This window comes from Dufourea novaeangliae, unplaced genomic scaffold, assembly GCF_001272555.1.
Source record: "Dufourea novaeangliae isolate 0120121106 unplaced genomic scaffold, ASM127255v1 scaffold101, whole genome shotgun sequence".
NCBI classification, from domain to species: domain Eukaryota; kingdom Metazoa; phylum Arthropoda; class Insecta; order Hymenoptera; family Halictidae; genus Dufourea; species Dufourea novaeangliae.
This window is the reverse complement of record NW_015373989.1, coordinates 3,574,984-3,719,162: the sequence shown is the minus strand read 5'-3', so window position 1 is coordinate 3,719,162 and position 144,179 is coordinate 3,574,984. Positions and strand designations below refer to the sequence as shown.

Here is a 144,179-nt window from a genome sequence, read left to right as displayed (position 1 = left end):
TCAACGACGATTCGCGGCAGATCGTGGGAGTGATGAATCGACGTTAAATACGATATGCGTTGCAATTAAGTGGAATGTTGCTTCATCATCGGCGCTCGTCTGCTCCACCGGGGCCTTTTGACTGGATTTTGCCGCACGGGCACCTTCGTGTGCCCTCTGCCTTCTAGATTTTCACGTGATTCTAGAACGATATTTTATGGCAAGCCGGAAAGATACCCGCGGTGCGAACCGTGGATAATGTTGATTTTACCGTAACGCCTGTACCGGCGGTTAACGAATGAAATTGGAATGCAGTAAAGTACAATGAGGCGGTTATATGAAAGTAAAACGATATTACAACCATAATTCATTATGTAATGCTGACCCCATGCGGTTAAACGGAGTTTGTACATCCCGCTGTCCGATACTTCGTTATATTTCTAAACCTCATTTCCTGTCTTTTTGGGGAAACAAAATATATGATACACGAGTTCAATATAGAGATGATTCCACTTTAAGAAAATATAAGTTTACGACGAACTGTAATTATAATCGTATAGGGTATAGGAAAATCGACTTTCCCAAGAAATCGATACTCTTCTATAAATTCATGAATAACAATTGACGTCCATGGGTACGTAGGTAAATCGGTAATAGTTCTCGGAAAACTGACGCAATTACGTATGTACAGTTGACAAATGCGTCGCAATGTGTTTGTACTGTCCGACGTAGCGCTGCCACCCACGACAGACAACAATTCAACCGTCTTTGTTATGCCGTCAAGCACGGCGTCACGGATCAATATCGCGAAAGGTGTGTGTTGTCCATTGCTAGACGTGTCACGGGTCTTGCCCCGTGTCAAAGGGCGCATTTAATTAGCACCTATCGGACCCTTCGGCACGTTCGATCACCGATTCGTCTATTTCATCATCACATTCGCTCGGCACCGACAGTGGTCGAGGAAAACAAGTTAATTGGACGTGGAGATAATTACAGGGTGGCGAATCTATTCCCAAACGTAACACACCAAAGAACGTTAAAACGTTGGAATTTCGTGAGAATAATTTTGGACTCATTAAACCCCGTTGCATCGGTTCAGCGAATCGAATTGAAAAGTTCGTCAATTTTTCTACACGAAATACGTGTGTGTCCTCTCACCACGAGAATCAATGTCAATTAGGCACGATGGTGTACGTATCGCGAAAGTTTTCCGTCGAACCGTTCGAGCAAATTCATTTTATACAGCGGTTGGGATGGTCTTCTGCCAGGAATAACGTGTCGGTCGATTGACAAGAACCGTCACGGAACCGAGGCATCTTGCTCGCCCGGGACGACGCCTCAACTCTTCTTGGTTCTCGCCTCTGATAGATGTTCGACGGCGTCTCAAGACGTGGGACGTCGACTCTAAAGAGAAAAGACAAATAAGACCGAGCGAGAGTGGTCTTTGTGAGCGACAAAGGCGTCAGGAGCCAGTATGTACACTAGTCGACGTGGACGGTACTGCGATCAGACCGGTTTGACGTTCCCCAGGAATACGTGGTTGAATTTCATTCTGGTACGTGACGTTTTCAGTTTCCGCCTATTGTGAAGGGACTCACGCGGTATCGTGTTAACGGGAGGAACGGCGTCGCGGAGCCCAGTGTCTTACGATTCTCTCGCGTTATTGCCCCGGGAATTCATGGTCGTGTCTCCATCACGATGAATCGGATGACATTGATGAGTGGATACCGATAGGACGAACGCTTGTTCGTTTCGCGTTTTAATAAAGCACAGGTATAAAGCACCAGAAAAAGAAAAACCAAAAAAATAGAGGAATCATTTCACGGTCCTGGGCCGACGATGTCGCTACGATTTAAAATTCTTATCTCAATAATGTTTCTATTTGCTCGGTATGGTAACGCCAGGGGGAGTCGGCGAAAGACGCGGGAGGAAAAGTCTTCATTTCCTCCGTCGTGGCGGCCAAGGAGAAATACGATTGTATCCTTCAGCGGCGAGTAAAAAAGAATTTCATTTCCTCTCGTAAAACCCAGTGCGGACAAGAAAACGGTATGATACGTGTTTGTGTATATGTGCCGGGAGGTAAGTTTCTTCGAAGCCTGCAACTGGGACAATTGGATATCCGGTTTCGCGATAGATTTTAAGGGAAAACATCGGTACGCTTGATCTCCGGAAAGAGGACGACGGGCGTTTTTTTGCTGTATTCTTGCTATCCGACGAACTCTTTATGTCTGGCGAAGCGCAAGTGGAAATTAATAAAACTCGAAGATTCTTCTTTGTTTCCCTGCCGCCTTTCGATTGCGCGCTAACTAATCACGATTAAAAGTTTAATGCTCGAGCACTCGTTAATTTCTCTCGAAACGGGATAAAACATCGAATTGTCGGGTCAGCCGTGTGAGCTTACCGATGGAGGCAAAAGGTTGAAGGCCGGCAATACTTGTTTATTCAATGGTCGCCGCGGCCTTTTTCTATAAAATAACAGGAGGAGAAAAAGTGGAAATAAAGAGAGTAACGGGCGAAATGTAATTTAAAAATGGTGCAAGCTGAATAAATACGAATGGTAATGTAAACGCAATCACCATTTAGTCTATACAATGGATAAATTTAAAAACCGTGATGCTTCCGACTACAGCCGTTCTCGATTCTATTCCGTAAACTTTTATTACTTCGGGGGAAGCGTACCTGTGCTTCAATGAAAAAAAAGCCACCCAAAAAGTCGAATGAATTACATTGTACATGTGTACTTTAACTTCAATTTCAATGTACATTAAACGCAATACCAGGTACTTTACCTGCAGTTTTCACGCGCGACAGATCTCGCAACAGAGGGTTAAGCCTTCTATCTTTCATGATCCGCGTTATCGAGAGAGTATTCGCGAGGACGTCTCGTTCGAGACATCGTAAACATCGCTGAAAGATCGAGTGGGGGGAGTTCATATTACGCCCGCAACGGGTTCATTTCAATTCTAATATCGTTTCCTTCCCCTCTGCCCGCGACAGCGATACGCGAAACCGATACCGATGCGCCCGACGTATTCAAGGAAATAATTCGAGGAGTCCGTTTCGCGGTACGGTAACTCATATCGAGCCTCGCGGGTAAATAAATGGGGAGAGGGAATCGCGTAGTCGCGGGTTCCCGCTTAGCATCTTGCAACGCGTTCCCTCGGCTTGTAAAACGTAAAAGACGATGCGCGCGGGGGTGGAGGCGCAGACCGTGGCCGGGAGCAAGAACGAGAGAAAGAGAAAGAAAGAGAAAAATCGAGGTTTCAGCGAACATCTGCCAAGCAGAGGCTGATTTCCAGCCAACGATAAGACCTCGAAACGCAGTCGACCCGGTATAACCGCGCCGGAATTCATTAGTTAACCCCCGCGCGGAGAGTGAGACCGCCATTTTCGAGAGAGAGAGAGAGAGAGAGAGAGAGAGAGAGAGAGAGAGAGAGAGAGAGAGAGGGACTCGTTTCGCGGGCGCAGTTCGCGAGCTACTGTGCTGCAACCGGGAATTGTATCGTTGAAGAATTCAACGGGACGCGAGAGGAGGGTGTGCTCGCCCGAATGGAAGAGGGAAAATGTTTTCTAAGGGCGAGGATAGGGCGGATAGGGTCGAGCGAGGACGAGCCCTTGGTCTTAAGGGAAGCGGATCCGAGGGTCTTGCTCTTGCTCTATCTCTCTATCTCTCTGTCTTCCGCCGATGCTTTTGAAAATGTAATCAATTGTCCGCGAGGTGACCCCCGGGTCCCCGCCGCTACCGGAGATTGTCGCGTAAAAGATGCACGCGGATCGACGCCCCTTCGCTGTTTTATTTTGCTGATAAATATATATATATATATAATATGTATGTATATGTATGTACATACCGCGCTTATCTACCTTCGACATACAAAAATGGTTGAATGGCGTCGCTATATATTGGACGCGCTAGACACGCAACGCCTTCTGCAAACAGTGTGCAGAGGCTAGATCACGATAGCACCGTGTGACGAGCTGGTACTGTTTTTTTCAGTTTTTTAAGTCAGCGTTGAAACGTGTGCTGTACGAGCGAGCAGGGTGGAGCGTAGTTTACGTTACGACCGAAGTGGAGCCGATCCACGTGAGAAAATAAGTCGGAAGCGTGGAACAGAATTATTTTCCCGAGCGACGGTTTATTCGCGAAAACATTCAGCGGGGAGTGTCTCTTATCAGTACGCTCATATCTCGACATATCTCATTATTGTCTGTTCAGACATATAAAAGTCTAACTTGCAAACAACAAAAAAGAATCATTCTGTTGACTCCTTCAAGACATTACTACCCAATTAATGGGAACGCCTTTTAGGCAGGACCTGTGTAGGAAGATCTACTTTTAGATTCAGGCCCAAACGAGGAGCCGGAAGCCCAGTTCGTTACCAGTACGAAAATAGATCGATCCTTCTTAATATAAAAAAATCATACGTTCTTACCGTGTAACACGGTCCGCCCCTGCCTCTATCATACGAATAAACACAGCATTGACTGCTCCGAGGATATTCAACTGGCGGTCGCCGAGCGTCGACGATACGCCAGCGATCGGGTGACTTCCCAGGGCGTTTGAAAAGAGTCGATCCGGTCGTGGGTTTCCATATCTCATCCCCGGCAGCGTTTTCTTAACGAGCTGCTTCGTTCGTCTCTCACGTACGAGTCGTTCGGTATTCGCGAGGGCCGCAATCCGTTCGCCGCGAGTGCAAGCGCGTAGTACATCAATATGAAGATCGCGAGACGATGCGTTTGGGCGCGACCGCGTGCCGCGACTGACAGTCTGCGCATGCGTCGCATTCCCGGTTCGTCCGTCTCGGTCCGTGGCACGGCGTGCGCCGTCTTCTCTTCCTCTCTGTGGCTCTCTCGCGCCGCTTGCCGGGAAAATGGTGGGGATAGGCGTGTTGGTTGAAATTCGCGGGGTGTGCGAGGCACGGGACGTAATACACGGACTAGTGGGGAGAAAAGGGTCGTCGGGAGAAGAGGGGAATCACGGTATATCCCGCGGGAAGGGGGCGAAGGGACGAGAGTCGGTCGGCGCGAGTGGTCGGAGAGGGGGGGAGGCCGGTGTCGGGCAATGCCACTCAACTGAATCCCCGCTCTGTCCTCGCGGCAGTCTGACGCCGGTCGCGCAGTCAGCATGGCTGGATTTTCTCGCAGTTTTTCGCCGGTTCTACCGTGCTAGAACAGTCGAGTCCAGTCGCGGTAGTGCATCGTGTGCTGTCAGTGTATCGGTCGGTCGTTCCGGGGCCCCGTGTGTGCAATCCCGCGAGCCACGGGGAAACGATGCGAGCAAAAGAGACGCCAGATACTCGAACCTAACCTCGAAAGACAAAGATGAGCCGAGGCATTAATTCGGTTGTTTCGCGGTCGCGGTGACGCGGGAGTTGGCTCGTTCACGTCTCGCGTGTCTCGTCGTCGTGGTTTCGCGATCGTTGGTGTTGATCCACGTTTAATATCCATTCCCGGTAGGAACTTGTGATCCACGCGGGTAAAGTGCGTCGCGTGACAGCCGTGTGGCTCGTGCATCTTCGGACCGAGACAAGAACGGCGAAGGCGGAAAGAACAAAAAGGAACGCGCGGTGGAACACTACTGTGTGCGTCCCGTGGTGAGAGAGAAATAGAGACAGAGAAACAACGACGATCGTGTGAACGAGCTGAACGAAGAGGGAACTACCGAGAGGGAGCGATAGGGAAAGGGAGGTCACAAAAGGGACTCGACAACAAATCTTGACCCGAGAACGAGGGAAAGATTTCTTGGAAACTGGGCTGCATAGAAGACTGACTGGTGTTTTTGACCTGGACCAGCCTGAGTTTTCCCGGAATTATTTCTTCTTCACTGGGTGAGTCGAACGATCTATTTTCCGTTTTGTGTACCGTAATGGTACGTATGCTCGATGGAAAATTTTACGCGTTTCACGCGCGCCGAATCCTCGTGCACCGAGATGTCTGCGCGCGACGTCTGGTCGTCGGCGCAATTCTCGTCTGACAAAAAAAAAAAGTAAGAGCCATGTGTATGTACGTCGGCCGAGCCGAGTGTAAACAAGCACGGTCCTTTTAAATGCCCCTACATATCGCGCCCCGTTGTTATCTGTCTGACGCAATTTTCCTTGGTTTTCCCCTATCCTGGTTGAAATTTATTCACGGAATTGTGAACCGGATGAGACCTCAACAGGTCACTAGTATCAGCATTTAACGATTCGACATAATTCATACAGGGTTATCTGTAGTCTGTTTAAAGATTTCGTGGCACCGTTCAAAGAAGACTCGATGCCTCATTCAGCCATTAAACGGTGAATGAAAACAGCCGATAAGTTGTTATCGTAAAGTTTATTAGACCGAAACTTGTTATTCATTTAAACTTAAAATATTGTCATACCCTATAATTAAATCATGGACTTATCTGTTTTTACACTCATCACGCGGTTTTTTTTATCGGAATTCATGTTTTATGTCAGTTTCTGGTCACGTCAAATGTCTGGATCTAATTGTTTAAAAAGTAACGATTTAGAAAATTTAAATCTTTTCAGGTTTTATATTCTAAACACATTGAATTGCATATAAATAAAATGAAACGTGGTAACAAATGAAAAACTTATATGCTCTCCTGAAACAGTAGAATTGTTTCTAGTATAGGATCTGTTTTCCTCTCCTCGGTATTTATAGAAGACGGTAATTATAGAATACGTAATTCTTGTGTCTCCCGTTTCTTTATTCATGCACGAGAAAGAAAAGCAGGAGAACAGCATCCATACCAGGATATTCATATGCAACAGCATTGCATCCTCGATACTCATGCTCGTTCGCGTTAGATGATGTCACGTGGTGATGAAACGAACGGAAAAGATTAATTGCATCGCGTGGAACGCCACTCGGAGACTTATCGTAGTGTAGAAAAGACTACTCGAAGATCGATGCCGCTTTATCGATTTTCGAGTAAAAATTCGAGCTCGCGCAAAAAGTGGTAGCATTATTCTCGACGTGTAGCTCGTACACATGACTATCGGCGTGCCTGCGGCTGGAACTTATCGGTAGCATTACGTCGTGATTTTTCATTTATCTGAAAACCTAGAATAAAACTCGTGAAACTGTCGATGTATAAATTTTCGATGTTGTATTATTTTATCAACGAACGCAAGCACCGTTCCTTTGACGTAAAATCGCTTTATATTCCTTTTCCGTGATCATTTTTACATAAAAGTTATTTTCCGTATAGTCAGAAATTAAATAGACTGGCAGTTTATAGATCCCAATCAAGCTACTCCGATGAAACCAGAGAGAAACTAAAAATAGAAAAGCGTCGCTATTGTGGAGCTAAAGGAATCTCTCCAGAAGGGAGCTAATTGCTCCAAATTGGGTAGTAATCCTCCTAGGGTCTTTTAAATGCTTCACGTACTCCAAAGCGAACCACTCAGGTTCATTAATTATTGCCAAGTAAGTCTCGTCTACGTGAATATATGTATACCACGATGTACCCTCCCTCGCATTTTTCCGTTTATTCAGTCTGAACATCGCTGTACTCCAAAAACGATATCATTAACATTAGACTATTGGAGACCAACTGAAGCGATATTTGAAACAACATTCAATGTCCCCGCAGTTACGGTACCTATCTTCCGTCACAATCTCGAGCAACGCGATACAGCGTTCTCGTTGAAAAACTTGCAAGAATCCATCGATAAAAGAAACGCGAGGAGTTTCAGGGTGGCTTTCCTCGTTCAGTTTCTCAAGAAAGTACACCGCGTTTTTCCTTCCCCCCCCCCCCCCCCCCGAGTCACGCAGTGTAACCTCGTTGCCTCGTTCCTCCATTACGAGCGTACGGGGTGGATAAATTATACATTGTAACAGCCCGGACGATCGATCCGAGCTTATTAAATCCCTGAAACGATCCCCGTCCGAACATCAACCACGGTTCCTCGCGTTATCGACCGCAACGTTGTTGCTCGCGAAGTCGTATATCCAGGGGCTCGCGATGTTTTCCCTTTTTTTTTCTTCTTCATCCCCCTGTTTTTCCCCCGTTCAATTAAACGTAATAACGTGATACTCGACGCATTAACCGTGGAACACGGATATTAATTTCGTTATTAGACCTCGTGTCCGTTGTCGGCCTCGTTGTTCGCCTACGATGTTTTTAAGGCCGGTTTTTACTAGCCCGACCCGCTCATTAAGGCAAATGGTTTTACGGTGGACATTCTGTATATTTTGCATAGAAAAAGGGGGCTTGTGCGCGTCGTGGCCCCGAGATTAAAGAGTTTCGTTGCGTCGCCGACCGTAAACTCGCCCATCCACCCACCTGCCCGCCCGGCTTCTTTTTTTACGAGCGACGCGAGACGTCGTTGTAACGCGAAAATGACAATCTGAATGCGGAATTAGGTGCTGCGATGCTTTAACACCGGGGAGCATCGTGTGCCGTCGTCGTTCGGCCATGAAAGATGCATCAGGAGAGGACCACTGCGAGGAAACTTCGATTTTTCCCGGGGAAAAATCGTTGAAACGCTCGCGAATCTCTCTTGGAACACCGAGGACCGTGGTCTCGGGAGTCTGCGGCTCGAGTGCCTCTCAGGAATAGACAATGTCAGGCATCGTGGACGAAAGTTCAGGCCGGCATTAACTATGGACCTTCCTGGGTCTTCGTAGTATTGGTATTCTACCAATGTGGAAGAGGACAACCCTTGTGTACTTGGTGTTAGTTTAGTAGTAATGAACAGGATAATTCCAAGAGAGTTAGTGGAATGTATGGACAAAGGATTATGTATTTTATGTTGAATATCTACCACTAATTTCCTACAATTTCGTTCCTAAAATGCTTCTCACCTTCAGATATCGCGTTCTTCTAACGTTTCGTATAGATCAGATCTTACTTTCCCATATCAGAACCACGTGTACAAGTTATAATAAGTCCCCTCGGTCAGAGAAATAAAGGCGGGATGATAAATTCGATCGTTCTGAATAGAAAAACTGTGAAGCAGATTTACGAGAATATCCGAAAAGTCTCCGCGGCGGTTTGACTGCGAGAACCAACCCCTGACGAGGTCGGCTTTAAACATCGCTCCGCTTTAATGCAGCCCCAGCACGAACCCTCGCTGGGATCTACACCGCGGGGATGTAGTAAAAATTCCACATCTGCGCGAGGTATACTCCACGTAGAGGATAAAGATAGAGAGGCCGAAGACTGGTCGGAAAGAGAGGGCACTAATAGTGACGCGCTGGAGGAAACTTTAAGACACCGTTTGTAGTCGCTGAGGGACGGTATTAAATCTATTTCCCTCCCCTGTTCCTGGGTAACGACGTAGCCCCGGCTGCATCAAACATTCAATGCTCTCCGAGAAACAGGGGGATGAAGTTACGCTTGCGAAAAACCGAACCGCGGAATTCCTCGGAAAAACTAAATCCTCGGACGGTACAGCGTGAAACTTCAAATAGTCCAGTGAAAAATAACAATCTCTGTCGTTGATTACGAATTTCCGACGAGGAAAAAGTTTGCGGGTAGAAAAACCGCCCGTTTCCTTGACCAAGTTTTTCCTAATCCTGTTTTAACACCCTTTGGTATACACGTTCCACCGAGACATCCGGGTGATTTTGTGCTCGTTCCGCAAACATTTTGCCTTCTGCTTGTTTACCGTTTTCGTTAATGAACCGACAAGCCTGGTAGATTTTTTTCCCGTAGTCCTTCGAAAATTTCCGCTCGAATCGTTGTCCGATAGTTGTTGCGACTATGCGTCAGATACATCCAATTGAAATGGCGAAAACTGTAGCGCCGTTACAAGTGTGGCTGCTGGCCACGAATTCAATGTGATGGGAATAAAATTTTGAACGGAATAGACAATTGTTTTATGAAATATAGGGAAACAGGATGGTCGAAATGGTCGAAAATCGTGTATTGAATGGAATGTTTGTTTTTTTTTTTTACATCTAGGACGGTGTGTATCAGAGATAAATGAACGTATTGTTAAATTAATACGAGAGAACTTACTATTGAATCGAACAATACAAGTGTATTATGTAAATAGAGGTTCAGAAACTGATATTACCGTGTTCATTACGCGGGTACCTACTTCTTCTCGTTCTCCATTAATCAAGGGTATTAACGTGCTACTTTAGAAGCGCGTTTGAATAATTTTCCGTGGAACAAGCTTCTCAACGATACATCCTCGTCAATCAATTAACGTGGAATATTCACCAAGTGTTTACTACATTTCTGTATCCATCGGAGAAATAATTACAGAATTATTAAGTTCCAATTTCCAACGGAATCATCGATTATTGTGTTATCCTTCAAATATTCATGAAGATCCTTGCAGAGAGATGCCTTCCGAACAACAAGCTTGGTCGTTAAACCACATTTGATTGTCGATGTTCCAATCGCCGGTGGAGCTCGTGCTTCGACATCAATATCAAAATGGCCGGTTTACCCCAGAAAGGCTCGATCGTGGACAGAATGCAAATAAGTTGTCTCCAGCACGTACACACACACGGTCGAGCAATGAGCACCAGCTCCTTTCCAGAATCCGGTGAACGTTGTCGCGCATTTATTTTCCTGTGGCCCAGTGACCAAGAACTGCGTCTGACAACGGCGTTCTTAAACGCGATATAACTATGCTCCAGCCTCGTTGCGAATTACATTCGACCCCAATAACCCCAACCAGACTTGCGTTCCTCTTCAATGAAAGGATTGGGCGAGAACGGTCTCGCGATCGAGACACGATTACGCGAAACTTTGTGGTTCAAAGGCGTGAATCGTTTCAGGAGGGGTACCGTAGTTACGCGCGATCGATCCGTCCTCCCCCGAAGTCTCTCTCCATCCGGGGATCTTAATAATTGCATTCCTCGATCGCTAAGTGTCCCCGTGTTCGCCAATTCCCGCTCGCTATCGGGTGGGGCGAACTTGGGCGAATTTCGTTATCGATGCGCCGCACAAAAGACGCGAGCCTTTATGGCGGATTATCCCCCTCCATTCGGTGGACTCGAAGACACCGCGTGCCATTGCCTCCACTGTCTCGAGTTCCTTGGAATCTGAGAAACAGGACGTGGATGGTCTATCTCCGCTGGAAGGATCCTACTCTGGGGAATGGATTCAGTCGGGTTTAGGATGTAACGTCGAGTTTAGAGGCATTTGGGATTGTTAGAATAGTCTGGTGAACAGGATATATAGTTTCTCCGCGGGTTTTTATTGATTTTGCGTCTTACGGTTGTGTACAATTAATAGACGGATTGACGAAGTACGCCAGTATCGTTGTGACTGACGGTGAAATATTCATAACGCATTCGCGTACACCGTGCGCCCGAGCTTCACCGACCTAACATATTCCGTGAACGCTATTTCAGTCTGTCCCGTGAGTCATTTCAGTTCGTTTTCTTGATAAGACCGGCTACGTGTCCAAGTTTCGCGTTAGAGACAGCAGAAATGGATTTATCGCGGGAACGTGACTTCTCCGTCGTTTCGAACGTTACGGGATCGATTTGAGCAGTAATCATGCCTGGGGGCTGATTGTTTGAGGAAACTGTCGAATTAGTTGTTTACAAAACAGTCGAGGAAATCGTTGAGAATAAAGTTCCCGAGAGACACCTGGTGTTCTGAAAAAAAGAACGTTAGAATAATAGATTTGGTTACATCTAACTCTTATTTAGCCATACATTTACGATAGCGGTGTGAACTTTGCACTGTCGCAACGTTGGCGATACTACGGAATATTTTTAAATTAATCGAGGCGTCAACTTCCACTGGAAATGAAAGTTCGAAAAAAATTCCGTTTGCGCTCGAAACAGTCTGCGAACAAAAGCTACACCTGTATATCTCGCGTCCTGAACGCGAGACGCTCTTTCTTGAGTTCACTCGCGAACAGAGATTCCTTCTTCCGCGCTTCAGTTTCTTCACTCCCTTTTTTAACCACCTTTTTTTGGAGGGCACGTACTACTCAGGGTGCCTTCCTTTCACGGTCATCTTTGACTCTCCGGGTACTTTCACGGCGCGGCGTGATGCGAAAAGTTTGAATGGTTTCCTTCTTTACCGAGTCTAGCCGACGACGTTTCATCGGCTAAATGCAAATTCAAGACGTGCCTAGTCTCGGCTCAAGAGTGAGAGAAAGCCTTGCATCCGAGGTTTGTCGGCCACGTTGACCCTCCGGCGCGTGATTTCGTCAGAGGTAATCGAGTCCCGTTGTATCTCGTCCAATGATTCCATGTTCGTCTAACCTCGACAACTTTCGAGGCAAATGTTAACGTCCGTTTTCTAAGCTAATTTCTTCTAATGTGCTGTTGGTACAATATCCCCATTTGTACACAAAATATTCAGTTTGAATTTTACCGTATAACTAAACGATTACTTTTCATATTCTTAATCTGTTAATTAACTGTTTGAACGTCAAATTATTAAATAGGATCGATCTTATCTTCGGTTCACAAACCACCCGGTATACAAAGAAGTTCAATCCCGCCGACCAAGGGATAATCGTGACAAAAAAAGTTCGATCCCGAACAAACATACCGACGAACCGTGGAAAATTTCGTGATAGGGAAGTGAAATGGTTCCCTCCTCTCCGAAACCTTAGTCAGCAGATTCTTCGATTCGACCCTACGTAAGAGGCAACGACCGAAAGGGCTATGGAATACAAGAGGGGGGGACCACACGATGCTACGGTGTGGCGACGGAGTTAACCCAGGGCAGGTAGTTGATGCACGCCAGGTATGCGTGTTGCTCTCGTGTTGTCTCTTTCTCTCCCGCGCGCGCGCAGCTTCTTTCGTCGGTCTCTCGTGGGTATCTTCTCTCTTTAGCCCGTTACCCTCGCTCCTTGGCCTCCTTTCCACGGCGCATTTTTTCCGTTTTACCCGACCGGGGAACTCGTTCACTTCCCGATCGAGGCTATCAGCCCTCGCTACACCCGATGGCCATTTCAAAGGGTCAAATCGAGCTGACGGGATACAAGCTCGATATTTCATCGGACGCCCTCGAATTAACTGTCTTTTCGTTTCTCACGCGAACGAGCCTTTTGTCCGCGGAGAAGAAAGACCGGCCCGACGAACAGAAGATTATACAGCCCTGTGCACGATTCGAAATCTATTCGTGTGGTTCATTGTAAAATTGTCTGGTGGTTCGGTGGATCAGAACGCTTCTATGTCTCTCGGCTTATCGAAGAATCTGTGTTTCGAGGCTTAACAGGTATGTACGTACGATACGAAAAATGGGTCTATTCAGTGCTTAAAGATTAGAGGATTCGGCGAAAGCGTTATCTGGATTTTGAAATCGAGGAATACTTCATAATGGAGATTAGATCGGAAATCCTTCGTTTTTAAGATTTAGTCTGTTTAATTAATGGGACCAACGAAAGATATTAAAAATGCGAACTCTGTTTCTGGAATTGAACAAGATTTAAAAGCCTTTTAGCATTTTTCAGAATAATATTGTAATCGTTTAATTACTTTAAAACGACACACAATGTCACGGTCACGTGTTCGCGGGACAAAGGAAAGCTCGCGTGTCATTACGCTTTACCGGCCGCGATTAACACGTTGTATGACTACCTAATTGGCGTCGTGCCGCGTCTGGGTTTACCGAGAGTTTTGCATATACAACGTCCCGTTCGATCGCTCTATCATTGATCGTGATGAGCAAGCAACATATAAGCAGATTGAAAATGTCTCTTGAAATATTAAATTGGGCACATCTATCGATGCTCTTTTCCTTGCAGTTTCACCGAATGAATTTTTAATCGAACCGTTATCATCGAAACCCGTAGACTTGAAAAATATATTAGATCCTTTTAATAACTAAAAACGGTCTGTTTCGAGCGGGGAACACTTTGCTCCCGTTTTTCACGAAAGAAAACCAGTGGAGCAGTTTTCCAACGAGTCTTTGAACTCTTTAAGTCGACCACTTTTCCTTTCCTCTCGCAGAAATCGTTCGAGGAGGAAAGGAATTTGCCGTTTCGTCGGACGCCAGAGAGAACGCGCGCGCGCACTGCAGCTATTCCGTGCGATTGCACCGCAGTTATTTATAGGCTGAATCAAAGCCGTGAATAGGCGTGCGACGTTGATTTTCTTGAATTAAATAATCATGGATTCCGTTGGTCGAGCGCAGGGCTCGGATTGTTGGCCTGGCCGTGGATTCCTCGCCGAAATTGCACGTTCCTCGGGTATTTTTAGACCTCGTACATGTCGAGAATTTTCCAGGAACGGGCCACATGCTAAGGAATTTTCCGACCTGGGGTTCGTACCATCTTTCTCTGTATCGAAGCGGGAAAATCGAAGATTATTCTCACGTTGGAACGAAATCATTAAATAGGAGCCTTTAACGAAGCTCTCAGGCTCGTTCGTCCCTGTTTGAATACGCGTTAATGCGGCAGAAATCATTGCACCGCGATGCATCGTTGACGAACGATTGAACTGCAGATTTAGAAACAACGATCCAGAACGATCCCCCGGACCAATTGGACCGCCTGATCGCACGGTGATTCGCATTAATGGACACGTTAATACGAACTTTATCAAATACGGCAAATGCGGTCAAAAAACTGGTATTATGCCTTACACGGGGACCGCAACAGGCGATTAGGTTTGTAAATCGCACTATCCACGGTTCGACAATCGATTCCAGCTGTCGATTACCGAAAATGTAATTAAATTTTACAATGGGAACAATTTATAACGCGAATGGGATCCCAAGTGCGAGGTCTATTGTTTCATCAGTTCACTGGCATGTTGTGTATTTGTCAAATTAATTAACGAAAGAAATAATCTCCTCGGGTGTGACACGTTTCAACGATTTTTGAACATTCCTTTTTTCCGTCTAATCTCAACTCTGTTGATATTCAATAATGTCTAGGATGAAAAGTAGAGCAATAAAAAAAGATCGTTGAGTGTTTAAATGATACACGAGTTTTCAAATTTGATCATCAGACCCGCCACGTCAATTAATTCGATTCGTTCAGTGAACAAAGCAAAGAGGACTGCCGAACGGATGGGCTTAAGTAAACTCGCGAATCGACGAACCGATACACTCCAGCTCGAATAATTCGCGTTCTCATGCGCCGCTCGAAAAGCCGGCCGGAATATCAGAGTTGGAGTAATCGTTGCTCTTTTAATCACGAGTCGATACACCGTGTCCAAATTGCCTATCCCCACGGAGAGATCGATAACCGATTTCACTGGTGGACAACCAAAATCTATTAAATTGCCGCTAGGTAAATCGTTCTAACCGATCAGGCGTATGTAAACCGGCACACCGATGTAATCGTCTTAACTTCGATTTTCCAATTGGCTCCTCTCCCGCGCAGACAATAGGACCGACGGTGTCTGTAAATGAAATCGTGGCCTGTCCATCGAACGGAAACAAATGTATAATTATCTTCTTTTCGGTCGATTATCGAGACAATAACGATCTATAATATACGGGTTTGATACTGAGGACGTTCGAAAGTTAATGAACCATGATCTAGATTAATGATTAAATAGCAGTAAATTATAAGAATACTCGGAACTATTGAAAACATTCTACAATTTTAGTTTCCAGAGATTTCTCGAATTATATACGAATACGTGTCGTGACGAAGAAATGAAAGGAACCGTATCACTGAACCAATATTAACTCGGTTAAAGCCGAAGATGGTTGGACGTAGGGGGCAACACGTTGAGATCATAGATCAAACAATCACTCAGGTGGTCATGTGGTGATGGTACCTCCATTTGGAGGGACCAACACGAAACGAGCACGGCAACCAACGTCAGATGAGCGGTAGACAAGTAATGTTTCTGGGTTTGCTCGATCCTCGATCAGACAGTTCCGCCGGCAACCGCCGGCACAATATCCCCGAGTCACGTGTACACGTTGCGGTCCCGTTGCACTGGGTACCCGCAGGATGACACTTGCAATTAAGTCCACTCTCTCTCTCTCTCTCTCTCTCTCTCTCTCTCTCTCTCTCTCTCCCGCCAGCCACGGCTGCATCATGACCTCGTAGCTAGGAAGTAATAGAGTAAAATATCTGGCAGTTGGCACGATGTCAATAGTTGGTAGCACTTTGAACTTGGCCACGACGCTGGAAGGTCAGGAACTCTGATTCCTGGTGCTTGAATTGTTATTAATTAATTCCGTGTTGGTTTGTTGAAAACCCACTTATATCTAGCATGTACAACGATTGTTTCTTCTCTGCTAATTACCCGATTTGGTTGCGTAATGAAACTTTCAACCTGATTGTTATGAATTATAGAACGAAATTATTTATCCTTTGAAAATATACCAGACATTCTTATTTTTCCTTGCACGAGTTTTGACCTACAGTGAAAACTTCCCGTGTCGTTAGTCAGAAGCCAAGATTAACCAAGATCGAACCTACTTAACCTAGCAAACTGTAGTCCATAAATGAATTTCCTCTTGGATATCAAGAAAGCAACATTTGCCAGAAAAAGGTAACAGATTCTAGCTCACCTCTGTCAGACCATTCTACCCGTGCCGTATCTGGTCAAACGTAAGAAAACGTTAGTCTCCAAGACTTCCCTACAAGGTATATTATATACCTTACGCAACCAGTTAACGCGATACGGACAGAACCCTGCGTCTCGAAGCAAACGAGAAGCGAAGAAAGCCGGCTAGACCAATAGAGGTGTGCGCGCGCGTATACAATGCACTTTCGCTCACCGGTCGACCGGGGCCACGAGGAAGAAGAAAAAAACAACGTCTCCAGTTTCCAGAAAGCAAGAGCCGCGGGGGCGTATGCTGAGCCGGATATCCGCCTTCGAGGTATCCTCGTGAGTCAGCGTCCAGCAAGGAGAAAGTGGACGGAGACCCGTCCGTCTGGCTACTCGGGATCGCGCGGAAGAAGGATGCTCCCCTGACCACCCGTGGTCCAATAGAGGACAAAGAGGACAGAAATCGTGTGTGGGTAGAGGAAAGAGGACTTTCTGGCAAGTTGGTCTATTTAAAAGCATTACGATGCTGACGGTTCGGCCAGCGTCGTCGGCTGTCTATACGGTTAAGTAACCGGTGATGTAACGATGCAATTCAACGTCTTTCGCTTCCTCCCCTCGGATCACCTTTGTTCCCCAGTCTCGAAGAGAAAGACCGTGATCGTTCAGGGGGAGGAGGTGGTGGTAGCGCAGTCAATTGGACGAAACTACCGAGGGAGCTGTTTCTAACGCATCGGTGCAGGCAGAGGTGTGTAGTCGAGCACAGCTGGAACGACAACGCGCGACAATCTGTACCTCGACGAGGTGAACCGTGCGAATACATTCTCGTTACACCGCGCTACCGTGTCCCCCATTTCTGTCTCTTTATCCAATTTTGGCGATTCGATTTTCCAAACCCTTCAACGCGCGCCACGAGTAGGTACATCCATCCCGTCTGATGTTAAACGACACTCGCGACAGCTACTTAAATGGCTGACTCGGTCTCGTCCGATAGAAAACGAAACTGTCGATTTCGTCCTGGTTGCTTTGAAGGCTATCTGTCTCTCTGTTCGGCAGGGAATTGTCGTCCACTTTCTCGCGGGTAATCTCTTTTCATCGAGGGCAGGGACGATTGAATGCGAATTGTTGCACTGATGTAACGGGGACTGGTGATTTAACTCGTGGGAATCCAGAAGAATCTTTTAGGATGAAGTATTCTTGATGCAATTTGTAGAGTGTTTGTTTAGTAGTGTCGTGAAATAAGCTACAGCTAAATTTACTTACACATGACAGAATAACACCATTTCTTAGGAGGGAAATAGGGTAAATTGACAGAAAGGACAGATGGTGATTAAGTATCTCTGGTATTTATTTATTTTTAGCCAAAGTTGCAATGCCACTAACACTGTCAGTAAAATAATTAGATCGTTAGAAGAAATTATTTACAATATGAATAAGAATATCAGAGCATAAGAATAGAAAATAAAACCCTCACTATGAACTCTATGAACCTTCCACGTGTACGACGGAGGGTAGAAGATTAAAAGGTTTAAGTAGTGACCATTACCAGCAAATATCGGATGATTTGAAATTTCGTCAAGGGAGTCTACGATCCTCCCTTCTTCGGTTCAAACGAATTCGACGTCTCGTAATCTATGAATTCGAAGACAGGACTCGATTCAGACATGACAGACTTTAGTCCACGCGGAAGTGTTGCCAAACCCTGACCGGTTTCAATTATCCACTCCATCGTGCCCGCCTCTTTCGTTGATTCGTGCGTTACAACGACCGGTTCACGATTAGGCGAGAGCCGTACCGGCAACCCGGTTGTAAATGTAGTCGTTAAAACGTTCGCGGGTACATTTAACTCGATCCGAACGAGTGAACGAGCCCCAGCGAACAGGGGCGAGCGCGTGACGAGCGACGAAAAGCGATCACGGCTATAGTTAAAACCATCGATCTTTCGTTATGCCTTCCCGGTTGATTGATTAACGGACTATTCACGCCGTTTTATGCTTCTATTTCTCGTACGCGTGGCCCTAATCGCGTGTGTTACCAGGGCGAAGAACATCCATCAAATCGGTTCATTGAGGCGCGATGCGCGGCGAGAAGAGCATTCATGAACTTCTTCCGTTCGTGCTCGTCTTTGTGCTCCCGTAAACGGTTATTATCTTTGGGTATTGATTCACGGTGAAAATTGAATTTTTTGTTAAATAGATTGTTTCCGTTCCACCCTATTAATTTGATAGGGCTGTTGACGAATGACTGGTCTAGCTGAGATATTTTGATACTTCGACTGCCACGTCACTCAAATTTAGGCGACACGTACATGACAAAGAGGCTGGATTATTTAAATAGAAAATTTTTATGTAAAATTAATCGTGCTAGTTCAATTTAAAATATGACCAACAGCCTCTATTAACTGAACGCATATATTTTCAACGATTTATGACTCAACAGACGAAATACTGCCTGTCTGGCTACGTACGGTCCTTTTTCACTGTGACAGTGAACGTGTTAAACGAACCGAGAATCAGTATTTCATGATTTCACTTGTTACAACTTTTCTACTTTTACTGACGCTGCAGGGCCGGTCATGGATACTTTGTTCACCTTCCTAAGAGTAAACTAGTAGAATCGAACAACTCATAGGGTAAAAGAGCGTAAAATGATACCAGGAACGATTCTGAAAGCATTATTATCCCTGACCAATACTCGCAGATTATCCCCATAAATCACTCGGATCCTGCATCCATGGATTCGTAGGAGAGAAAAATTTACCTTAAGTGGAGATATGTTTATTTATTACGGGCAGTGATACGGGACATGCCGAGTTAGTTATCCTAATACCGCCGTAAATTCTATGTATCGGACGGGTCGCGCAGGCAGCTGAAACTTTTCGACTGCGTAAATAACACGTGAAATATGTCTCAGAAGAGAATTATGTGTATGTGTGTGTATGGGTGCAACAGAAATTACCAGGTCACAGACGGTCCTGCGCACGCCGTGTAACACCTCGCGGGAATAAGGAACTCCTCTCGGTGTAACGCGCGCACACTGCGACAAGAGAGGAAGACGTAACGAGGTTTGTCGGCGCGAATGTCGAAGCAAGACCCGTACTACCTCGAGAAGTTCCGAAGTAGAATACATACCCCGGGACAATAATTTCGCGGCACGAAATGCAAATAACCCTGGCTGGTTTCGAAGCGGTTGTCGGCCGTGTCAGCTTCATAATTCGTCGGAACTTCGACTCGTGGCGGCAGCGTCGACGGCCTTTGACCGAGAATCTTGCCGCGCGCGGTCTGAGAGGGTGGCGTCGGTGCCGGCGACAGTCACGTAGCACAAGACTTTACCGCTCGAGTTCGCGAAGACAACGCCTTTGCCACCCCCGGACAAACCTAATCCCGTCTAGCCCAAGGGGGAAGTTTTAATTACAGGCGTAGGAGGAACGGTTTGAATTCTTCGGCGGAATGATCGTCGTGAACCCGCAAATGGAAATTACTACGCGGGGAGGGATGACTATATCGTTTCTCATGGCGTTAAACGATCATACGGATTACTTCGGATCAGATGTGTACTTATCGCGACACGAGGAAGAATGTAATAGTAAAAGTTTTTTATACTTGGACTTCTCTTTATACATCATCTTTAATTTTTGTTTCAATGCGTACACCTTTTTCGATATACGATTTTTAATACGGCTTTGGCAACGGTGAATATCGAGTACAAAAGCCTAGTAGATATATCCGGTGTGTAATCAGACCTCGTGGTATTAGATGCTATGTACTAGTTTCAGTCCCGATTGTCCCCGTTGTAGACCTTGCGTTACAGGTATTGATCCCCTTCCTTTTAGATGAAATTCTAGAAACTGGGAGGGGCTCTATTATAGAGGCTATTCTAAGCGAAGATTGAAAAGGTTGACAGAGAGAGAGAGAGAGAGCAGTAAAGTAGCTTACCGAAGATTATCGTCCCGTAAATACCGAACTTTCTTTTCTCCGTATTAATTCAGTTAAAAATACCAGAAAAAAGATGTGTTTACCGTTTGCTTCGAAATAAACCGACCATTTTCGTATCTATTCCGTCCGGTAACCTAGACCTCCCGAAGCCATTTCACTTTCCCCGCGACCAATTTCCTCGACCCATCGCTCGTAAAACAGCCCATACGCTGTCCCAGTTTCCCAGACTCACCCTGTGCAAGATCAATCTCTCCCCGAGCAGGGTGTTTAGAATACAGGAGGGGGACACTATATTTAGCCTGACACATTTAACTGCAACAACCCCTCGCGAAGATCGAACCGACACACGGATGGCCAACTGTTTCGTAAGATCGTTAAGCGACCAACAATCGTATCGAATTACCTGCCATCAGTTCGCATAAAAAATTTCTACAGGACACGATACTTTACGGGATTCAGGAAACGGAGGGGTTTGAAAGATAGAGAAATCAGGTCAGATTCGAACGTTAGCCAAAGGCTCTCAGAAGTTCTCGAGAATAAAAAATGTATTATGTATACCGTTCCCCGTGTGCATCGTGACGTTTCCTCGCGACTTATCGGGGCATTCTTATCCCCCGGATTCTTTCGGCGGGTCCTCGACCGGCGAATAGAAATGGGACAAAGTCGAGAACCGTCCTCTTCCTCTTAAGCCCCAGGCTGCATTCTGGACCGTGTCACTGGGTCACTTTCCGCGTTGCTTGTACGGTTCACCCTCCGTAGCCAGCAGCGCGTGACCCCTTTACCCGCCACGCCGGGGAACGCACGCGTCATCGCTCGCGATATTCCTGGCGAGCCGCCAGCTCGATTAACGCGTAAGTCACCAATTGATACCCCAGTGTCGTGACCTACCTCCCCCTCCCCTTGGGGGAACCAATCCTTGGACCTATAACCGAACCCCTGGTTTACGATGAACGTCTTCCACCGATCGGATTAAACACGTTCCGGTATACCGAGACATCGCCGATATCTTGGCTTTACGTGGCTCTGCTTGCGTACCTGGAACACTCGATGTATATTACCGAGATCAATTAAATAATGGAAAAATAACGAGGTTTATTAGACGTTGTCAGGAATGATGCAGACAATTACGTTACAGTAAATCCGCGATGAGTGTTCGAAGACTCCTCGGCATTGAACGTTAAATATTTCATAAACTAATGGACATATGCGGCTGAAATAAATATCATGGGCTTCCGAATTCGAAGTTATATTACTGTGCCGAAGAGCCTTGAAACACTTATCGAGGATCTACTGTATATGAATCGAGTCGTTGTCGAGACCCGGAGGCGATGTGTCAGCTGCGTGAATCACGTCCGTGAGGTATATAGAAGATTTTTGCCATTATATATCTAGATTTCTGTTATCGATCTTCTCTATTTCGTGCATGAAAGCAATCCGTTGACATTCCGAACCGGAGTCTCTATAGACAGTCAGACTGAATAGCGGTTTTGCTCCCAATGCATACCCGAAATTTTTGGGAATACTAGGACATTCAGCCTGTCCACCATCTATCACCTCTCCTGTATAGCGTTCGTTACTGGTCGCTGTTATCTGTTCGAAAAATCTTGTTCGCCATTCGGAACGGTTAATACCCGGGCGACAGCAATTTACAAATACGACCGTTAGAGGATTCAAAACATGGTGGAGGGGATGAGGGAATCTGTATATACGCGCGAACAACGGAGAGATAGCATCGGTGGTAGTGGTGGTGCGTAATAACGTAACGATCGATCAGGTTGATACATAAGTCACCGAATCGTCTGGCCTCAGGGACCGTTGTAATCCTACGAGGATGGACCGAAGTCCGTGGAACGTGATTCACGCGGCGGGACGTGATCGGATTAAACCTAACGGTTGGTCCTCAACCTCCCCGATGGTGTAGTACCATTGCCCCCGTGCACAGAGCAGAAGTTACATCGTGCCAGGGCGCTCAAAGTGTTATCAGAGGAACCGTAGACGTCGCCCGATATATTGGACCTACTGTACATCGAAGCTTCACGGTCACGATGGGGATTGGCTTGTGTACCGTTGATAATCAGACCAAATTCCTCCTCCCCTAAGAGGGAGCAGACATTCTCGATTTCACGATTCGCTTAATGACCGGTCGCGATCCGATCCATCGTGATCCGCTAACCTTCTTAGGGGAAGTCGGTCTCTAAGCCTCTGCTGTTTCACGTCCAGATGGGAGAGAACGTTACTCGAAATCTGAAGTGATGAGTTTACTTGGCTGCATTTAACCTGTTAATCGAGAAGATTAAGTGACGCTTCGGGAACTGGGTTTGGAGGAATTGCGCTTCGGTTTGGAATACGTCGTGAGAGTCTTGGGGTACACCTGGGTCTCTTTTTACACGGTGGAGGCGGATCGTGGAAAATAGTCGAACGTATAAAAAAAGGATCGTGTTATATTTTATGAAACAAAGAATTTACCAGTTTGATATTTAACGATCCAGATTTTATTACTTTGCTACCATTGAGGAGAAGGGAATGTCCATGCTGTCGGTGAAGCTGCACTAATTTACCTGGCAGGTGTCTATAATCAGTCACAAGCACATAAATTTTGTTCTTTACATTTTCATATATTTTGCAGAACAGAATTTCCTTTTCCAAAAATTGATTTTTATTTGCTCGTGATTCATTACGGATATCTGGTTGCCAATTAGTATACTTAGTGTATGTTTTTCGGAGAACGTTTTCATTCGTGTTCAAGCATTCTTTATATTCTCCGATACTTCGGTGTAATGACGTATGACGTGGATATATTATTATTGCGTTTATTTCTGAAGGTAAGTCGGGTTTATAGGCTCCCGTTTAGTTACCATGTAAATCTTCTTCGGCGGAACTGTGTAAATTAGTGTTGTATTTCTGTTACAACCACTCGGCGCCAGGGTTCGTCGGATATACCTGTACGAATACGGTAATCGGAGCATTCGAAAATTTTGATTGATCGCATTAGCCCGTCAAAACGCGGCAAGAGTTGAAAGCGTCGAAGCAAATGTATCTAACGATCTACCCCGCCCGAGCCGATTAATCCGCGCGTCACGTGTCGCCAACAAATCCATACCGTTCGCACGCGAACCAGATTAAAGTCATGGATTCGACTGGTCAAACTGGTAAAATCATCTCGAGAGAGAAAGAGGGAGAATAGATTGAATCTAGGAGTTTCAATTTACAATCCATCCGTGTCAAAATAGATGAAACACAATCAAGATCCACCGAGAGACATGTTTAACAAAAAACAATAATCCTTCTTAAATATACAGGGTCCAGTCGAATAATATGTAAAAGCGGTTACCATGTAATTCCTTATAAAATGCAAGAAAAAAATATAGGATTATAATTTTGTCATTCTCAGCCTAGTTTTCGAGGAAATCGAATTTGCAGAAATTAAGTAGACACGGAATGCAATGACCAGCCGCGCTATAGTCAAGTTCTATTCAATTGCACCTGTATCCAGCAGATATTCAATGTCGATTTTCTTAAAAACTAAGCCTCGAATGACCAAATTCTATGCTACATATTTTTCTTATTTTTTTCATAAGAAATCACGTGGCACCCACTTTTATACATTATCCTGTATAGTACTACCTCATCAAGCAAATCGATATTTCGTCGCGGTAATTACTCGAACGCGTTCGCGTCGCTAGCTCGATTACGATCGGAACTCATTACGCGTACCCTTCACCTTATCGTAATCAACGACGCCTTTCTCTGTCGGCCACTTTCCTTTCGTAATTAGCCCGGGCCCCTCTTGACTAATCGATGTCGTGGCGCTCGATCGTCCCGTCGATCCCCCGTGAGCCTGTCCGATTAAACGTCTGTCTCTTTCGGCCCCCTCTTCGGCAAACTCGTCCCAAACACGGGATCACGATCTAGACACACAGTTTCCAAGTTTTAATAGAAGACTCGCGGAAATCGATCCCCCAGGAGCGCGACACCAGCGTTCACCAGGCGTCGTCGTCGTCCTATGGAACGATCGAGCACGACGACGAGCACGAATCGCAAACGTTTGCGACGACGGTGTCGCGTTAACGAGCCACCGATACCGACCGGTATCTCGACAACCGTTAACGCGGCAATTAAAACAACACCGGGGCTATTAGCGAAAGTCCCAGACGTCGAAGCAGTTTCAACTCTGAGGCTCAACCGATGATAGCCGTGGACCGATCGCCCATCCTTGATGGCTCGCGTATGCGAGACACGGCGGATAATTACGATCGATTAAAGCGTCTGATTAGCGATACACGTGACACCCTCGGTCCAAGGATGACGATCGGTTATTCGATGGTAATCGGCGGGTATACATTAATGTTTCGCCATCCACGCGGGAACCCATATACATACGTACCGCATAACTTTCGGCAAGGAGTGTCTTCGCCGGAAGTTAACGAGTGGATCGCACCGTATAAATACTGCGGAACGATTTTGATAATTGTGTGTAGATCGGTAGTGGACAGTTTGATTCCCAATTGCGTAGATCCATAGGGGTAGATGGTCCATAGTTTATGAGTGGATTCGAATGCGAAATAATATTTTATACAGTGATTTATAAAGATCATGGGAAATGTTGGAATTTATTCCTTAACCACTTAAGGACATAACCTGAGTTAACTCGGTTATGATGTAACGTGGAATCTCCTTTATTCCGAGTTAACTCAGTTCACAGTTTTCTCAATCTCTCTCAAGTTCTCATTGTTAATTCTCTTTACTACTGAACCATTTTCGTTTATTAGAAAAGGTGTATATTCATGTAGTTCAATGCTGGTTTCCTGGTTTCTCATTTTGCCTACAATACTCAGACTTTGTATTTTGTGATAAACAATGAAATTTTTATTTTTCAATTTCTAATGTTACCATTTTTTTCCCTGTAACGAGTTAACTCTAGCGGAGGTTTGCTGAATTTTCAGAGATGTACTTTTCTAAAATTTTTGTAATCTTAGACATGATTTAGAATTAGCCACGTTGGACTGTTATTGAATCAATAATAAAAGAAATTAGGGATTTTTTAACAGGATTCTTAAATAAGAATTCGGTCTTCAAGCGGTTAAGTATCTTACTGGATTCAGAATAAAATAGAAAACTCGTCGCATCTGACGAAACTTTGATCTTCTATTGAACTTCACAGAGTCCTCGAAGCAATAAATACGTACTAATGAGATATATAAAATTATACAAGTATAACTACCGTATTCACGATATTCGATGCCAGTTGAGGGAAACATTTTGCCCCTCAAAACATAATTGTTCGTCAAGAATGAATAATCCACGCGCGGTTAGTTGATCTTCCAAGAGTTCCCGAAATATTAAAAGTCAGAGCACACCTCGTTTTCCGTCGTCGTGGCAAAGGGGGATACACGAAAAGCAGCGTCGCCATTTCTGCGAGTATTGTTGACCGAGAGCGAGCGTTTTACCGCCTGGCGAGTCTCTTTTTCCGGCCGGTTTCGGTGAAAAACCACCCCTTCTCTCCCTCGTGTCCGGTTTCGTGCCTCCCCCCAAGGAAATTTTCACCGTTCCCAATGTTGGATAACAGGTACTCGCGCGGATGCTCGGCTAATTTGCACACGCGCTCCTCTGGAAACCTTTGTGCATACTGGGTATGCACACACACGGCTGGGTATACCTGCGCGATGCATTCTCGCGTACAACGCGCGAAACAAAACTTTTTCTCGCTTTGAAAAGGGGGTGGAGGGAGGAGAGAGAGAGAGAGAGAGAGAGAGAGAGAGGCAGTCAGAATGCTAGCCTTGACACACGCCAGCGCGGATAAAAGATGCATTTTCCATTGTCCCTTTCTCTCTGTGTATACTCGACCAAACGGCTGCTGCCACGCGCATTCCTCCAAGTTTCAATTCTCCGATGTTGCGTCGTCCTTGAAACAATCAGCGGCCTCGTCCGTATCGTTTTGTCGCTTTTGTAACGGAACCTGTCCGATACAACAATCTCGAACGAATTGGGAGCGATGTGTCGCGGCTTTGTGATTTCCTCGAAACCGCAGGAGCATCGGAGGTGTCTGCGGTGGAAGCATCCGAGAACGAGGATGTTTAGTTCTCCGTTAACAGGACCGTCGTGGATTTTAGGAGCACATTCGAGTGTACGATATAGAATGATAGACGCTAAAAGAGGAGGTGATAATTCTATGACGAATTATCAAGTAGGATAAAGGTACAATGTTCAAATTTCCCAATTGAACATTTTTTATTCTGCCAGACTATTCCCCAATGTTTCAAGTCTCGTAATTGCTCACGTTCATGACGAATCGGACGGAATCACAGGATCTATATAACACCCGACCTTGGGCGAGATCGATCCGCACCGCGTGTAGAAGAGCCACTTACGTTTCTTCCAGCTTTTCAACCGTCATCGCCGGCCAGTCATCCTGTCCGGCGCACCGCCCACAATGATTTGAATAGCGATTGATGCCGGCAAAACCGCTGGTTGACGTGTTCGCCATAATGCGACGTGGCGATAAAGCGCAGCGACGCGACGCCGCAGGTTACACCCGCGGTGATAAAGTGCCAGGTGATCGATGCCAGCCGCGGAAATATTATATAAGGTGAATTAATAGGAACTACTATAAAAAATAACTCGTTACCTATTGGTTGTACCAAAAAATGTTTCCTTGTATTATGTAACATTTCAAAGGAAGCATCGAGTGAATATAATTGGATTTTTTTATATCTTATTTGTTTTAGATATGACAAGGCCAATGCATCTTTTTTTTTAATACTATCATGCTATAGGTCGTTGAATTCGTCCTTATATCGACAACAACGTGGTATTAAAAAAGATGCATTGATCTTGAAAAAATTCAAGGTCATCTTGCAATCTCAAAAAAAAATAATACATAAAAAAATCAAATTGTTTCTGTACGATGCGCCCCTTAAAATGCTACATAATTTATTAAAATGTTTTCTGATACAACTAATAGGTAACGAGTTATTTTAGATAGTAGTTCTTATTGACTCACCCTGTATATCAGTGAGGTCGAGGGAACAATCGGTCGAGTCCACTCAGAGAAAACGAGGAAAAAGGGTGAGTGGAAGGCGCTGAGGAGGGAAAGACTCAAGGAAAGGGGGGATTGCAGGCGGATGTCGGGTGAAAGAGATCTCTCTCGATTCGCGTGAAGGATCGCCGATCGATCCAGGCCACGGAGAAATGACCGGCGTGATGCTAGTCGAATAGGTCGAGAACGATATCGTAATGATTTCGATGAGCCGGTAAACGCGGAACGAAGAAGTCAAGCGGTCTCGATCAATCCCTCCGGCCACTTGGCGATAGAGACTATGTGCTCCGAGGCTTCTTTGGAAATTCAGCCTGGCGTTGCGAAAACCAGTCGATAGGAACGTTTACTTGTTACGTTTGAACGATGAAATGCGTGTGTGGGTATGAATTCTTTACAGAGGACTCGTTTGAGCGTAAATCTCTTCGTTATAAGAGTGTTTAGTTGTGGTGTATTTCTTAATAACTCGACTGCGGATCTTTTTGCGAATTCAGGTTCTTGTAGATCGATGTAGTTAATTGGAATGGTTTCAGAAACTGGTCTTCTTTATTGAAGGTTCGTTTGGGCCCAAAGTAAAGTTCATACCAATTTGCACGAAAACTTTTACTATATTGTTTACATTTATGATAAACATATGAAATCCTCAGAATATTAACCCTCGGACACTACACTAGTGTCAATTTCCATCAGCGAAAGATTGCTTCGTTTATAACACTCTATCTGTCTAGCATAACGATTTCTTTTCATTACGATAAAATTATTTCTCACTTTTGCGATTATATTACCATTGAATTTTTGAAGAAAATTTTGTCCTAAAAAATATGTTATGAGTGAATCAACTTGCTTTTATTTTTTACAAGTTCTTAGTCAAAAATTCAAAATCCCGCTTCGCACTAGTGTAGTGTTTACGTATGCTAAGATACGGTGTGGTTTCTGCTATTTAACAATGAAATATAACCTATGAATAGACAAGAAAAATGCTTGCATTATTTGTTATGCATGCAACCTTACTATATCCGACGTAATTTCTATAAAGTTCAACGTGTCATCGTCTAGACAAAAAGTCGTTACATATGCAACAGCTCGACGAAAAGTGTTCTGTAGATCGAGTATATATCGATCATCCGTGATCCAAAAAAAGAAGAAGAAAAAAAAAGAAACTGACCGTAACGAGCATTACAAACGGGTTCGATCGCCGACGAACTAATTATCTTAATCGGAATTCGCCGGGCCGAATGATTCTCCGCGCCGCGGGCGTGTTTAAAGTTTTATTTCGTATAAATGCATTTTCGAACGCTCTACATTGTGCGGCCGTGGTCCCCGAAGCGGTTGTTCGATTGTAATTACTGTCCGTCGAATGAATTCGCGCGATCCGTTCCCCCTAATAGGATTTTATTGAATCGAAACGTTCGCATCCATTTCAGGTTTTTTTTTCACCGCCACCATCCTCCGCGGTTCCCGTCCACCCCCGATTTTTTTTTTTTAAATTCGTTGGCTCCCTTTTATTATTTCGCGCTTCCTTTTTTCCTCTTTCATTTCCCTTTTTTTTTGAGGGGGGCCGCGTTTCATCACACCGGAAACTCGCAAACATTTACACGGACCGCTGAACCGATACTCCCGGGAACAAGGTGACCCGAAGTTTAATAATGCCGGTGTGATACGCGCGACGCCCCGAAGGGTTGGACGTCATCCCTGTATAAGTAATTTTCTTCCTTGTCTCGCAACGTGTACACCTGAACACGACGCCAGCACCACATCGTAACGCACCTTGATGAACTGATATCGTTAAAACGATTGAACTTCAAAACCATTTCATAAACTCGTGCGTACGTCACAGGTACGAATTTCAACAATGTTTGACGTTTAATCGAGCGCCGCCATGGTCCGAACGGAAATGAAATTAACAACCGTAATCAGCAGCGGTTAAATTAGGATCTTTTGCGCGGTGAAGCATGTGAATTTTACAAAACGACTACATATTGATACTGCCTGGCCGTGGGTTCTTTAATCTCGTTACGCTCTCGAAACCAGCTTGAAAACGTAATTATTCACAGAACGATCCGATAATTGCTGATTTTTTCAGCGTCTAGCGTTTATACCAGTCAAATAGAATTCCCAAATGGAGGTCCCGTTACGTGTTTTGCTAAATTCCCCATCCTTAATTGACGCAAATCACACCAATAATTACAGCGAACGCGCGCAATGGCACACAGACCGATCAAAAATTAAAAGTTCTCATTTGGATCCTCTTCGTCGTTAGTCGATGGGGAGTCCTCGATCGCGTCGATCATCGTGTTCCCTATGAACGATATATCGAACGCGGAAACGAACCGTGCAACGTTATTTTTACTCGCCGCGGCCGGACCGCGTCGAATTCCCTCGTAAATCGTAATTAAATATTCATCGTGAAAATGCCGCCGCCTGCCTCGTAATTATTTCGCCATATGGCCGTTGAATCACGGTCCTCCTGAAAATAAGTGCACCGCCGTGCGATGGGCTATTATTAATGCCCCGGGAGCGCAAGTTTATTATGTCGGGCCACCGGCGCGGCGGCCGATATGAAAACAGTAATGGCGGCTGGAAAGTTTGCGACAGGGTTTTAGGATTTTCATTAAAAAGGAAACAATAAAAGTGCGAAAATTCTGTTCGTACTTTTTTCTCCAATCAGTTGTTACATTAGGATAGGTTCCTGGTAGAATATATTATAATTATTGAAAGTTTGGTAAACGAATGTCCTCTAGTGGAAACTCTATCGATTGATATGATTTGCTGATGTTTTCGATTAATATTATTCCCCGTAATTTCGTGCATTTTAATCAAATTTCCATGTTTAAATGCACGCCAGTAGATCAGTGGTATTCCATTCCCATTCATTATCTGGTTCATCTCCGTTTTAACCAAACTTCAGTTGGTTTCGTAGCGAACTGAAGAAAACGAACGATTCCAATTTCACGCACAAGCAGCAACCTTTATTAATGATTCACGTGAAAGCGCGCGGAAACGTAGCGATTAATGAGACCCATCGGGTTTCATACGTAACAATTTCAGATTCGTTTGGTTCACCGTAGTTATACACCGGTGCCGTGTGTGTTTTCGAAGCGGTCGAAGAAAGTTCCCAAAGGCGACTCCTCTGGAAACTTGAATGAGACTCGAATATATCGTTGTATACCTATAGTCTGTCTCTCCTGGATTTCTCTCGTGCTTGAGTTACGCTATATTTATTGCCTTTCGCTCTATATTTAGTCGAGCGTGGTGTTACACGCGTGACAGGCCCGTCATCATATCGTTCAGCGAGTTATGAAAGTCAGTTTCAGTGTTCGCGAAACTGCGCGAAAACGCCTGCCAGTGGGAGCTCCCCTGAGAAACGAGGGGGAAAAAAAGAGAGGCGGCCGAAAAAGAAAAAAAAAACGGGGCTACGAAATTCCATCGTCGATCCTGGGGACGACTTTTAATTAATTCTTAACAATCGACATTGGGTCATTATGAAAGGCATTGCTAATTAAATTTCCAAAGTGTTGATGTTGAAGCGTTTTGGGGGTGATATTCAATTAAATTTTCGAGGATCCTCCCTCTCCTGTTCCTCTGTCCCCCCTCGAAGGATCGTATGCAAATGTCGTCGAACCAATTTTTAATTAAATTTCATAGGTCGACGCGTTGCCCCGAACTTCGTACCTACCGATGTATCTCGAAACGATTTTTCATTCATTTTCCGAACGATGGATTACACAATGGTGAGGTTGATTAAACTTGCTTGGCGGTTAATTCAAGATTATCTTGTCGCGAGGGGCTTTCGATAACCCAACGAACGCCCGGGTGACAGTCAGCAAATTGCGTCCCCTCGTAGTTTGCTTTCTATGCTCACCGAGAGGTCTCGTTGTGGACCAGTTAGACCGGTCTAATCTTTTCAATTAATCGGCCATCAATCAGACGTTCCTCGACTGCGCCGTCCAATTTACCAAGGCGTTGTCCACCTTTCTGCGATTGGTATATCAGGAAATTCTTACGTTTTCTCGAGTGACTCGTTTCCTTCCAGGTGCAGCACGTTGCATCTGTTCGTTACAGCACAAGCAACCAATACGTGCTTTTATTCAATTTTAGAATGATTTGTATTATCATATATTGGGATACGAAAAAAAACATTCAATTTCTAATCAGTAACAGCCAAAAACACGTGGACTCGAATGAAGTCCTATGCTATTATATTCCCTGTCTATAATCGCACCATTCGGGTCTAGCAGCGCGATTATAGAGAACAATGGACACGATTCTGCGATCATTCAATCATAACCCACGAAAATGTTTCACTGTAATCTGGTAAACAGATAACTGGGCGGTATCACAGCCACAACTCGAACAATCGGACTGACGATAACGGTACCAGTCACCGATCCTTCAACGATATCTTCGTCGAGGATCGGTCACGTTGACTTCGCGATCCACAAAGGTGTACGTATCCAGGATAAACTGTTTACGTCAGAATGCCCTTCGGTGAAGTTAGTCCAACAGCCCAATCACTATAATAAACGAGCTTTACGATCGGGATCCACGGACCTTAACGCTCGAGTTCCGCGTTTTTCGCCGTCACTAATCGTGACTCCGAACGCGTATCATTTCTCGATTAAAAATGTAATGGTTTCTTGGTCGTAGCCGGCAGGCCTTCGGAAACTTAGGGACTCCAGGGAGGTGATGCTTCCTTGGTCATGACTTAGGGAAATCGCTATAGTTTGATCCAATTTAATGGACGCCCAGCGAGGATAATGTTCAAATTATCTGTACTTTCTCTCTCGTATCTTCAGATCTTCGAAGTACAGTAAACCCATGTATTTTCCATACTTCGATCAAAAAGGCGTCTTTCGCAGTTCCTTTTATGTCTGCAAAAGTATACTTCTTATCACGATGTTAAAGTATCGAAGAAACTCAGCTTCTTTTGCTAAATGTATCACTGAATCAGAATCAATTTCATTAATGTTAACGAGCCTAATAGACTCGTGAGTCGCAAACAAGACCTTACTTCCTGCTCAGCGAGCTCATTAATTCCTCGACATGGCTGTGTCTCTCGTGTCCCCGTGTTTTTACCGTGATTAATTTAATTAATTACTTAATCGTGCTTTGTGTAATTTAATTAACTAGCCTTCGTTTCCCTGGTTCGCGCGATTCGCGTCCCCTTCATTAGCGCAATGAAGAGCCGCCCGGACAAACGTAGCTTCCTGGAAACGAGAAACAATTTGCTGAAAGATGAACAAATAACCTCTCCCTCTTTCTCTCTTTTCCTCTCTCTATTTCGAGCCACGAGTGAATTTAGGGGTCTTGAACACTTTAACACTTCGCGGGAGTTTGATCGAAACGACGGGTCACGCGATCCTCGTGCAAGAAAAGAATCGATTTTCCTCCGGACAGCCGCTACATGTGTCCGGTCTAATTAATTTCCTCCTCAAGACGAGAGCGCCCACGACCATAGTAATTACGAGCCTGTCGATCCGAATTTCGAAATTCACGCGATTTCACGGGTTTCCTTCGCGCCTTCTGCCGCCTGTGTTAATCGACTACTATCAAATTAACGTAACACAAGACTCGAAACACCTCGATTGAAACGCAGTTAAAGAACGCTGAACACAGCATGGCCTCGAACGAAACCCAGTATATCTCGATAAAAAACGAAAACGGCAGCGAAATGTGGTACACTTGTAGTTACTAATCGCATTTGTCCTTGACAGACGAATACTTTGCAACGCTTGTAGCATTTTATGATAACATCACACTGCTTGAGTTACCAGCGTAGAAGTTACACCACCGAATATATTACACTTTTATTTTTCAATATTCGCAAATCGCCCGTTCCCTGCATATATATTATAAAACCCCGAAATCTTCTAATTTCTCGGTTAAATCCACACGAAATTTCTTCCAAGATCATCCACTTCCTGCATCAAATAAATTCCAAGGAATACCAGGAGATTCTCATACAGAATCCTTTTGACCCCGACCGTTCTGTTCAAGTTGCGCAAGGCTATTCGTCTCCACCCGGGGGTAAGTTTATTGTTAATGCTCACGGTCGCTTAATCCGACGAAAGTGGAAAGCGCCCGCGAATGAGAACGACACCGCGGACGTCGACGACGAGGGGGTGGAGAACAGTAAATCCACGTCGCGGAACTTCGAATACGTGCGTCGCGTTCAGCAAACTCGCGGGACCGACACGGGGATGAGAGGAAGGAAACAGGGGCCAGGATAGAGAGGGTTGTTCCATCCGCGACGATGGTACGGAAGAAATGTTGAGGGGGGTTAGATTGTGAGAAGGTGTGTGGGTGGGTCTGTCGCGGGAACAGGGAGTAAAGGGGAAACTAGGATGGCAAACAGGGGAACTGTCCATCATCCGAGAATCGAACTTTGCTCTACGACCTCGAATGGCTTCCAGGATCCCTTACAATGACGATCCTGTTTTACGAGCTGGATTTGGATCGTATTGCACGCTTCTCGGGAGGGATGGACGGGATATGGCTATCGTCCTTCGAGCTGGCGACCCGGTGAAGTAGAAGACGATGGTCCTCGGCAATTTATTTCTATTCAATATTATTATATAATTTTATTTAAAAGGTAGAAGGAAAGTACATGTTCCCTTTTCTGTGGTAGAGGAGGTGCTCTAAATATGAGCTAACAGTTTTACTTTAATACTTCAGAAAGCTTATTTTTTTCTTGATTGGGTGAAGTATCTAATTTGTATAATATGATTTATATTTTCTACTAACCCCCATATTTAGACCTTAGTCTCGATTTGGACTAACTACTCTACACTGTTTGGGTTTGGTGTCGTCATTACAGGGAGCAATAGACTGTATATTCCACGATTGTTTTGGATCTGTTTCGGTTCTTTCTATCTGTCAGCGAAACTGAAGCCATGGTTCAATTGGTGTTTTTACAAATCGTATGGCCATTAGGAGCAGGAAGGGAGGAACGACAAGAGAAGGAACGCGAGTCCCATGTTTTTATGTTTTCTGTTCTTCGTCGATCCATCGTGGGTAATGGTCGGTAAAGTACGTTTTAGTGGAGCCCAGTCAAGTTTACCGGTGCGCAGTGCGCGTTAATTATGGTTGTAAGCTGAAATTGCGATCATATCGACGCCTGGGCCACGCTGTTAACCCGCCTCGACTCCCTACCCCTCCAGTACCGTCGTACGTGTTAATTCAGTGTTAACATCTGTCGCGCCAGAAACTCAGTGCGAATTAGCGGCGGTAACTAGTCGTTCGTACCGGGAACGACGTAGGTACCGCTCCTTTGTACGTGTGACGTCAATTCCATCGAGGTGTAGTGTAATCCTGGATTTTCGATTGGATGCAGCTACTGTTGGATCGATAAAATTTCGATTATGTTCACCGATAAGAAATTCAGTGTTTCCTCGTTAATTGACAATTTCGGCCACTTTTCAGCAAGTGAACGCGGAAAATCAATTTTGTAATTAAATTATATGGCTAATTAATTGAAATAATAGTAAGTCACTTATCGATACACCTAATAATCGTGCACATTCAAGAAATCACTGTATAATGATTTATTACTTTAGGTAACATTCCTAATTCATTTTTAACGGAATCAGAAGAATCTTTTATTTCGATGATATTCACTTTTATTTAGTCATTCGTGGCAGGTGTTTGACAATTTATAAACACCTGACGCGGTTTGCGTTACGCAATCCCCCCGGGGGGGATCGGATCGTCGCCGATCAGAACGATCAATAATTCATCGACGATGCACGCGTTTAAATGCTGGGAGCAGAATTCGCGTCGAAATAAACGGAAGTTAATAGCGCATATTAAATGAGCCCGGGAATTAACGGGGAGAACAACGCTGACTGATTCGCCGCGGATGAATTCGAATCGAGGACGCGGAACGTTGAATTTGACAATGATCGTTAGCGTAACAGCAAACGATTTACGGAATGGAATGCCTCGGATAATTGAAAATTGTACTATATACGTACTCCGCGAAGAATTATAGGAAAATTCATTAAATGAGCCGCGATAGTTTCGTAAACAGGACGGATACGATGTTAACATAAACGGGGAGGGGACAATGAGCGGAAAATGGTCGCGATTTTCCACGCGTGTGCACGCTGCTATCGCTCGATTAACGCCGAGAGGGAGGATGGAGCTCAAAACACGTACACACGCGTGTTTTTAGTTAAAGCACACGGAGCACTCGACTTAATGATGACGTCAACCACGTGTATGGAGCACTCGCGAGGGGGCGAGTGTCGCGCGTAAGGGGGAGGGGAATATCCGCGCGCGTAACTGCTTATGAAAACCGTAATTGCGGATAGCACTCGTGGAAAAAACTGTCGAGGAGCGTTTAAGGGAGACGACGGGGTGTCTCGAGCTCGACTTCGTCCCAGCGAGGCTTCGAGGCTCGAGTGTTTTCTGCCAGTTGTCGAAGGTTCCTGTGTAAATTCCAGACCCTCGATGTTTTCGCGCGCTGATGTTTAATTAATCGGGCAGTATACGGTACCTCCGTGGGGATCTCTGAACCAGACGAAGTTGAAAATTTAAATGAGCAAGAAATGCGAAATTGTCGCTAAAACACAAACTCGATCGAGGACGTGAATACTATTGGGTTCATGCGCAAATTTTGATGAATTTTTTGCTGACGATGTGATTGACATGTAGTTTGGTGGAAGTCAGAATAAGTTGTTTTAATATATTTTGTGTCCATGTCAATCTAACACGGTGAATTGTTGTTTACATTCAATGAATAGTAATGTTCAAAAAATTTGTTTATTTGAATACAAATTTCCATTGAAGGTACCTATGTTATAAAGGAATCACTGTAAATATTTCATTGAAATTACAATTGAATTTATTATTAGTCTATTCTTTTAGATGAAAATCCATCAAAACTTTTGCGCTGCTCCAATAAAAACGATTGATCTACATTGATTATCAGGGCATAATACAACGACACCCTTTCTTCATTTGCAATGGTTCTCAGTCACTTCTCTCAGAAATATTCAATTTTTAATCTCAACGCATCGTTGTACCCAATTTCGAGCAAAGGGTAAACTATCCATTGAATAGAACCGAGGCCTCCAGGTTCATTTCGGAGCCACGGAGAAAAATCCTTTTCTCAGCGGGGGCTTATTTACAATTCGCCCTGGCTGCGGCTGTCCCCGTTTCTTTCGCGACCGCGTTCCGCGGGAACGGTTATCACGAATGGATTTTCATATTATTACTTCCCCCCGTCCGGGTCCTGGCATCCACTCGGAGACTGCGAGTTTATTTGCACGGGTTTCCGCCGCCGCGAAGGATTTCGCTCGGCTCCTCCGTGATTTTTTCGTCGCTTTTTTTTTTCGCCTCTCGTTCCTCGAACGGAGCCAATTGAAAGGTATAGCAGAGCAGGATAGGCCGCGTCGACGATTCGTTCCTTCAACGAGATTTCCCTCCGTTTTTCCCCCTTTGGACAACCTCCTTCGTTTTATCCGCGAGATTCCGTCGCTCGATTCCATAAATCTCCTCCCGTTCTTAAAGCTCTCGTAATGTTTAGACGGGACTACTGTCGGAGATATTTCGCGAGTTAATTCGATAAGCATGGCTACCAGGTTTACTCATATCGACTTCAAGCCTCCGTCGCAGTAGCATCTCCCCTCTCGTTTGGGTTAACGACAATGGACAAATATGGGTCGTCGTTAGATATTTTCATTGCCGTGGATAAACCCCCTCCATCTTCGGAGCATATATTACAGCGGAGAATACGACAGTCAGATTATCCCGGATAATTGTGCACATTATGAAATTCCGTATCACCGGGAATTGTAGGTTATTGCGCGGGGGCGAGGGTACTTATTCGCGTGCATCAGGTAGGAAGACGCGTTTAATCCGGAATAGTCGAATTTGGTGCCGGGAGCGTCTCCTCGTTGAGGTTTGTTAGCGAAATGGAAGTTCTTGAATGGTCGGGATTTAATAAGGTCCCGAGTGGAGGGAGGGACTTCGGAGGCTTTATAACAAATCTTTTCGAGAAAATCGTATTTGGGGATTCTTTTGGTTCCGGTTCACGTGAACAATTGTCGTACTGGTAAAACTGAAGGAGCACCAAACCTTACAATAAAAGTACAACCACCCAACAATGACATATCAACTAGTCAATTAATTCGCTATTCCTGGTTTCTTATTGTACATATAATCTTCTCCGTTCCCATCACGATCTACAAAACGCCCATCGTGTTTTCTAGGTCACGCAATCCATGACAACGTACCGAAATCAGAAAAAGGGTCTATCCATTACCCATTCCGAAGGCAGTGAGGTGTTATTAAAAAAACCTCGACACGTTAACGACAGCCGCGTCAAGCGACCAGACCAAAGCGTCTCCTCGTTGAATTTTTTTTTTTTTTTGTTTCAATAAACTCGCCGACACCAGAGCATAGAACTGTTCGCTCGCGGAACGCTTTCATTATCCTCGTTTGTCGCTTCGCTTGCCCCGGCGCGCGGTGACAACCCTCGCGAGCCGACGGCGCACGGTTTACATCACAATTTCGGGGGTTGGTAGGGGGTGGTGGCGCGCGTTTGCGGCCTGGCTGGAATTTCACCGCCATATTTTTCCAGGCCGCAACTGGACCCTGACCTGTCAGCAGTCGCCTGTCATTTCGACACCGTTGCGTGCCGATAGACGTCCGGATGGACGCGTCGCGACGTTTTATTCGCGGACGCTTCTTCGCGTTCGTGGCGCTTGGAGAACGTCTGATATGATTACTTTTTCTTTTCGAGTAAGAATTGTGAAGACATTGGTTGTGTTTTTACCGAAGAATGGGACGAGTAACCCACGAGGCGATATGTATTATCTTTTTTACCCGAATTTAGTTACACGTAGATTGCGAATTTAATCCGTTTATGGCACAAACGGTAGTATGAAATACTATGGATTAAACCTTTGAGTGGGTTTTAGTTGCTTTTACGTGGGATTAAGAGAACCAAATATATCCGCGAATGTTCTGCGAAGTATGTATGGTTTCGTATAGTCTCCGAAGAAATAACGAAATTGTAATTTGTCGGGAATTTCGAAAAGCTCGCTGACAGAAACTAATTAACGTATTTCGTTCCCGTCCGGTTTTCATATCGTTACCAGTACCGTCCCTCTGAAATGCAATATTTTTCGGAATTTGTTTCGCGGTCGGCGCTGATATTCCCGCGGTGTATGCCTGGGTGTGTGTCGGTTAAAACAATCAGGCAGAGTTTCAGAATCTAGCGTTTCAGGCCGCGATTAAACCACTGGTAGTACACGTAACGCGATACTAATTTTTCTTGCGATCCTTTCGCCCGAATCCAGCGAAATGGGAACGTGTAGGTATTTACGTTTATGGCCAGCGCGCGAAGGAATTACAGAAAATTTCCTTTTACGAAAAGAACCTATTTGCAGTCCGGCCAGTTGTCGCGGGTACACCGTATACGAGCTCTCCGCGAGCCAACGAGCGGGCTATTAACAAAGAATTTTTAATGGAAAAGAGAAGCCAGGATTTACAACGACGGTATGTACGTAACACGACGCGGGCGAACGAGAGCAACAAAAACTGATAGTTAACCGTGGGGTGGAAAAAAAATTGCGCCTGTTTCGTCCGGTCCGACTCGTCAGCCGGTTAATTGCTTTTTAAGTCTGCGGTAATGCGCGGAAATCGCGGTTCATCAGCAGCTTTTAAACTGCGAGTGGTTCTCGACACCTCCGTAAATTCGCGCAAACATCCGGCTGGGAGTTTCGTCTTACGAAACGGTAACGCGTCGTTCGCATGGCTTGTTCCTCGTCTGAATTGTTTTCTTTTTTCGATCTCAACGGTTTGCGCGATCTCCGCCCTAACCCTTTGAGTGTTTTATTTCATTTTGAAAACGTGCACTTTTCTGTGTTGAATTATTTTCAAGCTACGACGAGTAGACTGGACAAAAGCAGGGTAAATGCATTTAGCGTAAAATTGAAATGAATTCTAATAAAATTACATAATTACTTCTGCGACTTGGGCGCTATCTATTGTCGAAAAAATGTCACTGCCTTGTCAAATAGCCTTCGTACATGTACTGCTCCATATTTCTTTTTTTCGTAAGTGATTCTTTTCTTTGTTTGTTCTAAAATATTCTGGAATGTGTTAAAATTACGAATATGTACTTACATTCGTCATTAAACAAATCAATGTCATGTTTTCATGACGAGTATACTCGACGTAACATCCAAAGGATTAAATGAAGCACTCAAGAACAGGAATTGGTGTTCATAAATAATGTATTCTACCTTCTCCGTATGAAGATTCAATTGTTATATTGTTTTTTTCCTGGTTAACAGGTTATACCGACAATTTATTCGTCCCGTTCTCTGTGCTCGATCATACTCTATCGACCGGAAGTCTCTTTAATTTATCGGAGAGACGTGACGTTCGCGAAATTCGGTGGCTCGAGTTATCCAATTTGAAATTAATTTTTTTTTTTCGCTCGAACGACGCGATTAACGGCAGACCAATTACGCGGGCTTTTACTGTTAAAATTTCCTTTGAAATTTTCCCGTTTATTCGCCGGATATCGCGTACCCCAGGCAATTATTCCAATGGATCTCGCTATTCGAAGCTCGTGTACGGTTTCCGGGTCACTAGAGGCGAGAGATCGGTTTCGTTGAATTATTGAAAAGTTCTTCCGTCGATCAATGAACAGCTTGTATTATCGTGTCCATTCTTCTCACGCGCGGGGTGGCGGGGGGGGGGGCAGAAAGAGAGAGAAGAAAAAAAAATGCTTTTTCACGTGGGGTGTTCTAGGGCGCAATAAAGACGTCCTCCAGGGAGTCAATGCTGATCTCGGGGCTCTGTGTCTCGTGACGGAATAACCGGAAAGCCCTGATCACACGGTGAGAAATAGCGGTGACAGCGGGAAATCGTTCGGAAATACTCTTTCGCGCGAGCCCCCATCCCCCTCGTGTCTTCGGGATCGGATGGGGAAAAGTTGTCACGGTTTCGACCGAAACAAAGATTTATCGTGGCCTCTGAAATTGTTTGGGACGAACTAGACGTTCCCACAGATCGATAGAAGGGACAGTAATCGACAGAGAAATAAGTTAGTAGATTTAACCGTCCAGCGATCAGACATACTTAGCAACGAGTTTTAATTAAAAGTTTCTTCTACAGAAATAGATGTAAGATAAAATAATTGTTTAACTCTTCCATAACGCATATGTTCACCCTTGTATTACGAAGGCTGGGTCACTCGTTCGGTATGCTAAACTTCTTTATTAACATACAACTAGGTACTACGAATATTGAAATAAAATTCGTATTTCTGTATGTAAATTTGGTCATACATAAATGACAGCCTTCCGCGAACAAACTTGCAAATCACTGTATATCAAATCGAAGATACCAACATACCGATTAACAAAAAGCTCCATAAAATCTTCGTGCATCTCAACGGACCCTATCAGACACCCTATTATTTCCCGCTGGATCTTTTCCAGCCTGAAAAATTCCGGTAGTGGTTAATGAACGCCTGGTCCGCCGAAAAAAATCGTACGTTCTCCCCCACCTTCCCGTTGCACGATGGATCAGCTCCGGCTGGGAAAAGTTCGCGGAAAGTGGAGAGGGTTAGCGCGGAATGCATTTGCCAGATTAAAACGCCATTGGAGTGCATCGAGATGCCTGTAAATATACCCGCGGAAGGACGAGTAACCAGGTGGGGTGGGGGTCAGAGGAAAGGGGAAGGGGATCTCCTCTGGATGAAATTGGATCCGTGGATCCAACGACGGGCAGACAAACGCTTTCGCCAAGATTCCACGCGGTTCAGGGAGTGGGGCGAGCGAATGCGCGCGCGGGTCGACAGAAGAAAGATTGGTTCATTCGGAGGAATAATCAGGGAACCTTCGCGTAATGATTTCGCGGGCGATCGAGTAGTCCCTGAACGCGATCCAACCGGTGGGCCCGCGTTTCTACTGCCTGAGCATCGCCCTTTAAATCCGCGCGCACGTGATGCATCCGACTAACGACCCACTCGGGGAGCCAAAACGTGTCTCTTGAATTAAGCACAGTGCTCGCGACGGTAGATTTCGAGGGGATTCGGAATTACCCGGACGCGATGAATAATTCAGATAACGAAATATATTTGTCCAGGGGAAATTTTTAGCCGTCGTGCGACGTCGCCGTTCCGAAACCAGAGGGACCATTCCTTCGCTGGATCCCTTTATGCGATCTCTCGCGATTGTAGGCTGGCGGACTGGAGGATTGTTTACAGTAGCTAGTTGGTGATTTTATACGGGAGAGATGGATGAGTGAGAATGTTTCTGTACTGAAGCGTACAGGACTGTCGGTATAATCGGTGATAAATTTTTACCCGTTGCGGTCGAGATCTTTTTCAACTAAATATATTTTTTTGATCAAGCGAGGTTACGGAGCGAAACGTTAAATATTTATATGTTGAGTACAAAATATTTTGTTTAATACTATTCAAGATTTTGTTAGACAATAGTAGTTATTCTATTCTTGTATAACAGTATAAAGATTTAGTTTTTATCATTTTTGAAAGTGTGTGGGTATTCAGAGCAACCCCAAACATGTATGCCAGGTTTAGAGGGACAAGTATTACAGTAGAATTGTGTTATTCTTAAACATTTAATTTTACAGAAAAATTTTGCTACGGTATTTAAATGCTCCAACCTCTTTGCGATGTACGCGTTACCCATATTTGGCCGACGTGGCAGTCAAAGTGTTAAGATGCTAAGGTTATTATATAACCAGCATTACAACGCATCGTTGAGCTACGTCCTCGTCGCTAATGCCTTCCCTCAGCCGGCTTATTATACCATAAAAGTCCACCAGTCGCGTCCGCTACTGCTCAGAATTCAAGGATCATCCGTGTCGGTAGGCTTGATCTCGCGCGATCGACGAGCAGAGCACGTGCAATTAGATCACGGAACATGGCTCTAGATGGTGGCACATCGCTGTGATCGAAGTTCCAAGTAATTAGACACGAGCAGCAATGTAAATGCAAAATTTTCTCTGTTCTACTTGCTCGATCGAAACTATCGTTTTCCTCGTCTTATCACTCGCACGGCGTGTTCCCTCGCGCTCGGTGCGGATTAAAACAGATTTGTCGGGAGCGACCATCCACGGAAAACGGGTTTGGTATCGGTGAAGTTCATCGTCAGGTAGTACTTCTTCCGACGGTGGTGTAATTAAATTTCCGCGATCTCCCGTCGCGAACGACTCTTTTTCACAGATCGTTCATTCCGTCTGCCATTCGCGGGAATCGAGTCGCCAGGTGAGGTGGGGGGGTGGAAAATATCGGTATCGTCTTTCTCTTTCATAGAAAAATGTTAGGTCAGCTCCCAGGAGACGCGAATAATCGAATGGAGGGTGATATTCTTCCCGTAGAGAGAACCTTCTTGCCGTTGATTCTCCCCGTTCCACGCCATCCTTCACGTTGGATCATTTTCAATTTATTTTAACGGGTTTTCCGCGACACTCGGTCCTCTCGACAGCTCGCGAGGACTCTTTTCGAAACGATACAGATAGAGTCGAGCGCTCAGGAGCGAATCCCCGCCAGAAGAGGGACAATGGGTTTGTATCGTTTGCGGGGTTCCGCGGAAGTTGATTAATGGACTTCTTGCTGCGAACGTTGTACAACCGACGGTAAAAGAAAATTAAAGATGCTTGTCGTTGTTTAATCGTTTTTTGATGGGGAGTTCTGGGATGCTTGGCTCGGCCGGACGATCGATTCGTCAATTATGTCGAGTCGTTGCTGGATTTATTTCCCTCCTCTGCTGGTTTTGTTAGACTTTATGAGGTAGATTTGAGGGGAGATACGTGTATATGGAATCTGGTAACTGTTTTGATATTCTGTTCAGATTCCCTTTTCTTTGCTCCCCCTTTGCTTATGTTGTATTTTTAATGGTTTTTAGTACACTTACTGCTGTAACAGGTGTATCCTCGACTCTTTGACTTATAACTCAGATTCAATCCTTTCGTCACAATTCTCTACTGTCTACTCTAGATATTCGATGTCTTGAAGTTTGGATTCTGTACTTTGTACATTACCAAACATTACATACTCTATGCCTTACAAACGAAGAATTGAAACCTTAACCTTCCTAGACTCAATAAATAAATGTTAAAAATGGAATATATGAAACTATACGTAATAAATACTATATTTCGAACATTTAAAAATGAGTGTGAGAAATCGACACAATTCACAATGCACTGAAAAATCACGCGAGTCCAGCAAGGTTAACTGAATCCACTAAGATTCAGAGTATCTTGATACAGTAATATATCAAATATTATAGTATAAAATAAAGGTCTACTAAAAAATCTGTCGACGAAGAACCGAAGGGAATGCATGTTCAATAATTAAAATTTATTACACTTAAGTATTACGTCCTTAGTCCTTAAGGCTCCTCAGAGAGATATACGGGCCGCTTAATTCTGTCCAATCGATCACTTTATCCCCTCCCACGCACGACGATTGTCGCATTCGGCTCGCACCCTTCGCTCAATTCGCATTCCACGTTGACTGTTTCAGGTCCCGTAAACCAAGTATCCAACCGACGCCGCGGGACCAGATCGATACAGCCGATACAGGGGATAACGTTCGAAAATCGTTCTGGAAGACACGGAGCATCGTAGCTTTACATCGTTCCTAATTGACAGGTGGAAAGGGTGACTGTACCGCGGGGAGAGGTGGAACGATTCGCGTATATCAAGAGGAAAGAAGGGGGATAGGAGGGATCGCGCGACTGTTGGTGGCAGGGGAGTGAAGGAAGAAGGCAAAGTCGGTGAACGAAGCAACGAAGAAAAAGAAAGAGAGAGAGAGAGAGAGAGTGGAAGCACGGTTCGAAATTTACGAGTGAGTCGGTTTGCTTGCTAGAGTCTAGTAGCCAAACTCTGGTTTCTTGGGCCAGTCGTGCACCATAACAAACGGTCCAACCGTAAAACCAGAACTTATCGTGGAACCGGAAGTAGACACCGGACCACCGTGACGCGCGGCTAAGGTAGATTCGTCAGACACAGTTTCAGCTGGACGAATATAAAATTCCGCTTTATCGACGTTCCCTTCGAGTTCTCTCGATTCACATGGTCTCGAACGAGATCCATCGATCGGCTCGATCGATATTTGTCTGAAAAGGATGTCGACGGTTCGTGGCAACCGCTACTAAGAGATCAACGGTGGATCCTATCCGATCACAATTCCGCCCAAATGGGTTAAAAAGAACGATCGGCGATGGACGGCGCGACTCCGTGCTGCTCGCGAGATGTCGATCGTGGTGCCCTCCTGGAAACGCAACAAGTGGCGATCCGCTCCTTATTCCTGAGCCATCATCGATGTTATCCGCGAGACGACGGGACAGGGGATTCGATCCAGGGCTCGTATTCTTCGATCTGAGAGGATCGAGAATAGCCGCGTTCCCAAAGTGATCGGAGGCCTCCAATCCAGGTTCTGACAAGAACACTGAACTTAGAATCTCCATATACCTTGCGAATCGATCACCGGGAGAATCCCGCCGAGACGAAGATCACGACGCGAGAGAACTGTCCGGCGGAGAGACCGAATCGAACGAAACCTTCTTCTTGTTTGACTGATCGATCCGACTCGAACGGGGCGGAGTTCTTTAGTTCCAACGAGGCCTTCTTTCATCCTCGGTCGAGGGTGAAGAGGGACGACGCGATCTTTTAAAAACGAAACGATATCCATCCTCTCCCCCCCCCCTGACGATGAGCAGAGCCGATGCCCGGCGAAGGAAACTTTCGAGGAGTCACGGAGTGTTCTTGGCGTCGTCGGTGCGATTCGATTCTCCGAACGGTCCGTGCCACGCTAGCACGGGCTGAGAGAAAGATCGAAAGAAAGAGGAAGGGGGGCTAATCTGAGGAGGCATCGGACGCCCATCGGATTAGACGATGGTGATGAAGATTTCCGCGGTCGAGGCTGGCGTTCCTTTACTAAGCGCCGTCGGTCCCCGCTGCGTCGTTAAGCAGGCCACGGTGAAGCGATGCGTCGCGGCGCTACTACTCGTCTCCGTCGCCAGTATATTCTACTACACCCACTACATCATCAGTAGTCCATTGGCCAGGTGAGTTCAATACCGATTTGGTTATTTTTTTTTTCTTTGTTGACTTGCTTCAGAAAATTATTCGCCCTTCTTTAGGCCCCAGGGCAGGTTGTCCTACCTAAATTGAGCATCCTAAATATCTCGATTTTTTATGATAGGAAAAATGTCAGATGGTGAAAATATATAAATCCAATGGTAGGATTATATTTTTCGAAATTTCAAGGTCATTTTTTTTTTTAAATGGGACTACAATTTTTATCAGCGTGGTGTAATAGTTGAGATCAAGACTAATCCAATGGCCTATAACGGTGTGACCTTGAGTAAGAAAAATCTACAGATGTATCAGAGTAGATTTAAATAATAAAATAAATACAATAATGGGATTAGTGCAAAAATGTGTCGAAGTTGAAAGTAATTTTCTGTAAATTAAAAGCAAGTGAGATACTAAAGGTACTCAAGTTAGGTGGGACACCTTGTACATCCGTATTCGTCTGTGTGTCTGACCACGTACGACTTTTTTCATTGTGGCAGTCAACTTGTGTCAGACACCGTTGTCCGATGGTTAATGTTAATCCATCGATTGCCATGCCACTCGAGTGTTGACATTACCATTTTTTATTTAGACCTGAACAACTGATCTTGATGGATAGGTCAGACGTAGAGTTTATAATTGAATTATATCAGATGTCTTTGACTTTAGGTGTATGTCCTCTGTACTACTTCACTGGCTAATATAGGGAATCTCACTATAAGGTGAAAGGTATGAAATATTTATTAAAATATTTTACGGTATGATGAGTTTAGAACTGTATAAGGGTACCGAAGAACTCTTACATACATAAATCATGTACGTAAATATGCAGAACTAATTTCATATTAATGTAATATGATTTATTGGTCGACTACCCAAGGGAGAATTTTATTCTCAATCCATTCAGTTTTTTTGCCAGAAATACTCAGAGGTACATTTCCTTATCGCAGGTTGCCTGAAACGTTCGATCTCATATCAGGCTGATAAATTTCCGCGGTGCAATTAGCAAAAGTCTTTGTCCCATACGTTTCCTCCATCGATTAACGCGTAACAGGCCGTTCCGTGCGTGGCAAACGTAGTTTTATTACTGGCCGGCATGAAATTCCGCGGTCAGATTAACGAGCCCCGATATTCGCGACATTTTTTAACCTGCTACCTTGAACTTCCCCTCGTATATTTTACTTCATTCTCTGGGAATACCGAAAAATTCGATGGCAAACTCACGCGCTAGATCTTCATTTCGCATTTTCACGCGGCTATCTACCGATCGCCGTTCAATCGCTCCGTGCTGTACACTGTGAAACTTTCCTTTGATTTATTCCTCGCCAATCTCGTGACTTCCAATTCTCGCGATTCCACGGACGGATTATCGAAGATTATCAGACTCCGGGCGAAACTCTCCGCGATTCTGTGGGTGTTCTCGATCGAAATCACCGAGTCAGCCCCGAATTTCACGCGACCGGATCTCTCCGATTCGCCACGAGAGAGGCGAACGTGACGATGGAGGGAAATCACCCATCATCATATCGACAAACACGCAATCTATTCGCAAATAAGTGAAAGTCCACAGCCACGCTTGCGGAACCGCCGTTTGGCTTCGCGCCCCCTCCGCGATTGATCATAAATTTCAGCGGGACGTCTGTAATTAAATTGCTCACCTGCCGCGAACCCCGCGCACGTTGATACGAAATTTCGCGACCTTTTGATCTCCACCGATTCCGCGATTCACCGATTCGATACTCGTGTGAAAATTAATAATCAGAGGAAGTGGTATAAATATGGACTAGCACTTTTTCTTCAGAAGACTTGCTGTCCAAAATGTCGAGGATGTTCAAGATCTAACATTTCAATGTATCTAAAATATGTTTGCATTATGATATACAGTAAATCCTTGGTGAGTAAATTCGATGGCACTAAACATTAAATATTTTATAAACTAATGGTCATATGCGACTGAAACAAATATCATTGTCTTCAGAATTCCAAACTCTATCACTCTGCTAAACCTCGTTAACAAGTCAGCGTTACACCTGGGGTCCTCTCCCTGTTAATGCCTAGGAGCCCTCAAATACTCATCGTGGATTTACTGTACAGTTAAAATAAGCTTCTCCCTTTTCTTGAGTCATAGTTCCGCACTATTCCCATTATGGTGAAGCATCTAAAATGACCGTGTACTTTCAACTAGCCCACATTTAGACCCTAGCCTGTATTTGGACCACTTCCTCTTTTATGAAAGCAGATAAAACGCATGTGCAAAAGACGGAACAGATTGCGCGACTTTACCAATATTGTAAGAATCATATTATATACACAAGAGACCAACATCTTGTTAAACTTGGAATTGACCAGCTCGATGGGACAAGCTGGCAGATAGAGACGTTTGGGGTCGACGGACGTAATATTTCGGGGGATGCAACCGGTCGGTCCAATTCTAATTTACCTCGATCTTCCCTCCCCTCCCAAGTGCATTCGGTATATCCCGGTGTACTACAGGCTGGTCTAGGTCCACAGTTAATTAGAGAAGACGAATAACCCCACGGACCGAACGGAGGCGTTCGTCTCGGCTCGATATGGACCCAATCTCGCTCGGTCGGATAACCAGAGAAAGCAGCACTCTCCGTGGTGGAGAGAGAGAGAAAATGCTTTCCTCCCTCATCGTCGATTGCGCGAGCAAACCCAGGACTCGTGGGAAAGACAGAGAGGGTGAAAGAGTATGTTCGCCCTTCCGGCTTGGAAATCCAGCGTTATTTCGTGGTGGGGCGTAATTACGTTGCGCGAAATTGTTGCTGGCAGTTGTTTGACTGCGCGCGGTTTCCTCGGGGACCTATATCTTAATTTCGCGGTAATATACCGACCAACGCGATGGAGAGTTCCTGGCCAGGATTTGAAGTTAATTACGCGGCTGGACGTGTTTGCTAATGATCGTGACACACGCGTACCAGCGTCTGGAATCGTGGCGCCTTCCTCGGCGGTGTGTGTCGTTTCGCGGACTGGATTTCACGTAACGACGTTGGAATTCGTGTTAGATACTTGCGTAATAGTTTTCAGTCGAACATAGAATCTGCGGAAATGGTCTGAAATTTTTAGTTAGCTCCAAGGAATCCCTGCAATGTGTTCAATCATTTTATCGTACATTTTTGATTTTTTGATTGTAAAAATCTGAGTAAGATCAAAGAATTGAACACAGTTGTCTCGAATCTGTACGACTCTCTGACTAGGATTTTAGATCAGATAGATAGTTTGGACTGGATCAGGACGGTATCTTCGAAATCCCAATGATTGATTACCTTCGCCCCACTCGGATCCGTAGCGTGCACCCACCTTTCTGTTAATTGATACAGTGCCCCGGCTCCCGACATGGATCAATCTTAATAGATAACCTATGGCCGTTCTGCAAGCAATTGTAGGCTCGGTGTAAACCGTCGTCAATCACGAAACCTAATACTCTCTCGCGTGGACATTGACATGTAATTTCACATCGGCGTGGCCCGGCTACGGATCCGTTCCTATTGCCTTCCGGGCAGAGTCTCGGCCCGAACCACCACGGATACTCTGAATCACACACCGTGTGTCACGTACGGAATGAAGCTCGCAATCCAACCGGCCGGGGGTGACTCAGGCTTCTTAATTGTCTCGCGCGATGCTACGGTGTGTTGTACTGTTTATTAGCTCGGATCGATAGCCGATCGACCGGTTGTTCGCTGGGAGTCTGAGAGTTTACGACGCCTCCTAAAGGCACGGATGATTTATAGCCCCTTATCGCGATCGGAGCACGCTGTTCGTTCCTGTTTCGTTTCGCCTTTTTTGGGAACTCGTGGGCGAGGTGATCCAACACGAGATTCTCTAATTTCTTATACACTTTTAATATAAAGTGTAATAGTATACTAAGCAATATTGCATTATATATTAAACATATGAATATATTACACAATGTAACTTCTCATACACTCGGTGCTGGTAATTCTAGTGTTAATCTAGGTACTACTGTATTTCTTAAATTTCTCAAAACCACCACCGCACACTACTACCAACCAGAAGTAACCCAAAGCAAAGAGCCGAAACATTATCAATTTTTAACCCCGAACGCAAAAAGGAAGGGCTATAGGCTCCGTAGCTCATCGACGGGTGATCCGATTATTGTATTTAAAAGTGTACATTTCCGGCAAGGATATCAGGCATATTTGGTCCAAAATCGGTTCAATTATTTCCACACGGTTTCAATAATCATCCCGTATCTGAAAATGATGATTCGAATTTCTTTCTTGTCGGAGATTTTGAAAATTTTGATTTCATTATCATGTAAGGCGGGTAAACGCAGCCTCGGGCGTATGCGTCATGCGAAAGGCGCGCGTGGCCGAAGCGGGCTCGGTCGAAAGGAAGGGACGATGCGTCTGCTGCAGCCACGGAGCTTAGCGCCGATGCAAGGCAGAGGAGAGGAGAGAAGCTTGAATTGGCGCTGATTGGGCGTGCGACAAACATCCGGCCGCATTTCGCGTCCCACGATCGAGAATGCGCTTCTCTCGCCACGGCGCGAACCATGTTCACGCCGCGTACACCGTCTCGACCATAGGACCTCTTAACGCGCGAGACCACGAGCTATTCAGACTTTGCTCCCCTTTGGATCGCGAGCTGGTCGCGCGAATCTCGACGGCATTCTGCTCGCCAAGACTTGCATTCCGTTGCCCCGAGACCCTCGCCAACGGCCCAGTAATTGGGTGAATTTATTCACTGTTGGCCGAGTCACGAGGGCCATATCTTGCACGCCATTTTATTATCGACGATTCATAAATTGGAACCTTTGGACAGGTTGCACAAATGCATTGGAATCTCGTTCCTGTAATTCTAATATTTCACTGGAGGATTAGGACTTTCTTCTTGCAACGGTCTTTGCTGTTACACCGGGAAATGAAAAATCTTGTGGGCGTTTTGTAGTTCACTTTGCTCTTATTAAAAGTGGAAACCGGTAGATAGTCTTTTTTTTTATTTAGCTACGATGGGTATCGAAATTGGTATAGCAAAAAACGTATTAGATGATTGTACTTTCATTGTGGCCTATTATCTGTTCTTATTGTTTAAGGTGGCAAAGACTAGAGGAATGGAATAATGTACTTTTTAACTTCGGCGAGAGCTTCTTGAGAGAGTTAAATTTGTAGTTTCGAAGAATATTTCGAAGAGGTGTTATTGCGTTTGATAGTTGGAAACGAGGTTCGTACCGGAGCGGTATCGTCTCGTTGGAAATTAGCGATCCTACAAAATATCAGCTCCAATAATTTCGTTAATTCGAACGATATTCGACTTCGTTGAAAGTTCACCGCATTAGCTTCCACCGTTCGAACCCGGAACTCTCGAGAACCGAACTTTCCGCGCTTGTCCACGAACTATTTGCGCTACTGAATCTCGTTCAACTTCGGGCCAACAAAATATACGGGGGTTTCGTGATGTATAGAAACGATTCTGCGAGTGAACGGGCGACATTTTCGCGTAACTTCTTTCTACAGAATTATAAATATAACAGATATTGATAATTCTATTTCATAATAATTCTAATAATAATTTTCACGTTCGATTTATCTTCTTTCTCACTTTAAGAAACAATAGAAGATTCTTTCGGCCGGTTCAATATCCCAATAGAGTGCATTCGTGATCACCCGCCACGATTCGCCGAATTTCAAGCAAATTTTGAAAATTAATCCTGTCCCCGTGCGGCTGGAATATAAATATCTCGACTGTGTTCCCGGGGCACGATATCGAAAGCGTATTAGAAATATCGCGTGGGGTAGCATGCGACCGCGCGATACATTATTCATCGTGCTTGTTCGCCGGCAGAAGTTTGATTATTCCGAACATCCGTCTTGTCAAGGTAATATCGAGTTGTGTAAACTTGGAGCATAAATGTCTACGGAAAGGAACGAACTACCCGAAATTTTCAACTTTTCGAAGTTTCACACGCCGCGGGTAAACCTACACCTCTCCAGCAGTACTCGTTCGCGACGTAAGCGATGCAAATGCCATTATGGTGCCAAATTGGGCCTCTGTTTTCGTTCTCCAATTTTCCGACGGATATCCTTAGTCAATTTCTAATAGGAAACAAACAACTAACGATCTCCTCTGATATTCTTCTTACGGCTCGTTCAATTTGCTGTTCTCCAGTTAAAACGAATTTGCACTTCACATGTCAGATGTGTTATATGGACGATTCACCGAGAAACTTTGTTTTCATCCATATTTCATACAAAGTGATCATCCTCCTCCAAAGTGAATATGGATTTAGTCAATTCTTACTATTTTTGGGCAGTACTTTATTAAGAGTTTTAATAACAAATAAGAGAATGGAGAGTACCACACTTTATTTCAAGATCTATTGGATCAACTTAATCATCAACTTAGTCATTCGCAATCATTCTAGATGAACTATCCGCGATGGTCATCCCAAAATGAAAAGGTGTAAATTCCCTTTGAAAACTGCTTTGATCTACGTGCATTTTCGTCCAAAATGACCAGTGAACAAAGTAGAGCCATTTTTGACGAATCGACTGGATCGTGGATGAATCATCTGCCATGCAGATCCAAAATGTAAAAGTGTAAATTCGCCTTCAGCAAACCATTTCATTCAGGATCGTCGATTAAATCCGATGAAACGAAGCGGTTTCATCTTTCGTACCGGGCAGACGCCATCGCTCGGCCGGTTGCTGCACGAGGTTTTTTGCGCAGTTGTTGCGATCGTTAATGAGGCCGCAGCTCGTCTCTTCCGCGCTTTTCCTTTTCTCCCGAGTGACGTGCGCGCGTGCACACACGATCGCCGCCGCATAAGCCGCACGCCCCCGCGCAGGAAAACAGGAATAAAAAGCCCTACGGGGGAGAAACGCGCGACGCCATGGAGAACGGGTGCGCCAGAAATTGCACACGCCAAACTACCCAGACACGTTTTTACCCCCGACTGGGCGTAATTACGCGGTGTACGCACGCTGGAATTTCGTAGGGCAACGAGGAGAGCGGGCAGTACCTCCTCGAAATTGATTAAAAAAATCCGACGAATTCTTACCAACGGATTCCTCCGCGGGATGTGTTAATCGTGTGGAGAGGACGGTGAAGAGGAAGGCCTGGGTCGATGTATCTTCGAGAAATTATGGTTTAATCTGTGTTCAGACCTACATCCAGGACGTTTCTGAAATTAGTGTTTTATATTATTAGGTCCGAAGAATAGTTTCTACCTTGAGTCTCTAATTTGTGTTTGAGCGCATTTTGTCATATTACATGTTTTGATATGTTTTTTGTTTAGAACACGATACCTAGAGTAGATACAAACGTTAAAAACTCTTCACTGAAGAATTAACACTTCGCTGTATCATTATGTTCGATCGTTAATTTTTAGTGAGTTTAAGGTACTCGGTCTTCAAGTTTGCCCGGTTTGTTATCAGAACATAAATGGAGGAACCTAGAATTTTTCCTCGGTCTTAGCACGTGACGGTTCAACCCTTTGGTCCCTGAAGATAAAATATTTGTGGTATTTATGGTATCTATGCGTACCACTCAGGAAGTGGTTAAGTCAACCATTAAAAGATCGTTTCGACGACTGTGTCAATCAAGATTCCACAGTAAGGTCCTCTGTTCTCGCCGGATTTCTCATATCGAACCAAGCAACGCGATAATCCAGCTTTGATAATCCCCCCGCGCCGTGGATTCCAGTCCATTTTCCCATTAAATAACGACACCGGTCACGTAACTATAACGGTACGGGTGTCGTGGCGCATCCTGGATTGGTTCGTGAAACAATATGGCATGTACATCGGGGCCATTAACATTGTCCTGTTGCTTTGGCGGGATTTCGGGCGAGGGGATAGAGAGGGAAGGTTACAGTGCGTGAGAGGCGACCCTAATTCTGTCAATCCTGGGGGCGTCCTCGGGCCGCGGCCGTGCACCCGGGGTGATGTTAACTCGTAACTCTCATCGATTCCGGTGTAAATATACCCGGGGCATGTATACGACCGTGCAGGATTTCCGTTACGCTAGATATACCGCGCGTAACACGAATCGCCCGAGAAACGGCCATACAAAGGGGTTGAACGGCAGGGCCGACGAACGCGTATAGGCCAACCGACCGACCAGCCCCTCGAACGCACGAAATGCAGTTTCACGGGAAGCAGATAACCCTCTCGAAGAATTAATAGCCCTCCCCGTTATGAAAGCGGCCGTTTCGCCGATAGAACAGGACGTTAATGCACGTCCCCTCCCCTTCTACGGGGGTGCTCGAATAAAAATATTACTTACGCGATATTAAGTCCTGGCCATGTGTTTTATCACGGCTACCGTCCCCCACGGGGGTGACTCTGACTTTCGTTGGACGACTGTAAATAAAATTGCCGGGGAATGGGGATGAATGGCCACGGAGCCAGCGAGGCTGAAACTCCACTATTGGGAACTATTCGTTCTCTGTGTATGCATATATGCTGTTGGACAACCGTTTGGAATCAGTCGGTGATTTAAGGGTGCCGGGGATTTTTAGCTGTGGTGACAGGAGTCGAGGATTAAGGGCTCCAAAGATCGTCCCTGGGAATATTCACTCCGAACCGGGGAGAAATAGTCGGCTATTGAGGAATGACCAGGTTTGCATTTACAGATTGTTTCATTAGGGGTAAAACAAGTTCATCTTTGTAACTTGAAACTAGGCATCATCGTCTCCGTATTTCTAGAGGAACTTCCAAATTGATACTAACAAATTTTTCTATTCTATTCTTACCTAAGAGAAGACCTTCCTGCATTTGTTCTTTTTATGAACTACTTTCGAAAATGCCATTTACCTCAAACTCCACAGTCTGTATATAATACATCTAAGTTGAAGTTCTCAGGACCAATATATAAACTAGGATCATATAACAGAAAAATAGTGAAAGTTCCTAATCCTTTTATCTACTTCAAGTCTCCCCAAACTGGACGACGTAAAAGTGTCCACAGTAGTTTACCACGTAATCATCCTGATTAAAGGACAACGCTAACGGAACGGCTTTACACGTGGAAAAATCCGATCGATCGTCACAGGCCAGCATTGCATCGCACAAATCCGTCGGGCACACGCGATTTCCCGACGAGTAGTCGGGTTCGAATGCATGCCAAGTGGCTGCCGGTTAATCCTCGGTTTTCGGTCCCGTGCAACGATACACCCAGCCATCAGGAACGTTTCGGATCGTTTCAACGGAGTCCGATGAATTAGCCGCGGCTTTGTAACGAGTATACATATCGGGGTCGCTGGTTCGTTCCACCATTGAAAACGTCGTCGTTCCCTTTACTGACGGAATCATTTCGAATCCTGGGGTCTTGCGCCGCCGGCTGTTCGCGTCCAGAACCCGGATATAACCCTTTCGCCGGCGGGGACTTTGATGAATTATTCGGGCGACGCGCGAGTCAAAGCGGCGTCGCGGTAAATCATCGTGGAATTAGGAGATATCCCAGCCGAACGGAGAAATTTCCCGGTGAATACCGTGATCTGGCAACACGCATTCATCACACGTCGACGCATCGACAGATGCTGGTGCTCATCCAATTCCTCGTCGCTAGAGAAATCACGTGTTTATGGATTGTTTGCTGTAGGATCGGTGTAAAAAATATTCTGCTTTCCTAGGTGGTTGTCGATGAGTTCTTCTGATCGTTTAAAAAGATCGGTGAGGAGATTAAATTCAGAACGTTAGGAAAATTTAGTTCTTCTAAAATACCTGAAAGAAGTAAAACAGTTTAGGTTTCTGTTAAAATATGAACGAATCATTCTGAACTCAGTGTTTTACCCTGTAGAAAATACCAGGAGTATTAACTTATTTCTTCCCAAGGTACGAAAACATTATTAGACTGTTTGTTGTTAATTGAACTCAGTTTGATACAATCAGAACATAAATGACTTCGATGTTATGTATACGTAAGATTGGGAGGAAATGGTTTAATAATTACTAACATTCTGGGAGAAAGTATTCGTACATTATTACCATTCGTCATCAATGGACATCAATTTAGCTTATAACGTTGTAAACGTTAAATTCTCCTTGAATAATTATAGCAAATGAAACCGTGTAGATTTCTGCTAAGATACAAATAAATAATTTTGATCTCAGCGTTACCCTGTAGAAGGTATCAAGTTGTCAGATGCGCACGAACTCTTTTTTTCTTCTATTGTATACGTACGCGCAAAAACGCTTCGACGATACCACGTCATCCGGTATGCATCCACGCGTATCAGTATCTCGTGTGTAGGTATTACTGATTACCACGAGCTCGGAGCATCGAAGATCCGGCGGATACGACGGCTGCAATTTCGACATCAAGCCTTGCTGAATGGTCGCATCGCGTCAGACAGCGTGCGAACTCGTTAACTCTGACCGGCTCTGGTAACATATCAAAAATCCAAAGAGTCGATGACGCGTTAATCTTATGAAAAATAAATCTGCAACGTTTGTTGTAGTCGAGAAATCTCATGGAAGTGTCCTTGATACGAATCTGCGATGGTTTCATAGCTATTCCGGGTTTGATCGGTAAAGGCGAGGTCGTTATCGCAATAAAAACATTGAGTTTGACTAATAAACTTGTTACGAAGGTTGCGATTGGTTTAAAGATGAGAATCTGGGAGGCGTACGATGGATTTAGAACCTTGAAGTTCTACTTATGAATGGTTTTAGAAACGAGAGTCTGGAAGTTAAGTGCGACGAATTTAGAAAAGATGGTCTGGAGGTTCGGGGAGAATATGCAGGGTGTTCATTGAAGGGTAGGATCGAATGGGATCAAAATAACGTAGGGTTGTAACAATTTTTATAACGTAGTCTCACAGTCTAGAAAAATATTTCAGAGCAGTTATCGCGTGCAAATATTTGTAACCCGCATTGTATTACAAGTGACGTACATTAGTACCGGATTTTACACTGTAATCACATTTCCATACGAAATTACACGGGGAATTTTTTAACATACAGAACGTGATTAATAGTGTACTAAAAGTACAATTGCATGTCTAGATACTTTACCATTATTCGTAGAATTACTACTTAGGAACACGTGACTCTCAAGCAGCTCGTCATAAATTGGCTATTACTCATCTGGCAATGATTTGCTCATAAAACTACCTAAACTATATACCGCTTGATTTAACTGAATTTTAAGTACAAAATAAAGGAATAAAAAATCCCGAGATGATTTCATAGTTATTAAATATACTCTAGAGTAGTCTAAAGAGTGGCCTAAAACATATCATTTCGACGAAAGCATCACATTTTCTTCGTGTAGGTATATACCAGATGCCCTAATACTCACGAGCCGTAGCGTCTGTACATGGCTTCCTTATCGAACAGAACAAATACTTTCGAAACAGTGCGTGCCGGCTGGCGCTCACGCGGAAGATGCCCGTCGTTCTAATAAGTGGAACATGTCTGCTCGACTCCTGCAATGACACACGTGAATTAGCGCACGCTTAGCATTCTCCTCGCGTGCATGTGTGTGTCTGTTATCTGATAGCGTGCCTTCCTAGTCTCTCTGTGGCGTGCCCGGAAGATACACACGGCTTGTGTGTGCCTCGTCGTGCTTGTGGACTGACAGAGAGAGAGAGAGAAAGAGGAAGGTCCCTCTCCCGTATACGAGGTAGTCTAATCGCGTGTCTGATTATATCTCGTCAAAGGGAGGCGAAACGAAACGAGAGAAACGAAAGCGCCACACGTAGCGAAAACCGAGCCACGGATGCTGCCGACGAGAAGATCGCACTGGTAGATTGTCGTTAAATAATTTCGGCTTCCGACCGGGCCGATGTTTCGAGGAAATAGGCGACGAAATTACCACCGGAGCCATATAACCCGAGTATTGAATCCCGTGGACGGGCACGTTTGGTCGGGGAGTTTCAGGAAGTGAAATCGATTGCTCAGAGAGTCGATACTGAATGGAATTTCTTTTAATGCATATGATAACCAGACTGCTAAAAATGCATAGCTTCATAGATTACTGCACGCAAAAAAAAAAAAGAGAGAGAGAGAGAGAGAGTATGTTCTAAACCTGGTCTGAAATTTATTTCGCTTCAATATATAGGGTGTTTTACAGCAACGGCGTTATTCACACGTTAAGCAGAGGCTCTGCTTCGGGTAAAAAACAAATTTATGAGGGGCTGAAAAAGTACGTCGCACTCATCGAGACATTACTGTTGAAATATAAAAATAAATGAAAGGAGATAAAATTCCAGGAATCACGTTCGATAATTATTTCTCGAGTGCGAGAGAGGAGAGCGGTAAAAATGGGTCTCCCGAAAAGTGGCGTGGTTCGTCGAAAAGAAATGAGAGAAGCTAAGAGAGACAAAGGACGACGATAAACTGTTCGGCCATTTAAGAAATTCACACCGGCGGCGGATTTAAAAGTATCTCGTGCCGCTTTATCTCGTTAATTTATTTCTCTATTTAGTAATCCCTTGCGGGGAGGATGGCACTTAAAGATTACACGTTAGCGTCGCGGGGCGTCCCACTTAAAAACCCGCACACCCGGTCACCGACGTATAGAGATCGTCCTCGTCGTTGCAGCGCTGCAAGGTTTCACGGAGATCAGCCGAGGTAATTCTTTCCGACGCTAATCCGCCTTGCAGCGTCGCGGAAAAGAAGCTTACGGGCAACATCTCGCACATTGAGGCCGTCTCGGGGGCCTTTAAACGGCGGATTAAGGGAGTCATCGCGATCCGTACAACTCGGCTTTGTCATTTCGATTGCGATCATTACCGGCACTCCGCGCCCCAATGACAAATTGCCTCTTGGTTAACGCCGGACCTGACGCGCACGCGCGCCTGCCCCCCTGTTATCACACCTTGCGTGAAGAAAGGAGAGAATAAAGGGAAAGGGGACCATTAGCGACGTCAACGCTGGTGAACATTTTATGTTCGAACGAGCTGTTATACAGTTATTATGCATTTTATGCACTTACAATAACATTATTCGCGATAGCCTGTCAGATTTGTTTGTTTGGCTAAATTGTTTATAAGACTGTGAGTTTTATTTCGAAATTAAAACGAATTCATCCCGAATGGTCGATGAAGGTGAAGTTAACGAGGATACATAAATAGGAATTTCGTAAAAGCTTTTACGGGTAATTGTTGTTTCGATAGTATGTGAATGAATGTGTGGGTCACTGTAATTAGTGCCGAGCATTGCTTTAGATTATGATACGTTCGATTGAGAAATTACGTACGGCTCATTTAACACGTTTGCTACCACCGTATCGTTTCGAAGACGGTCGTCATAGATCACTCTGGGTATCTGGCATTCTCTTTAATGGAATATCCTTACTTCCTTGATGAGATATTGTGAAAACATAAAATGGAGATAATAATGCGCCTAGGTTGAACTAATTCTATTTTGATATTCTTTCTTGAATAAATCGCCGGTATATAATTTCTCTCTTGGATGCGTTTCAATCTATATCAGAAATATATACAAATACACACCCGCTGGTATCTAATCGGCGTAAAAGAAAATAAACGATAAACGATGAAATTTTTCGACTGCAAAGCAGAAAAATATAAAATCTACAAGCGAATGCAGTACATTCGCGTCAAAAGCCTATCGCGAGAAACGCGAATGTCCAAGTAAAAATGAATTTCGCATGAAAATTCACTGCAGAAAAAGCTCGAAAACCAACAGAGTTTTTCTCACTGCAAGAAAGTCGTGTGCAAAGCGATCCAGACTCGAAAATTGCATGTCACGAATCGAATCGTGTCGGGCAACGTGGAAAAACCCTTTTAACCGTCGTCGTTGAACCGGCCCACGATTCAAGTCCAGCGAACGCGAAATTACTGCATCATTGGAGGCGTATAAGGGGGCTGCTTGATAAGGGAAGGGGTGGGGATTCTGCCAGCGCGGCCGATAATGCAAAGTTCCGTTTGGAAACGCGAAACAGAACGGCTTATCGGGCGGCAAGCCCTCTTGACGTTGCACCGCGTATCGTTCAACGTTCACATCGATAAATGCTCGATCGTACCCGGTCTCGATCACGCCCCACTCTCCCCCCTCACGGTGTTTGAATACTTGAAGCACGTATACACGCGTGCGCGTGTGTATGCACGCTCGTCGTCGGGACGATCCCACGAACGATACTTTCCTTTCAATCGAACTTCTTTCCCGCAGGCCGAACTGCTTTGAAAACACGCGGAAAAATCGTTGGAACGAGCACCGGTGATCGTCGTTCGATGTTCCGTGGAGTGTAACGACACATCTCGAGGAGATGGGAACTCGGTCGCGCGAACGGAACGTTAAAGGCGTGCAGAAAGATAGGTAGATTATTTTGCGTTGCGATTTATCTTTTAATCAGGATTATCGAGATGCTCGTGCTTCAGTCTGTGGTGATGCGTGAATTTTTAACCTACGAGAGTTTCGTTTACTGTAATTTTACAGATTTAATAATAGCGGCTCAATAAACGGAATTTGTACATGATACGAACCATTATAGGAACCTAGTTGATTTCTTTACTCGGGTTCCAAACGTGTTTAACACAAAACTCTGTTTTGTTCACATATAACTTTACAAGTCTGTCACTTATGTAGGTACATACTTTTGTAATTCAACAGGCTTTTGTTATAAATTATTATTATTTTAATCTTTAATTACTAATTCTTGTTTACTGTGGTGTCGTGTGTGATCTACTGAAATCAAGGGTCTTCAACATCTCATGACATTGGTACCCAGCCTCAACGGTAGATTACTAATAGATTACTGATTGATATCCGATGATATCAATATTGACCGAAGATACCTATCATCCGCTTAGAGTTTCAGCGTCAGTAATACGTTTTCAATTAACCACTGCCCTCGATCAAGACCGACCATTTTACCATTTATTGAAATTTCTAGTGCGATTTCCTCGAAAGACTTTACACCACTGTCAAGACAATAACGGAGAAACTTCCCGCAGAAAAATGGTACTTTCTCTGTCCCGCCGATTGCCCGGAGATTCTTCAAAGTATTAAGGGGGCCCCAGGTGAGGCTCGAGCAAACTTGTCACAAGGTTTACATCTCGACAATTCCGTATCTCGCGACGACTCGCCGGGCACGGTAAGTCGGAAGATAAACGGTGGTATCGCTCGGGCGTTCGCAAAAAGGGGCGAAAAATGGGGGTGGGGGAGGGACCGAATTAAATGGTCCTCGTCGCGTGGGTCGCGCGATATAAAAGCCCCTCCCTGCCGCGTGGTCGAAGGACGGAAATAAAAATAGCCGGTCCGAGCCAATAATTGGAGTTCTAATCAATAGAACGGGATCGGTCGACCATGATGGACTGTTCAAAGGAAACGATGCAATTTATATAGATGTGCCCGCTATCTACGGGCCGCAGCACACACCAGGCGACGCTTATCCCGTGAGTTCGCTCGCTCGCTAGCACAACATATAGGTATACATATATGTATACGGCCGTCGTCCCATGGTCCGCTTGGGCACAAAGAATTATTGGCCTCTATTCTGCGCCCCGGTTACCACCGGCATCTGTCCGACCGTCCGCCATTCCACCCTTGCGCGACCGACCCACCCCTTCGCTACGTCAGGTCGACCATCTCTCGAGACAACGGTAACTGGAAGGAAAGTTTCGTAATCACGATCATTAGTCCAGAATAGATTTGTTTTTTATACAGAAAGGCTCTGAAAATCGTGGTACAACTGGCTGAGTGGTGATTCTCTACATGCCAAAATAAGACGAAAAGAAAGAAGAACGTTTTTTTCATTTAACCCTTTGCCTTATAACATCGGGTCGGACTCGTGGTGACGATATCAAAATGCTTTCAACAAACAGACGTATTATTCGTTTTCTTTGAGTCAAAGTGAAATACTAGATTGCTGATGTTAATATTTAACTTTTAGAGTAAATGTACAATTGCGATAAGTAAACGAATTCATTTTGTTTCTGAGGAATTATTGATGGTAAAGTAATTCTGGAGACTGCGGACATCAAGAATATCATAGGGCAAGAGTTTAAGGATCGATGTACATTTTCAAATATCCCCCTCCATCTCTCGTATTCAACATAATTTTCTATTCGTTGTCGTAAGTCCACGATATTATTTATCCGTGATCAGTAAACTAAAGTCTCGTAAAGAGACTCGCATAAAGGATTGATTTTAAGACCTACAATGATCAGACAATTTTTTTCTTCTCACCGAGTACTATAAGTCACTCAAAGTCTCGGACCCTTTTTCTTCGTCGCACTGTACAATATCTTGAATATTGTAACATAAGGTATTTTTGCTGTAATTGCAAAAGAATATTTGGTCCTAGGGGATTAGTGTTGCCCCGACCAACCCCTCGAAGCTGTTCCGCCGCGGCCGATTCATCACGGACGTCCGACGAAAAGCCAGTCGATCTTGGATTTTCAAAGGGAGCCCGCGCTCCGGGAAATCCCTCCCACGGCCAAGGGAATGGGGAAGGGGGGAGGGGATACATAGTTACCATTGTACGAAATATTTATGGCCGGCAGATACGCCGGCCCGTGGATTACGCCGTCGCGGATTTTCGAGGCAAGAAACCCGACCGCCTCCATTGTCGGTGATACGCCATCCTACCCTCCTCGTAAACGACGCGCAATGGGAACACGATGCATCCTTGATACCGAACGGCCAGTGACGCGGCAAGAATCAGGCTTTTGCGTTTTCGAGGGAAAATTTATGCACAGCCGTTACCTCCCCAGTCTGGGGACGTTCTCTTTTTTCGTGCAGATTTATTTCTTGTCACGTGTGTATCTGTGAAAATTAGAAATACGCGATCCCTTGCATTTATAAATCTATCATTTTTTTTATCAAGCTTTTTTATGATAGAATATCAAGTTTCACTAGAACGTTTAAGATAGAATTAAGTGAATACAGGTAATTCCGTGTTATACAAGACGAAGGAATTAACCCTTTGCGGTCGTATTTAGAGTCAGACGTGGGTGCTGAGCTAGTCGAAATTAATTTTCGTTGAACGAACACTAATAACATATTGCAAGATTATAAATAGAAAAATTATTATTACAATATCATAAAATCAAAATTATTTATTTTGTTTTGCACATCATAAATCTCCGCAAATAATGTTGGTTTTAAATGATACCGACAATTTTTTTTTCTTTCTGCAATGTACGTATCACCCTTAGTTGGATGACGTGGCAGTGAACGTGTTAACCGCGTTGTAGGAATTCCACATTATTCAGTGGATTTCCCAATAATTCTCTAACCGTGTCATAGGAATGCAATGTTATTAGGTTGCCAGTAGAATCAGTAACGTGACAAGAATCTCGGATACTCTGAAACACTCAATCATTTTTTTCATCCAAGGAAAGACAACACCGAACCGTGCTTAGCAAATCATCCTCATGAATAACCAGGTCGAATCTGTCTATCGCTCCATCACGGCTAGTCACGTTAGACCCGGATGAAGATTAAGGGTTAACACGGCGTGGAATTTTGCTAGCCGAATTTGAGCAGATGCGCGTCATTAGAGGCGTTTCTGCCTAATTGTTTCAACGCCGAGCATGCTCGGATCTCTCTCGCTCGGATGAGACGCCGCGGTGCATCTTCTCCTCCTCGTTCCGTTAACGTTCAACGTTGCACAACGCGTAACATCCTCTCGCGTTTTCGTGGCCTCAGGAATTGCACGCGTTCCAACGCCGCCGCCGCTTTGATGACGTATTAATTGCTTCGACTTTGATACATCTCGCTCAACCGCGGCATAATAACGTTTCTCTCATTCAATTTCGCCCGGATGGCCCCGCGGAAGCTGCCAAAGCCAGGATTTAGCCGTGGAACGATTTTGAAGGGCTTCAATTGCGTTCAACTCACAGGCGCAATACGACCCGAAAATCCTCCGACCCGCCTCCCTGTCTTTCCCTTTCGGGAACAGCGATTAATTTTCTTCGATCGACGGTAATGTCGTGACGTCCAGATGCCATCTTATTCACGGATTGATTAATCACTGTTCGGCCTCGTAACGCTCGTTTTTATATAATTTCATCGAACAAAATCGTCTAGAGCTGTTTTTCACACTGATGTTGGTGTTAACACTGATGCAAAGTTATTTGTATATGTACTAATTGCGTAACTTTTATAATCATTTACTGTTCTATCCATCGTGAACTCTGGTTCCATACTTTCGACCGGTATTTTTTATACATCACAGTGACCTGTTACCCAAAGGAGTCGATCTTTTGAAGAATCGAATCTAGTATTTGCACAATCACAAAATATGTTCTCGTATCTGAACTGGAGTTAATGAAAAGAATCCAGTATTCCACTTCGTATGGAACCCACTGAACACCGCATTAAACTAACGAAGCTAAACGAGCTCACTTTGTAAGTCTTAGAAAGCACCCCACTCTAACAATGTCATTATCTTATCTGCGATATTTTCACGCATGAACGAGGTTCCTGGGTTTAATGACACACTCTCGTTGCTCAACAAATTCCGTGTTTCGGTCAACGCAAAGGCTACCGTCGACTAGGGGGGACGACAGACTGTCATTAACTCGGCCTGGGGATTCGTGAACCGTGACAATATGAATAAACACGAGCGTGACGTAATAATATGACACGGTTGTTCTTTTGAGAACATTACGCGCTATTTGTGCAACATCGGCGAGTGTAACTCGCACTTCGCTACGTTCTTATTACATTTTAAAGTTCAATCGAGAGGAAGAATGCTTTGGCGTGTGGGTAGAAACGTGTGATGCAAACCACGAAGAATCCTTCGGTTTGCTTGCCACTGTCTTCGTTAGGAGGATTATCAAAGAAGACACCAGTCAGAGGAGTCATTTTATCGTAGAATTGTTAGTAGAAAAAAGGAACCGAGAAATACTGTGACGTCAAAACACAAAGACAGTTTCATCTGTTATAGGACAAGCAAAGTGAATCCTCAATAGGGCAATTCTTGCACTTTTGTGATAAGTACAACTCCTTTCACCTTTGACGTTAAAAAACAATATTTCGCCTGTGTATTCTACATTACTTGTAGATGTACACAATCTACAAATAAGCTTGCTCCTTTAGAAAAAATTCATTTCTCACTGGCAACTATGCACTTTCCCTTTGACCTGTGATCTGATCTGTGTAACAATTGTTAGGTAAAAAATTTCATTAACGTATAAATTAATAATACTCTTAATTGCCCTATCCCTATTCGCGAGTCCTTTAAGACATTCTCCTTTTAGGTAGTTAATAAAAAATTCTTCCAGATCCATTTTGTCTTTCGTCAACTCCCTGCGTTTCACGCGAAAATTCACTATTCTCCCGGAAAAACTTAATTAACCGAGAGAAGAACCTCCAACGTAACGTTCAGATTCCATAAGACGCAATTTTTCGGGCCGATGCAGGGTTCCAAGTAACTGGCCCAAGATTTACGAGCAAGAAACGCTTGAATAGAGAAGTTGGGAACGGTTAATAGAAGCCAGCACCTATTATTCCGAGTGTTCTAATAGATGGGACTCGTCCAGGTTAAAAGATCGAGGTCCCTTGAAAAATCGCCTCGTTGCGTTACTGCCCGCGGGGTGAAATCCAATTGTTCGCGATAATTCGACGAATTCCAGCGGAAACGCGTTACATTTGTGCAATTAAAAGCGTTTGAAGGCAGATCGATGCTCGCCAGGGCGTGAGCTAGAAAAATTGGTATGAAATAGTTGGAACGGACGGCCGTGGAACGGGGGTGGTTTTGTGCGGTAGGGGAGGTTCAGGGGTGAACGGTGGTAACGAAGTGAAAGCATTTTGCTGCAACGTTTATTTCGTCCAATTACATTTGGCAGCTGTACCGAAACTCACCGGGCGACCTCGGGGGGTCGCGGGGATTCCACCGGGGGCTTGTTTATGGACTTCCATATATCAGTCTTACGAGCACTTAACAGAAAGAAATTGCCGCAATCTTTCGTCTCTAATTCAGTCACTTAACCGCCGGTTATATCCGTTTTCGCAGGGACGCGCTACTTTTTCGCGTGGAGATTTTCACTGACGGTCCCGCCCTCCGATAAAAACGGTCCCCGATGGAAACGGATGAAATTCATTTTCGGGGCCGTTGAGACACGAAACGAATTTGTCCGAATTACTTTTAATTCCGTGTGGTCTCTTTTTAATTCCCCGTTTGTCTTACGGTGCTCTTTCTGGGGATACTTTTGAAGATTGATCAGCTCTGGCAATGCACCGCCGATGTTGCGATCATTTACACAGTGAAGATACTTTTAGGGGTTGCCACGGATGAGAGAGTTGGGTAGATTTTTAGTGATACGCGTGAATGAAATATATCCACGACTTCTTATGCTTGTTTGTCGTCGTTATGATACGTGGAGACTATCCTTTTCAAGGTATCGCAAAGGAATGTTAATACGATTATAAGGAATAGAGGACGCGATTCTGTAATTGTTCAATTCACGGTGTGATTATATAGGTGTTGTGTAACTAGTGGTAGGGGGTGATTCTACGTGAAATAATGAGTCGAAAACGTAGAATAAAATTTTATTCATTCGAGACTTCGTTCTGGAGAAAATCGACTTTGAAAATTAATCTGAAGTTCGTCATGAATAGTAAGTAGAAACGGATTGTAATGGACAGACGAGATAGCCGATGTCCTATTCAATTGCACGCGTACCCAGCAGATTCGCAAAGTCGATTTTCTCCAAAACGAAGTCTCAAATCAATAAATTTTTATTCTACATTTCCGTCTTATTTTTCCACGAAGAATCACCCCTACCATCCGGTTGTACCACTAGTTACATGACATCCTGTATACAAAGATGAAAACAGTGTTGTTAATCAATGCAGTCTAACATGCAGTTCTATGATTCAATTATCTATTACAAGAATGTATTTACAAGTAGGGTGGTGCATTCGATTACATTTACAACAATCATAATTCGTCAGAATAAATACGAAGATAAGCAGAAAAGAGAAACAAGAAAAACTCTTCTGAAACAAAACGAGACAGTCTAATCGAGAGAGCGGAACAGAACCACTCTCCAGGACGGCCTGTACGCCCACGGAATCGATTTCAGAATCGACCGATTATCCGCCCACTCTCTTTTGTCCGTAGGTATTAACGCAACGGCTCGCCGGGAGGCAGGCAGGCAGGCCGACAAATTCTACAGGGTCATTACCGATTAAGCGTGCGCAAATAGTCAAGTAATTCGAACGGCCGATCAAATGCCCTAATCCAATAACTCGAGAGAGCCAGCAACCGTGTATACGGAAAATGCATCGCGAACGCGTGGACTTGTCAACCGAATTACCGAACGTTGCACAAGCGTTGGAATTGCCGTTCGAAACCCAGGCCTAGAGGGAGAGGGAGAGCGTTAGTCCGTTCGACAAAAGATCGAATTAACCAGCGTGCCGAAATTGCCGACTGGCACACACGAATTATCGTGTTCACGCGATCGAACGAAGGGGAGAGGCTGGAGTTGGGACTCATTTTCGGGTTGGTCGACGTTATCACCGCAAGTCAAACTCGGACCCGCGAGATCGGTCAGCTTTCCGGTTCCACGGTTCGAAAACAACCGGCAAGAGTTGGCCGACTGGGAAATTTCAACGAGAACTGTTTGCCGGTCTGCTCTCTCGTCGCTTGTGGCAAACTACTCTACTGGATGCACCGAAGGCCCACGGTGGTCCGTTCCGCTTTTGGAAACTGGAGCACGAGTTTTCTGTCCGTTAGATTGCTTTATGAGAGAGAAAAAAATATTGTTTTCCAAACAATTTGAGTATAAATATTGTTTAGTTCTGACTTTTGCGGAGGGTCTGAAATTATCTGTTTGAGGGGAATATTGCCTAAAGTATTCGAGTGAAGTCTTTGCTTACATAATTGGTACTTCTTTATGAGGAATCAGTAAGATTATTGTTAGGTGTAAAAATTAATTCCTGACCTTCATAATTAATTTTTTCGATAGGGGATTTGCTCCTTTTCTCTTCTAGAAAGGAAACCGAGTTTGTTCGTCATCGTACGATTCTCGTGGGGAAAGAGAGATATATAGGGCGGCGGTCGCGACTTCCTGAAGAAGTAATTTCTGTCGCCTCGCGAAATCAGTTTCGCCGGACGTCCGTAAATTGCCGGATGCCGACCGCCTGATGGGGTTCCAACCCCTCTTTGGCTTTCCACACCTCACTCTCCTCTCGATCATCAGAGGGGTGGCGAACTCGTAGCCACGAGGGTTTGATCTTTCCTCGACGTTCTTTCTTCTCATCCCTCTCTTTCAGCTCCATTTTCACCCTCCTACCGATCTGGCCGACGATGAGCAACTTGAACCAGAGGGGGATGGTAAGGGGTTGAAGGCGTCTCGATGAAAAACCGCCCGAGCAATTTGGCATCGCGTGGTCGTTTCCTCGGTCACGTTCCCGCGATCGAGACAACGATGCGGCGATTCTTGTGTCGAATACTCACGATTCGATGGTGAACACAGAGTGGAAAACGAACGCGACGAAACGCCCGCGCGTTCGGTAACATCGAAGAAAAATGAAGCAGCGATATCGACGACGAGACCCTGGCCACGCGACGCGATTACCACCATCGATCCTAGCCACCCGACCTGGCGAACGTTAATCCGGCGAATTCGAGCGGGAGAATCTATCTAGTTTTGCTTTAGCGGTCGGTGAGATTGATCGTGCGCCCGTGACTCTTCGAGATGAGGGAGAGTTATTCTGGGAGGAAATATGTATTTATTTATTTTTATGGTGATATTTATTTATAAACAGATTATGAATCCTTTGGTACAATATAGAAGTCTAGAGGACAAATGGAATATTTAAATATACAATAATGAGTGAAGATATATCAGATTTTACATAAACTTATGGTATCTACTGTACAGACAGTTTAAGAAAATTTAATAAAGATTCTACAGAACTATATAAAGAATTAGAATAATAAGTAACAAATAATATACAGAATGTTACGATTATTGAGAAAGAAATGTGTAATTATCGATAAAGTAACTAATAATGGAATAGAAAACAGAACATTTATACTGTCAAATCAATACTTCAATTAACCCCATTTTGTGTTAACAAAATTACACTGCGAGGATCCCATCGCTGGCAAAAGGAAACTCCTATCTACTTTTTTACCGCACCTGGCGCCGAAGACTCGCGTGCACCGTCTACACTGTCTCGATCTTCGAGCCAAAAGTCCACCGGTCGGTCGGTCGGTGTACGTTTCCTGCTCGCTTACTATCGGCGAGAGATAAAGAGGAACGAAAGAAAGGCGCGGTGGCACGAACGGAGTCTAACGAGGAAAAGGGCTGCTTAGGAGATCGAACGGAAAGGGGTGTTCGCGGTGTTTCCGGTAATTTGCTGAAAAGGAGGGAGTGCGTTGTCGGCGAAACTTTTTTACATCTGAAAAATCGGTGAAAGTTTCGTCGTTCGACTGGTTCCGGTACTGGCGAGGGTAGATGGAACGATACTTGGTAAATACCATTTAACAAGTAAGTTCGACTCATTGAGGCAACCTTAACGGTTAGTTCTGTAACAAATCGAGCTGAACGTTTTACGCAGACTTTGATTTCCCTAATAATTCAATTTTCCGAATCGTTCGCTCGTAATTTTCACAGTTAGTGACCAAGCATCCGATAATAAAAGTAGTTAAAACTTTGAATATGGTGCAGTTGGAATGAGCACCTTTACTTCCAGGAAGAAAGAGGATAGATTAACCATTCACTGGGAAGGTGGGAATCTTATTACCTATTAATTACTACACAAACCTTATTACTAATTATACAACCAGTTGTGTTGTATTCTTATATAAGAGAACATCTAACGAATCAAGTACCAAGCAACCGTTGAATAAAATAATTATGAGGTTCACCAGACCTATATTGACATATTTTCAAGGTTTCTTTGAGATGTTCCATGATCTACTTAATTCTCTATATCGACAAAAATAATGATGTCAGAAAAATAATTGATGATCTAAATTCAGTGATACGAGAAGCATCTGATAAATAAATAGGCTCACATATAGAATCGCTAGTTCTACCGAATAAATTTGCATGATTTCTCAGACCTGCCTGATTATAACACACGACCATTCGCCTACTAAGAATCTTTGTATAGCCTGAAATCGCCCGGTCTTTCATTCCGTCACAAAGGAAGGAAGAAGGAAATCGCGCGACGTTTTCCTCGGCTTGCAACCCAAGCGTCTGCATGGAGCCGGCTGGTTACAGGCTGACAACATCTACTCACGTTACACGGGGCAAACCGTTCCGCGCGGAAAGTACCGATTAGGATCCATTAGCATCCCGCCCGTACCGGCCGAGAAATTCCCGCGGCTCTAACGAGAAACCATGCACACGGAAAATACGGCCTCTCCGAGCTGCATGCGTTTAGATAGTTCGAATGATTAATCGTCCCGCTGGATGCACTTTCATTACCCTATTAACCCGAGCGTTCACAAAGAATTCAATTAATTGAGGATTCCATTTCAAAGACTTTGGTATTTTAATCATTGCGAAGAATTCCTTTGGAATTAGACACGAGTGCATCGAATGGATACATAATGATAGTTTGTTATCAATATCTAGCTAGGGGATTATACAATATATTACTCATCTTACAAAGCTTTTCAACTCAACATCAGAATTCACATTTACTAGTTACTAAATTCTCTCTAGGATTTTAGTTTCTCTAATTGTTAATCATTCAAAGTTGTCTAAAATTTTATTTCCATCCAATTACCGCCAAGAAATAACCATTGGAACGTACCATACAATTAACCAGCCCAGACCGCAGCACAAGTTTCTCCCCCTCGAATAGAACCCCGAAGTATTCGCAACTTTATCAGATTGCCGATTCGAATTACCTTAAAAGAAACTCGGGAATAAAATGAACCGGTGGAAGCAGTGATAAGAATTGCTTCCGGGGCGGGAACTTCTCGGTCTCTCGTCGGTGAGAAACAAACGGAGGCCGAGCATTTGCGCCCGCGTTATTTTCCTTTCAAATTCCATCAGGAACTCGGCCTCTTAGGGGCGCAAACTCAACGAAACAGGAGTTCCGTGAACGACTTACCTCTTCATCGTGTATTCCACGATTTTCCACGGTGTTCCTGGAATAGGAATGGGAGGAGACTGGTGTGTGCACCGAATCGACGGGATTGACGATTGCCGTTTCGAGGGAGCGTTTGGCTGCGCCAGAAACGGTGTTTCATCGAGCGACGACCAAGAAGGGTAAAGGGGCTCGAGGGGAGATATAGCTTCGAGGAAAAGAAAGGAAAAGGGGATCACGGAAAACGCCTCGGGTGTAATTCGATTATCCGCACGAAAAGTACGAGACGCTGTTATATGAGGCGGTAATTCGAGGCGGTTCCTTCACCTTACCCTATTCCCCTCCCCCCTCTCTCTCTCTCTCTCTCTCTCTCTCTCTCTCTCTCTCTCTCTCTCTCTTTCAATGTGCCGTGTTGGAAGCAATTCTCGGTGTAATTTAATCGGCTGTCGATAGGCGACAATGGCGGCCGTAATCTAAAATTGCTTTTCGAGGGGCTCGCGACGCACTCCTCGGTGGCCTTTATTAGCGTTCTATCGTTACGGGACTCCCTTTACGTGTATTCCCCCTTTCTCACCGTGAAATTAGAATATTTGATAAGAGACTGGGGAAGTCGCAGGAAGAAAGGAGGTCTGGTGTATCGTGCAGATTCTGTGAAATCGGGAAATCGATTGAGTGTTGCGTATGTGTGGAGGGAAAATCGTACTTTGGCATGAAAATTGCCTCCCCATGACTACATTATTAGATTATGGTTTAGAAAGTGATATTCAGTATTAGGTGTTCATATTGAAGGATAGGAAGAACTGAAGTTACCTTTCAGAAAGACATTACGACATTCAAAGGTATTCATACGCAGCCGAACTTTTCGCAGTGAAGTACATGTTTCAATATCACTTTACATAAATTTCAGTCGCGTCTATTATTACACGATTAAGAATTTCTTCCCTGCAGGAGCTACCTATACATCCCTGCGCCCTACATTATTCACGAGGAGCTACGAAGTTAACGAGCGTAGTTGACGTAACCGAGGAGGTAGGGAAGGGAAACTCTTGCCAGAGATTTACAAGGATGTTGATGTAACCTGGGCCCAGGTAGAACGTCGAGGTACCAAGCCTTAAATAATCATCCGATTCAGGTCGATGTTATTAGCTAAAGCGCCAAATTCCACGAACTACCGCCTAAATAATTCCAGTCATCCATTAGACCAGCATAGACCTCCTTAACGTGGCTCTCGGATGCCGCAAGGGACTCCGTCAATCCTTTTATCAACGCCGATAGATCACGCAGAATTCGGGAACGGCGTCACGATTTCCTCTCGTCTATCGCATCGAATTAAGGCAGCTCGCGAGGACTTCGTTTATTGCGCCCGAATTCCTTGAAAAGCCGAACGATGCTTCCAACGCAGAAGGAACTCGAGTTCGAGACTGTGATTGATTTTGTACACCTTGTAATTGATGTATATTCTGGGACCTCCGGGTCGTCGAATCCAAAAACAAACGTTGATCTTTGGAGATGTATTTGAAGAGAAACAAATTCTGATATTCAAATAATCGGAGTTATACTATAAACTGTCAGTTATCGTGGTTTATAAATCGACTGCCAGTGATCTAATTTAAAACGCCAATAATAGTTGACGCGTCGAGGTTCGATGAAAAATATAAAATCGGAGAATGGACGACGAAGCCACAGGATGCCCAAAATCACAGAAGAAAGGTGGACCTCTAATGAGAAGATCATTTTTGTTGGAAACAGCGAAAGGGGAAAGCAAACGGTAATGCAACACGGGGTAACGTGGTCAGTTAAGGTAGAAAGTAGGAGCGATCGATCATCAACCTTAATAAAGAGCTTCCGTTTGGGCGAAACGATCCAGGGGAGCTCAATCCATCTAAGCAGTCAGTTTATCCAGGGACTCGGTTCATCTCGAGGCTCGGTTCATCTAGGGAATCAATTCGTCTAGATATCAATTCCTCCAATAAACTAGTTTTCTCCCTAACAACCACATCCATGGTAAATCATTTCCGACGAACAATTCCCACATGATTGCCAGCTTTACCAATGAAACGTGGTAGATTCGAAATACTTGTATCTTTTAAAATGAAGAATCCTGGAACTCTTAGTCTCCTAATACTCGACACTTATCATCGAATGTTCACTCTGTCCGAATGACTCCTGCCAGCCAGGCCATAAAACAACGAGGACCCAGATTCATTCCAGGAGCAGCTTGTCTCCCCATTCTCTCGCGGAAGACCGTCGAGAATAGCCGCGCGAGCTTCGAAGCGTTATCATAAATTCGTATTAAATGTATCCTCGCGTCGCTACGCCTCTGGCCAATAGGAACGCGGAATTCGGGTCAGATGGCATCCTCTAATAAGCCCCCGCGCACGTTAATAGGCTTACTTCGGGCATGCAGCCACGCTGCCGTGATGCACGATAGGATGACGTTCCGTATCTCTCTCGGACCAGATTACCAGCGTACTCGAAAGCTTATACGTGAGAACACGCACAATGGATCTTTCCGGATATGAGGCAAGGCCCGGTTTTACGAGCTCGCTCTGGCCCCCTTAATCGAGTTTAAGGTACACCTCGTCCTCGGTTCAAGGGGCTATGCTAGTGTGACTGCTATATATAATAAGGCAATTTTTAGAAATTTTTTAAAGAAAAACTATTGGACTTATCAATTCGAATAGTATCCACTTTATGTACAAGGGGTAACAGTGTCAATCTCGTCTTTAATAATAGTGATCGTATTTCACACTGATGCATAGACACATACCTGCATAACACATGATTGATCTTCTGTCAATTCTACCATACCAGTACGCTTAATTAAGAACATTCCTTCGATTAATCGCAAGAGCGTTAAATGTTTCTTCTTCCATTCATCCCCAGGTCTTCTTCCGTTCCCTCCGGAATCAATGCTCTCAGCAGTCCACTGGTAGCTCAGGACCGACATTTTTTCGAATAATGAGGATCAACTCCTTTTACTCGACGAGATAACGTCCGCGTCTCGTTCCTTTCTTCGAGCAGGGGCACAAAGCGACGGATTGCTCCGCTCGGCATAAATCTGACGGCATTTTTACGATTACCGATAATCCGACTGTCTCCCAAAGAACTGGCAAAAGAGATTCGCTTTAAAGACGGACGAAAGAAACGCTGCCGCGCCCCCTCCGTGTATGCGCCTTTTCAGCTTCCCTTTAAAGTACTCCTTTCATCCTTAATCTCATTGCGTAGGTGGAATTAAAGTCTCTGATATACCATCGGGATCACAGGCTCAGGAAAGGCTTCCGGAACTTCAGTCTATAGATCATTTGACGATAGTCGAACGCCAGTTACCAACAGTCCCTTCCTGGAACATCGTGATCACCTGCGATTAATTACACATCGCCAAGCCAGTTCGATAATCTCCTGCACTTCTACCATTGATTCCCTTCTAACGATCTGAAAGAGATTGAATCCATTCAATGCAGCACAGTCTGATTAAAACACAGTTTTATTTCTCATCTCCAGTACAAATAGAATTATTTCATTACCCCAATATTGAAAGCCACCCCTACAGAAGGAATCGATGCCAATCGAAAATGGAAAAGTTACCCAAGAAGGCAGTTGTCATACAAAACTTCAATCACGACACGTAAACCGCGCCGTGTCGATATTGTATCTACATCGTTTTTACATTAATTGCGAGTGCGGCGACGAAACGAAACGGACGTAACAAATTTTCGATGTCCGCCTCTGGTACATGTACACAACCAGAGGCTTTAAAGCGGAACGTACCAGCTCTCCTGGCTTAACCGTTGCAGCGACAGCTTCGAAAGGTCGTTTTCGATAGGAATTTATCTCATGAAATTCGTCTTTATGCACGCCGATCGACAGCACGTTGTTTAATCGTAATCACTGGGGCCACTGGTTTATCGATTAATAGACCAGGGAATCTGCAAAGGGTCTACACGGTTTATGGGTTCAGGTCGCGTGTGGACGATGACGCGTTAATACCACACGCATTATGCATCGCGTTCTTGCACCTGTACTGAGAAAGCTGTCTCGAAGGAAACTGTAATCTTGTCTGTTAAGGTGGACTACAACGCTGAACGTCGGTCTAAAGACTTAACACAGTGCTGTCCAGTGTAAGCTGTAGGGCTCAGGGAACTTCTCCCTCTTGGTTTCCGTTAGTTCTACCGTCGTAGCTACGCAATTGACTATAATACTCGCTGCTGGTACCGTGACACGTGTTCTACCAATCAGAAATCAGAGCTCAATGTCTTCTGTAGATTTCCTGGTGAATAGACAGAGTTTCTAACGAGTTAGAAGACCCAGGGAGTGAAATTTACTTTGAACAGTTAGTGAGTCATACAATAGTTTAAATAATTATTCGAATATTTTTCTGTGTATTTTGTTACATAGCCATATACAGACAGTAGGAAATCAGGTATCAGGGGACCAGTAAAGTATGAGTCGATCGCAGAATCGTGTACATTGCTCTTCATAGTTGCTAATCATCATCTTTCCAATTACATTTTCGCAACAGCTTTCACTTCGTTTCTACAAGGCCTCCTTCACAGAAGAATCTAAAACATGAAAATGTTCTCCAATCAAAAAAGGAAATCTTCTCACAATTTCCCCCGACGAAATACCATCCAATTCACTCGACTTTCCGATCGTTTAATCCGTATTGTCGCGTCGAATCGACAATTCGCATGCGTCACGATCATTCGCGGTCCGCAGTGAGCGTCGTCTGTGTTTCCGATTCCGCGCCATTAGCCGGAAACGTGCGAATCTTGAACGGTTTCCGGGTTGACTGGGTGGGGGGAGGACACGCTCGACGGGGCCGGTGAACGGAATCGAATCGCGGCGAGCGAAAATCTGCATCCATAATCGCCGGTATGAAAGTCAAATTGGATCTTTTGTGCGCAGGGTAGGGGGGGGGGGTGGCTTGGCGCGAACTTTTCCCTTGAAAGGAAACGCCGCGGAAAGTATGCGGCGTACACTTCGCCGGCCGCATTCACAGCCCCGCGAACTTCAAATACTTGGAATACTTGAACCACTTCTTGTCCCCTCCACCTTCCATACGACCTGCCCCCTCGGCACGGGGAAATTATATAACATCGACCCGACGTCGATTTACAGTGCTTTTAGTCACGGTCCTCCTCGCCTGGACGAAGTTGAACAAAAGGATTTAGTCCCCGGCGAAGATCCGGACGCAATCTTGATTGCATTACTCGGTGAAATTTTCAGATGAACTCTGCTTCTTGGTACCGACGGGCTTCGAGCCAGCACTGCTGACAATTGAAAAGGAAAATGTGTGACCAATCTTCTTACTCACTCATAGATAAAGTAACCTAGCTGCATCATTCTTAGTCATCGCAAAGTCGAAAAGGTAAAACCATTATAGCCACCCTGTAACCAAAGGCCACGTTCATCCCTCCCCTAACCAGGAAACGTGTATATAAGATCTCAAAGAGTATTCCGAAAGCATTCGTATTCTCGCTGTCGAACACACTATTACCCATACGTACATTATATTCAGTCACTTGGACAGAACCGTTTGAAATAAAGCCTCTTGGTAAGTTTAAAGGAAGTATTGTTAATATTCCTTTACCTGGAATCCAACAAAGGAGTTATTGCCCCAACCTGTATACCTCTTTCTTCTTCAGTACCTTGTAATACGCTAAGCACTTTTAGACGCAACAAATTCACAGATTCATTAATTTCCTTTGATTTTCCCGTTTGTTACAGCCTGATCCACCGAGATACCAGGCCAGAGCCAGCGATAAGGTGTTCAACGTTACGAGGAGCGACGCGTCTCCCGTCCGCTCCGGACCACCGCAGCGAGGCCCGACTGAGAACGGACCCGAAGGTGCTGGTCTTCGTGGAGACTTTGTACTCGATGCTCGGCAAAAACATAGCGGAGCTGCTCGTCTCTAATCGAATCAAGTGAGTACAAACAACAGAGAGATAGACCACTGCTACCGCGGCTGCGATACCGCTTATCGACGTAAAAATGAACGGTGAACCGGCTGGTCGCGCAGTAATTTCGTAACGATAAATGATTTTCCTATCAGCGGCCTGGCGACACGAGGCCAGGCCGTAGCAGCGTCTGGAATTTATTTTTACGCGGGGCCTGTTTGCATTCCCATTTAGACGTACGATCGCCGACGTATCGTCGCGGAGGCAACGAAAAAAAAAAAAAAAAAACTATTCACCTTGTTAGTATTTTACGGAAATACCGAGACCGTGGATTTTTTTTCATTCGTATTTCCCTGACCGGCGAATTATTCCGCTGTGTTTTTTTCCTCCTACTACTAGCGTGGTATCTGGTATGTTCTCCCATTGCTTGTTTTCCTATATTCGTATGATATGTGGCTATGAATGGAAGCTATTTTTTTCTGGAAATCGTTCGGTCAGGGAGCTCGAATTTTTTTCTTTTCGAAATGTGAGATGATACCATTCTTCTCTGATGAATGGTAAAATGTATATTGTCACTGGGTTAGAAGCTTTTAGGCTCGTCGATTGTGTTGTAGAATGTTCTGTGTTAGAATTGAAGTTACGAATCGAGTTAGAGGAAGGAAGGTTTTGGTGTTGGTTTTATTAATTTCTGCTTCTGACTGCTTGTGAAATCGAAGCTTGAATGTTCGGTCTAAGAATAGACACCGGCGTTTTTATCTGCAAGTAAACTAGGCCGCCAGCAACAAAGTAGTCGGCAATTAGCGATAAAAGGGGTGCCCAATAAATCATAATCGTCTCCGTCACTGTCAAAGGAGGCCGACCCATCGATCGTTAACAGAACGCAAACAGAATGTCGTGGGACAAAATAGACGGTGGTGTTACACGCGTCTTCTTTGACTCGCCTATTTAAAACGGGCCGTACTGTTTCCACAAGCGGCGACAAACATTCACGCCTCTGTTTTAACAGAAAAGAAAAGTGCATTCCTCGAACGTACGGGCAACTAAGGCCGTTCGCAAACAGAGCCTCTGTGGACAGAGTAACAGTTTCGCGAAAACTGGGTCGTTCGCGTTTAACTGGCAACGAGACTGCTTGAAGTCGTTCCGCTTAATTGCGGTAAAATGGCGCGTGAGTGGTTACGTGTCTGGATACGCTTGATTTTAACACAGTTTGATCGCGGAGATTAGTGTAGGTACAGCTCGTACGTGTGTACGACAATATGAATTTAAAAAACTAAAGAAACTTCTGTTAAAAGAAGGGCTTCAGGTCTACGAGATTCGATTGAAATTCATACATTATTCTCTCAATTGCTATCGGAAGAAACCTGATTCATCGACTTTCCCTTCTCGCGATTCCTTCCACGTTTCCCAAAAATTCCCATTCTTCAGCTTAGAGACTAAACGAGCACCAAGTATATAACCAACGAACAATCTCCAAAACCATCGACGGATCGCCGGTCCCGTCCCCTCGTCGCCGGAGATCGATCTATTCACGACATCCGCATTCATTAGGGAGAAAACGAGCGAAAAAAAGGATATCGGGGGGATGGTGGAGGACTTAGCGGTCGGGGGTGGAGGAAGCTTTATCGAGGCCTCTGATAGGAACCTGGTTAAGAGGGGCTGGTGAGCTCGATTCTTGGATAATCGTGCAATAATGTGACCAGCTAATACGACGCGATGGCCGAACCGCGGGGGGAATTAGTGGAGCTCGGCCACGGGTGACACACGGGGCTTGGATAACGGATAGAGACGGATAAAGGGGGCTGAGGGGGTGAGGTAACGATAACCCCCGTGTGTGACGGAGGACTGGATGAAGTGTCATAGGTGGATAAAGTGACAGTCGGAGTATGACAGAGAGCGGTGGAAGTTGCGCCTGTGCGCAACGAGTCACGTGTAATACGACCGGGTTGGATCTACCAAGGGGGTGGGTAAGCTAGCAGGGGGGTGGTAACAGGATGTTAGAGCGACGTCCGTTATAACTGACCCGGATGTTTATGTTAATTTGCTGTTTATTAATTGGTTTACGGGAAATAGGAATTAAATGTATATTTATTGGTGATTCTCCGTTATAACGTGGTTCGAATGGAACCATGTTACTCGGGAATAATTTACGGAAGGGTATAACCTGGAAATCTTTAACAAAAATTTATAAAAATTCTCCATTTAATATCTACAGTCAATATCATAAAAGAAACATTACTTTTCAATTTGGGTCAACTTGACACAGTGGGACAAATTAAGTTGGGAAAATGAGGGACGGATGAGGGTTAAGAAAAAATGCTGACAGTCTAGGGGTTAAAGCAGTACTGGGCAGCGTAGGGGCACCTCACGCGCCTGTTTCCCCTGCCAACCTTTCTTTCGCACCGTTTGCTTTCGTAGGTACAAAAAAAGCCCATAATCTTGTCTCTGTTACTGGTAACGATGGACGGTGGTGGGGACAAGTTTCACCTCCGGGAGCTAACTTTGCCCACCGCTGGGTTAAAGGATACATGGTCGCGAAACCGACGATCTCCGTCGCCACACAGTCGATCGTGATTGTGGGAGTGACAGAGATCGGTTGCTCTCGTGTCTCTTCTGGTGCTCGCCACCACGCTCCTGTGTCTGTCATCCGATAATCGGAAAGCGAACCGGCACACCTGTCCACCGACACAAGCGCGAAACTCCGGGGACAGAGGGTGGGTGAGAGTTGGTCGGGGGTGACAGAGGCCGCGCGACCTCTCGTTTGCTTTATCCGGTGCAATTTCATAATCGATAATCGAGGCCGGACGGAGCGACGGCGCTGACCACTCGCCGGACAATGTCCACCTGTGCGTTGTAGCAAACGACGGGGAATTTTGTTTTTAGGGCGGATCATGGACCACGTTTTGGGAGGGGTGTGGGGTGGGCGTGTTTGATTAAGCGACACCAGGCTCGAAGATCTGGGACACTTGGTGCGTGTCTGGTGGCTGGTGCTATTGAACCTTGGGGGGTGGTATATCCAGCAGGGGAGGTTTTTTGTTCACTTGTCTCTGTTGGGGGAACAAGTTTTGGCGAGTCCTTTGTGGGGAACAATGACTCAGGTTCGTTAATGGAAAGCGGACAATTGGTTTGTCACCTTATACTCTTAATTCGTTGCTGAGAAAAATAGAATTCTCATGTGCAAGGGCTCGACAAATTCTTGCTCTAGTTTCGGGGCGAAGATTTTAAAGAATATTTGATGTTTTTTAAGTAGAATTTTCTTTATACTATGGTGAATTTGTTAGAACAGTTAAGATCGTCGAGCGACGAAATGGTGGCGATTCATACTTGGCAGACGAAAATGATATTTCGTTGTCTCAAAAAAAACCTAATTTTCAATATTAATAAATAGAAAGTAAGTGGACAATTGATTCATCATTTCGTACTCTTTACTTAAATATCTTCGTGTAGACACTGGAGTCACGTGTACCCAATAGGTAGTTCTCTTTTCGTGGGACATATATGTAAGAGACATCTACTATCGAGTATTCTGTCAACGAGCGAAACGGAGTTTATTTTCAGATAGACGTTCCAGCGCACCTCCGACGTGCAAATGGAATGATTCAGTACGCGACCAGTTAGTTTCGTTCATTTCCTGTGTGCATCAGACACCAGACATTTTTGTTTTATTCATAAACAAACAGTCTAACTTCGAACCAAACAAATTCTTCCCGCCATCCGTAAATAGATCACAACCATCATCGCAATAACTTCCAAAAGAGTAAATCAAATAGACACTTCGGTAATCGTTCCGCTCGCTGAAGAAAAATATAAAGTCTCTGTTAATCGTTATAAAACGTTCTGTTACCTTGTCGTTTACCCGGTTACGTCCCGCTGTGGGTACATAAAACCGGCGTGTCTAGTCACCACACGGATCGACCGAGAGAAACGCTCTCCGGATCACAACCCACCCCCTCCAGAGATCCCATTCGTGTGCAGAGGCACGGCAGAATCTACTTAAACGTCCCCACCGTAAACACGTTCCCCGTCGTCGGTCCCAATGAAATTATCCCCGTCGATCACTGCTCCACGGGATTCCATCATCGAACTCCACTCGACTTTCATCGAGCTCCTTAAGCCTCGCTCGTTGTGGGATGAGAAGGTGGATGATCACGAGGGGGTTTCAATCGGTAAATATTATCCAAAGGCTCGGTATTGTTCCTTCGATTCCCCTGGCTGGGATCCAAGCAGAAAACGGGGCTGATATTTTTTCAACCCACCCCCCGGGGGGTGTTCATAATTTCCCTGTTCGTCGCGGCGAGCGTAGCGTGAAAATGGGGAAAATAAAAAAATCCCCGGCAGGGGGGAGAAAAAAAAATAGAGAGGAAATAACGTATGTCCGAGGCTGGACGCGGGTGTCCCTCGTTGCGACGGAAACCAGCGCCGGGCAGATACATATTTATTTCGAACGGAAATCCGCGAAGTCCGGCCGCTGTCGGTCGTACGTCATGTCGGGCCGTGGCGGTAGCCACGAGCAACCACGTCACCGTGAGCCGACAGTTCGTATGAAATGTCCTGTATTTATGAAGCTTCGCGCAGCGACACCGTGGAAACTGGCTGCACCGTAGAAGAGGGAAGGGGGGGGTTGACGTTGGGATCGCGAGACTACCCCCTTTAATGACTTTCCGCTGCCAGAGAGACGCGAAATCGCTGATCGGACGACGGACGAAACTCCGTTCTACGTGCCAACGATTTCGGTGCACGCGGTAATTTCGTCGTGACTCGCGACAGTTGCGCCTCACGGTTCAACCCTTTACAGTTTGTAATTAATTTAACGTTTCGATCTGATCAAATATTTGAAAGCAGAGTAGGGGAGACCGGGGTTGACAGTAACAGTTTTTAGTTTTCATGAAATAAAAAAGTCTATACTTTAGGTAGAGATTTGACGTTAATTTATACGAATAGATTGGAGATTCAAGATTAGTTCTACAGCGATGAAGTGTCTTTACATTAATTGTTAAAAATATTATGACCGTAAATGTTGATCAAGCCGGGTTGTTACTTTTTACCCCAACTATATGTTCATAGATTGACGCTTAAGATTATGAAATGTAAAATAAAGTTTACGAATGAGACTAAAAAATTAGTATGCAGAAATATTTACTCATATGATGCTAAGTTACCTCATATACAATATCCGTGAATTGAGGGGTAGAAATAAAAATTGTCACGACGCCAACGCAATAGTGCGGAGCAATATTTATCCTGCGTTGGTGTCATAGCATCACAAGTTTCTCGGGCGGTAATATATTTTCCAGCGTGCAGTATTTAGTATTTCACGCGAGATCGCGACAGTAAACGGTCAAAAGGAAGTCCACCGTGCCCCGAGCGTCGCCAGACACGCCGGATCACGATGATCACCGTTCATTTGTTCCCCCCCCCCCTGGGAGGCCGGAGGGCACGCGAGAATATCAGAGCAAACTGTGGTACGGGGGTGGTAGAAAAACTGAAAAGAATGCCAGGCGAGGAGAAAGGCGAGCGAACGGATGAAACTCGTGACGTTGCGTGCGGTGAAAAAGTACGCGGAAAGGGAGGGTCGATCGGCGTTTCCACCCCCCTTTGGCGACGCGACGCGCTGGAACGTTTACCCTCTGCCCCGTAGCAGCCGCCACCCTCGTGTCGATGTCACGAGTAACGAGTGTCGTGGTGCAGACTGCATTAGTACTAGGGGGAGATGCTAAAAAATAACGACGAAACGACCGATGGCTGGGGAGGGAGGCTGCCAGGACGAAAGGGGAACAATTCTCTCGCAACCCCCTCTATCGATCGATATCACCTGATACATTGTTTTCGGATAAGAAACGGGCAGCCTCGACTCGCGCATATCGATGAAATAGTGCGTGCTTGCCTGTCCCCGACACTTTTGATATATCGTGGGACGCGTGTTTAAAAGAACGAGGCGTGCATAAATGATGAATAGACTGCGGAATGGGGACCGAATTATGCAGATTCGGATTCTCACGAAGGGATTGGGACAGAGCCTTGCCTCGGGAGAAGATTTACTACTGCTACACTCAGGGATGCAGATGATTTCGTCTGACGTAAAAGCTCGAAGGTTTCGGTTTATTATCTGCTGCTTGAACCTATTAATACTACTAAGGAGTTGTGTAAATATCTTCGTGTGTTTTGTATTAATTGTTTAGATTAATTGAGCGCAGTATGTGTTTTACATACTTGGATCACTGCACAAAGTTAATATATCTTGGTATTGATAGTGACAGAACTCGAAAAATGTAAGTTTTAGGGAAGAAGCTTTTTAAAATTTACAATAATCGCTTCACAAACATACATTTGCGTTTCGCTAAAAAAAAAGTGGAAAGAAATTGAAGGATCAGTAGTGTACAAAATTTCTATGTGCGGTACCCTTTGATCTTCCTAATCCATTAGGCGAGCCGAAATCAAGCATTCATCCCATCAACGTGGTCGATTAAATCGTCGACCAGCAACAACTCCGCTAATAGGTTAATCAGGATCGAAACAAATTACCGGCGAATGTCGAGCAGATTAGGGTACGCCCTTGTCAATTAGGGGCCGTATTTTAAACTAATTCCGGGGGCACACGGTCCGGCTAATGTTCAGCCTAGTTTTCGCCTAATTATCCCAGCGATCCCAGTAGTCCATCGTTCAAGCAGTCTAAAAGTCGCGACACGGATCGTCCACGTTTTTTTTATCGGTCACGAGTGGTTTCCACGATATTCTATGGGGATGGAAACACAAATAAAATTAGAGGCTACTAATTATAAACTAATATAAACGAAGAGAACTATTGATAACAGAGAGGAACTATGGCAGTCAGCTCGAACACGAAATCGAGAAACAATTACGACGCGAGAAGGAACCATGCGAATTCATCTCTACTTGGCAAAGGAACTGGAATTGATGAAATCTACTTGAGGAGGCCAAGCACCGTAATATAATTATCGGCATGCTTAATTACGCCAGCCCCGGACCGTTCGATCGTGAAATTCGCCAGTTCGTACTTACGATCGGGCAGACTTGTTCTCCAATTTTCCGATCTTCCGCGATGCGATGTGATCTAATATCTGTTTGCTTCTCGAGAGACGTTGATACGATTCACGGGCAAAGCTGAAACGAGTGATCCGTTTGATTCAATTAGGCTATTTTTCTATTCTATTGGAGAGATCGACGTTGATCGTGCTGGTCGAGGACCTCTCGGAATCACTCTTGCGTCGATGAAGCCTGATGTCGAAGAAGGATGCATTGTCTGAAGATTAATTGAAATTCTGAATGAGGTATTTGTCGTTTACTGTTTGAAAACCATTTTCGACTCTTATTTGTTAAGCAGTTAAAATGACTGGTTGGTATACTCTTACAACGATCATTAAAATATTACAGTAATACATATTCTCAGATCTTTCATAACTTTTATTGCAATACATAACCAAAGAGTTAGTTCCTTCATAAATCTGCATATATTTAAAAGTTTTCATGTTTATAGATCCGACAGAAATAGATATAGTTCTAGCATTAAACTCGCGATACTAATTAATACTTAATGCAGTGTCAAATGTTAAATCCATAAATTTCTACTAGTACAATGTATGAGCAACAGTTATTCCTCATGCTTAACATTTTCATTTATCCGATCGTTCCATTGGAGTTCTCGTTTCTTCTCATGGGTGTTCCATCGATTTTCACGCATCGAAATCTTTCCTTTTATCCCCTTATCCGTCATAGAACGTCGCGACACAGTCATCCCCTCGGCGTGATTCCGTAGACAGAAGGATCCTTCAGGCGTCTCTCGCTGTGCAAGACAGCTTAATTGTCTGTGCGTTTCGTGAAATTTACTCGCGGTTACGCGTTTCCCCCGGTCGCTCTGCGGCGACGATCCTGCGCGAGGAAATCGCGTAATTAATACGCCTCCAAAACGCGTCGTGCCGCCCATCCACTTCCTCCTCCCCTGCTATTCGTATACCAAGTTACGACGAGAATCCTCGAGGAATGCGGTAGACAGACAATTCCGAACTTCCATTGTTTCGCCGCCTTCCGAAAAGGCTCTAATCGTACCCACTTAATGAGACCCCACTATATTTTCTTTTAACTTTGTTAAAAAGTTTAGGAAACATACACCACAGAAAAATGTATAATTCCACCGGAAAAGGATGCACATTTCATGGTAACAAGTAAATGCATCGTTAAGTTGTATGCTATTGCTGGAGAAAATGATTTACTCGCGAAGTGGCTAACGAGCACGATATCAATTTCAAACGTTCCTGTAACCGTAGTCAGTTGGCAATTCCTCGGGAACAATGAAAAACACCGGCAGAACACGGTTACTCTCTTAAACAATAAAAAGGATAATAAAAGAAGATGCAAATAAAACAGGAGGTGGGTAATAAAAGTGGGGAACAAGCGAAGCGACATTTTGAGGAGTAACGTGCACGCGTACTCGAGGATAATTGTTCCAGCCACGCGAGTCGAGCCATTTTGACGGATTTTTCGCTCGTAAAAACGGGCGAGAACGGTGCTAGGAACGAGCGACGGTATCACGGAACAATGAACAACCGCGGAACAGAGAAGAACTGGCCGGGCTTCAATTCGCTACCTTTTCCTGCCCATCATAGGCCCCAGTGGCGTCTTAGCCGCATCGGATTAAAGGCCTTTCCTGTCCTGAGTACGTGGTTAAACGGACTACAAAACGGCGTTACACCGAAGATCGTGATAACTACCGGCGAGCAAGACCGGTATCTCGTCGAGTGAGCCTGGGAGAAGGCACTCCCCATGAAGAGTCGTTTGTCCCCCGAAGACACACGCGAACAAGTTGCTCGAGCATCGCAAACGGTTCGAAGTAGGCAACAAGATTAGAAGCTATTGCCCGCCTGCTCGCCGGTATAATCTTCATCGGAGATGAAAGAAGATAAATGAAGGCTCGTGGTAGCTTCTTAGGACCCACAATCAGCTACGGGAGCGTTCGTAGATCGACTCCCGGAAAGCCGATTTGCAATGAAGAGGAAATCGAGACCTGGCTCCGCGAGAATCGACAGGCAAGCGTTGTAAAGGGGGGGGGTTTCAAGGCGAAGCACGAGAAATTCATAAAGCCATTCCTTAAGCCGGCACGGAACCGTCAGTCAGTGACCTTTTCGCGTCGGAACGATCCGCCTTGGCCTCGAGAGGATTCCGCCTCCGGAGTTCGTTTGGTGGCAGACGATGGCGTGGCCGAGAGTTCAAAGCTCTTGCCGCCCTCCCTCCTCCCCTGCTCCTACCCATCGACGTCGAATATTATCCTCTTTTTGCCCGGCTATCCCTCCCTCCCCCCTGTTGGAACCTCCCACGACCTCGCCACTTCCGAGTAGCCCTCTTATCGACCTCCATTCAATGGTCCGTCCGACTCACCCTCTAGCGTTCGATCCACGGTTACCTCTGGCGGATCCACGGATCCCTTTGTCTTTGACTAAAGACCAGCTAGTTCCAGCCCGGAGTACAGATAACAAGGGAATATCGTCCGGGACAACGATCGGAGAATATAAATCGACCGAGGCGACGCGACACTCGGCCGGTTTACTTTGCCGAAAACTGTTTGACTTCGGATACACCGCTGGCTTGTCAGGGGTCAGTGGATAGAGGGGAACGGAGGGAATGTTACGCGGTGTGTGCAAACTAATCCTCCCCTGGGATGGGGTTGCATTTCTGGATGGTTGTTCTGGTCTGTAGGGGTGGGCAATAGGGTGAGTCTACGATGACTGAAACAATAGTTTATTCGGAGAATGTGTCGGAACAAACGTTAGATGACAGACGATCACTGGCGATTTCGATCGACAGTATCGTGTCTCGATCGATTGTTGCAACACAAGGCTTCTGTAAGTCTGAAAGATCACACTGTTTTATTATAACCAGCTACTCCGAAAGACACCTGGTATTTGTTGACACAATTCCATCGCCGAAAGTATCGATTTCGTAACGAACCACTTTCTTCGTACGAACGTCAGAGATAAATCATCCTCCTGTAACACCGTCTCGCAAAGTACCCCGGTACTCTCAGAGTATTAAGACACACACCGACAACCAGTGTGCGTCACGGAAGTACTACACCCCTACCACTACGCGCTCGAGCCATTCAATGCTAATTCCCTCCTGCCTCCGAGTTTCCACCCAAAATTTATTCCCGCTGTATCAGCTTCAAGCTCCATTTGCAAGGTCAATAGGTGCCCATTAAGACGTCAAGTAGTCCTCCTCCCTGGGAGCGTTTACGATCGAAGTTCATGGTGCCGGAAGCTTGCTATCCAAGATTTTCGACGTAGCCTGTGGCTCCTCCGTCTCGTCCCGTATTATTTCAGTAGGAGGGGGTTTGGGGATTATTTGTCGACGTTGGCTGCAGCCGAATAGAAAACTAACGAGTTCCACCCCCTCCTCAGCTTGGGCTGGCTTTTACCTAAATTTTTAGAGGGGGCCATTCTCCGGACGAGTTGGCAGAGCGTCTCGACGATGCCGCCGCCTCGGTTCGCTGTGAAAACGAAGAATCCCGTCATTATTTCCACGAGGTGGAAAGGTTTACGACTGTCCATCAAGATCCCGAATTGCGCCCGGGGCAAAGCGGCCTGAAGTTGCCGCGGGGAGGCAACTTTCGCGGCGGTACGCAATTCAGAGACGTGAAACGTCGTCTCGTAAGCGCCAGGCGTACCACCCACGTTCCTTTTCCTTCTTGGAGAACCTAGGCCCGGTCGTAAGACGGATACCTTTCGAAGGATTTTGCGACAGTAACCCTGTTTTCCTTCGTCTGCCCCTGTTTCGCTCGGAAGTCGGTAGCGTGAGTCCGAGAATTAACTGAAACTGTTCCTTGGAAAACGAATTGCTCTTTGAGTGGCGTCTTAAGTGATACGGAAATATTTACTTTCCCAGGGAAATTTGTTGGGAATTCCTGGTGAGGATGATTACGTCCCGTTGTGTCTTCACATGGTGTACGGGAAACTGAGGGGTAATGATTATGAAAAGTAGGCGAAAATATCGAATCATATCTGATAATTAAGACTAGAACAACCAAACCCGTCAAAATTACAGTGTTGAAATTCCTTATTTTATTTTACTGAAATCATAAAGGTGCTGCTGTGTCGGAATTAAAATTGAAAGAAATGACTCAGTTCGAACTTCTGTTTTGAGCTTCTGACTTGAAGAAATTTGCCAAAAATGGAGTTGATCGGTCTGGTATCGGAGAAACTCAACTATTTTATACTTCCTGTTTCTGACACTTCATCAACCTGCCCCTTCCACGCAAATTCATTCGACGAAGTACAGAACTATTCGACGAACATGCATATTTCCCTATTGTCGAAACGTTCATAAAAATTGCAATTCGCCTCTCGCGTGTTTCTAATTTCGAACTTGCAAAGCGTTGCCAATAAAGCCCAGTTTCGCTTACAGCGAACTGAAGGTCGAAGGAGGAGCGTGCGCGGATTTCCTCGCGAATAGGAACAATAAAATTCCCGGTGGCCCGGTTCCATATTTTCCGGGTAGAGTCCGTGTATATCAGGCGACTGTACAATTTCCGCCCCCTCACCCCGCAGCACGTGGTTCTCTTCGTTTACGGGGGCGGCTGCGTGTGCGACTTCCGGCGGTCGCTGGGCGCGTGCAACTTCTCGCTGAAATCGCCGAGGAGAATTATTCGGGGCGACGGTGGGAAACCGAGAGGAACGACCGGTCCGAATAAACACACTGATTTAAGGGTGGCACTTTGGAATTACTCCCCGCGCAACGTTCCGTTTAAGTGTGCGAGAGGGGGCTAACTTTTCCGATTTCGACGCGGCTAAATCCCACCGACTTGCCTCGGAGGAACTCCGTGTGAACGTCGTGATTTTGTTTAATCGCGCTTCTTTCGGAGCAATTCCCCCCCGAGCCCGGTTAATTAGAAAGTTAAATAGCGATGGCGGTTGAAGAAAAATTGTCGCGTCGACGAATCCTTCTCGGAGGACTTTGTGGATATCCTTAAAGAATTTATGCTACCTCGGAGTCTTTATTTTATTGTGTGGGCGTATAGATTCTGGAGACCGCAGTCGTCGTAAAAATTATAATGCAAGAGGGTTAAATATGTAATAGCATGGAATTAACGTTATTCAAAATTCAACCATGCAATGCAATATGTTAGGCCATCTTTTTGAAGATTCTATCGTGATATCCTTTTTATAGGTATAATCCACAGATACGTTGTAAAATAAATCAATAATCTACATATGTCGTAGTACATATTTTCTAAACAATTAACTGTTTCTTAAACTGATTCATATATGTACCATTAAAATAACTAGAGCATCCCTGTATCCATAATGACGTCCGACTGGAAGGGGATATTAAACGATAATTTACCTCGCCGTTATAATAACAATTGTAACAAGTTTTCCAAAAGGTATCACGGTATTTGTCTGAATAAGCTTCTTCGGTGTGGTGAACTAGCTTAATTAGAGAATCAAGTCCGTCCCGGGGCAAGTCGCGTTTCGTGGGGCACGGGGCTGCCGGTGCCTTCCATAATTCGGGGGCTAACGCTAATTTAAGCGCGATATTTCAATTCTAAGGTGACGCGAAGAAATTACTTCTCCGACGAGAAGCTGGTTAGATGGAAATTAAGTTTCACGCAAGTGGAACGTACCGTCGTAAACGCGAATGAATTCCCTTCCCCGGACTTCCCTTTTCTTCTTCTTTCCGCCACTTACCCACTTTTTTCCGCGCCATCTTGATATTCCTCCTCTTCCTCGTCTGCTTCGTCGTCCACGCGGAAAGAACACCAGGGTCGTCGGGCGATATTACCGAAAATCAACGTTCGCATTATTGCTGTCTTTCTCAGCATTATTTTAAACGATTTTCATGGAAGCTCGGATATTAACTAATAACCCCTCCCCCTGCTCGCGAGTCATCTCCGGAATTTTATTGTTCCAAGCGGAAGTGCGCGCTTTTAAAAGTATTCGAATTTAAAGCTGTCACGAGACCGAGATGCTTGCATAACTGGCGTCCCCGTGTTCCTCTTATTCTCGTCGCGTTCTCCGACACAGTTTATTCCTAGAAATTAATTTAAGCTGAACCACGCTTGCAGCACAATATTCGAAGGTTACACAATATCTTCTTACCCTTCCCTTTTTTAACCCATTAAGGGCCATGTTCCGTTAAAGCAACATTTCACTTGTAATTTTTTGTCAGTTAATTTATCTTATTGGGCACTACTTTTGGATAACATAACTGTGAATATGAATGATAATTTCAGGGATACATTTAATAATTTTTCCGTCGCTATTTCTTCTTCCACTTAGGTCATCTTTCAAAGAATAAGAAATGTTATTACATACTTTATTGCTTGGTCCATAATAAGTTAACGCGAATAATTCAAATGACTACTGATCAAGAAGATTAACTAACTAACTACTTACACGAAATCTGCTTCCTGAAAATATGCGATTTGCAACACAATGCCGAAGAATGTTAGTTCTTTACAATATCGTTTCAATCTAGAACGAAAATTTCGCACGAGAGATCACAAAAGACCAATTCGAACAGTGAAGAGCATGGAATTAAAAATTACCCGATTTGTACGGGTTCAAGGGCAATCTCCGTCGGGAAAAAAGTCGCAGAAGCTCTCGGTCTTTCTCCGTCACCGTCTTTTCAGAGAATGTCGCGGAACGTTCGACGTTCCTCCCTGTCGACGACATTCATTCAGTCACGAATGAGCCCCGGGACCCTCACAGCGACCCTTGAGAGAGAGAGAGAGTCAGCCAGCCCTCTTCAAAGGGTCGAACGGCAAGGGAAACGGGATAATAAGGTCTCGCCGCGATCACATTCCGGAACAAGAGGGTAGTTTCAGCCCTGACCATTCACCGACGCGTTCACCACCTTCGATAGTAATTATCCCCAGTGTCCGAACAGTCGTAGAGCACACGGCCCAGTTCTCCCTGTTCCAGCTTTTCAATTCGAAAATTAAAAAAATCGAGCAGAACAAAAAAGAAAATGAGAACCGAAAAATAATCTTCAACTCACTCCAGAACATTCGTCGTTCTCTATGAATGAAACGAGATGTCCATGTTGGATTTTATTCATCGTAACGTGTAAATATGTACATAACTGGGACGGAATAAACTATTCATACGCTGCCGACTCCTGCATTCGCGTTGCTAGCCCCGAATCGATGTATCCATAGAAATGCAATGTTCCACTGGAAGTTAAATTCTTATGGAATCATCCGTTTTGTATGTATAACTTCACCACGCCATTTCCACGTTTTACTCTGTAATTACCTCTGACTGAAGTACTAAAATCAACCGAAGTACAGCCCTCATCGAGATATAATATTAAATACCATGCCATATCCGTCAATCCAATCCATCAACAATCGTTTTTTCATATTCCTACTTCACATCCGAGAAAGTATATATTCTATTTTGCTTAGAAGTTCATTGTATGCTTTATGAAAGACACAACTGTCTAGCTAGAGTCTAGCTAGACCGTATCCGTTTAAATGCCACTGTATTCCGTAATGTCGTTGACATTTTCTATAATTCCTATCCTACCTTCAAACGTTCCGTGCTATCCGCTATATGCAATTCGTAAACTCTCATTACTGTATATTACTGAACTATCTGTTTAGTCTCGAAACATTTCTTGTTGAGAGTTAATATCCCCTAAACAGTATTTCTGTCAGTCTTTCAAAAATTTCGTAATGTCTTGTAACATTTACATCATATTCGATAAATGTTCTAATATTTATGAGTGAGAGAGTATATCAAATAAATTAAATCTTGTAACCAGGGCTGCTTATCAGTGCTAGACTAAACAAACCCCCAACTGCACCGCCAACCCAAGCGTAGGTATAAAAGCAGAGAATTATTATTCTTCAAACAGTCATTGAGCCAAGCTCTCTTTCCAGTATCATTAAATATTCTTATAACAGTATTATTCAAGAGTTTTCACAGTACTAAAGTATAGTGTGTGTGTGTGTTTTTTTTTAAAGAACCTTCACGACGATTCAGCCTCGTGACAACTTTCATTTTCGCTGACATAAATTGAAGCAAACGTCGTTCCATCTCATAATAGAACTTCGTAAAAACTCCCGAATAAGCTCGATCCGTATCGTAAACTCGCATCCATCGACTGTCCCCCGCAAGGGGAACCTTTCCTTCTGAAACTTTCCTCTAAACTTCCGCCAAAAGAAGGCCAAGCTTCTTGGTAGGGTCACGGGACCATTCGGGGGATCCCCAGCGGATTTGGCCCCTCTCTCTCCCATCCGTCTGGAATCCAGAATTCGCTGGTCCCAACGCGAGGCTTCTCCCTCGCGAACCCTAGCTCTTCCTTCTAACTTTGTTCCTTCCTCGATCGCGTTAGCCTGACGTTTGGACGATAAGCAGACTGGGAGAAGCAGAAGCGAAACTCGCCTCCTCGTCGACACAACAGACGCGATTTATTCAGACATACGTGATCGAATAGGAACGATCGAGGGATCGACAATAACGTTTTATGCGGCGGATGGCGGCCAGGAAACCAGCCGCGGCCTAGATATACATATACGCCGACATTTCGCAAGCGTTTTATGCATTGTCGAGAGTCCTTGAATGTTCAGAGGTGGATGATTAGGATGGGATCAGCTTTATAGTGGATTGTAAGTTGTCATTAGAGATTCAGAGGGTTTGTTTTATTTGTTGGTTGGTTGGACTCGTTGGGAAGGAAAGTTCCGACAAGTTTGTTTATTGGGTGAGAGGAGAGGAGTTCATATTCCCAATAATACTTTCGATAATACTATACAGTCACCTCGGAATGTAAGTTAACGATGAACCGTATTTAATATAGAAACTGCGGATTTTCTGCATTTCTCGTATGTGTGAAATGAAATATTCTACAGTATAAGATTACACTCTCACTCAGTACTGCGCTCTAATCTACACTCTGTCGATGCCTTTTTCCACCTGACCTATGCTCTTCTTGCATATACCTCTTCCACAGAGACCTAATACGCTCCTTTCTCTTGCACATTAACAACGATCTTGGATTCCTTGAAGCCGCACAATCCGGTATTAGCCGTTCATCCCATCGATTCGAACGCATAAATCGTCCCGGACAGTCATATACCATAGTTGAATGGCCCTCTTCATTCGCACCTAAATCTCCCAGAAATTGCATTCAAATTTTCAATCTCTCCTAAACCACAAATATTCACGCGTATCTTTCGCACCCCTACAGCATCGCCTTAAATTACAGTATCATAAAATATACAAACGTTCAGTGTCATCGTGGGGGTGCAATCCCCTTTCGCGGATTCCCCTCACCGTGAAAATGCCAGTCGCCTAAATATTTCAGATACACACACAAACGGTCTCTTCCGAACAGGAGGAGGACACACGAGAAGCTAGAAGGGCCGTGTCTAAGGGGCCGAGTCTGTGTCTCTCACGGGGGACCGGAATTTTCCTTCATGAATAATTCTCGGGTGTCCCTTCGTGCATTCGTTCGCCGTGAACAGCCGGAATGCGTTTCAGAAATCCAGAGGCCCTGAGGTACCCGGAGGCGTGTCCGCCCTCAGGTACAGAGAACCCGTAGCCCGAGCGTCGATCATCCGGCTTCGTTTCTGGTGTGCTCGCGCGCGTTCAGTACCCGGTCTCATCGAAATTCCCTCTACGTACCTGTGTCCCCGCGGGGCGCCCCCGAGCAAGGGTGCAAATGGGCTTTAAGAGGGTTTATATACCGTCTCGCGCTAAAACATTGACGCGTATAGCCGCCCCCCCAGTCATCCAGCAGCTCCTAGGCGAACGGTATAGGACCGTACAAATTTGTTTTTCTTCCCTCGTCCGGAGGAGGACCCCTTCGCACTTAGCAGACCCTCTGCTTTCGCCTTCGGTCCGCTGGTAACCAATCGTATTCGGAGAGTATATTGCATTTTGTAAGCAGGGTTCTCTGTATCGATCGGATTCTTGGTAATCTCTTGGGTTAGTCTTGTGGATTAGATTCGGTCTTCATGGTGCTAACGATATTCTGTGTGATATTTGTGCCTCCAGAACGTTTATTATGGTTGCAGATAGCAATTGTGAAAGGCGGTTTTTTATTGGTACAAGGTCTGGTCAAAAAGTTAGAATTGCCTTCGAAGTGACCTCATTCTGCCCTTCTACATCTTTGAAATCTTTTATTCCCAGTTCTCAGTTAGGAGACGATTGCCAGTATGACGTTTTACCAGGCGAGGAATAATAATTAAGAAACCGCAGGACTCGATTCAATGGACAGAAGACATAAAATCCTGTATGATTATTGTTGAGATTAATAGTACATTATTTATACAGAGGGTCCCCCGGAACTTTTTCATCAAACCTTGTATAAGACTCACGGGATGAAGAAAGTTTCGCTACCTTACGATTATACGCTGTATCGTACCAAAAGATATTAAAATCTTCTAACAAACGACACTGGGTACCCTGAGGAGACATGTATTTATTTTGACTTTAACTGCTAAAAAGTATCCAAGAGAAACTAATACTGTTCCAGACCACGTCAAAGGGACTAATATCCCGAGACAAAGATTTCAATTCCAAGCTTTACATAGGTCACCGCCGTGCCCAGGTCGCGTCGATGCAAATTTCCATATATTCACCGAGACCCCAGTCTTTGCTAACAAGGACCACTGTTCGTTAACGAGTCCACGCTAGGGCTGCTGGTGTTCCAGTTATTAATCGACCAAGACTCCCCTTGTATCGATCGTCCCGTACCGATCGCGATGCAAATCGCACGTAGGTGGTACGGAATCGTTTCGAGGACAGGTACGTGTGCCAAAGGGTTCGTCGATCGATCGACATATTCGGGCATAACGAAGGAAAAGCCCATTCGTGTCCTCCTCGTGACACACAGGCTCGACGGAACAACCAGGTCTTCGTTCGTTTCGAGAAACGGCGGCAGAATCGATTCGGTGTGCCTCGTTGCGCGACAATTCCCATTAATTCCACGTTCGTCCAAGACCCTTTCATCTGCACCCGAATCTCATTAACCCCCGCGACCGGCTACGCTGTTCTCGGTCGACAACGGTCCCGGGGGCGCTAATTTGCAGTCTCGTCGACGAAGAATTTTAAATCGTTTCCATCGCCACCACCCCTGTATCCGTTATTCTTCGATTTATCAGACGTGAAAAAAAGAAACAGAGTAAAGCTGGATTGTACTCTGTTCTGTCGCGAAAATGATTCGACCGGTTTTCAAGAGCTGAAATCGAGATATCTACAGGGTTTTTGCAAATAAAATATACTTTCAAGCACCGTTCAAATATTCATAGTTAATATACAACTGGGTACTGTTAAGTTCATCCAATAGAGCCACACTGAAAAAATATTCAATACAAGATTCATGAAGAGAATGTAATATCATGTTCAGTGTAATATGTATTTAATCATCGAAAATTATCGTGAGTAAAATTTCATCAAATGTAAATTTTGTTTCAATACTATTTGAAAACGTGAGAATTGATAACGCTACATTTTTTAGTGATAATATTCACATGAAACAAATCAGTTCTCTCTCGTATTTTACAACGAAGCTTACCAAGCAAAGTTAGTTTAGGGTTATTTTTATGGTAGCTTTTTAATAAGTATTTGTAAGAGTGGTTTTTAAGGACAAAATGAAATTTCTCTTGTATCTTTTCGTCGAATGAACTATCGAATCGACTTTTTGTAGCAAACAATTTTTTTTATTCCAAGGAGATAGAAATCGTCCGGCGGCACACAGAGGAACGAACGTATCGCTTTATTGGTGCAATTACCGTGACAATGCACCGCGCATTGCAGATGAAGCGTTGCATAACGAAGCCCGTTCTATTTAGCATTCAATGAAGAGTATTACATCGAGTAGCTGCGACTCGAAAAGGTTTCGGTCGACGTACGATTCTCTCTGTCTCGAGGAACAATAGCTTATTAGAATTATGTCGTTACGATGGTATATGTATACTAGGCCAGTCGGTCGTTCTTCTTTTCCCTTGGAAAATCGTGGGAATAATAAGGTAAACAGTACAATAGTATAAGCAATTATTACATTTCCAATTCTTTAATCTACATAATGCGTCGGTGAATTTCAGAGATCCTCCTATATTTTCGTAAAATTCGGCTATTCTCAGTTCAAGGTTTTCCATCGACAATAACGAAGAATTTTTTCAAAATAGTTCAGGTTCCTTTCTCAGAACGTCAGTTCACCATCCGCAGCTGAAATCGCGTCAGGCATTTGTCATCGTTCACTTTTTCTCCCCGAAGTCGGCGTACGATAAATTTGAAAAGGGCGTCGCAATAAAGCAGAAACGCGGAACGCTGCCAGAATAAATAACAAGCGGGCACACACAATCGTACAGCAAAATCGGATGTTCATCTTTATGCATAACAAATTCATATTTCACTGACCGATGAATCGGAGCAATTAGTTTATACGCGTAAATAAAACATCGTTCCTCGAATATGGATGCGAAATTACAGCATACCCAATATTATAATATATATAAATTTCGGATTATCGCAATGTATTTCGATCGAACGTTGCCCCGGGTGGTATTATTCAACATTGAAAAGCTCTTTCGCTGTAATATACTGCACCCAAAAACGAGTGAAAACATTTCCAATGAACAGGATAAACAACGAAAAAGCTTTGGATAGGATCATTCGTGAAAAAAAGTATACTATAATATCCATGTCACGGATTCTCCAGTTTAAGGCTTAACCCTTTCACCGCTGTTGGCGCCTGTAGGCTTCCAAACAAGATTCAATCGTCGAACACAGTTGGTCTTCAATAACGACTGTTACAAACAGCCTATTATTTTTATAATTTCCCAAAGCACACTGCCACGACTAAAAGTTTCACTGTTCGCAACGTCGACCACTGTTAAATATCCACCGTATACCTCACAAATATTTTACCAACGAAAGGGTTAAGAGAATCCATTCGATTCACGAAGCCAGGAAACGTCGAACATAGATCACTGTACCAGATCAGAATATTAAAACCTGAAAATTAAAACGAGTTACCTGGATGGAACCGTCAGAAATTACATAGGATCCAGTAAGTCGGATGCTCGTGTCACCTGACGCCGTTCGACGCGTCTCGATTCCCCTGTCCGGAGAAATATTGCCTTCATTCCCCGGTCCCGGCTGAAACTGGACACGGGCAGAAAATTTTCGCCGGTTGCCGGAGATGGGCAACGTGAGAAAAAAACCGTGGATCGCTCGTAAATCTGCTTTTCCTCTCCGGTTTACGGTTTGGAACACGGGGTATCGATTAGCTGTCCCCGGTCATCGGTTCGAGCCATTCCTCATAACGGCCCTCGCTGCGTTACGTGATTTGCATCATCGCCGATAAACGGGGCGAAACGCGCGTATCCCAACGATGGGACCGATAACGTTACACGCCCGTAGCCCGAGACATTGCCGGACCTTGGCCGATAATGGGACGACAAACGACGTGGAATCGGCAGGCTTTTCGGGGTCAGGCCACGTTGTCTTGAGTGGTACAATGGTCCCCGTTTAATTGACGGTGGATAATTCGTAGTGTGAATGGTTGAGAGAACGAAGAATTAATAGTTATGTGTCAGTTGTAGGTAACACCATCCAAAAACGTCCATTTCTCTGGTAAAAGATCCTTGAGCTTAGGAACAAGACTCCCTACAAAAGGATTTCATTAGAAAAAAGAACGTTTCGGGTCAGTTGTGATCGATTCGTCGGGAAGTCGATTGTGTTTTATGGTAATTGCTAATATATAAAATATATATCTTAGGTTTTTAAATCACGAGTCGGATATTTCAACAAAACCACACGCATCGTAACTATTTCTAAACATTCGACTTTATTTTTCACGAAGAATCATCCCCTCGCAGATTTTTTACCAGCCCCTGTATACAAATCATTGCACCGTTTCACCCCCGTACATGTTACAGCCACTCCTAAATTAGACGTCGCGATTCCGACTCCGGGGCGTTGATCACCGTCACTTCCGGTATTTACGAGCGCCACAAATTTTCCCAGCGAAGAAGGACCCCACCGCTCGCGGGGAAAAATGGAGAGGAAAAATCTGCCTTGAAATTCTAAATCCTTCCCGCGGAGTTCTGCTCTGTACCGTTGTTTTATGATCTGGATCCCTCTTTTAATCTTTCCGTCCCCTTTCTTCGGACACCCACCTCATCCCCTTACCACGGTGAAACTTTCTATTTTTGCCGAGTCTCGCCGAAGAACGAAAAAACAACATCTTGGAAAAAGTGAAGATGGTGGCGGGGAAGGGGATCCGAAAGCATAAGGGAGTGGTTTTATCGGCTTGCAGCTTTTTCTCGGAGGCGTAAAAACACACGCTCGCGGAGGATTTTCCTCGGTGGCGCGAATGCGAGAGAGAGGGAAAGAACAGATATATTCCCTGGACAGCTTTTTCGTCGCGCGTTTTCCGGGGGAAATTATGGCCACGCTGGAATAATTAAAGATCATTATCTGCGTGGAATTCTTTCAACGTTCGCCCGCCAGGACAATATTCCACGAGAATTTCAGGCATCTACCTGGCCGATTAATTCCCCTCGAATTGGACGATACAGTTTTATTACACGCTCGCCTGGAATTCCTTGGCGGAGCAGCTGAAATTCTGCGTTCTATACTTGTCCGTTCAGATAAACACTCTTGTTAAGGGTTTCGTGCCACTGTTATTCTCACGTTTTATGCAACTGAAGATTCTATAGGGTGATTCATTATTGAAAAGAACGAGTCTAAACCATGTTGCTTGCAGAAGATGCGTTAACTCGTCTGTATTTGACATTACGTCGTATTAGTTGCGTTTTACTTGAGTTTATTGGAATGTGAAGTCCTATGAATCGTCCCTATTCACTTTTCCCCGAAAGGTTTCCCAATTTATACGTTAACACGTTATCTCCTGCAATATCTATGCAAGGCACAATTATTTATCCGAAGCTAAAATTCAATTCGTATAACATGAATCTAAAGGTTTGAAAAATATTATTATCCCGAAGAATTTTGACGTGTAGATTTTCATGAATGCTGAACCAAGAGTCGCGCAGTGTTTAAAAACGGAACCAGACTTCAATAAGATCGACAGTTATCAATGAACTCGAGAAGTCTGACGGGTAGATTCAAAGTAGAATGGATCATAGTTCAGAAAGGGACGATTTACTCGGCTGAATCAGCTGGGTTTAGAAGAAATTCGTTGAATAGCGAAGCGTTCGAACCTCTTCAAGGCCGGGATTCCATTTCACATTGTAATTGGACTTTCGTCCCGAGATCGATCATCAACGGGACGGATCTTGTTCGCTTTCATGGTCCTCGGAAAATGGGGGGAACGTTTTTATTTCCGGCCCTGTTCACCCTTTTACGCGGCGATCCTTCTCAGACGAATAAATATACGAATATATAATAGACGTGGAAGGTCCCGACAATAAGCGACTATGAATCGAGGTCCTTCTGTCGCGAAGGCACAATAGGCTGGCTACGGTTGCCCGCCACTTGCGGGTTTGGTTGCCCATCACTGCCCTAGAGACACTTACCAAACAGCTCTAACAGGCCAATTTTTAATAGCAACGGGATTCAGAGACCGTGGTTGTCACTCCAGTCGACGTGAAAGTTCGTTGAAAGAGGAAATCGACTGGCATAGTCATTTGCCTTCGAACAAAGCGAATACTTCCCCTTCGATTCGTCGAGTAGCGGGGTTAGACTACGTTAAAATGACGTTGACGAAATGATCTGGCCGTCGAGTGGCAGATCAATTCCCCCCCGCGTGATGGCTTGGCCTGAACTCACGGTGAACGAGTGTATTCGGCTGGGAGACCCGCCACGGATTTCATACGTCCGAGTTTTAAAAGGCTTTTTAGTCTTCCTCGAGCTTTCCGCTCGGCCGGCTCGGACCGTATTTTCTTATTCCCCTGCTCATCTCGCGCCGTTCTTCTTCATTCCGCGGAATACCTCCTGCCCTCTCCAGCAAATCCTCTTGACGAAGACTTTGCTCGTTTGGCCCAACCCGTCTGGCTCTCGCTCCTCTTCTAACCTCCTTCGCCCGACTAGGAGGACACTGCCAAGCCAGGATGATAAGTCCTTCTCCGAGTGTTGGGAGTAAATCGTGTTTGCCCAGCTCGTCTACAACGCTCCTTCCCGAACCCAGATCCTCTCGCCCCTTCCTCTTTCTCAGCTTCGTACTCGAATCTGAAAAGGTTCCTGCAGCCTTCTGTCGTTTCGAGCCGTCTTCCTGGCATATTTTATCTGGTAATAATTCAACGCCGTTTCCTGGTGTCTTCTAGACTTTTCGCGTTCACGGATTACGATGAGATGCAAATGATTCTACGTTTCTAATGGTAACAGTATGAAATAAGGGCTTGTTTCGCGGGTAAGTTTCACCGATCACTGGCTGTTTTTATCGAGAATTAACGAAATATGTGGTGTTTGCTGTTTACGTAAAGAAATTCAATGATTTTGTAGGATCTGGAAAGCAGAGATGGGTAAATTCATTGTTTAGATAAAGAGTTTATAAAAAAAAAAAATAAAGGATGAAAGAAGTACTTTAGCGTTATCGGTCACCATAGTGTTAATTTAATATAGAATATCGAATTGAGTCCCTGTTTCATTTCAGACATAGAAAAGGATCTAAATTTTAGATTCTAAAAATTCACCCTCATAGTCTGACGCGATCGCAATATCGAAAATTTTATTCCGTTGAGAACGACGAATTGATTCGAAGAAGTCTCGAGGAACTGATCGTTCTGCTCGAAGGTAATCAGACACGCGAGGCGACACGGCCCGAACGATCGACGCGCACGCGTGTTGAATATAAACGGGAATCGAGTCCCGATGTGTCCGTCGCGTACTTCGTTTGGAATTTTGTCGAACGTGTTGTTTCTACCGGGTATTGTGACGACGATGGCGGGACCTTGTTGTTTCTGTCAACCGTGGAAAAAAGTTTCTCTCGGAAAATAAAGCTTTTGACAGAGATGGGGCCTGCCTTAAGCTGCGTCCACCGATCGCAGAGTTTTCGTTGAAGATTTTGAGCATCTCCCCATGGTTCCTCTTTGGCATCGTGGGAATATCGAATTAGCTAGAGTCATTGAATCTTTCAGCGAATCTCGAGAGACGTTTGTTCTTACCCTGACGGAAACAAACGAATGTGATTTCCGCGAGAGGAAATCAGAATATTATAGTGAAAAGAGAAACAGTTTTATTAAAATTGTTCTTCTTTGTAAATTAAAGGGAGAACAATAAATAACATAGGGGAAACAGTGGAACTATGGTCACACGAGGGTGGAAACACAATGGTAGAGACGCTCGATGCAGAATCAAATTATTATAGCGGCTCGAAATTGTTCCTCCCATTAGCGGTGCATATTTACCACGGTCTCGTATTAATAACTAGCTGCAGGTGAAAGTAGTTCGAGTTTGACGCAACTTCACCGTGGCACATCGGTAACGAAGTTTCGTACTTCTCGATACTCTCCCTCACCCCGTGGACGTCGTCCTGCCAAAAGTTCTTCGGGGGAAGGAAAGGGAAACAGTTCGTCCGACATCGGATACTAATTTCGTTCGGATGTTTTTAATTAATCGTCGAACTCGAGGAACATTTACCAGTTGAATCTATTACCGTGTGAACCAATAGCACGGTGAAGTTTACCTGACTGCGTCAAATTGAAAATGAGAAATACACGATCGTTCGAAGCGAATTACCCTTTGCTTAACTTTTTCTGGTAACGGTTGTTGAGTTTCGTGGATTCTGTTGATATCGTTACAGTAATCAGACTGTGCAAAATTACTGTGCAACTTTTGTTTCACCATAAAAGAAAACCACCCCTATACAGACGAGTATTGAATCGAAGAATCACATTTTGATTCTTAGTAGAAATATATTAGTTAGCTTCTTACTACCTTCAGCCAGGAGCCTTCAGGCCAAGAAGCGGACTTGGTTTACACTAAAAAATACCTTAAGCTTCACTCATTTGTTTGGTACATTCCTTTTTTACGTTTTATGATATTTACATCGGCTCTTTTGCTTGAACCTATTTGATCTACACCCTCTCCCCATTCGTTACTTTATGGAATTTATTTTCTACTGTCCTTAACCATTTTATTATTTTTCACTCCCCCCTAACACTTTGATAGAAATATATTAAATTGCTTCTATTTGAAATTGTACTATATACCAGCCTGTGTTTGTTCCTTGCGCTAACATACAATCCAAACGGCCATCGTGAAGACAAGGGGATAGAAAATCCGAGGAGAATCTTGTACCCCTGACTACCAGCGTAACTTAAGCATGCCAAATCAGAGAGAGCCCCGAAAATTATGAACTTGTTTTCCCGTCGCGACCCAATGGAGCTTTTCAGCCTCGGCACAGAGAGACGACGCGGTGTGTAGGGGTAGGTCGAGGGGTGGGACACACGTCGGAATGAATTTACGAGGCAAGTACGACTTCTTTGGAACACGCCCCACGGGTAAATTATTTCTCCTCGGGGCCACTGTTGCCCCCCCCCAACGTCGTTCTCGCAGCACACACGAGCTAGAAAGTCACCAAGAATATTTTCCGCGTGACAACGAGGCCGCGGATGACGAAGTTCGATCGCCTCGTCGCGTTAATTCGATCAACGATTGATCGAAGTTCAGTCCGCTTCTGTATGCAATATCATTGCGTCAATTGTTCCATAATTTCTCGCGGCTTCAAAGTGAACCGTGGAGCAATGAGATTTTCTATTTGATTTTTGCGTACGATTTTCTGGTGTATTTATTTCTTGGGTTTAAACTGTCAGAGCTTGAGGCATATTTTATTCTGAATTCACTTGTTTGAGATCCACTGGTATTTTTGTCGGAAGAAAGTATAATTAGGATTAAGTGTGGTATCCTGAGCTAAAAAATTAGGCGGGGTTTTTAAAAAGCTGTTGGTCACAGTAAAGGCTGTTATCACCCTCTGGGAGTTAAGGGGCTGGAATTAATTGGTGAAAGAAAGGGACTTTGTTTCGTTCATGATCGGACACTGTAATATGTTCGTTGAACCGTTCTGTCGTTCCTTTATCAATTTTTAATAATAAATTGGAGAATTTGTATATGAAAGACATTGTTTTCAAAATTAATATTAAATACGAGCAGAACCTATCGCAGATGAAATAAGGAGTACAGACCATATTTCATAGTGCCTTCTATGATTAAGGATTGCGTTTGGAGAAAAGCACTCCCCGTGCGTACGGTTTCGGTACTGAAATACGATTCAAAGTGGTCCGGCGCGTATTTGCTTTCATAGACCCGAAGAGACACATTTACAAACGGAACGCAGTAAAAGTGAACATAAAACGAAATATAAAACAGCGGGAGATCTTTGGAATATTGAGAGCGAACTTGTAGTGCCCCTCTAATGTATGAGAACAATCGAATCCAGAAGCGAAATTCAGAACTCCCAGAAGCTTTTCCGATATTAAAGCTGAACGTCAGAAACACTCTGCCTCGCGAACGCTCACCAGAAAACCATTCTTCGTTGCCTATCCACCACCGAGCTTGGATAACGCTTTTTTACAATGCCGCGAATGCATCGAAGTATTAAATCGTTACATCTGTTTTCATTATTCATGAAGTCGCGAATCGATCCGTGTATTATTCATCGTTTCCCGGCGATAATTGAATAAATTATCAATTATACCCCGTGGAGAGATCGGGGAACGAGACTGAAGCCGCGACAATTAAAAAAAAAAAAGACACACAATCACAGTATACTCGAAGCGTTTTCAATTAAAAACGACGGTCAATCAGCGGGACACGCGTCTACCTGGCTGAGCTGCATTCGAAATATCTCGAAAGGGGTAGCGGCTAGCTGGTTCCTGAGGAAATTACTCGCGTTATTACATGTAAATGTTTAATACCGCGAATTAATGCATTCAGCATTAATTAAAAGTCCGTTTCTGTTCCTGCTCGTAACGGCGGCGGTGGTCATTAATATTTTCCATTTTCCGGGTGAAATGCATTAATACGTTTCACGCTGACCCACACAGGGACGCGCGTGGAATCGATAACACGCCGCCTTGTTAAAATTACACGTTCCTTTCTCATTAATGCGAACGACCAGGGTGCTTTCGGCCCGATTAACGTCTGTTAGGAGCTTGATTGTGAACTTGCCGCGTTGGGCGATTGTTAATTATATTGCTGGACGATTGTATGAAAATTTGTGTGTTCGAAACCGTGTCTTGTAAATGGTATCTTAATTATTTTAAAAGTCGAGACATTTTTCAAAGTATAGATAACCCTCCTATAATACTGTGGTTGATCTCCTAAAAAATACGTTAAATTACATAGGAAAGATTACGACGAAGCTTTTATTTCCCAATGTTTTGCAAGTCATTCGATACCGATTTTTGTACCACACACTGCACTTCACCGCAATTGCACCAGTTGCACCGATTCACGAGTCCCCATCCACCGACAAACATTTCATCCGCACCCCATAATACGCGACCAATGGTGCTAGTTAAAATCTTCCAGCGGCGCGCCCTCGAGGGGCCAGTGTAGTCACCCTTCTCCCGCGACGCGACCGAAGCGTGAAAGGGTTGGAAAGTAGCTTGCCCTCCGGAACGATCGAAGGATTATAAATCCTCGTAGCGAGGACTCTCGACCCAGGGTCCGAATGCTAAACAGTCCTAATTGCGGGCATGCGTTTTTCAATGGTGGGGTTGGCGGTTATCGCGCGACTCCTTTGAATCACGGCCCCAGGATGGAGATCCTTTCGGTGGTGCACGCGTTCGCAAGCCGTACACACACATATGTGCACAGCCAATTGGCGTGCCAGACCGATCGCCAGCCAAGAACAAAAGAGCCCACCGTCCCGTAGAGTTCGTTATGACAGTTCGTTAGCCCCGCAAATTGCCGGAGCCGCGTCGTTAACGGCCGGGTGCCAATTATCGAGCCGATTACTCCGTTGCCTGTATTATCCAGCGTTCATTCATCAGTCGACTGCAATCTTCCGACGTGAGATGTGCGAGCACCGTTGATAAGAAAAAGAACTCCCTCTCCTGGACAAAGTTGTTGGAAAATTCCCTACTGGTAGGAACAAGGTGACGTCAGATATATAGACGAATACGACATCTGTACACTGTGCTAATACACTGGACTCTTGATATATTGCCGCGGTTGGGGTTGTAGGGGAGAAAAATTCTTAGAAATAGAGTAAATCATCGAGGAGTGATCGACAGCTCCTTGGAACTGAGTGCTCAGACGTCATCCCCATCACTAGACGCATGACTAGTTTCAGGAGAATCCCTTCAGTGGTGGGGAGAAGCCTTCCGCGCAGTTAACGCGACTTTATTCTATCAGCAGTCCACTTATTACGAACGAAAAGGGCGATGTCGCCTTCCCAGCACAAATATACCCTCTCTATAAATACCTACTACGTAACTTTGTCCCTACGCGGACATGTTTCCCCTATTTCTGGCAACGGTGCTGCTGGACCACTCCAGGAAGGGATTCCGGTTCGGAAACCGGTCACGCTCGTTATGAAACTATTGCGTGGGGACACCCGTGTGACTAATCACCGTGCCTCGAGGATATTTAATCCGTGGAACTTCACGAAACTCGTGGTGTTCTGGGACCCAGAAATGGATGTGAAACTCTGTTACCTACCGTTTGTTTTTCTACAACCGGTATATTGTCGGATGAAGATGCGAGCGCACTGATTAGAGGGACGAGAAGTGTCTTATTGCACCAGTCGAGACGGTGCGATTCGTGCGGGCGAAGCATCCGGCGAACCGAAATAGAATATTCAAGATCCATTGAACTGAATTCATCGAACAATAAACTATTGACAACGGGCATGTGCTCTCTACTGCAAATCGTTTCCGATGCATTTATTAACGCAACTCCGATAAATTCAAAGCAAACGCGTTCACAAGAGAAAAATACAAGAAGAGAAGAACACTCTCTCCTCTATGGAACCTGTGTTCTGTATCGGCGATAAAGTAATTTTATCGAGGCTGGTCGGACCGAATAAAAACGCGACGGGATAAAAGTCCTGATAGAACGGACTCTCGAGGCTCGTTATTAAAAAGACAGGAGGAGGCGCGGAAGGAGGGTAGCAAAAGGCCGATGACAGCTATTTCGCGCGCGCGCGAAACGCGAAAGTACATTATACGTGTAATTGCTTTATTATTCTCGAAACAGTTTCAGATGCCGCATAAAATGGGATTTCGATAAAAGTGTCCTTGTTTTATCGTTTAACAATAACGACTGAGGGGGCCTCTCTGGCGCCGGTGCTTCCCTTATCGATATTCCGCTTCTTTTTTTTTCTCCCTCCCCCCCCTGTATTTATTGCCGTGCCCGTTTTAAATATCCGATAACGGTGGCAGAGAGGGGATCGGTTGGATTGAAATTGTCGTAACAGCCGTCGACGAGATCGACGCCCGGTCCCGTCCAAATGTTCACCGTGGAAAGCGATCGAGATCGCGGGAGGGTTACGCGGATGGGCCGCCCATGGGGAGGGGGTTGAAACCTGGAGAAAGGGAAACGTTTATTCCATTCGGTGGAACGAGTTCGCTCCCGACCGATGCTTGCTTTATTGCATAATCTCGCGAGGAGAATAAAAAGTTGGGAGAAGTTTAAGGAAAAGTTTGTTGTCTCCTCGCGCCTGTAATCCGCCTAGAAGAAACGTTCGGGGATCGTTGACAGGGGGGGGATATTGCTCGTAAATGTTTTAAGAATTCTTTTTCATCGCGAAATCCACTATCGTTTGGTTCAAGAGTATCCATGAGATCGCGAGATGTGAACAGTTTTATTACACCCCTTCGACGTTCTCGACACGACTCAGATTTCTGTTTTAGACTTGTGTATGTCTTTGGGATCAGATTTTTTCCTGTTTGAATTTAGTTACTTCGACTGGACAATTAATTTAATTTTTTTCTTGTTTTATGTGAATGATAAGTACTAATTGTGGTAAATGGTTAATTGTGATGGATGTAGCAATTAAATACTCGATGTTATACTTTCAGATACAAGCTCGAGGTAGCTGGCAAGTCTCTGCCCGTGCTTACGAATTTGGACAAAGGTCGGTACGGGGTACTGATATTCGAGAACCTGAACAAGTACCTGCAGATGGACAAATGGAACCGGGAATTGCTGGACAAATACTGCAGAGAGTATTCGGTCGGCATCGTGGGCTTCGCGCCGTCCGGCGAGGAAAGTCTTGTTGGTGCCCAACTGAAGGGCTTTCCTCTGTTCGTTCACACTAATCTTAGATTGAAGGTAAGTCGAGTGCGGTTACAATATTGTCATAATGAAAATTAGACTTGGTGAACCCTCGTTGACGTACAGCACCGTCCATATACACAAAACCGATAACCGAGCTTTTAATGTTTCATTTATAAACCAAGAGATGTCAAACAGATCCGTTCAGTTCGTACGTTATAAACGTATTTTTATAAATTATAGTTGATTCATAAGTGTTAGTGTCTATATGGCTGGTACTTTACCGTCTGTAAGATTCTTCGGAGAATCAGAACTTGGAGGAGTCGCTATTATTGATTCATACTACTGGGAATAATTAAGGAGACTTCGGAAGATAGAATCGGAAGCTGAATCTCTTGGAATGAAATTAAACTTTTGCGATCGAAATGTAGCCCCAGGTATCTCTGTCTCGGGTGGTCGGCTATTCAGTTACAATTACAATTCGAATAATTTGTGAACTGTCTTACGGAAGAATAGTATCAGAATATCACGTTATTATATCAAATTCGGAAGGTTTCCCATAATTTCGAAATTTAATATCCTATACTTTCTCACAGACGTCGAATGGAAACTGAACAAACGTATTTAACGCCGGAACTACCGAAACTGTCGAAACGACTGCTCAGTATACTCTGATAAAAATGTTACAACAATACACATTTTCAGATCTTTCGCAACTTTTAATGAAACACGTAAGTCTGGAAACGATTTAATTCACTAACTTATACATGTTCAGAAGTTTGTCATTTTATCGATTCGACAAAAATATACAATACGTTTATTGTCGATAGTTCTAACGTTAAAGATTCTCAAAATTCAAAAACTCCAATTCTTTCTCATAACGATGCCTTTGATTTCAAAGGCATGTAAAGAGTGCATCAATATTATTTCGTCGTAAAAGATCGCCTGAAAATTCTTCCAAATTTCGAAGAATATTTCTAAGATAAACCCATGAAGCTCGGTGCCCTTGCACTCCTGTACCAATCCCGTTCCCCTGATGAAAGCTTGTCCACGTAGATCAGGGGTGGCCGATACAGACTTTATCGTCCGTGCAAGAAAATAAATTTCGATAACGTTTCGACGGGGGAGAGCGAGGCTACCACGGGATTGGCAATCTCCGTTTCCGTGACGAAACGGTTTCCCGACTTTATTTCATGGCTCCGGATTGCGGCCACACCAGGAAGAAAGGCGCACCGCGAAACCATCGACCTCTCCGCGCCTATTATCGCCCGACTGCAATACGACAAACGCCTGTTAAAGCGGGGTAGGGCTGCCAAGCCGAATCAATTTGCATATCGGCCAAGATCGCGCGAGCCTGCACGCTCTCTGTGATTACCACCGGGGTATTATCCCGCCGTGGATACGTTCGTTTTCTTTCGTCGATCGTGCAACGCGTCTTCGAGCGATCACCTCCTGCACGTGAATATCTAGACTCTACGAACCTCTATTCCCCCGTTAAACCATCGACGTAGGGATGAAATGTTTGTTTAATGACCGATGAAACGTTTGTGATAAATAGACCGCGGATTTTATGCATTTTCCTGGCTCGCCCGAACGAGAGGGGAGGAATGCGATAAAAGGAACACTTTCATGAAGATTGATGGGGCTGACTTTTTTTCTCAGTCTCGTGGAACCTTTATGGGAGACGTAAATTTCTGTTTGATCGCTGTTACTTCGAAATTAGTCGGTGAAAATGTTAATGTCTGTAAGGCCTCGCGGTTTAGTCGGTGAATATTCAGAATAGGTTTCCTTTTGGTGGAATACGGCATGTAGAATTGAAATTGCGAAACGTGAGAAATAAGGGGTGATTCTATTTGTGTATTACTGGACGAAAGAGTACATATGATCGATAAGAAATATCATAAGGGGTAAGATATTCTAATGATATTACAGTACCAGTCACAAGTCTGTAATCATTCTCTGAATTAAAGGTAGTAAGAGTCTTTTTGTGCTAAACATATTGTACAAATTTCAATAACTGTAGGTAACGCATGGAAAAGGATCCAGGTAGAAATATACACCCTTTATCTGTCCATGATAATTGTCCTCCTCGCGAATAATTTCTGAATTAACTAAAGAGTCCTAGAATATTTGGATAAATTCACACCCAAAGAAAAAAAAAACTATACCAAACAATACTCCTATTTGTTTCCATCGTTCAAACACCAGTATCGGAAAACGCGTGGTCTAGCTGCCTCCTATTTTTCAACCCTTCGAACAGGTGTAATAGAATCGGAACAAGAGAACTAATTTCCGACTTTCACCGGGTCGTATCTCGTCGTCGCGTGTAAACCAACGGTGCAAACAGAGAGAAAAAGAACCAGAAGAGTGGGGCGATCGGGTGAACGACGTGCATAGAAAATGCTCGTCGCCGGACAATGTCCGGAGAAGTTTTCCAGCGACGTGGCTACATGAGAATCGTTCTTTCTCCCGCAGGATGCCCAGCTGAACGCGGCCTCCCCTATTCTACGATTAACCAGATCCGGGGAAACAGCCTGGGGACCACTTCCTGGCGGTGACTGGACCATTTTTCAGGCGAATCACAGCACCTACGAGCCACTCGCCTGGGCGCACCGGGACAGCCTCGACTATCCTCATGTCACGTATCCGTCTACGTTACGATTCCGAAACGGAGCAACGGGGTCGCGACCCTCCCTCGAGGAACTTACGATGGCGCTATAACGTTCCGGAGATGAGACACGCGGGGTAATTAAACTGTAGGAATGATAAGCAGTGGATTTGATTAAACACGGGCAATTTAACGATACAGTTTAGGTTTCGGATTTTTGGTAGCTCGTTAAAGATTTTATTAATTCTAGTTTTGGAATTCTGTTCGGGATGTTTGGAATCGAATTTTATTTATATTTAGAATCTAGGATGGAGAATAATAATTGAGAGGTACTTGTGAATTGACTGACGTTCTGGAGATAATTAGAAATTTTTTTTAATTATTTTGAAACATCGTTTCACTTTTTTACTTGGTCAGTAATGAGTTAATACTTTGGATACGGCCGTATTTGCCGTGAAACGTAGTACAACAATACGATTTTTTTACTCTTTACAAAATTACACGTCCAGGTGGAAGATGACAGAGTGACGAAAAAATTATTATGCAAATCCCTGGAATTCCCTTTCTCAACAACAATGTTAAACAACAGAATTCAATACCTTCAATTGACTAAAAAAAAAAAAACCAAATTAAAATACTGCGTAACCTTGGGTTAACTCTGTTTTAAAAAGAATTCCACACTCTTATAAACGTAAGCATACCTACGAAATGACTCGCACCCGCTAAATGACATTAATCAACAGCACTTACCATCCCTTCCCTAATCAGATCAACTTAAAGCACTTACCAACGTCATCGTGTCCCTTTTCCCCGAAACTCGAGCGAATACTCTCGCTCCACACGTTTCCTGACACACAAGGTAACACAATCACGGAAAATAATAATTACAAGCTACAAAAGGGCTCGGAGCCCGTTGCAAAGAATAACGCGTATCAGTTCTCGAGCTTTCGCGTCGTGGACGTCCAACGGCGAGGCTTTGTCTTCCAAGCAGAGCTACGTAACGAATTTAAACAGAAGCAGCAGGCCGGTTTCCTTGCTCGCATTATTAATCAATACTTGACGTTGTTAATGAACAAAGTGACGGCGAGAAACACGGGGGAAAGTTGTTTTAATTAAACACGATTGTGCGTTTAAGCCACACCGTTCTCCCTCCCTTTCCGTTTGTCGCGTTACACTCGCGAAAATTTCCGTTCCCGTTAACGAGGACTCTTTTCAACTCCTCGCCGGTGCCAAAGGGCTTCGATACGATCTCGTCGGGGGTACTTCCCTGTTAATTAACTCCCTTCTCCACGCCCTTTGCCCCGACAGACAGTTTTCCAGTTTTCCTTTGACACCGAATCGTCCGCGGCGGAGCGGAACATCAACTCCGATTTCAGGGTTCTCCACCCCCTGGGGGAGCCGGAATGGCATCCGCAACCGCGTGGTCGCGGTACGGGTTGCGGAGACGCGAACACGATGCCAAAACGTGGATCGCCGTTGCGTGTCCCCTGGTCGGTCGGTTCATTGACCACTGTGCGGTCCAATCCAATGTTTATAACCTGGTTTTACGATCTTTAGAGATTTATGTCCTTATATGTCTATTTAATTGTATGTGAGTAGTTAAGACGAATAGAAAAGATATTTGATGAACTATAGTAACTATTTATTAACCCTTTGCACTCGACTGTCCCCTCTCAAGGGACAAAATGTATTGAAAATTAGAAATTCCGAGTACAAAGGGTTAAATAGGTAGATTTCTAGATGTTTTATCTACAATGACTTGCTATGGGACAACAAACATTTGCCGTCCAATAGCTGAACTTACCACGGGAATGTTTTGCTTATTTCTACTGACTCTGGTTGGACGAACTATGGTCTGATACGAACTGTAACCTCAATAATACTTCGCGACAAGTAGACAGAGAACGGGAATGTTCGCATTAGTCACGTGTGTTACTTCGTCACTGCATCCACATGACTGTAGATTGTTCCAGGTGACTTCTCTCTCTCTCTCTCTCTCTCGCGCGATTTTTATTTTCTCAGATGAACTCTCCAGGTTCCGGGAAACGAAAACAAATGTGAAGTTTCCGCACGCCCAGTATATACGCTCACTGGTCTTACCCTGTAAGCGCGACGAGAGAAAGAGAGTGCGTCTTGAATCTCTTGGGTAGAAATGAAGATGGAAGAGAAGAGAGGACGCGCGAACACGCGGGAAGTAACGTGGAACGTAGACTGAACCAAGAGACCGGGCTAATATAGAGCAAATATTCAGTGGGATTCTTGGTATTTTTCGAAGAGACAGGGAAATAACGCGGGTAGAGGTGGGAAAAGTTCTCTGTTACTTGTTCCAAGTTTAGAAGAATGGAAAACAGTTTGGGAACAATAATAATAGTAAAGATAAGAAACGTTAGATTACATTGTACGGTTATTAGAGCGAGGATAAGATGCGAATTCACAGTGTTCTTTACGTTCTTTTTCCTGTTCTGTGTATTCTCCGGTAACAGCTTTATTCGGATAGAAGTAAGGTTAGTTTTATGGATTTTTCTCTATTACGTTCTTCGCGGAATTGTCGACAATTCGACAAGTACGTTAAACAGGAATGTAATTATTCTAGAAGAATAAAATCTTCCCTTTTATCTAATGACAAATCAGCCCTCGACCTCACATAGGTTACTGTACTCCAACAACGAATACGAATAAACTACCCCGAAACATCGATTCTCTCAACAACCCCTCCAACTTAAATCCCTCAAGCATAAAACAACACGAACAAGAAAAGCGACCACGAAGTCCCAAGAAACACAAGAGAATCCCTAAGAATAAGAGTACCATTACAAAGAAAAATGACCGGACTAAGGCCCACGAGGGTCAGCAAAGGTTAAATCGACGAATAAACCAAAGTGGAAATCGGGACAGGCGCGAAGTAATGCAAATTAGACGAGGTACAAACGCCCTGTAAAAAAAGGAGAGGAAAGAATAGCGACAGCGAGAGATTGCGCGACGAATATTAAGACGAAGAAAAATAAATAGGAAGGGGTAGTAAACAGAGAGAGGGCAAGGAAAATGGAGAGAAAGTTGGAGTGGGTGAAGCTGAAGACCAGGCAGAAAGGGGAGAGGTGGACTGAAACAATCCGTAAAGCTGTTCCAAGTCCCGGGGCGTTCACATTCGCGTTGGAATTTCGCGATTGCGAGATTCCACGTTGCTAAAAGGCCCGACCGGAAGCGGGGCGCCACGCCGGATGGGAGAGCGCGCGACGGCGGATCTCCCCCCTTTTCCAGGGTGATCTATAGGACCCAGAGAATGCAAACGCGACGGAGACAAGCGAGCGGACACCGAATCCTCCGGCGAAAAGGAACATCAGCCCTTCCCCCCGTCCCTTCCGAGAAGCAAACGGGGAATATACACCCTTAATATAACAAACAACCTGCACGTGATATCATCTGGCCGTTGCGCGCTCGCGAAACCTGCTCTCCAATGGGTCCGCTCGATCTTCCGGCAGATCCCTGTTACGGGAGCACTGTGAAATTTTTTATTGGATCGTTGTAGATGTTTTGTCCGGCTTTCTAGCTACTCGAGCGACGCCATTCCGCGGTCGTTACTCCAGCTACCAAGCTTTATGCGATATTTTGTTGTGGGCGTTGTCTAGTACGTCGTGTTGTTTTTAAGGGCAACTTTAAATGTGGAATAATGTACATGTTCGCTCGGGTGCGTGTTTCGTTTGCGGGGCTGAGTGGTTTTAAAAAAATGTCTGCTTTGGAATTAAAAAGGTAGCATTCTGTACTATTCTCGAGTAATTTAATAAGTGTATTTTCTTTTGTTTTTATTAACCCTCGTCTGGGTTCCTTGTGTCTGTTTGACACATGTTTGTCTGGTGTGTGTAGATAAATTTAACTGAGGCTCCGTGAGTTTTATTGCGAAAACATTTGCAAATTTAACTATTTGTATCTTCGTTGTATTAATTCTTTTACCATTGGGTCAGTTTCACGTCGAGAGAAGCACTATCAATCTTTTGAAGACCCAACAGACTTATTTTTATCGGATTCTTAAAAGAAATGACGTTCACTCTGTTCACCTTGTACAGGAATAGAGAACGCCAAAAATTGTCATAATTCTGTCTTCTGTTCGACACTTTCACAGCTATTAATTCTCCGCAAAGACGCGACGCAAGCGAGCACGTGTCTACTTTGTCCCGAACACACCAGACACGGTCCGCAAAAACGTATGGTCCAACATCCCGCCACGTCGGCCTTGATGAAATATTTTCGAACTATGCGCCACTATGACCAACCCTACTGCGTGGATAGGTAACCCCCTGGAGCCGCTTGACAAATTCTGCAAACTTCGGGCGCAGAGAATATTGCTTCTTGGGAAGACACTTGGGGTACTTAGATTCAGGTTACCCGCGATCCTACGAGAGGGTCTGGTTGATATAAATCTGGGAACCGTACAGTCGGGATCCGCGGTTCAGGTAGAAGTAGATTTAGGAGCTTTACGAGTTTGGCCGGTGTTTAGGTTAGAAGTGTTACGCGGAAAGTGAGTCAAAATTGAAGTTGCAAGGAGAATCAAGTCGGTCAACTAAGATTATATTTTCTGCTCTTTTTCTTTATCCTGTTTCAGTGTCCTTAATCAAATTTAATTTGTTTATCGATTCCACGTAAAAATTAGTTCTTCGGATAATCTTATATTCTTGGTGGAGATAGTTCCCTCGATTGTCCTGAGAAATTATTTAGTTACGTTATTTTTTAGTTATTATTTAATTACGTTGTATGTACATCCCGCACCTAAGTCCTAGAAAACTTGTCGAATAAGGCCATATCTTAGGGGTCCATCGATCGTGTACATCCTGTGATTCTGTTGTATTTACAATTTCGCTGTCTCTCGCAGTCATAAACTACACGTCCCATGATTTCGTCGGAGCACGTCCCCTTTCTTCGTCGAGTTTATCAGCTATGCGTTTCGCGGGTTCGAGGCGTGTCCTGGAAACGAAATAAATAGCCGGTTAGAATGGCCGGCAAATGAAGCAGCTCCGGGGCCAGCCGATGGCCCATTAATCGAATGAACCAACGGCTGATTGGCTTTTGATTTAATTACCTGACTACCTACTACGATGCGCGAATCCCCGTGCCCGCGGACGCGTAATGGTGTTATCAACGCGATTATTATTGTTGTTTACTGCTAACAAGCTCCGTTCGCGGCGGTCGTAGTTCGAAACGAGTCGCGTTCGCTGCTGAGAGTCCCTCCCCCCTCCCTGGCCAGAACAACGCGATTAACAAATTGCCCGGGATTATCTGGCATCGGAGGACAACGGAGGGAATCGAGTACCACGATGCACTCGATGCACGCGATAAGCCAGTGCGATAGGTCAGCGTTCGGTTCGATCGCCACCCCTCCCCCCACAATCGTTCCTGTTACCCAATCGAAGTTTTTCCAAGGGGATCCTCAAAGGAGAATGGACCTACTCGAGGAAACGATCTTTCGGTTTCGATTTTGAACGGGTTCTGTAGATTGCAACGCTGCGCCTCTGTTCCCGTGAACACTAACTTTCGATTGACTTTGTCCATTAACTTCGTTCTACAGGGGAAGCTATTTGGGATTTAAGTCTTCGGGGTGCATAGGAGAGCGCATGTACGGATGCGCTGAAATATTTAAAATTGGGGGACTTACGCGGGAACTTCGTATCCTGAAAATTCCGATTTTTTTTTTTTTTTATTAAACTCCGTAGGTTTTCGGCAATTTTTCGTTTTTGCTGATATTCGGGTCTTCGGGGTGAAACCATCCCTTGAAGGTAATGCGACATTACCTATTTTTCTGTATATCTTGAAAACTGTAATAGATGTCAAGAACACTGTTAGAATGAAAATTTGATTAATTATCTAAATAAATAAACAAATTTTTAACAATTTCATTGCACACGTTTGTAGAGCATACGAAGCCATTAAATTTTCAGTGTAACAGTTTTTTTATATCTACTATAGTTCTCGAGATATCCAGGAAAATAGTGGTTCCATTCTGAAGTACCGAAAACGAAAAATTTCCCGATGTTCCCATCGAGGTCCCCTACAAACCTGCGGAGTTTAAAAAAAAATCGGAGTTTTCAGGGTATACGTACTGAAGTACCTTTGTTAGTAGTAGCCTTGATTTTCGATGGGGAATCAAATATAATTACGACAGGTGAAAGAGAGGAATTGTTGGTGGAACTATTTGCTTTGTGTTGAATAGTACTGTTCGAGTTTCAGAAGTGTTACCGAAGTGTAGCAAGTTCGACAGCGCGGCGCCGTTGGCAACGAAAATTGCCACGGGAGCAGCACCCTCGTCGAAGAAAATAGAGCTATTACGACGCGTTGTTACAGTGTCGAGGGAAGCACGTTAATGTAAAACATCTTTGAAATTAACGCGCCCTTACACGCGCCGCTGTCCCCCTCGGTGATCGATAAGCATCGAGGCGACGTGTACGCGCGAACCCATTAACGTTCTCGCGCGCACCTGTGTTCGATACGAAAGGGAGTAGGAGGATGGAGGGTGAAAAAACGACGAAATCGCGGTAATTCGATTTGACGATGAACAATTCCCGTCTTACGTAATGGTCGATCGATCGACGATCAATTCACGTTTATTCAGGCTTCTTTTTTTTTTCCTGTTCCGTAAAAACCTTAACGAGCCTCGCAGGGAAGAAAACATGCTCGAGACTGAACTGGTTGGGTGGCGTGCAATTTTTATAATATCATTTAGCGACCTTATACAGTGGCGTTCACGGCGAATCGAACAAATCGCGGTAATATTTTAAACATCTTGCGCGACCTAAATTTTACAATGAATCCTTGTGTAATTCGAGAGGACGAACGAATTGAAACGATGATTGGGGAGTAAGTAGATTAAGACATGAATGTTTATTACGATTATCCCATTGTCCTGTTTTAATTGAAAACATCTCTTAAACCAGGAGTACGATGGATTTTAGCTCGAATCGGAATACCAGTGAAACCACGGTTCTAGTCACGATTCGATCAAACATAATTGCTGTCTGATCAGGCGCAAGCAGATTAGCGCGCGAATTCCACTAACAACGAGGTTCGGAATGATCGAGTCTACCGGCTGAATGGTCCTCCAGTTTCTTTACCAAGAGAGAGGGTGTTACCTATTCGAACGATCAAACTCCGCTAACACATTCTGCAGATAGTACTCTCAAAATTGCATTCCTTTACCACGTTCAAAGTTAACGATCCTAAATCCAAATAGAATCTTTCTGCTGCTTCTACGCATAAAACATATTAATTACACTTTGGTCGTTTAAATATCCAAAACCCTTTAATTCCCACTAGGGATTATCCACGGAATCTGCTCGATATTAAATACCAATGACGCTATCTGTTACTCCAATGGCCATAGCGAACCGACTCCAGCGTCCCCCCGTTTAATTCCTCCTCCGCGATAAACAGGGTGAAAAAAGTAACCACGAATGGGGGGGAGTGGAGCCGTTCAGACTGATAAACCTAACCGATGGGGTATCGGATTTACATTACGCAGGATCACGGCAGATACGACGGGATCCAGAGGGTCTTTTTCGGCGGCGGTCTGCGATTTTGGCTGCACAATCTGCTGCTCCTCGACTCCCTGTCCTACCTATCGCACGGGCAATTGAGCCTGAGCTTGAATCGCATGATCCTGGTGGACGTGGACGATATATTCGTCGGGGAGAAGGGTACACGGCTGAGGAAGGACGACGTGATGGCGTTGCTGGCCACTCAGCAGAGGATCCAGGCGCTAGTACCCGGCTTTAAATTCAACTTGGGGTTTTCCGGGAAGTACTTCCATCACGGCACCGCCGAGGAGAATCTGGGGGACGACATGCTGCTGGAGAACGTCGACAGGTGCGTGCAATTACCCCCCCCCCCCCTCCCCCCTTTTCACGAGCGTAATGGGATTGCTGATGTCTTCGAAAAAGCATTTTAGCTTCCTTTAAGCATACATCTTCTGTTATATTGTCCGTAACCTATTCATGGTTAAATAAAACCTATTGTTCCGATGATAAATTCTATCTTCTAAAGCTTACTCGGATCTTGTATTTGAACAGTCCGAATGGTATTCAAATGGACAATGATGACTTACCTCTGAATTGCAGATTCACGTGGTTCTCTCATATGTGGAACCATCAGCAGCCCCATCTGTACGAGAATGTAACGCATCTGCAGCTGGACATGGCGTTGAACAAACAATTCGCGAAGGACCACGGGATCCCAACAGGAAGCGGGTACAGCGTAAGCCCTCATCATTCCGGCGTCTATCCGGTCCACGAAGGACTGTACGAGGCATGGAAAAGGGTGTGGAACATCAAGGTCACGAGCACCGAAGAATATCCACATCTGAGGCCCGCTCGTTTAAGACGCGGTTTCATCCATCGTAACATAATGGTACATATCAATTGGTAACCTTCTCTGACGATTATTAACCCTCGTAAGGTGGACGTTTTTAATACTGGTACAGCAGCTGTGCTTGGGCCCATTTAGACCTTTAATGCTTCCTACTATTTAGACATTATTTTCGAACGCAATCATACCTACCTTAAATACGATTCATAGATCGATGAGTTAGGTGGAGCTTTTAAAAATTCGGGGAGGTATGGATCCAAGCACCGCCGTTAGAGGGTTAATCTAAATGTTACCTGAAAAAATTAATCTATAACCTATGAAAATTTCGAAATTAATAGACACTCCTGCTCTTTTCACACGAAATGGTTCATTATAGTTGCCATTTTTTATTTACGAAATGACATAGACGTGGTATGAGAATCTACGATCAGAAGAATCGTGGATTCTTGGACGTCTTAATTCTTCCAAAACCAATTCCCAAAGAATTCCTACTGGTAAGCTATGCAGCCTGGCTTCCAGCGGGACGAATCAATGCTCCCCATGGCTTGGCCCGACAAAATTGGCGCTCGTATAAAACCGGAAACGGAACAGTTTCCGTTTCACGGTTGCCGCTTAAACATTTGTCGAACCGGTAAAAAAAAAAATGAAGAAGCACGGAACATTGATTTCCCCCGGGAACGACAGCTCGGCTTCTTGCTTATCCGGGCAAATTAAATGATGAAACGGACACGTGAGAATTTCCTTTCGTTTCTGCGCAAGGTTCTACCGAGGCAGACCTGTGGCCTTTTCACACACACGATCTTCATCGATAGATACCCAGGCGGCAGGGACAAGCTGGACAAATCGATACAGGGTGGCGAGCTGTTCCAGACTATCGTTCACAATCCTGTAAGTACATAGACTTACTGTACGACCAGCTTTTAATCGTAAGCATTCGCTATATTTTGCCATTGTCCGTTGCAGATCAATATTTTTATGACGCACATGTCGAATTACGGGAACGATCGTCTGGCGCTGTACACCTTCGAATCGGTGATCAAGTTCATTCAGTGTTGGACGAACTTGAGGCTATCCAGTGCGCCACCCCTTCAGTTGGCTGAACGTTACTTTCAACTTTACCCTGAAGAATCTGATCCTGTCTGGGGCGTACGTTGTTCTCCGATGATAATATATTATGTACCTGAGATGTTCCAGATGTAAGCTCCTAAATGTTTTCTGCTTATTTCTGGAACACCCTGTACTTCGATATCTCCTCGGTATAAGCTGATGATATTGTAGCAAAATGATCGGTTGTCTTCAATTCGAGCTTATAACGAGGAGATACTGTATCGTCCTGCAGAAGTTAACTTTGTATTCAATACCAGAACCCCTGTGACGACCAGAGGCATCAGAAGATCTGGTCGAGGAACAAAACCTGCGATCAGCTGCCGAGGTTCCTAGTAATCGGCCCCCAAAAAACCGGCACCACAGCTCTCTACACTTTCCTGTCCATTCACCCAGCAATAAGTAGCAACTTGCCCAGTCCGGACACGTTCGAAGAGATCCAGTTCTTCAATGGAAAAAATTATTACAAGGGCCTGGACTGGTGAGTACAGAACCTGGAAACCAGAACTGGTGTCCATTAAATTAACCGATTGGTGTGTTTCTATAAGTATTGCGTTGCTTGCAACGTGAAATATTTAACTTACAGAATTTTTTTAATTTTTCTTCGCAGGTACATGAGCTTCTTTCCGGCGTCGAAGAACGAGAGTTCGAGGTATCTTTTCGAGAAATCGGCGACCTATTTCGACGGAGAACTGGTACCGCGGAGAGCGCACGCGTTACTACCAAAAGCGAAATTAATTACCATACTGCTGTCACCGGCGAGGCGAGCGTATTCTTGGTACCAGCACACGAGGGTTCACGGGGACCCGGTAGCGAATAATTATTCCTTTCACTCGGTGATCACCGCGAGCGACACCGCTCCGAAACCCCTACGCGATCTCAGGAATAGGTGAGTTGATCTGAAACGATTTTCTGTTTATTAGCTACGCATCCAACCGTAATAGCGACTAGGTCGAAAGTTCGTAATGACTTGAACGCAAACAATAATATTCCACCCTGCTTCGAAATGTCTGTACGGAGTAAAATTAACATATCTAAATTGCTAATGAGGGTATAGACGATCCCTTTGAGGGTGTAGATTGCGTTCCCTGGAATTATACAGAAGGATGCATACAAGATGTATATATTGTTTATTGAATTGCAGGTGTTTAAATCCAGGAAAGTACGCCCAGCATCTGGAAAGGTGGCTTTCCTATTATCCGCTTCAGCAGTTGCATATCATTGATGGTGAGCAACTGCGACAGAATCCGGTAGAGACGCTGCACGAGTTACAAAGGTTCCTTAAGATCACCCCCGCGTTCAATTATTCGTCGCATCTAAGGTACGACCCGAAAAAAGGGTTCTTTTGTCAGGTGACGAACGAGGATCGAACGAAATGCCTCGGGAAGAGCAAAGGCCGACAGTACCCGCCGATGGAGGATAAATCGTACAAATTGTTACAGGTAAGTGGAGCAAAACGCTTGGATTTGTAATACGTTCGCTTATTCCGACCTGTTCAAAAAATCCCTATTAGCTCCTGCGAGGTGCCCGATTTCACATTTTCCGCAGTAAACTCCAACTCGATGAAAAAATATGTAGATGAATCTGAGATGACTATCTCAGTTCAGAATAATTTGATTGCCAATCTGCTGAGAAGAACATTTGGATCAATCCTGAGATACACCTGACTCGATCCTTCCTAACCTACCTACGACTGTGAACGCATTGGAACAATGACAGTAAAAAAAAAAAAATGGTTCTGTTGACATAATTATCTCTTTACAGAGGTACTATCTGTCTCATAACACGGCCCTAGTCAAATTATTAAAACGACTCGGACTGAGAACGATCCCCCAATGGCTGAAGGAGGACCTCACCGACACGGTGATGACCTAGCAAACGTCGATCGCATGAAACGACACCGTTTCGGAACTCTTCATCTCGACGGTAAACGAGATCCCTCGTTTACTAGCGGAAGACCTGTAAAATACTTGTACATTGATCGCTCCACTGGACTCGAGATCCACGACAGATGGACCACACAGGCCTAGGAGCCCAGTGGGTTGGCCTAAATCGATGGGGGAGCCCGCAAAGCTAGTCACTATAAACGGTTCCACGGTGACACGACCGTGGCTGTCGATCGTTGTTAAACCAATAGCACTATTATTAACGTTATATTATTATCGTCATCGTTGTTCCCGCGTAAAGGACATGACTATTAGGAATACATGGACCGTCTGGCGCCGTCGTCGTCTATTACAGCTGGCGATTATATCCTTTCTGATCTTTACTACCAAGTCGATGGGCAAAGGATTCCTAATTTCTGTTCGAGTCGAATCCTAGATCGTGACGCGTTTTATTTGATAAGATCGATATTTTGGTAACGAATGCATATATTGATGAAAGGGATTCGGCGACTCGGAGAATTTTTCTAAGGCTTGAGCTAGTAAAGAGTAGATCCTTGTATGATCCGATGGACGAAATTAATGGCGACCAATGACGGTTATGTGGGAAGCGACGATGGCTTACTGTGAGACAAGATCTGTCCAAAATCGTGTTACAATGTTTGAAGAGATATATTTCCTCATGAAAGTGATCCATGAGATAGATCGAGCGTTGATGTTTTTTGGACTGACGATCCGCCAGTCCTTCGCTCCTGGTTACTCTAATTGCAGGATCGTTTTCCGCGTGTGCGAGACCTCCGGGATTTCGAGCTTCTCACCCGCCCACTTACCTCTCGGAGACACCGATATGTACATTAATTCTCGTTGTGTAAGCGTATTTAAGGAAACGATAATGATGATTCTATGTATATTTTGACAATACTATTCTTGGTACCGACGATTGGAGAGAGAGAGAGAGACCGATGAAAGGTGTGCGTGAGTGTGTGAGAGAGATAGAGAGTGAAAGAGAGAGATCGCGTCCGTTTGTACATTTATGTATCGTACTATTTTGATGTGATCGTAGGTGTACCATAAACGACTTAAATACGATGAAAATTAAGGAAAAATGAAACTATTCACGGGAACGGTCTTATCGGCGATCGTTCACGGTGAACCTGCTGATCTTTCGAAGGGGGGGATGGTGATAAACTGCCTATTTGCAATAATCGCTATTGTCACGTGTGAGGCACGCAGACTCTGGTTCGTATGATAAATCCTAAGTTCCGTGGTAGGAGGTGTGATCGTTGTTGAAGGATATCGATCGATTTTTGGGAAACTTTTAATACCTGATGTATTATATCTAGGGGTGTCGCGTGTAGACCGAGGACACGCGAACCGGCGACCTTTTGTGAATAAAATCGTTGTTCACAAGATAGTTTAATCGTGGCGATCGTTTGTTAAATGCATATCAGTTACGATTGTTTATGTTGAACACTGTATACGATACATTAGCTACTTACTCTTTTGTTTTTTGTTCCACCGGTCGATCCTATCCCGTCGAATTGTTCGATTCTCTCTGGAATTAACCTTGATATTCTATTCATATCTTTCGATCACAGAACACATTTGGCTCGTTTTGGAAACTTGTTTTAAACCATTGTACCCATGAGATGGGAAGCCGTTACTTAAGCAAGAAAATAATTGCACAAATTATTAAAAAAAGAAAAAGAAAACTAACATTACGATATCCGTAAACTTTGGGCCAAAGTGAGCGTCATTTATTCTCGTACGCGTACGTGTTCACCGAGATAGAGATCGTTGTTTCATCGACGATTAAACAGTTTTACGAACGTTTTTGTTACCCCTTTGTATATTTTATTCTCATTTTTATACTGCCGTTAAACTGTGTCGCGTGACGGTTAAACGAAATCATGTACAAAGTTCATTGTTAATATAATAATAGTTAACAGTAACGATATTAATGCAACTAAGCAATTGATCTGTTTCGTCGAATCGTGCCATTTTACCAGTGTTGTATATACAGTTGTATTATTGTATCGCGACGTCGGATCTCTAGAGTCAATATTCAAGATTTTTTTTTTTTCGGTATGGCGGCGGCAACGACTGTCCGGTTTGCCGCCAGCTGACAATAATATTTGACAAACCAGAATCACAAAATCGGAATGAGATTTGTTGTATCGGCGTGAAAAGTTTCAAAGTCCTTGCTAAATGGTAATTAGCTAGATTCGATCGTTGGTTCGTCACCACGTGTTACTTTTCGCTACAAACTATCGATTTTTGGTAACGAACTGCAATTAAAAAAATCTAAGTATTACCATTAATTGTGTTACCTAGAAAAAGAATATTCAAATTTTCAATCGACCGTATTCAATATCTTTGCAATCAATTTCTGGTTGATTACACAACCTAGTTCAACTTCCGCACTCGTTATAGGTTCAAACGCGAATCAACGATAAGACACAGCTAATAATACTCTGCGCGTGTATTTGCAGTTTCTGGTTTCACCGAGAAGCGCGCAGGGAATAACGAATGTTTTCTAGATGTTCGAACAAACTGTTGTGCAAATAAAATAAAGAAAGAAACTATCATCGTACGAATAAGCGGGGGACACGTGTAGAATATGTGTACGACACTTTAATAGGACTTTTGATTATTTAACTTAAAATTATTATATTGTAAAATACTGTAATAACTGTACGAATAGTCCGTAAGTTCTAATAAAAGAAATGTTTAAAATCTTGAAAGCACGAACCACCATTTTACACTGTTCTTTTCTTGTACTAATGAAGCATTTATTACATTGGAGTAGTTAAAATTCAGTTCAATTTTACAGATCGAAATAGTTGTGTTGATTTAAATGTTTATAGTTACAAAATGCATGCTATGTACGCGGTCTTGGCTCAACCACCCTACCCTTTTCGATGGCAGCGTCCTCAGCTTGGTACTTCATGGCATGAGTACCTACACTCGGACGTCGAGCGGAGTCAGATGTAGATCCCGGTTGAATGTAAACAGGATCGTCGTCGGTATGAAAAAGCCTTCGAAAAAAGTTCCCTCGAGGAACGTCCAGAGCTTCCATGGCTACATTTGCCCTCATATGATTCAAGTGTTCCGATCGGTTTCTCAATAGACCAAAACGTTCCAGCAGAGTAAAAGAAATGTACATGACGATCGAAACCATGGTGATTATCGTGATCAGACAAATCAATTGCCAGAAGAATTGGTACACATTCGCTGTCAGAGTTGCCTCCGTGTCGATGTCGAAAAGGGGAGCCAAGAAGCTTCCCACGAAAGCACAGGCAACGTGGGTAGCCACGATGTTGCAATAGTCCTCAAGGGCGCTTTGAAAGATTAGCTTGGAAACTAAAAAGAATACGATGCTTCCGATAAAGCCCAGAACGATTGCTATCTGAGGCGAATAAAAGTCCGTTCCAGCAGCTACTATCGACAGGCCGGCTGCCAATGCTTGAACGCATCTCATTACCGTCCAATGATTGAATTCTTCTCCGCTGACCATGAAGTGGAAAGCCACGACAAACACGCTGCACGATGACGCGGCTAGTAAATTGTTCAGGTAGACGTGACCATGATCTTTACTTCTAATTCGGAAAGTATCATTTGGAATACTGAGACTCTAAATCGGGGGACATAGTTCAGAACGTATTCATTTTGTTTTACAGATGTTTTGCCACAACAAGATATAGAGATCAGTTCTAGCATTCAGCATAGAATATATTGGAACCGCTATTCATATTGGCAGACGAAAATGTGAGTAGTTCTTAAACCTAAAACTATCCTGGAATGTTAGATTAATCCTATACCTTCTTCGTGGATCTACTAAAAAATTTTCAACACCATCCATTCACCTGAAGTCCAATGAATACCATCAGTTCACCCGCGTATACGGTTCCTGAGGTACCAGCAGCGATACTCGCGTCATCTAAAGCGCTCAACCGGAGTATCCTTCTTCCGAGGGTCATACAACCAATCAATCCCGACAGTCCACCGACCAGATGAACAATTGTCGAGCCAGCATAGTCCCGAAACCTAACGTCCTCTTCATTCAGTAGATTCGTCCTCATCCATCCTTTAGGAGACCAGACCCAATGGATCAAGAATGGCTGCAACAAAGCAGCCAGAAGGAATCCTGTTACGAGGTAGCCGACGGTATGGGTTCTTCCGACGATCCCGCAAGTGCAAATCGCTGCTGCGATTACCACAGCCGACCATCCAATCAAAACATCATCCTTATCGACGGCCGCGTTACCGACCCAAACTCCTCCTCCTATCACTCCATTCGTGTCGCCGTTGAAGGCGATCAGATATCCAATCAACGAATACGTTAATGTCACCCAACAAACGTCGACAATATTCTGAAGCAGAATCAGATTGACATTGTTCACTGGCACACTACCAACGTGTATCATGACGAAGCCAATGCGCAACAGGATGACCAGAACGACACGAGTCAAATCCGGCCACGAATGTACATGGAAACTTAGGGTGCCATTATAATGTTGCATCGAACGTCCATAATCGTAGTAACTGTATTCGAACTCGTCTACATGAGAGTTAACCATTCCCTTATTAGGATGCACAGTTGTTTATCCTATTCAGGTTATAGAGAGGTTACAGTAACTGTCAAAGTTTTGTTCCTTCCCTCATCCCGATACATTGAATATGACTACATAATTCTTTCAATACACGATCGTCATTTTAATTGCTTCGATTATGAAACATTTTCTTTTTCTTTCGAGGTTTCACTGTGATCAATGGTCTTGTATTCAATTCTGTCTTGTACTGAATATTGTTTATTCCGATTGAATCTACTCCGGAGGAATCTTTTTATGGATCGAGAAAAAAATCGACTTTTAACGAATACGTTTGTATTCGGTTTAAATTCTTGAGTTATTTAATTATATATTCAATACCCGGAGAAAAACTCTGTGTACGATTCCTAACGGTTTAACGAAGAAGGAATTCGTGATCTAGCTCATTAAACAGTGAACATCAGCGTTCGAACAATCGCCATAAACGTGACAAAGCGAGCGTAGCTGTGATTCAAATATTGAATATGTGCGCGGGTATCGTCGGTCCGGGCGTCGATTGGCTCCCGCCCGGTGTGCCAATGGCGGCGCAGGAAGCGCGTCTCGCGCATGTCACGCCATTGGCCGTCGCAAGGTCTGGGTCTCGGGCCGCAGGGACGAGCCGGCAAGCGATGCCGCCCGCCGACGACGTAGGTAGTCGCTCGAAGACGGTCGTTGGTCCCTCAGTGTTAGGTGTTAGTGACTCGTGAGAAAAGGAAAAAAGTTAACAAAGTGTCTGTTTCTTCTGTGCTCCGTTTTTGACGGAGGAGACGTAGCAAGAGGATGGCCACTGTGTCCTGTCGCGCACTGTGCATCGTCAGATGGTACGAAGTGTCCCGCGTGCTGACTGCTTCCTCCACCCTGGCCACAACAAAAACCTACCGGAACGTGAGTGTGACATGCATTTTCAACAATGTGTTTTATAAATTAACGCGCGAAAACAGGTCCCTCTGAAAGCACTTCTACGCCTGTTAGAATCGTTTTCACTGTGCAGACGCAGTGCATTCTTTTTTTTTATATTCTTCGACTATCTCTTGGCGTCTGTTTTGAACTACCAAGCGAGAGAAATGATTCCTATAACTTTCTATTAATCTAATTGATTAATCGTCGAATAACGGTACCCGGGTCCATTCTGATACAGATATTGAACTCCGTAAATTATTATAATTCACGGGAACCAGCAATAGAATTAGATTTCATAAATGGTATTTTGACTTTCATTTAGAAGGATACATAGGGAGCATCTCTTTCAGGTTTAATAGATATTGATAGGCAGACAAGGTTCTGTACCAATACAAGTAGGGCAGACCAGATGTCCCCACGCATTTGTCCATTTTTATACTTGTGTCCCCTGGCTAATCCCCTCCAACTTTCCTACATCATCGTTCCCATTCTGTATCTCATTATCCTGGTCCCCCTTCGTATTTACACCTTGCGTGCTGGAGACTTTCACGGAGCACACGAGCAACAGGCGCCCAAAAATAAATCGATAGTTAACGGTAACCTTCCCATCGTTTTATCAGTATCACCGACCAAAAACCTCGTGAATTCCTTCGACGCTACCTACGGTGCATACGTAAACACGTACATATCTCCAACGTGGGATGGGCAAATATGGACTGGCTGTGTGACGGAACGCTGTTTGGTCACTGATTAATATTTCGCGAATACACTATCGGTGGAGGAATTGTCTTCTAAACGACGATACCGTTCCGAAGAAAAGGTTGACACGCTTTCACGTGTAAATTAGCCTTGTCCGCAACGGTTTACGATTACGTCGTCGTTTAAACGGAAACGTAATCTCCTCCTGGAAACGCGGCCTAACTAAAGCCAGATTTAAGAGCCATCGTATCGTTTCGAAATTGCCCGCCATTTCGTCATTGCCGCAAATGCCGCATAATATATTATCGCGCCGTGTGATAACAGTTTATTATTTACACACTAAGCCCGTCCACGCGCCACGTTCTCGCGCATACTGTGCCCGCAATACGCCGGCATTAATTATCATGTTGGATTCTCATTATGAGACTTGTGCCAGACATATTGTAGTTGTGTCTCCCAGTGGTCTGACTGTGCACAGAAAATGTTTTTTTACACAAAAATTTTAGTGATTTGCATAAATTATGTTAATATACATTTTTGTAATAATGATAACATGAAATAATTGGTCATATAATTGTGAATATAGAGTCCAGAATATCAAAAGCTTTTCAGTACCATTATATTGTGAACTTTCATACAAATGCAGATGTTCAGTATAATCAGTATAGTATCACATTTTCCATTCTATTCTACGTTCAAACAGGTCAGAATGGTAAAACTCAAAACAAATCTCGCATGAAAATAAACCATAGATGTGGACATTAACATTTTGCCCTCCTTTGGGGTTTCTATAATTACTGCGTCATGGGATCCATATAGTAGTTGCTCCTACGAATTTCGGTACGCTAACTCTCCTTCCACGGCGCCTTAGGATTTCATTAAATAGTTCGTTAGAGTTACCCCAGTGGATCGTGACTCGACTGCTCCTTCCTATCGCTGTCAAAACGGAAAATGGACTTCCTTTCGACGTCGCCCGCACGTTAATTCGGCTGGGAGAATTATTGACCGTCGTTTATCGATAGATCGCACTGGGATCACGCTGTAGCGTGGCCAATACTTGTCCGATCTCTGTTAAGATTCACCTACCGAAGCGAGTCGCCTTAATAGATAATCATGCTTCAAAGATTCCAAATAATCGTAATCGAAAAGCGAATCTTTCGGGTAACTTTTTCTCGTACTGAATGGCACGACGATGAAAAAAAAAAACAGAAAAGAAATAGACCAACACAATTTGTGGTTGCTTTTAGAAACAGTGACCTGCAATTGATTCTCTTTTCGGTTCAATGGATGTGAAAAGATGTACAATCGAATCCGTCAGAGGGAGGTTCTTTGCGAAAATTCATGAAATGTTTTTGGGACAACATGAACGGGAGGGTAAAATTGTATTCAAGCAATGTATGACGAATTGCCTCAATATAGAATTTATGGAAAAGTTGATTCAAATTTCGCAACGACAACTATCGAACAGTGCATTTCAAATCTACTAAAAAGCAATGCATAGGTACCTATTGGAGTTTAACGATACAACAGTTAAACTTTCGTTCTTGTTGCGAGGCGTATCAAAACTTTTTTTTTGGGAAGCTCAAATAACTGAACTTATCAGCTCTCGACTAATAGGGGTTGGGTTCAATAGGGGGCGATAGTTCGAGGGAAACATAAGACCGACACGAAATAGGCTCCGGGTCCTTTTGGCCCGCTACCAAATCACACGAACCACCAGCTGTAATATTACGTTCGGGGATCACTTGACTTGCTAATAGAAAGTGATTCCTCGTTTCATGGTTTGTCGGGAATAACACGTCCTTAGAGTATTTCGTTCAAATGGGATTTACGATAATATAGAATTTCTTGTCTCCGAAAAAGTGTATTTAGATTATGTTCCAGGGGTTATATTATATACACCGTAACGCATTTGGGATTAGGGATAAGGGATAACCTTTTTCTGTCGATCGTTCAGGGTTGCAACCCTCTTGCATACCTGACCGACGCAGGTAGAAACTGATCGATGGATTCTTGCCGGTCGTTTCTCGAATTTTGTGAAAGGAATGGTGAGAATACATCTGCAAGGTAGAAGGCTTTTAATGTTTTTCGTTAAGAATTTATTTGTTATCGTGAAGATAGTTGAATTCCTCCAATGAGGAAGTAATAATAGGAACATAAAAAATATTACTTTCATAACATAGAAATTGTAATTCGAAGGTCACTGAACGTCTGGTGTTAGAACGATAGGTATAGTACATAGCTCCCGACATTCGTCGTATTTCTTGGGTCCATGTAAAAATTAGGGTGTTTCGGATGGAGCGGATCACAGGGGATATCGGTAATCGGCCATCAGAGAGCCGAAGATTCGAAGCTGATACGAAAATTGGTCCACGAAACGGCCTTTAAAGTAATAGACCGTGTTTCATGGAGGAGATAAAGCATTATGGGACCATTTATCATGTGGACTTTAATAGAAAAACGTTCCCTCGACGAATTTCCGTGGGTCCCTGGCGACTCGTTTCTTTTACGAGGAGTTACGCCCTTTTTTCTAGACCCTCGGTTACATTCCTTTATTTAATATTAAGTCCACGAATGGAAACTAGAAGAAATGGTAATAATTCGGGATAACTGGGGACTTTATGTAATTTTTGTTAAGCACCTTCGTGCAACCATTGAGTTATGTTTGAAAAAAGCTATTGCAAATATAAGATTCTTTTTTTTTTCACGTTTAACGTGTTAATTGCTTTGACTCATTTTTATGATCTTTATTCTAAGAAGCAACGTCGTAACAAAACTCCTTTTAATCGTAATATCAGTCTAAGCCAGCCTGATATTCCAATGATCATTAAATCTGCATACATCGAATTGATTCAGTATTCATGTTAATCTTCAATATTAGTCCAGCAATGGTGTTTGTAATCGAAACACGCGTGAAACAGCCATTAGATCAAATAATGGAACATTCGGAATTACGTGGTCATTACGTACTAGGCGTCCCATAGGATCATTAGTCATTCCTGATCGATAATTGAATAGTATTGACGGGCTGTTTCAAGAGCTCACTGGTTAATACAATTTGCTGGAGATAACATTATGCATCTTGAACATTTATAACTCGGTCACAGGAAAGTAGATTCGAAATAACGTCGAATTATGTTCCAAATTTGTCGATTGATCCGGACTTACATTTCACAACTTTCTGGCGCGATCTTATCGGGGAACGCAATTTATCTTCATTTGCGTGTTGGCCGGGCTAATTACATAAAGTCTTCAATCAAATCGGAGCGCGTCCACTGTCCCAACGGAGTACAAGTAATCACTGACGCGGTATTAGAATTCATGTTCCTTGCACTGTTACATAATGGTGGCCCGTACGTCATCACGCCGTGGATCGTATTCGTCATTCTGATTAACCGTTGTAAGCATCTGAGACATGTGAGTGTCTCGTCCGAGCAGATCCTGGAATTTGTACGAAATGATTCATGAATCGGATTCGTATCAATGATCGATGGTTGCACTTACGTCTCGAGTATGCAAATGCGTGTTACTTTGTCGGCGAATTAACAGTAAATATTTATCGAACAAACAGTATTGTAATGATGCGACTATCATGTAACTCGATCATTTTTAATTATTCACGCAGAATACCTTCAACATACTCTTCACTAAAAAGATTTTGTAACTATTAAAGTCGAATTTTAAATGATAGTAGTATTATGTATAAAATTTAACTTTTTAATTCTTTGCGCTCCATGCATTTTTGTCGCCTGTAGGTAGTCTAAACCACGGATTTTTCTCTTTCGTTTTTATATCTAATGTTCATTCACTGGTGCATCCACCGTGCGAATATTTCTCCACGATTATCATAGTCTGCGAAATTTGCATTCGTACAATACGATGTGCATCATGTGCTTCTGTCTGCCTCTAGTCATTCGCAGGTTCGTTTTCACTCGCCTGTCGCGTATATCCTTGTCACAAATCTACAGGTCGCGACACGGAGCTACCTATTCTGCTTCCATTCGCATTGAAACTTATTCCCTCGGGCCAGAATGTCCTGATTTATCCGTATCGCTCGGAGAATCCCGTGGGCTCGTTGCATCGGTGTCATCCGGCACAACATGATTCATTCCTCGTAATCGCGCGTATCTCACGACAGACGGGGGATCCTCTTTTGCGATCGTTGCTTCTCTCGTTTGTGGTTACGTCGGGAACCCGATGATTCCGTATCGATCGCCGCGAGGGATAATTTATTTCCCTGTGAGCATCGAAGAATTCTAGTCCTCATTCGAACCAAGGCTGCAAAAATTAAGATTCTTACCGGAGTAATCTTGAACCTTGACTGAATTCTGACTGTAACTAACAGATTCTTTCGTTTGCTGCTTCAGTGAAGTGTAATCTGTATTGTTATGGAAAGTGAATTAATCTCAATTGTGAATCATTTCGATTTGAATGAAGTGGGTTGGTTATAGATAGAGATTAGGGTCAGGTGGGTCCTGGATTTGAATCATTATCAAATACTTTTGCAGTCAATTAGATGTTTCTTTGGTTTATGGTTTTAGTAAAAATTTCAAATTAAGGTTAAGGATTCTTCAGTTTACGGTCTGTACGGACGAAACCCGAGTATTGAGTTAATTCCAATTATGGTACCTATTGCTTCTCTTGTTCTCTGTTTCATTGAATTTCCGATGAATCTGCATGAATTGAACAGCGTAAGTCTAGTCACGGTTAAAAATAGGGGTTTTTTAATCTGAATTAAACCTGAATTCTCCATTCAATTCCTACCGAATCCGCTAATCGTTTCCTTTATTTGCTGTTAGGTTCAATTATCCAAGTTTTTATATCTATCGCTGTAGCGGAAGATTATTCTCGCAATCATTATATAGAATTCTATCTGAATATCTGCAAGATTGAAAATGAAGATCACTATGTTCATTTTCCTTCCATCGTTTTGCGTGGACACGGATAGCCGATAGTTTCGTGTAAAGTCCGAGAAGTTACTGAAGAGCAATTGCATCGAATCTCGAACGCTCTTTGGCTATCCGATACTTTTTCATTCGTAGACCGGAACGTTTGGCAACCAAACGATTCGATAAATTGCTCTTCGGTTCGGTCAGACGTCCAGATTGCTGTTCCACTGAACAAATACCAGACCTATGAACCTATACTTATTTCCTCCAATTTGAAAATTTTCATCTTATCGAGTGCAGTAATATTTCGTTATCAGTTCTCTCGAAGAACATTTACATTAGACAGGCAATATTCATCCAGAACTAACACCTTTCGCTAATTTAACGTCAAATGGTTGGGCGTATCATTGAGGCTGGAGACGGCAGGTCCTCAATCTCACTCGAAGACAGGGGATTCTAGAATAGATTTAGACTAGTTTAGGACCTACAATCTGTAGAATCTCTTCTTACAATTCACCAATGCTTACAACACCATTGATCCGTGCAAACTTTGTTCCTGGCAATTCCTAGAATGAGCAATTGAGACTAATCCCAAGACAAACCACCGGTGATCTAACGGAATTATTGCAACTGTTGCTTCCTCTAGCGTGTTGAAATGTTGACAGTGTTAATTGCCACGATAATTGGTAACTGGAGTGTACGTAATTCTTGGACCGATTATATTCGAGGATACACGATGTGACTCCGTTTGCATCGACCCCTGAAATCCGGTTAGTTAACACTAGTCTTTGAGGTGCAGTAAGACTACCCGCAGAACGGGAAACGGTGTTCGTGTTTTGGTAACAAAAAAACCTTTTTATTCCATAATTATTTCCATTTCAACAAACATTTTTTTAACAAATAAAATTGTGGTTTCGTAACTTTTACAGTTAGTCGAGAGCAATTGCTAAATCTTTAATGTTTCCGTTTAATTTTCTATAATAAATATATTCTTCGACAATGATAATCTAGCTTCTAAGTGTCTAGGAATTAAAATTCAATTTTAATCATTTGGAAAGTAATATTGTTAAGTAACTCCGTGTTTATATATTTATACCTGGTTACACAGCCTGTTCCAGTTCCTACGTTTATGTAGAGTTTATATGAACACGAAGTGCACAAGCACTTTCAAGCCCGTCGTAACGCAAACAGTTTCTCGTTTATCGAGCATTTTCACGACTTTGCTCTTTCGATCCTGACGCATTCTCTTTGAACGTCGAGATCTCGAGCGTGTAATTAGAAAATTGAGCGACGATCGACTAGCCTAAGGACTTACTTGAAATGTCCTCAGAAAATAAGTGAACGACCTGAGAAAAGTATCGCAACCTTATCAGAGTTGTTCCGCCTTTCTATAAAAAACTGGGGCACGTAAAGAATGTTCTTAACGAACCAAAGAATAAATTTGATCCATAAATACGGTCCGTTGAATTTTATCATTTTATTCGGACAGTTTTAGTAATTGGAAACTGTACGTGATATTTCGTATTGATTCATAAATTAAACGGAACAATCATCGTAATAAAAGGGTCGGGTGTGTGTTCCTCGCGATCCAACTTCTGTTACGTGAGTTACGGTTACCGAGGCGGAAGATGTCTTGTGCTCTTTGGCATCAGTTTTATTGAAAAAGTCTGCCAAGTAGGTCTTCCCCTGTTCAATGTTGATTTATGTTGCGTGCAAACGACATCCTGAGCACAGTTTCCAACATCTCTTATGGAAATTAACGCGGATCATTATGAATTTATAAAACATTTCGAATCGTTTGCTCGTTTAAATTTTATTCCCTCTTTCGATACGAACGTGAAATTGATGCCTGTGTAATTGAAACCAGGTCGCGATAATTCGGTGGAATATATTTTAATATCGTCTGTTTTCGTTTCATTACCCACTAGACCCGGAGTGGATAATCATAGGCAAACATTCTTGCTTGTTAATATTCAAAATTATTCGAAATCACGATGTATACGGAAACGAAAAATATTTTTGTGCCGTTCCAATTTCTCGTAAATTTATTCTTTTATCCTCGACAAATGTGTATACACTTTAATCCGGACCTCGATCGAAGTACGCGCCATTTCCGACTCAATCATTTCAGCAAACACTGTCTACCCTCGCGCAAATATTCCTCCGCAGGCGGTGGATAAACCTGGGAATCAGGTTCTTCCTCCGGCTGTGATAGCAGTTCCTGCAGGATATTCTGGCCTATTAAAGCTTTTACAAGTCAACAAAGTCCGAACACGTAACTCGATTATCCTTCATATTTCATCCGACAGAAATAATCAGCTTAGATGATTGTATCCTCGTGTCATAAACATTTTGCACTTTGTATACACACGGTATTATAATCCAAATATTAATACCGTAGAAACGTACATAAAAGGTGTTTATTTATTTATTTATTTCCTACATCGAGGTACGACGATAGTAGCCATAGAATTATCTTCTAAAGATTTAAGTTACGTTTATTTTTATTTTGGCATATTATTATTTGATTCAAGTGAACCATACAATTTTTTTCTGTAACAGTTCCCTTTTTTTCTCTCATGACGTTTCCACAAATTTCAGGCGCCGTAAGCTCATAATGCGCGGACAAGCCTCGCCGACGAATTCACGGTCTTTCGACAATTAATCGCTCGGAAGAATCCGATTTCCCTCACGTCTCTATCGTGATCCCGTTATTCGTTATTCGAGAGTCGGTGTACACGTGGCACAACGACTGTCTATACATTGTTCCGTGTCGTTACGGGGGTTGTATTGAGGGATACAGACTGCGGAGGCTGCGGCAGGCGCCATGAGCATCGATCTGTTCCACTAGCACGTTCCCTCGACCCCGAGGAGAACTCTCTCTCTCTCTCTCTCTCTCTCTCTCTCTCTCTCTCTCTCTCTCTGGAAGCGTGGATAATTCTTATCTGGACGGAACTCGAAGCGAAACAATTTTTATTCTTATTTCGTGATGCGCGCCACGACCCGTCTCACTTCTAGCTTTTACGCGCTAATAGTTTCCCGTCCCGCCGTTGTGTTTGTGTCCTATTTCGTAAAGGAAACAGTAGCTTCGAGCTTTTGGGTCAGGCTTTTCCAGCGTTTCGATTCTGTTCCATGGAGTCTCATAAATTGAAGCTTTAAATATCCATTCGAGTTGAATGGATTTTGTGGAAGAAAGCACGTTTTATGGTATTCCTATTTCGTACGATCAGGTGTAATGGTATCTTATTACGATCTTGCCGAGAAAGAAATAAGAAAGACGACAGAAGTCAGGTATCAGTAGATTCCGGATTTTTATGCAAAATTATGTTTTCTAAAGTAATTCATAAAGACAAGAGCAAATGTAGAAACATCTTTCGTCTTTTAAGTATCGTATTGGGTTCAGAATAAAATAAGAAATTCGGTGAATCTGATGAAAGCTTTGTTTTTTTATTGTATTTTACAGATTTCTATAAGCTATAAATGCATAAAATCTGCAGTCTAGTTAGCAGATAATGAAACGATCGCAGATTGTGTTCTCTATTATTTTACAGTAAAATAAAGAAATTACAAGTCATCTTAGAAGTGTTATTAAAAAATCAGAAGTTCTCTATTAACCTACTGGAATCAAGGACTGAAAGTAACATAGATTATAAGAGTTTACAGTTACACGACTTATAAACGATGAAATAGCAATTATTTTACGTATCGTTAATTGTTAGTCACCTTCGAGCAAAGTAAATATTTCTGATAAATATTTTTTTAAGGAGGAAGCATTAACTCGTTCGTAGGTAACATCACCCTTTCGGCGTTATTTTCGTTACACTTTAGCTCCTCGTGTTTCTCATGCCCTATCTGTCGACAGCAGGATACCCGAACGTACGCCTATCGATTTTGTTAGAATTATTACGCCATTAAACGCGACCACTCTATTATCAGCATCCCATGAATTCCCCGAAAGTGTGACCATGAATTCTCAACTTGTCTCGCGTTAATGGTAACGACACAAGACACCGGCCAGACTTGCATAAAACTTTCGCGCGGAATTCGTGTTAATCACAGGTAACAACCCTCGAAGTGCTCGTACACTTTCAACATTATTCCGAGAGCATAAATTCACGTGCTGCGTGCACTTTGGACCTACTGAAAATTTTAAATAGACGTCAAGGAATTCTGAACCTAAAAATACCCTTTAAACGTTCAGTAGAATTAGAAATCAGCTTTGAAATATTGTTTGATCAATTATTTTTCTCTGACCACATAAAATCTTATGCAATTTCATGGAAAGATTCATACGTTATGCGCGATAGGTAATACTTTATTTTTGAACTGATTTTATTCAATGAAATTGCCCCAGTCTGCAGCATATTATTGTTATAATATGCCAATTTACGATTTCCACGCAAGCAATCGATGTTCCGTGAATTTTTTTCATAACCGTGACAAGTACTTGCAACAATGCACCGTGGAATTATACGAATACTGTTATCGATGAGATTCAAGTGGCCACTTTCCAGCCAACAGTTCCATTAATACCACTTTTTTAATCCACCGCCACGCGAGCGACGCCGTTCGTAGCTGCTCGTAAAAGTTCAATTATATTATCGTTCCCTTGAGTTAGCATAAAGCAGATTTATCGTTATCGAGAAACTCTGCCAATTTCGCCGCGATAAACTCGAGTAATACTAGTGGTTAACGGTAAAAAGGGTCCGAAGTTACAAAAGGACGTTATTAATCCAGGAACCGACGGTAATTATTTCAACGTCACGTCAAACGATTTCGGTACGAGCATACAATTATTTCTACCGTGTTCCGAGCTGTTCACAAGCTGCTCACTGGTGATCGTACCTTCAGAAACTAATTTAAAACTGAAATTGCAATACTCGTATAATTAAAACTCGTGCAAAACTCTCCGTTAATTCACTCGACTCTCTTTTATGTTTAACATGAAATCAACGATTAATCGGGATTTCTGTTTGTAATGTAGAGAGTATTTATATAAATTCACTACAAAAAAGAAAAATCACATATCGTTATAAATAATTCACCCAGTTATTTCATACTGATCTAAAAGAAAGACATTAAATCCTCCTCAGCCGCTCTTCGTTCCACTTCCAAACATTCCCCCCGGTACAACTTTTCTTCCAATAGAAAACAAGACATAAACCATCGAAAGGGAACACCACGTATAGTTTTTGCCTCGCGTCGCTGAAGTTTTTTCATCTGTAAAAGATATTGCCCATCGAGGATCGCGTGAACACCACGGCGGATTCTCGATACGTCGCTGAACGAAATAGAGTTACAATTTACTTGAAAATTGGATTTCCCTGGGAAATTCTTCGTTTGAAAGGTAATTTCCGTTCTTGCCCCTGCCGTATTGTTCACTCTCGCGGAAGGCTTGAAAACGATCTGTCGATAAAGATCGACGAATTCATCAGGACACGAGCCGTTCGAACGTTTCTCGTGAACTTTTGTAACCGATGATCTCACCGGATCCACGATCCTTTCGCCATTATGTGCACCGTAAAGTTAAAAGATTTTAAACGTACCCATTGGAGACGAAAATCAAGAATTTTCTGTCTTTCGAGAAAAGCTGTTTGCGTGTCTTCGAGGTGTTTTTCTTAGTGAGAACGCCTTCTTCTGGAAGACTTCCTGGAACTGACATTTCCGGAGATGGCGTTGAGAGCTGAATCAATAATTCATGGAGAACACTCAATGTCGAAGTCGAACTGGGATCTCTCAATGGTATTCGAAATGGAATTGTTGGAGGTTGACGCTTGATTTTTGAACTCGATATTCGTAATTTTAGATGCAATGTCCATAGGGGTTTTTGTATATTTTCTCACATTAAAACATTATTAAGTTCTGAGTAATTTCAAATCACTCTGAGTAGTTTTAAGTATTCTTAATATTCCTATGCTCGTGCCACTAATTGAATCTAATAAGGGTTTAACGAACTTAATGAAGGAGTCGATTGAATTCGCACTGGAACAGAAGCAATTTGTAAAGCATAAATGAAACTGAACAAGACGTGAAAAATGAAGCCAAACGAGACCGTGACCGATTCGAGGTAAAATTGAGTAGACTTAATCAGAGTTAGTAAATCTAAAGAACCTTATTCATCAATTTTTTGCATTTCAACCTAAATATACCTCAAAGTTGTCATTGCATCTACTACATAAAAGAGAACGCATATGTATAAATAAACTAAAGCTGTTTGGAGTCGAAAAATTAATTCTCGAAATGTTTCAGACTTTAATATCGCCGCCACTGTAGTTCTTTTTGCTCGCTTCAGGTGCGACTGTAATAAACCGTGTCTCCGAGTAAAAATTGCAAATAGGTACGCTCGTTCTCGTTTTTTTTCTGAACCGTTTACCGCATCTGCTCCATTTTCATATTCTCGGTAAAATACTTGCAGCGAACACTACGCGTGAGGCACTCGTTTCCTCTGGCTTTTATGTCGAATTAGTGGACAGCTTGAAAGCTCATTATTGGCATTAACAATTCATCGAGTCCTCGTTCTGTGCTGCCGATATGAAACTGTAGTTCGTCGTTTAATCATACATTCCCTGTGTGTAACACATTAAGGTCAATTTCTAGTAGAACGGGGGATGAGCCATCGACGAGACAACAAAAATATTGTTTCACCTGTTTTAAGTATAACAATATACATATATTACCTCATAGGTTCGTCCTGTGCTCGTCCTGTTGTAGTATAAATGGACCTTTATTGAAATCGAATATTCCATCTGCAGACATTTGCTCGCGAAAGTACATTAATTGTGAACACAAGAATTTCTTTTACATAAATTTAGATTTAATTTAGACGTATCAATTTTCAATCAAATTAGCAGCTTAATTTATTTTAATAGGTTAACTAATAGAAAGGAAAACTCTAACATTGTGAAGTATCAGAAATACTTATATACCTGGATAAATCAGAATTTTTCCTCTTAACCAAACGCAGGTAGGAAATCTCCAAGGAATTATCTGTGAAATACTGATCCCCTCGAAACTTATCTCCTGTCGACAACTCGAATCCTCGTGGGCAAAGCTGCGGGATTCAATTTAATCGCGTCACGATCTTGCATACGTTCCCCGAAAAACCGGGAAATAAGGAGGAACAGAGGGTTGGGGAAAATCTCCAAGGCTTTGGAACGATCGTAACACGGGTGAGAAGAAAAACTTGAAAGTTTCCGGATAGCTTAAGGGCACTAGGTATGTAAGCCATGCTGTTCCTACAATGTGATTGTCGAACGAACTTTTGCATCGTAAGCCTTTTATAAGAATCGATCCACCCTGGGTTCAATGGAAAATCGCGGAACTCCGTGATTCGGTTGTCGTGACGAGTTATCCATAGAGGAGAACTTGGGGCGAATGGGAGAAAGAGTGATTACCTGGATACAGTTACGATGTAACTTTAAAAAGTGTTTGAAAATGCAGTTTTAAAACATCCCCTTTTGTCATTCTCAAATATCAGGGGAACTAATTTCCATTATAACGCCCTCTGGGGGCTAAGTGTTCGTTGAAATACAGCTGAATATCCGGCGTTGCACGGAAACGAGGTGAATTATACTTTGTACATGTGATTCTATAATCCCTGTTTATTTCATTGCGTGTTGACACGATTCTCGAGTAGCTGTTTCAATATTATTTACACATTCCCTTCAATTTTACCGGAATTCGCTGAAACTGGAGAAGAGATAAATAACGTGTAATACATAATTCATAAATATAAACCTAATTGTTTTGTAAACTGAGTAGAAATATTTGAAAGAATGTAAGAATATCGTAGGTAGATATGAGAAAATGATTGTTCCGTAAACATTGAGAATTCGAAGCGATATGAAATGGACTTGGAAGGTAATTACTATCGGTAAAAAGTGGTCAGAGAATAGTCTGTGTAACTAAAGATTTGTAATTCCCGGCACTAGTGTTCAGTAAAAGGTTAATACCGGTCAAGAGTAGTCAATACTATTACCTAATGGTCAGTAAGTGGTCAAGGGTCTATTGATCAAACATACACACGACTACTGTCCAAGTGCCACTACTCCAGGAGCTTTATAAAGCTCAGAGGACTGAAGCTAGAGGAAGACTTTTCAGAAACAGCAAAAAATCTCCCCACAATTTTACACAAACAATCCAATTTCAGTCCTCTGAAATTCGTAGCGCAACGGATGGATCGTTAGAGGAGGATTTGATTCTCCGTCGGGTTCTCCTCCGACTCCGTTCCGAATCAGATTTCAACCAATCCGCTTTTCTCGTGATCGCCGTTAAAGGTGGAACCAGTCCACGGGAACCGATTCCGTCTGGCTCGTTATAAAACGTCGCAAAGCGCGACAGGAAAAGGAACGTAGTTTGCGCGATGGGAAATTTTCTTCGGCAAGGAGAAACTCGTTTTCCTCCCTTCGAGAAGCGACTTGGCATATACACCAACCGCCCTTCCGTATTACATCGCGCGTTCCTCGTTTAAATCCGAGATCCTTCTCGCGGATTGCAGTTTGCATTTAATCAGACCACTTCGCTGCCTGCCGTGATTCGCCCAGCTGAAACATTATTCGCGAGCTAGCGCAAGGGGTGCAAACCGAGGGGCGTAGGGATAAACTGATATCGTTAAGGTATCGATACTTTTACTCATAACTTGTATCGAAAAAAGTATCGCATCAAAAGTATAGATATTACTTGTATCGAAGGAGAATGAATGCAATGTTCTTTTTTATTAGTACATATAATATATTTTAACGAAATGTCAGCAGAATTTCATTCAGATAATACATAGTGAAAGGCTGCAGTATTCATCGGTTCATCCCTAAGCGTACGATGACGTGTGAAAATAGAAAGAATTATTTTTACATCGCCGACATAAAACATGCTGCTGTTGGATCCCCTTTTTAGTTGGTCGACCATCTCGACGCGCTCGAGCTGGAATTTCCGTTTGACAGTCGGCCAAAATTCGCGGTTGTCCCTCCTCTCTCGTCGACCAGGCGAGACCACAGCATTAGGTCGAGTTTCTTGGTTTCTTCACGGAACAAGAATCGGTACGTAAATCAAGCTTAGCGAATTTCCGCGATTCGATGAACGGGGGATACGTCGTTATGATCGACCTATGGCGTGTGACCCATTTCCGTCGTGAAAACTTGGTCAAAGGAACCGAAACGCCAGCACCGCTTCCCGCGTGCATGCGATCGATCGACCGCCATCCCCCGATCTCCCACGAAATCCGTTTTAACCGGGCACACAGTTTGTACAAGTTTTCCCGACGAATTTTAAATTTCTATTGAGATCCTTGTGACGCTCACAGACGATAAGGCTGCACGAGGGACGGCCTGAAAAATATTATATCGCGGAAAGTTTGAAAGCCTTATAAGTCTTCCCGCGAGGATGATACTCCTTTGGACCGAATGTTTAACGAGATAAACGTTTATATTCGCGAGTTATGGAATTTTCTGTGACTTTAAGAATGATTGCGTTGTTTTATCTGTGAAATACGGTAAAGAAATCTTTAATATACAGAGTGGTACATTTTCCAATGGGAGCCTTTTGCGTGCAGTGTGCACAACGTATTGAAGGAACGTTTATGGAATTATTTCTCTTTTTCACCAAACATTTTGTTTCAATCTTAATTGGTAAACTGCGGATTTTGTGCATTTATAAGCTGTAGGGCTCTGTGAAATGGAATAAAAGATGAAACTTTCAATGGATGCAACGAGATCTCCATTTTTTTCTTAACCCAATAAGCTACTGTAGAGAAGAAATTCTTGTTTGTCCTGGTTTCCCTATGAGTCACTTTAGAAAATGTTATTTTGCATAAAAATTCGCAGTCTATACGAGATATGACTTGTGTCTGTATATTTGTGTTACACTTCGCATTTACAAAGGGGACCACAAAATGGCACCGTTCCAAGTACCATAAGTCCTTTCAAATTTAATGACCGTAGAGTAGGCAGGCTTGTTACAGAACACTTCGAATTATTTTGTCCCCGTTCCCTTCGTTTCGGGTACACCGTAGGATAGATTATTCGAAAACGGTAACGCGTGTGTGGTTTCCCCCGGATACCGCGGAACTCAACTACAGCAAGTTAACAGAGATTAGCGTAGACGAGGAAAGTGCCATGCATTCGCATTTGCGCTCGAAAATTTTAGTGTACACTCTGTCCGACTCGTCCAATAATGCTGCGCTTTCCTCGGAATATTATCGATTCCTTTAGCCTTAATAATGATAGAGGTCACAATAGTAGGAAGAGGAAGTTCAATCATGGTAGCAATTCAAAAAAACATGTTCCAGATACACTTTCTAAATTTGATCCTTACGAATTTTGGATATTAGAAAATTTAAGATAATATTCATTATTACACTGCGGATTTTTATGCAAAATTACATTTTCTAAAGTGATCAATAAAGACACAAACAAAAGTAGGAATTTCGTTCTTCTCTTAAGTATCTTACTGGCTTAAGAATAAATAGTATTCCAATATTTTCTACATATTCAAAATAATTTCTCTTTGTCATTCAATTTCACCATCATCTATAGAGAATCAGCGACGGGGATGAATTCCAGATTTAACGAACAAACAATCGTGCGTGTTAATTACTCCACATAGGTCCAGGATATTTGTCTATTCATCCCTGAATCGGGTCATTGTCGGTGATCGGTCGATCCGTCGGTCGGACGCCTGTTAATTCCGTCTGTTATTCTACGGTACAATTGGAAAAAGCTTTTACCCCCCTGCATCCATTCAAACATCCGTTCCTCTTACTGCTGATTACCAGACGCAATCGATCGCCTGTCCATAACATCGACGAACAGAATCGGTATCGGTAAATAGGATTTTTTTAAAGACAATTTTTCTCTCGTCCACTCTCACGATACATCTCACGAACGCAAATCGAAAAAATAAATAGACGAATTTTGCTGTCGGTGCATGAACGATTTTTTCTGTAATTTCGATTTCTGCAGTTTCGATTTCTCGAGGTGTACGTACTGAGGGGGGATATTATACTTCGGACGAGACGTTAGTTCTTTATACGTGGTCGAATGACATTTCACGATGGGAAAACGTTCCAGCGGTGAGGAGACGGCAAACGTTATTGCCTTCGTCGAAAATTCGCGCAAACATCGCGCGAGACTCGTACAAGAGTTCTGGAATGAAGATTCATGAACCCCTTTAATAAAACATAGGACGGAAAGTCACGGCTGGTGCCGATGAATATGCATGACCCTCGAAGCATTAGATTCTTGCAACGTGTAGAGGGGACCTATATCCGGCAATTAAGAGACGAAAGTGGTGCGGTTTCTGTGCATTAACAATTCGAGCTGTGCTCACTATAATTGTTAGTGATTGAAAGAATTGTCTAATTTATACCAACTGCATAACAGTTATCATACAAGAAGTGAGTAATATTAACATTTAGGGCGGGCAAGTTTTTTTCATGACTTTTTATATTTTCCAGTTAAAACATTTATATATTTGTTATATTGTTATACGACGAAAAATAAGCGACCCTTCTGGAGCCTACAAATATCCCGTCCTCTACAAACTAATATAAATATTCTAACATAAATACACACTCGCATCTCTTAATCACCCTATTATATCAAATGTGATTAATAATCACTGATTACCATTAAAACTAAGGAGTCTTGAATCCCCGTACACTTGCACTCGATTAATTATATTTTTCTTGTTACGAAACATTATACTATGTCCAACAAGGGACTGCGTTAAATATAGAATACTCCGACTATAAATAAAGGTATCATTTTCCTATTTCATATAGTCAGCTCCAACAGACACTTCAAGCTTGGCTCGGGCACGCGTTATTTTTCCAGACCTGTCTCCCTCGGTCGTCGAGCATAATTTCCAGTTTGTTACGTTCACGAGTGACACAACGGTTTTAATTAACCTGATAGCTCGCGTGTCCCATGGCGGTCCCTCGTTTTTTTTCTCTCCATGATACACCGTAAACTTGAGCTTTGACGACGGATCGTTGAACTGGGCGGGACCATTAGCCCCGGATTATTTATTCCGCGACGGATGCTCACGTGAGCAACGTTTCGCAGACTCGAGGGACGCGACGCCGGACGGTCTTGGCCGACGACCAAAATTTTGAGCCTGGGACAAGTCTGTCTGAGCACGCATAGACGACGCGATTGACATATAATATATGGAACCCGCGATTTTCACTTGCGGGGGCGGTCACGAGCGAAATCCTTTACATCGTTCTCGTCGTCGATCTATTTTTACAGGCGGAATAGGTCGCCGGGAACAGTGTGGACAATAAAATGAATGAAACCGTTCTAGAGCGGTACGAATTTTATTTCTGGAACGAGTGGCGGGGGCTCGAAATAAAATTTTTTTCACCTCTTGAACAGAAGCCTCTTTCGTGCTGTTATCCCGTTTTCTTTTCATATTCGTTTCACGAACATGTAAAAAAAAAACAGTAATAATAATTTAGCACGTTTCGTTTAATGTCTTCAATTAGAAATCAATTAATACTTGTTTCGTAATTAATCCTTAACTACGACTCATCTCAAAGATGATTAATCCGACAAAGACAGCTTGGTAACACTTTCAGTAACCAACAATTTTTTGTCAGTGGTTGGAAAGTAGTATGCTTTCAGTTTTCCCCATTTCGAACGGCAACGGGTCATATTTTTTCAACTCTATACATATGTATTTCGTTTTATACGCGACGTATGCAATTAAATACCGACAACTAGAACGAAATACAATATACGAAACAAAATTCATGTTTCA

General features: G+C 43.9%; 2 protein-coding genes across 2 annotated transcripts; one reads left to right on the top strand and one right to left on the bottom strand.

Moving 5' to 3' along the window:
• Positions 1-45,098: 45,098 nt before the first annotated feature.
• Positions 45,099-120,526, top strand: LOC107187704 (bifunctional heparan sulfate N-deacetylase/N-sulfotransferase). Its single transcript, XM_015575856.1, has 13 exons — positions 45,099-45,392; positions 76,092-76,289; positions 106,210-106,462; positions 108,881-109,053; positions 111,365-111,383; positions 116,518-116,861; positions 117,113-117,401; positions 118,119-118,247; positions 118,323-118,505; positions 118,724-118,944; positions 119,074-119,352; positions 119,608-119,905; positions 120,228-120,526. Exons 1-13 carry the CDS (start codon positions 45,220-45,222, stop codon positions 120,336-120,338), a joined length of 2,670 nt encoding a protein of 889 aa, XP_015431342.1. The 5' UTR covers positions 45,099-45,219; the 3' UTR covers positions 120,339-120,526.
• A 2,701-nt stretch (positions 120,527-123,227) lies between these two features.
• On the bottom strand, positions 123,228-124,926 carry LOC107187666 (ammonium transporter 1 member 3-like). Its single transcript, XM_015575809.1, has 2 exons — positions 124,213-124,926; positions 123,228-123,980 (listed from the first exon to the last, which is right to left on the bottom strand). Exons 1-2 carry the CDS (start codon positions 124,924-124,926, stop codon positions 123,228-123,230), a joined length of 1,467 nt encoding a protein of 488 aa, XP_015431295.1.
• Between the last annotated feature and the right edge of the window lie 19,253 nt (positions 124,927-144,179).

Bases quoted from the DNA above. Each gene is read 5' to 3' on its own strand.
- LOC107187704 (XM_015575856.1), top strand. From the start codon at position 45,220: ATGGTGATGAAGATTTCCGCGGTCGAGGCTGGCGTTCCTTTACTAAGC. The intron at 76,290-106,209 runs GTGAGTACAAAC...TTATACTTTCAG, and splicing joins CTCGTCTCTAATCGAATCAA to ATACAAGCTCGAGGTAGCTG. The intron at 116,862-117,112 runs GTGCGTGCAATT...TCTGAATTGCAG, and splicing joins CTGCTGGAGAACGTCGACAG to ATTCACGTGGTTCTCTCATA.
- LOC107187666 (XM_015575809.1), bottom strand. From the start codon at position 124,926: ATGGTTAACTCTCATGTAGACGAGTTCGAATACAGTTACTACGATTAT. The intron at 123,981-124,212 runs GTGAATGGATGG...CCCCCGATTTAG, and splicing joins TGGTATTCATTGGACTTCAG to AGTCTCAGTATTCCAAATGA.